The 144,179-nt window shown below is 38.6% G+C and overlaps 1 protein-coding gene across 1 annotated transcript; it reads right to left on the bottom strand.

Annotated features, from left to right (window-relative positions):
* Window positions 1-66,236: 66,236 nt before the first annotated feature.
* Window positions 66,237-139,435, bottom strand: TTLL7 (tubulin tyrosine ligase like 7). Its single transcript, XM_082484170.1, has 22 exons — window positions 139,310-139,435; window positions 121,472-121,639; window positions 121,189-121,317; window positions 120,203-120,324; window positions 119,436-119,503; window positions 115,224-115,382; window positions 113,374-113,590; window positions 109,120-109,284; window positions 108,152-108,310; window positions 96,009-96,103; window positions 95,220-95,367; window positions 95,063-95,136; window positions 92,621-92,756; window positions 91,718-91,804; window positions 88,051-88,246; window positions 86,698-86,978; window positions 85,304-85,360; window positions 83,649-83,783; window positions 81,803-81,883; window positions 76,188-76,348; window positions 71,690-71,863; window positions 66,237-68,262 (listed from the first exon to the last, which is right to left on the bottom strand). Exons 2-22 carry the CDS (start codon window positions 121,494-121,496, stop codon window positions 68,142-68,144), a joined length of 2,790 nt encoding a protein of 929 aa, XP_082340296.1. The 5' UTR covers window positions 121,497-121,639; window positions 139,310-139,435; the 3' UTR covers window positions 66,237-68,141.
* Between the last annotated feature and the right edge of the window lie 4,744 nt (window positions 139,436-144,179).

Raw genomic sequence — 144,179 nt, 5'->3', positions numbered from 1 at the left:
TTTGCAGGAGAAAAAAAAAAAAAAAAAAGAAAATCAACTTTTCCCAGCACTTTTTTTCCAGTTGATTGCTACTCCTTGGCACCAATTATAAGTAACTGCTTCACAGCTGAACCAAAGCAGCACAGTCAGCAAAATCACAGCCTCTCCATCCTCAAGCAATCAGAGAGACTCAATGCAAAGGAGCAAAGGTGAGACAGACACCAGCCTAATAGGCCAAGGAGGAATATGCCTCTAGTTCTCCCCAGTCCAGGCAGCCCAGTTGGTCAGAATGTAAATTTCCGGTAAACAACTTCACTGCCCGTCTGATAAAGAACTGCAAACTCAGTAGACAGCACAAAACCGCTGGGACAAGAGGGACTGCAGATCCTGCCACACTAAAGCCAGCATCAAAAATAAAAGCATGTAATGAACTCACTGCCCAGCTGGAGCGAGATGTGGTCGCTGGTCAATAGTGACAGGGGTAACAGAAAACAAAGACCATATTCAATGCATCTGCTTAATGACAGGAGACATCAAACAGCTGCCTGTACAAGCAACCTTCTGGGAATTTGCAGTCTGCCTCAATATCATTCTTCACACCTTGATTCCTGGCTCTTGTCCTTGATCCTGCTTCCTACCTGCTCAGCCCTGATACCTCTTACATTTTCTTAATCTTGTCCTCTGTCATCTCTGTGTTACAGCTTGTCCCTAGCTGGCCTGCTTGACGAGCTTCAGCACTGCCTGCTGGCTTCTGCCTCGCTGCTTGGAGTCCTCGGCAGCCTCTCTCAGACCCAAACAATTCCCTCAACTCTGAATTGATGTATTTTTTAATTACTCTGGTTCCTTAATTATGAGCCCGGAGCTGAATTGCTACTATGTCATCAGCCTGGTCTACCTTAGAAGCACAATCATCCTACCCAGGTGATGCAGCATGCAGTTCTTCAGGTCAGATTTTCTTTGTACTCCACTAGAAGTCGGCACCACAGCATGGCGGGTCTCTTCACATCTCTACTGCTTACAAGCTTCAGCAGAGAAGACAGCTTTATTAGGTTTGACGCAGTCTCCTGTATAGTGCTCGGTCCTGCGTGGTCAGGTTTAACTAATAAGTACCACAGAAGGTGAACAAAGAACCATGATAAAGATAGATATGCATAACAAAGAAAGCAGCTCAGATCACTTTGATACCACCCCCTGCTAACTGTTGGCAAGTGCTACGGCTTTAGCAGTAATTTTGGACACGGTTAGGTAACTTTTTTGCACGGATCGCTACAGAAGTGCCTGTCCTTACCATTAAGTAATCCCCCCGGCTGATCTAGCAATAGTGTTAGTGGATGCTGAAGTGGATTACATTAACCTATTTCTCTGTATTCATAATGAAGTGCTACATGGTCGCTCTTAAAAGAGTGAAGAATAATAACCGGCACACAAAGACAGTTATAGCACAAGCATGAAATCTGCCTAGGGCAATAGGCTGGTGCAGGCAGCAAAGTCACAACCTCAAGTGAGAAACCCTCTCCTGCTCCCACAGGAGCACAGGTGTCCAAGCTGGATCTGTGACAGCAGCAGGGCATGGACTTGCTGGAAACGTGTTACACCTCTCTGAGGAAGGAACAGTTATCAGCTAGTACCCCTCAGACATCAGTCCTAACGCTGATGCTGCTGGGATAAAGGAGAGAAGGAACTGACAGAGTAGGATAAAAACATTATGGCCAGATGTGGGGTGAATACCCACTACTAGGGAAGGATACAGCATACCATACAACATCAATAAGCTTTGCAACCAATTGTGAAAAAATGATAGTCGAGGCAGAGAACATATTTTACAAACAACAATGTGATCTGGGAAATCAATTCATGTTGGCCAATTCAAACTACATTACCATCAGCCAGATGAGTTGCCTGTCCTTGAGTGACCAAGGATTGCGAGATCCTCTCTGGCATTAAGGCCAGGCTGCTCTGCAATCCTTCATTATGTAATTAATAATAACCGTTACTTTGTTGGTGCACATACAGGTCGTAAGTCCAATAGCTGGTGCAAGTCTTTGTCTCATTCACCTACTACTTATACACCAACCTTGCTGCATTTCCTTGTTCACTCTGCTAAACACAGTACTAGCTGTGAACTACTACAAACTGTAGAATTCCCCCCTCTCCTCAAAAAAGAACCCCCTTGTCATTTCCCTGTTATACTCTAGCAGACACGAACATCACTTGCACTACTCCCCCAATTTGCATGTATATAATTTTCTTGCAATCCTCCCCCAAAGTTAAGAGAGAAACTTACATAAAGCCTCCCATAGCCTTATGTCCACTGACTAGCTGCGTGAACAGCAGCAGTTCAGGAATGATGATCCAAAAAGCCTGTCGCAAACACTTCATCGTTCACTTTGGAACAGCAGGGAAAAGCACTTGTCCTATATCATGCAGCTGGTAAAGACTGACAGTACTCTGGGAACCAACACTTCCTTGGGAGGGTCATCATTTGCAGAGGACACTACTGCATGCTCTCTAAAGTAGCTGTATTAAATTATTGTCATGCTTTCTTGTTCTACAATTCATCATTAGAATTGCATTTAGAATTATTTTTAAAGTTTCATACCATTTGACAGTGAAAATTCCCATTAACGCAGACGTCATAAGCAGTACTTTAAGTGATGCTCTCTTCCAGGGGTCCCTCATTTCTCACAAACATGCAAAACTACATAACAACCAAACTAACAAACAGAATTTCATCACTTTTCTTTCACTTTCAATAATTCATAGCTCTAATATTTACTCTATTACCTGTGCAGCGTAAATATTAATGACACGCCACTACAAACTTCAGAGTACTTTCTAAGTCAACAACAAGGAACTCTTGCCCTTGGCCTAAAGACAAACGATTGTCACTGTGATTAATAACAAAAGTGACCAAATCTTGTAACTACAATCAAGAAACATATTATTCTAGAGAAATATTTCACTAGCTTCTAAATGCATTTCACAAAAGCTTGAGATGTGTTTTAAAAAACATGTTGGAAAACCCACACTGAAATTATTGTATAGCATGGAAGTATCTGCAATCTTTTTATTGCATTGTAATGTCCTGAAAAATCTATGCCTTACATTTAACAGGTTTTCCATTTCACATGTTTAACATTACGGTGCATTAGTAAAAACAAAGGTTACTCCCCACTTTCCCTGACTGATTAATTTCACCTTAGTTTTAGAGGAAAGAAAATTTAAATCTTATTTAAGAGGGGGAATGGAAAGCACTGTGCTACCAAACTATCTACCTATACGCAAATAAATTATGAAATTAATAATAAATTAAACTGGAGGCTCTTTCCTCCAGTTTTCCCTGAAGTAAAAACAACACTTATCTATGACTTCATTGAGTTAATTACTCAAAACCTGGAAGCTTCTGATGACACAGATCTGCTAACGCATTCAAAAGGTTCTTGCATTTCCCTAATGCTACTAATAATAATGCTTTATCCTAACTTTCTTTAATGAACACAACTCTGTTCAGTGCGGTTCAGCCACTTGATGCACTAAGGTTAGCATTTGCACAGTATTAAAGAAAAACAGTTAATGAAAGTAGGAATCTGCAACTCTGCCATTCTCTGAAGAGCCATAAGTATCTGGTGAGAGACAGTCACCTTATACAGTCAAGGACAATCTGTAGTTCTGGACTCTGAACTAACACTGTCTCTCTTTAATACAGACAGCTTCCCCCACCATCACCCCAATTTTCTCAGCTTACTAAAAGAATAAATCAGGCAGTTAGCTTTTTCCCCCCCCGCCCTCACGAAGATCCCTTCTGGTTCAGGGAACCCATGTGTAGTTCTCTCTTGATATGTCCATCACAGTGTGCTGTCGTCAAGTTCAGAATTTGATAGCTCTTCTAATAATATCAGTTCATCTCCGATCCTTTTTTCCACAAGCACTTCCTTTTTTGCTTTATGCGAATGTTGCCTTTCTATTGCCACAGTGACCCCTTCTCCTTGCTTTGAAAAAGATGTTAGAATAGAAAAGAATATTTCAGTCGGAAGGGACCTACAATGATCATCTAAGTCCAACTGCATGACCAACTCAGGGCTGACCAAAAGTTAAAGCATGTTGTTAAGGGCATTGTCCAAATGCCTCTTAATCACTGACGGGCTCGGGGCATCAACCACCTCTGCAGGAAGCCTGTTCCAGTGTTTAACCACCCTCTTGTTAAAGAAATGCTTTCTGATAATGTCCAGTCTAAACCTCTCCTGGTGCAGCTTTGAGCCATTCCCTCATGTCCTACCACTGGATAGCAGGAAGAAGAGATCAGTTACTAGGGGGAAGAGATGAGCTTGGAAAAAATGAAGAAAAGCATTAGAAAGAACAAGATGCACAGTAATCAACCATAGAGGAACTACATGACGTTTAGGCGTTTGGGTCCCATTCCTGCCCTCCCTACCCCTGGAATGAAATGGAGGAAATAGAGCAGAACACTCCCCCAGTTCAACATTTTCACAGGTGCTGAGTCAGAGTTAATACTTTCAGAGAACGATGCATGAAATCATTTCTATAGAAAAGCTGGAGACTCAGTGTTACCTTAATCTTGTCATAGAGCAGCAAGGATTGTTCAGCATCTCCTACAAAAGAACACAAAAAAAGAGGCCTTCACCTAGTCTACCATTGAGTGAATTCCTGAATGGGTAAATAAACGGATCAGATCATTAGGGGAGGAATGTGGACAGTTTCTATTGATCCTCCCAAGGCCATTTAATTATTTATAATTTCCTTGATTACATATGAGAGGGGTCAAATCACTTTTGTAACACATAAGGTTTTTATGTCATTTTTCAGCTGGCAAGGTAAATGATTATGGCTTTTTCCCTCTAGCTCCAGATGGGCTATTGTTGTTAATGTCTGTTATGTTAATAGAGTATGCAATATTAAGGAATATAAGATATTTATAACAAGTTATAATAGAGCTATGACCCTAACAAATCAGATATAAAATTTTAATGAATTGGTCCCTGAGTCTATTAATTTAGTTATAGGGTAGAAAACTAGCAAATATATTTTCTCTTTCTCAGGCACAACAGAAAAACATTAGCCAGGGTCAAACGCTGCTGTACACTACTAAAAGAAAAGAGTATGTTACAAGGTGACATACAGTTTAATTTCAGGAAGATTTCCTAGTAACATCACTAATTATTAACAAAAAGCTGAACTACTTTTTCCACAAAATGTTCCTCATATCATACAATGCTGAAAATACACATACATAGAAACCAAGATTGTAAAAACCTAGCAAAGCTCCCTGTTGGATTTACCATCATTTATAGTGGAGTAATATTATAACCACGGTCAAAACATTCTCAGTTCCTTCTGGGAAACAATGCCTTTTTGCATATGTGCTTACATATGCATACAAACACTTATTGGATTACTGACTCCAAGGAATATTTCCTTGGGATATATTCTTCCTAAATTCCTACAGGCTAGCTTTAAAAACTGCGTAGAACGTATGTTATCTCTTTTTCAAGAAAAACGCGTTCAACTTTTTTAGAATTCTTCTACAGCACTTTTCTAAAGGTCTCCTGGAAAGAGTGTAAGGAAATTAATAGTGATTAAAAAAATACATTCTACAAATCATACGGTAAACTCTAATCTATTTTCTATAGCCTTATTAGACTACTGATAACATTCAGTACCAAGCATGAGATTTTTTCCAACAAATCAATGACAATCAATGAAGGGGGTTTGGGTTTTTTTTTTTTTTTAAGAGTTCACTTGCTAACTTATAACCAGGAACATGAAATAGTTGCACACAAATTCATTTGCCTAATGAATATCAATCCAACTATGTGACTTGCTGTTACACAAGTCTTTAATCCAGATGTTTCATTTTGCTCCTTTCGGTCCCTCTCCACTTTTATACTCAAATTTCTCATTTCATCTTTACCTGACACAATTACCCTTTGGCATAATCTGTCCATACTTTTCTATATACCCACTTAATTAACAGCTCTGCCATTGCATTATGACTGTCAGAAATGTTACATTGGAAAGTGTTGGAGGTTATTTAATTACACTGTATTAACCATTCATTCCCATCAAAGTTATATTCTTGTATGCTCCCACGCCTACAGAAATAAATATAGGAGATTTAATTCTCTCTTTTCCCTGGCTCTTGATCACATACGTCAGTGCTGCATAACTGAAATTATACCTCCTTGAACCAAACTGATCCTGATCTCTCCCAGGAATATCAGCTCAGCTACTGCAACTGATGTCACCACCACACGACATGCAGGTCTGAGTGACTCATCCGCAACGAACTAGCACCGCTGACGCGGCAACAACTTCGAGAACGGTTCTAGATGGCTGCCAGAGGACAATGCGTCTGGCATCCACCGCTAAGGCCTCCTGCAGGCTCTACACCACTAAAAGCTTACATAGATAGAATTGTAGCTCAGTCTGCCTCGCTGGGTTTTTTTTCCCCAGAAACTATGTGCATCACACAGGCAACACTGGCAGAGTGTCACATCCATACCAATATGGCTCTTGCCTGGTCTTCGGGATATTCTATAAATACACAGCATTATACTTTATACCCTAACATATTTGTTGTCCTTTGTGATTCTTGGCAGTCTCCAGGATGGTGTTTTTTTATGTTTCAATTGCCATATAAACCATTAAAAGCTCCCATAAACACAAATATTAATGTACTAATAATGCATACTCCTCTACGCTGCAGAATAACTTACTTTTACTACAGTTCTGCTTTGTACAGAGTGCAATAAAAACAGCATCTTGGCATTTTGCATTCATATTCTCTCAATTACTTTAATACCATTAATTAAGTTCTAAGTTTACAAGTTAAATGTTGTTTACTTTTCTGCCTGCCAACATGCAAATACGGTATCAAATCTGAGAGTCAAGCTAAGTCATCTTCTGCTTCATAAACAACAGTCAGCAGAAGTTGAATCTATCACTTAACTCTTTGTTTTGTGTTATCTGTGGAAATTCACACAGCATTTCCCACTCGGGGGACACTATGCTAGAGATTTCCCTGTTTGGAGAAAACTAGAAATGACAGGGAAAAATTCCTAACAGCTCCTTTTTTAACTTGGTCAAAAATGTATTAAATACATAGCACACTTCAAAAGATTCAACACTCGGAAGCCTTGGCTTGTGACTGCTTTCTGTGAAATAATTGCTTATTGATACCTCCGTGCTCTGTTTCCCGTTTCTCTTCGAGTACTTCCCCTATACACTAAAAGCACACGAAGAATTGATCCCCGGTGGAATCAAACCAGTTGAAATCTTCTCCTGAAAAGTGCTCAGAAACAATCTCTCACAGTCATACAACATGGAGAATCTATTCTTATTTGTGCCTTATAATGACATTTATGACACTTCTTCTATCATAATATTTGGAAAAATATGAGAACAAGGTTGATTTCCAGAAGAACCACGAGTCAAGCTTGTTGTCTGTATTCACTGCCTCTAACCAATACCTTGGTGAAAGTTTAATTCAGGACACTAGGATCCAGCCAGCTTTGAAGAGATGAAAAGGGAGGAAGAGAAACTAAGCGATGTGGAAGGGCTCTGGCTGATATTTTAACTGCTACAAGACAAATAAGAGCCCTTTGCAGAAGCTTATGGCAGCAGCAGCCACATGGAAGCATAACACAATCTAGAGAGAATAACACCTTCTACTTAGCATGCTCCTTTTTCTGTAGTGTACAGGACTAGGGTTAGACCACCACACCTACCACAGTTGGTTCCACAAGACGAGAGTGGGAAATCAAAAGTCACTGTTAGAAAACTCATGAGGGATGAGGAGAATATGTTCCTCATGACAAAGCCAGAGCACTTTGGCTCACACTGGCGCTAAACTGGTAACATTCCACATCCTGCAGACAGAAATTTAAAGCATCTTCTAAGTTAATGTCTTATTAACAAGTACCTCGGAATTCAAAACACTGCCTATATTGCGCAAACTCAAATATTTGTTATCACATTATGTAGGTTACATTCTTCACCACTCTGAAGCGAGACATGTAGCAAGGAAACCAAAACCAGTTTGTTTTTGTTGTTTCATCATTCACAATAACTATTAGCATTAAATATCTCATTAAAAATTTTTATAGCATGATAAAGTAGCAGAAAGGAAAGACATCTGGATGACAATTTAGTTTACCAACTGCCTTCTAACTATTGGTCTCAGGGCCTTTGAAATCTACTATAAAGTTCATCCTTGGACAGGAAGTATTATTAACAGTTGTTTTGATGAGAGGTACACTGGGATACAGAGATCTTTTCTATGTCTCAAGTCTCTAACAAAAAGAAAAAAAAAATCATGCCAAAAAAACAAAAGCAGAATGAAATCAGCAGTTTCTGTTCTCTTAGCTATCACACCACTCTTTCTCTCAGCTTCATCTGAACGAAACAAAAGAATATTTGAAATTGTCCTCATCAAGTTACCCAAAAAAAAAAAAAAGTGTAGAAAAAGAATAAGCAATGGAGATCCTACCATCACTGTTGTGCTCTCTCCAAATGCAAGGGTGTCATAAAACCGTCATCTTCAGCCTTCATCCATTGCCATCACCTTATCATACATACACAGCAACTACTGCCGTCCCTCTGTCTCTCTTCCCAGTCATTTGAGTACTGGACCTGCCACCAATAAATAAAGGCTGTATGATCTGTGCTGGTTTCAATGACCAGAAACTCTCCCCACTAGGAAGATGCTTCCAAATTACAATAATCAAACGCAATGCTTTTTTCTACAAGCACTAACAAAGAAAGCTAGTATGCTTTCAGATCTGCAATCATCTGTGCATAATAGCACACACTAATACGTCTGTTATGTAAAAGAAACTACCCACATGCACAAAACTAAGCAACAGTATAAGCTCTACATAAATAAATAAATTTTCTTACTTTGTCATTATGTTAGTAAACCACTGAGGAACTTTGGGACTGTTCCTAATATCTGAAGATTTAGTTCTCGGGGAACACAAACAACAACGGGCAAGGAGTTCTGTTTATTTAAAATTATAAATAGGTGCACACCAAGATTTCCAACGTCTGCTTGATAAAATGCATCTCATAGCTAATAATTAAATGAAATAGATCTAAAAAAGTGTTTTCATATTAGGCATGAAAACTTAGAAAAGCACATATGTACTGTTAAAACCATTTAGCAGACCAAATACTACTCACTGCTTCAGCAAGTGTGAAGTAGAAAAAAAAATATACGTGTACTAATCAGAAGCTGGCAGCCCTGGTGGCTGCCCAGGAATGCCAAATCCTACAGCTGATGCTGCCTTTTCTCCATGATCCCTGCCATGCTGGAAGACTGGTTCCTTCCGCTCAGGAAGGAGGAGGAAAAGGCAAAAAAGGTCAATAGTGGCCACTGTGACACTAAATTAATTTCCAGTGTAAACTATTCATTACTAAAGTACAGCTTTTCCCCACTTCTCTCCAGTTGAGCCCAGCTGCAGGAGTAGGAACACTGCAGGGGTCTGAAATGGCGCAGAAGTGCAGCATATATTTTACATTTCAGATTTTAGAAAATAATTTTCCTTTCTGTTCTCAGGCCTCAGACTGTCAGGAGGATCAGGAGAACTCTGCAGACACAGCATGGCAAATATCCCCCCCACCATCCCAACCCAGGGATAACCCTGAGCACTTGAGCTGCAAACGTTCCCTCTCCATGACCGCTGAGGGACAGAGTACAGAGATAAAAATAAAACATTCTCTTCTCTTTCTCTCCACTCAGCACTGCCATTCACATAATCGCTACCCACGACATTTAGGTTTAATCCCAATTATGAGCAAACAAGGAGTCATAATCTCAAAAAGCAACTTTAACATATCAATGCCTATTAGCTTAACAAAGTCCATCCTCTTTCCTCCATAAAAAAACATCAATTGGCAATAAACAAGCTCACAGACTATGAGTTTATTAACAGCTATTTTTTCAGGCATTAACAGGACAAGATTATAATACTACAGAATTTTTACTACAAGGGTAAAAAAGTTATTTTTTGGAAAAATGATTAAGGTATTCTGTATTAAAGCATTAGGGGAAAGGATTTGATAACTGTATGGCAGCTGTTTCAAATAACAATAATTTGCAACTATACTACAGATTTTTGGTTTTACCTTGATAAAGTAACACAAATCTTTATGAACCGTATACTGTTAAATTTTGGATTAAAGCATTGCAGCTAGGGCTGTTTATTTCAGATATACAGAAGTCAGTAAAACGCATTTTCAAATAAAATTATCCATGTATCAGAAAGTTATGTAGAGATGAAATAGTACTGGGTAGAAGTTCAAGCTAGAAGCAAGTTACAGAAACATTCCCTTGCTTGTGTACAGTCTAGTACAGTGCATGTATACAGTGTGGTTTTTTGTATTTAGAGATCATCGTTAAGTGTTTTATGAGCATCACAGCTCTCTTAAAAAGCAGATCTTTGTCTTGAAGAATAGCAGACACACATTTTCCTTCAGAGCCTGTTGCTTTGTTCATTTTTTAAACAGCCTTGCAGCCCATCATGGGGGTAGTGGATAAGTAAATACAAAGTGATAGTTCTCATTTCTCTTGTTTACAGTGATGATGCCACTTTTTTAAAAAGTTGACTTGCGTTTTCCATCACCCTTTCATTAGCTCATCTTGCTCCTCAAGGTTATCCCAACCATTCATCATCCTGAATTACAAGCAAAAATGAGTCCAGAAGTCACCTGATTTGCTGTCTTCTCATACTTGAACAGTTTCCACCACAAAGCGTGGGAGGGCACTTTTTTAACCATTAAGGGGGCAGAAGGGGGGCAGACATAGGCTCAGTTCTGGTTCTATTCATATCTTTCGTTCTCCTTTAGCCTTTAAGGGAAGCATCACATATTTTAAGGCATTTGCTTGTTTGCAGGTGGCTTGTGTACCCATGTGAGAAAATTAACAAGAAAGAGCTGACCTGAAGTGACAGATGCTGTACTTCCATCTGAAACTTTTCTCTGTTGCCTGTCTTATCCGTGAAGAGGGTGAGCTCCGCATTCTGACCTTTGCCAGTCATTCCAGCCCTCCAAGCCTCTTGCTGGGGGCCACTGCCGGCAGAGCCAGGCTGGTGAGCCCAGCCTCACCTCTCAGGCAGCCACAGTCACAGCCAAGCCATCATCCTCCCCTCAGAACTTCCCAAATCAAACAAGACAGACCCTTTTGAAGCCCCTATCCATCTTAATAAACGTTACTGAATGAAAAGCCGCCTCGGAACACGCGGAGCTCAGCTCAAACCTTGTCTGATCTCAGCTCTCCAAAAGCAGGTCATAAAACGATGCGACTGCCCAAAGATGGCTCACTCCTCCCTTGCAAATGGGGTATTTGACACCTGCTCTACTAACCCGCGTAACTTCACATCTCTCCAAAGCTGGTTTTGGTTTTGAGGTGCCCAGCCTTTTCCTCCTAAAGTCTATCTTTACTACAGAAAACGGCTTTTTAATGTCCTTTGTGCCAGAGTTTATCTGTTATAAAGATAAAATATTTCAGGCAGCACCGTGACTAACATTAAGAAAATACTGAGGATACTGCCCCACAGACTCCAGTCAGGCTAGCCTGCAAGAGACCGAAACACACGTTTGCAAAAACAGCAGCGTCTAACAGAAATAAAAATCTTTTTTCCACCAGCGTTAACAAATGATGCGTATTTCTTTTGTCAGCAAGCTGTATTTTCTCCTTTTAAACTTTTATAGCATTCAAAAAGATATCTTAGAACATAACTCAAGCTAGAATAAATGATTGGCCAAGGAAAATAGTGGCGATCGGCAATATGGTGACTTGAAGCTCATCATGGATGATGACTGCCTGAATGCAATATTTTAAAATTCAAGTGTTCTGTAATCGTTGCAGATTTTTCACACTTCAAAACAGCATACATTTTTAATGCTTGGTTTAAAAATGTTTATAACCACTAGAAGTGTTTAGTGGTTATGTAGGAATCAGAAAAATGTAATTGAAGGTTATGGGATAAATTAATTTGCATCAAAGTAACTACAGATTTCCATAAAGTTTGCATCGTCCTTTTTTTTCCTCCAACAGAGCTCTTCCAAATTTGTGATAACATTAGTGTAAACAAAACCACACAAGTAGGAGGGAATAAAGGAAGGACCAGGGTATGTCTTGCTGAGTTCATACAGCCTCTACAAATGCGCTTACCAGTCATAGTGTTCTCAGTGGTGCCCACATTTGCTGAATTAATATTTCTCTTCCAAGGACGCACACTTTGAAACAAAAATGGATTAAATGTGTTGCTTGAGTTTCCAGAGAGATACAACAGTTACATTAATAGTGACCATATTTAGGGAAAAACACCAAAAAAGTTATTTTTATTTGTTGCTCTTAAGGAAACTTGGAGTCAAGATCAAAGGGCACTTTGATTTGTTTGAAAGTTGTAAATGATCCATTTCCAGATTTCATAAAGTTAGTGTGCAATCTGTGAGTACTTGTGCCATAATCGAGAAGGACGGTTCTTCAGCTTCACGTGTCAATGCTGTAAACATGTAAATCTGGAAAATATTTTCCATCCAGGCAGCCTTGTGTAAAATTAACAGAACCTGTCATGAAAGAACTGCAGCTGCAGAAGTGCAAACTTCTCGCTGCATCTTGAAGAATCCAGATGGGGGGATGTGAGAGATTTTTATTTTTTTTTTCCATCATGGAGGGTTCCAGCTGGATTGAGTTGTTGGTGCCATCAAATTTTAAAGCAACACTTCACCCAGTAATGAAACACTGATTATCCGATCACAAACAACAGAACAGAGGAATCTCTTTAAAAATAAAATAGAAAAAATCTTAACTTAATTACACCAGTATGTGAAAGACTGTGGGCTAATTTATGGCCCTTTTGTAACATGTCCAGATGTCACGGTGCTGAGACCACCAAAGTTATATTATGTGAAACAAAAAAAAAAAAAAAAAAAAAGAAGAAAAATATCAATTCAGAATAAAACAGCAGTCCAGAGATGGTCTTGAAAAGCAAAGGTACAAAACCGAGATTTTAAATCTATGTATTTATATTGTGTGTATGTGCATATATACATACACACCAACCCACTTAGTCTCAAAATCACCCCCACCTTACAGTCCCTCTTTGGAATCTTAGGTGGAATAAAGCTTTGACCACCTCTTCACACAAGTCATTTCATCACTACAGACAATTGGGAGAGTAGAGTCATGCTCCTCCCTTCCTAACCCTGCAGTCTCAGTTGCTTGGCACTGGATCTCTCTTCACCCTCAGCCACCCCCAGCATGTTTGAAAGGACCAAGACAGGTCACTGTAAGCATACACAAAGGAGAATAATTCTGGGAAGGCTGGAGAAGACCGATAAGCACCTCACCCATTTTCCCACGCACTTCCTTCCTAGCTCATCTTCTTTGAAGATGCCAGAAAATTCAGAGACCAATATGCGACAGAAATCTTTGTCAATGCTTACAGCATCATTATATTAAGCAGAGAACCCAGTGATCGGGTTTCGAAAGGAAAAAGAAAAGAAAAGAAAAAAAGGTTGAGGTAAGCTATCACAGTCACAGGGTTGCTTTACATAAGTGAGAATGTAGTTGAAAAAACACTGAGCAGTCTTAAATAAAATTCACTATTAAATCACTTACCTAAAAAGATACATTGTCAAATTTAAATCCATGCCCTCCCTATAATGGCTCAGAAAAGTCTAGTCTTTTGGTTTAAAGTTTGTCCCTTGACACCGAAGCCAATTCTGGGAGCTCATCTATGCCGACCATCTTTTAAAATCTTCACAGAACTACACAGTATTTGCTTTCCATTTATAGTTATATTAAAAACCTCTTTGGATATATTTAAAAATGACATGTATAAACTACCAGATGGCACAGAAAACAACGACAATTTGATGAATATAGAAATCAGTGCAACTATTTCTAACACCACTAATATGTAATATTTGTGATATGTAATATTCTGGTACAACATATACTATTTCAAAATGAAATCTGCACTTAAATGCCAATATTCTCTCCTTCTGGCTTCTCACTTTATGACACTAACATAGGATCTCATTCTCCAAGCCAATTGAAATTTTAATAAAAGAAAGCTGGAGTTTCTAATAAACTCCTGCAGCGAGCGGATAATACTAAACATCTTTAGCAGCATGGTGTTTTTTATTATTATTTTAGCTGTATATTAATATGCTAGCATTTGTAAACTCTCTAGTGTCACCAGATTTATTTCAAAAGGCTTCTCTGCATTATTCTTTTGTGAAAAGCGTTTGTGACAATGAAATAATAATTTCAGTGGGTCTTTACTATATAGATGCCTAAACTCAAAAAAGAAGATACATCTTACCTTAAAAAGGAAAGTTTCGATATTATTTATTTGCCATTTGGGAAGACAGTATATTGAATTTTCCTGTTGAGGTTGAAATTATAACAGCAAGACTGGCAGGATTCACCCTGTGAAGATTTATTACAGATTCTGATACAGATAAACACACGTGCTTTTTCCTGCCTGAGTTCTGCACCCACGGCCAGGTGAAATGTGCACAGAACATGCTGCTCCAACACTGGCCAAATCCTTCAACTGCTCACAGCATACAGCATGCCGTGTAGTTAGAGAAAGTTTGCTTTAAATATTTTCCAGACCTCATCAGCATCACTCGCAGCCCTGCAAAGCACTGTCCACCCACAGAGAGCCCTGGAAGGCATCAGAGCCCAGACCCAAGCTTTCGCTTTCCACCCTGCCAACAAAGAGCTTTTCCCTACGGGACCCAGGCTACTGCTCTGCTTCGTCTCCTCTCCTGTCCCCTAGGCTTCTAGGCTTTTAACGCCGCTGGCGTTAGTGGTTGCAAGAGGCGCAATAAAACCTTTGAAATCAATCCCAAAATGGCCCTTTGTCTTCAGCAGACGCAGGGTAAGACATCTAGGAATCAAGTCCTCCTCTTCTGAGCACAAGAATCTGTCTACAGCGTTTAATTCAAGCAGGTTGCCTCCAGTATTTGTGTGGCAAATCAATTAGCAGTATGTTTAACAACATATACATAAAACCTTGTACTAATTTTCATAGATATTAAATTTAGCTTTCAGTTGCTGAAAACACACATACACAACTTTCTTATCTCGTTTCATGATAATAGCTGTGATTGTCAATGACAAAAAAAATTACTTATTTGATTCCTAAGCTGCCTGTACTCTACCATTAATTCATTATCTCTTTCATCTTATTAGTTATGTTATCAAACTGTACAGTGAGCAAACATTAATTTGAACAGTCATCTGCCCTTAAAATGCCAAAGTTTGTATTAGGTTTTGGCAACTTTAAAAAAAAATGCATTCATTGGCTTGCAAATGAAATGTATTCACAGAAGAAAATTCCTCCCATAAGCTGAAGCAGCTCATCATTAACATTCAAGGAATGTGAACACAGGCTTCATAGAAAACCATTAAAATATAAGGCAGCTTTCAGCCTATTTTAAGAATTTCAGAGAAATTTTGCATTCTCTTTCCCATGATGCCATGGTGATGTCAGGCTGCATTTCAAATAAAATGACAATGAAATCATTTCAATTCCATGCAATGTGCAAAAAAAAGTCAATTTTTCTCTTGGCAAACCGAAGTCTAAAGTAATTAAGCACTGCTGTGTGGGTGGCAGCTTCTTCCTCTGAAGTCAGCCTGAGATAATTACCATATTAAAGTCAAAACATCATGTGCTGCGCTGATAGATAGATGGATGGAGAGATTGGGCATCTATTAAATGATCCATTTTGTTATGCTCCCTGGGAAGTGTGCCATTGATGCCAATTAAAAATATATATTCCAAGTGACTATTTCTAAGTGACAAAACTTCTATTCAGTAATTGAATTTATTATTTACTGATCATGAAGTACCTAAAGACAGAAAAAGTCTGGATAGGTAAGAACCTAGGAAGACAATTATATACTTTACAAAGTTTACAAAACCCTCATTACCTAGTTGCCACATTCACATAATGTATCTTAGCTAAAAATGGTATTATAGAGCACAAGCTATTTACCTTACGTCATAAAGTCCTTAACTAAGGTGGAAGTGAGATACAGTAGATAAATTTCATCTAAGACTTCTGAATTCACACATGTTCTATTTTTAAAAAGGTCTTTCTCAACTTTAATAATAAAGTATCCCTCAGTACGTATTCATAATTAAATGTCTTCAAGTCTACATTTTGGCATCAGAAAAGTAAATGGACCAAAACTAAGCCATACCAATAATGATTAATCGGTGCTGTTTGTTGAGATGTATCACAGTGGGGCTTAGCATGATAAAAATGGCCCAAAAATTCCATATGTAACTAGTATTAACATGTATTACCGTCGCCGTCTTTAGCGCGTACTACTGTCACTCCAACGGTAAAATGTTTCCACTATTAGGATATGAAGAAACTGCTCCCACTAAAATTTAAAGGGAGCCCTCGTTTTTATACATCAGATTCAGATTTCTTTCGCAGTGATTTCAGAGCACAGCCACTTGCACTAACACCGGTTTAGCCTGATATCGGAACACATTTATGTCGTGCTTTAACAACAAAGGGCTAAAGGCAAGAAGACTCAGAAGCATTACAAAAAGAGCCGCATTTCCATTCTACCTACTCTGCAGGTTATGTTTGATCTCATTTAAATGCTTTGAATGAGATTTACTCTTCACTGTTGTTATGATAAAGGTCACAGAACTAAAACTATGTCTCTTTAAAATTAAGTATAGGAATTTCTGAGGCTCAGAAGAAGGGCTTTTTCATATTGACCAAAGTTAAATTAAAAGAATGTCTTATGAAAACACACATGCGCTGATATTAAAATGCTAATAAGTTTTCTCAGCAAGAAATCTAAACAATCAATATTTTATCTTTAATATTAAATTCAGACCTTGCTCTGAAGCACCTTGCTCAAGGTACTCGGATTCCAGAGAGGCCAGCATTTGAGTAAGCCCCGTATTTACGTTACTGTCTACAGAAAACTCTGACAGACAATCTTAAGACCTTTCTGTTTAACAGATTTAAGCTAAGATCCTAGGCTGAGTGAAGCTTTAAAATTATCCGGAGGAAAGTTTAAGAACCTGTAAGGGCTCAGTCTCACAGCAACTGCAATCCAAATATATGATTTGGAAAAGCAGAATTTATTCAAAGTTGGAATTGTATTTTCAATAACAGTATAGTTCAATTTTTCATGTATGGTATAAAAATATATAACTTTCTGTATACTAACGTGCACATACCTTTGCTACCTCTTATGACGTATTTAGCACAATGGCACAGAGCTATGAGGATGAAAAAATCTACATGTTCAAAGAAAGGAAAAAAAGGTCCTGTAAAAGAGCATAAGTGGCGAACAGGCAGAGCAATCAGAATGAGTGGGAGTCTCCTCGCCATACCCTTATTCAAGGTCAACGGAGTTCTAGCAGATAACTGATCATGAAGCAATTACTTTAGGCTAATGAAAACAAATTCTGACAACAAATTCAAATCCTTCCAAAATTAGTGTGTTAAATACCAGCACTAGTAAAAGAAAGATTTATAAATAAATAAAAAAGGATGAAAAATTAACGATGAACTGACTTTAAAAAAATTGTAATTAAAAATAACATACATAAAACTTGTTATTTTAAATGTCTTCCTATTTTGAAGTTTTTTCAAGGTTCATTTTTCACTTTTGAGCATTTTTTCAAGCTTTCCTTTGTAACCTAGAAATTTTCCTTACAAATAATGAAATTTGAAATTCTCTAATACTAATATGAACTCAAGAGGTGACATTTTGAAAAACTAAATGATTGCATGAGCCAAGCAATCAGGCAACAGAAGTGCATTTTCTGTTGAAAAATCAGCCTTTAATTTAAAAGGTGATTATTGCCGATAGCTTCCTACACACACTTCACCCCCCCACCCCAGTCATGTTTGACAGCCAATTTGCTTTTTGATTCCCCAGTGCTGCTGCTCAGCTGCTGTAGAAAACGTAGAATGTTTAAATCCTTTATAAGTTATATGTTTTCTTCTTATTTAAATAGGATTTTTTGATAGTTTATGATACTTTCATTAGTTTATGGATTTTGTTTCAGGAATATCCAAATGTATACATGTAAATAATCTTTGGTAATTAAAACCTAGAATTTGTACAAAACCACAAGTTTAATTAATCTCCATTCCTCTCACCTTCCTCTCATTTTTTTTTTCACAATCATAATGCTCAATTTTAAAAATAAAAAATAAATAAGTAAGTAAAACAAAGCAGCAGTTCTCAAATAATCCCCAAGATCATTCCTTCTCCCGTCAAATATAACAAACAGCACTTTATTATAAATTTTAAGGAGAAATCAACATAAGATGACATTTTGGCACACCTACTCTTCAATCCAACATGAAGTCACCTTCCACAGGAAGCAAAACCATTTACACACCTGTACGCGTCCCTCCAATTCCTAATAAATCTTTCTTCAATTTTTGTCATTGTACCTGCATTACTTCTCGACCCCTCCTGTAGACAGGTTTTCCAATTTAACACAGACAGACAACGAGCTTCTCGGGGGCCAGTCCGCTAGCAGAATTTTTGGAAGGATTTTGAAAACTGAAGTTCACAGGTCTGACTTTCCTCTCAACAAAATTTGGCACAAGCAAAGCCATTTTTCACTTGTGCCATCATCAGGCACACTGTTACTATTCTTTTTATTAGACCATCACACCCAGCCTCAGACTTATCAAAATTTCACTCTTATTCTCTGCAGACACAATGGTCTTAACCTCAGGAAAAAACCAGTCCTGTAATGTACTATAAATGCAAGTTTGGACATTTTCCAGTTCTTTTCAGAAGAGCAGTACCTCATCTCTAAGAAAGCTTAAACAAGGATTTCACATCCCCTCTACCTGTCTCTCAGCTGATCTTGAAGCAACTGAGGCTACCGCAGTGACTGACATGGTGGGAGACCTGCCTGTGAGTGCACAGCCCACTCCGCATCTCAGGTGCGGAGAAGGGACCAGACGAAAGCCAGGTTGCAAAGCCTTCCCCGTGCAGCGTATGGTGAAGCCAGAGACCCGGACAGTTCTCAGTCAGAGAACTGCTCACTCTCTTGGGAAGGTTCCCTTTCTTTTTCTTGATTTCCCCAATAAAGGCAGCTATTCATCAATTACTTGATGTGCTATATTACTATATAGCATATAGGAGGAGCATATAACAGATGTAATACGTATTCACTATATGTCATCATAATAGCTAATACAAGGAGCTTTACAGTGTCTGCAAAACTTTGTGTTCCTACAGCATTCTGCCAGTGAAATTTCTTTAAGGCAGAAACACTTTCAATTTATAGAGAAGGACACCAAGACTCAAAGAAATAGGATAATTTGTCAACTGTTGCAAAAGAAAAGTCAGTACGTGAAGTAAGCAGACAACAGAAGTGTCCTAAATACCAACATCCATGATCTCTTCCAACTTTAGGTCATGGTTCCTTCCCTCATTTATTCACCTGAAGCCCCTCAACAGTCACACCAGTGAAGTGGACATCACAGCAGATCAGAGGATCTCTTTTTTTTTTTTCCAGCATGTTGCAGAGCATATAGATGTGCAACTTCCTCAGCTACCGGAGGCACAACTCTATTCTGTTTTAGAAGCCCAACACCTTTCTGCAGAGGACAACTTCACAAAGCAGAGCATTCTCCAAAAATCCAGGGATTAATTTAAATCATGACAGTGGAAATTCAGGACAAATAACAGGTTACCATACTCACTTGCCTCTAGCACATGCTATTAACCATTTCAGCGTTGAACAATTGATGAGAAAAGTGAGGCAACAGATGTTGCCCGTCTGGGTTGAAGACTGAAGGAATTCTCTTACAAACAGAAGCAGAAGACCAAGAGAATAACCCGCATGGCAAGAATAATTGAGAACTTCAGATGAATGTACTCTTATAATAATCAACACTGTACCTTGTAGTCCTATTTATAATAGCAACACTACAGGTGCTCATGAGTGTTACTTTGTTATGTTACTTGCAATTATGTTTCGCTGTAACCCATAAATCTGTCAAAACGAAGAAAGCAATTAGGAATTTCCACATGAACAGGCAAGGTTTCTCCTTCCCACACAAATGGCACAAGTAAACACCTTAACCCATGTGCCTGGTGGGGATTAGACACCGAAACCTCCTCCTGCCTAGTGCTGCCAAGTTTTGTGCTGCTCCATGTGTAACACTTCTATGCCAATTATTAAATGAACTGATTTGCAGTTACAAATAATTTGCATTTTAACTAGGAACTTTAGTTTACAGAATAAGTAAAAAGAGATGTACAAAAAAGAAAACAAAAAAAAAAAACCCAAACAAACAGAAGTAAGGAGCATATGCATATTACAGAAAGTCTAAGGACAGGAGGTAGCTGGAAGGAAAATGTCTTGGGGGGAAGCCGAGGTAGAGCTGAAGGTCTCTCGCCATCCTTGTTGCTCTCTTGAACGAAGTCCCCGTTTGTCCTTGGTGTCAGCAGCTGGTCCTTCTCCACTTGCAACTTTCAGGGGAGCAGCAAGAGGAAGAGCAGAGAGAGGAGACCATATGGCTTCCAGCACATCAAGCATCAGTGAGCTCCCAATGGCAAGCTGCAGTGATGGCAAAATGGCCAGCTCATGGTTTCTCTGCCATGGAGACAAAATGCAATTTTCTGGCAGCTCGTTTTCAGGGAACAGAAAAGCGATTATTCCACTATTGATAAAAAAAAAAAAAAAAATACATATGAAAACGTATTTAAATTCTTAAAACCTTGGAGCCTGGAAGGGTGGAAGGCAATGTGCTTCAAAGCAGTAAGAGGCCAGGTACAGAGGAATAAACAGCAAAATATTGTGCTGCATCCATTTTCCAGATATTTTTGAAAATTGCAGTTATCAAATAGAAATACACAGCTGGGTAGAATGGATAGTTTCACCCAGCTTTAGAAAGCTCCAGATTACTTCAGACAGTCTAATTTTCCATTTAAAAAAAAAGTTATAATAGTTAAAAAGAACTGGACTCCATACATTTCTATTTATTACAGTTAGCAGTGTTCAAAATTCTCAATTAATAAAGCATTTTACTTTGATGACTATAGTTTAGTTTGTCCCTTGTCGTAATTAGGGTAAGCGCTCAGAAATGTTTAGAAGTACTGTATCTTTTATATAGTACAAGGCACAACGTTTTTATTCTTGAAGACAGAGTGACATCTAAAGGGATTTTGAAATACTCAAATCTTGCACACTGAATCCAAACTGACAAAGTCAAGGGCATGTCATATTTTTGAAAACTGATGAGTTTTCAGGTTTGCTGTGGTTGATTGTCCCAAGTAACCATGAAAAGAGGATCAAATTCCAATTTTAATGACATGCCTCAGGGTGCCCTGAGGACAACTGCCATTTTTATCTTAGATTCTGCAGGTCCTCAGTGAACAAAAGGGGGAAATCAGCTTTGAATGGATTCCTTGCACTGTTGTCAAAAGTAATCCAACTGCTCTAAATATCTATATCCTAAAATATTTCCTTACAGCAGTTTTTATTAACCTGAAGCATTAACAGAGCAGAATATTTAAATGGCATTTTTAGTACCAATTCTCCAAGCAGATCTCGTGTTCCCTATCTGATAGGTATTGTAACTGGTGTCTTTCATAACTGGAATCTCTCTCTCCGATACATACACACACACACAAACAAAGAAAAATCAAAATATGGTATCTAGTAGCTAGATTTGGGATCCAGGGTGGTATTTGAATGCATACAAATACTTCCACCATATGTTAGAAACATTCTTTAAATTATATCATTCCAGATATACTCCTGAATATAAAATCCAATTTAGGGAAAAAAAAATTAAAATCAAGTTTATAATATCAAAGACAACAGTGCAGCAGAAATGTACAAGATGCGTGTGGTAATGATGAGTTAGGTACCTTTACAATGGACCTTTCTTTCATTCTCCTGTTAAGCGTCTTCATGAACTCACTGACAGGGGAAAAAAAAAATCCTACATTAAAAACATATTTTCCCCTCTTGGCCTGAAATCACAGTAAACTCCTGTGAATTTGTTCCTAGGGACTCGGGGCAGGGGTGGGAGGCCACTATCTTTAACCATCTATTCCTTAGAAGTAGAACGTCTTCTGATGCAGTTTTATTTATTTATGAAAAAAATCATGAACAGTTGTCAGGATGCCGTATCTCATTTACAGTCACAATGCCCCAATGAACTACTTAAATGTGGCTCAGCAGCAAAGCACTGGCAAGCTGAGTTAACTCTTTCCAGCTAAAGAGACAACATATCTCAGCTTTGAAGATGTGCATTTACAAGAGGAGAGAAAAACAGGCATTTCATCAGCAAACTACTACTCATAGCAAACCGGTGGTAAGAAAAGAACGTGGAAAACAGGTCTGAAAAGCTGTTCAAATCAATATTTACTGTATATCAGCTGTAGGAAAGTGCTGTCTTCTCCCTTAAGATAATATTTACTCATGCAACTGATTTTGATTTTTGGTTTCTGTTGTGTTTTGGTTTTTTGTTGGTTTCTTTTTAATAAAAGAGACTCAATCCTACTAAACTTTACTAAAACTACAATATTTCCTTTTCAAGTCAGAGGTAGTTGGCTCAGCTAATGTAAAACAAAAAGTGGGACCTGAGGCACTCAGACAACAAATAATGACAGACCCTTTCAGCAAGTCTTAATCAAGGAGATTAAAGCAACATGTAACTCTAGACACATGTTAATAAAACAAGTGGTGGAAAATAATAAATGGAAGATACAGAAAGATACCTATCTCTATGCTTCAATTAGTCTTTGTGAACTCTATCTTTTTTCTTCCTCCCCCAGCACTTTCAAACATATTGTAACTGTCTTAATTTTTTTATTATTTTCAAAAGAAGAATCCACATAAAGAGGAACGTTTGAGTTCTTATTTAAAATATTATTCTTTAATCCAATATCGGGTTTTGGTAGGCTATTTGAAACAGCCTGTGATTAGCGCTGGTTTTGGGCTCCTTTCAGATCCTTACCAACTTTCTGGGGCAATCCAGTTTCTCACCCCGTCTGCTACAATTCTGATGAGGATTCTGAGACAGACAGGGCTGTAAAGTCTTGAAGAAGGGACAGAGTTAGAACGATCTTTATTAGACCACACATGAGTGTCTATAGCTGCAAAGAAATTCATTTGCACTATGTCTACAATGCAGTTTGAACTTTTCCTTTGTTTGGCAAAGCACATCAAGTCTGATTTAACAATTCTCTTTGTGGCTTTGCTTTTCTCTCTACGACTTCATATATTTACAAAAGGATAGATGCAGGAAGATTTCTGATAAAGTATATATATAAAAAAAAAAATAATAGCCATTACTATACATTCTTGTATACAATTAAGAACCATCACCTTATGAGGAAAACAGAATTAACAGAAAGCATGAGTTATAAAAATGCCTCTGCATATCAAAGTCATGACAATGTCATCTGCTAGCATTTTATATGTCATAGACATTTACTGCACTAAGGAAAAACACAAACCTCATTTTCCATTAAGAAAGCAAGCAGTTAGCTTTCCAACTAACAATGTGAAAGTAAAAGCTGGTATCCACAAGGCTGAATGAACCTCTGGCATGAACTGCTTACAAGTAGCACCTACTACAGAATTCACATGCTGTCAATACTGACATTACGTTTTATTCCTGAAGCATTCCTCATTAATAATATTCACAAGCAAAACAAAAAAGTTATCCTTTGTTCAGCGGCAGCAGTAACCTGGAGTTTTGATAGAGAACAGGGCTGCACTGGGAGAGGCCCTCTCCAGACCACGGATAATGGATGGTCCCTGTTTTGAACTCCTCAACGTGGAATTAGCAGTTGAGAGCAAGGAATGGAAAGCAGAGCAACATGGATTTGCCCAGGCTCAGTGACACGGAAGGGTCTTCCTGACTCCCCAGTAGGTCACACAGCCTCTTCTTGACTCCACAAAAGGTAACATGGGACTGACCTGATGGAGAAAAAGAAACGTAGCCCTGCAGGCAACACAAAATACAAACCCATACAGATTGAGAATACTTTTGCAAAACCAAAACTTAAATTTGGCAGATTTATTTTATATCTACACTGTTTTTTCTTTTGTTGTTCTTTCTCTTTTGAAATTTAAAGGAATTAAGTTGCTCTGGAATAGATCAAGTGGGGTTCTGAATTTGGTTTTTAGGAGGATGTATGCAGAAAAACATCCACCGCTAATTCACTGAAATTACCAAATCTTGAAATATAAAAAATAAGCCATAGGTTTTGGGGGGGGGGGGGGTTTCATACATTCTTTAACCAGAGGTGAGTTTGTTCATTTAAGGGAATATATCTCTCTCTCTCTCAATGCTTTTCTAAAGGGTAAAGATGCTAAGAAAATAATATATTCACTTCACAGTAGAATGAGTCACAGATGCAAAATCTCTAATATTCAGCTATCTTTGCTACAGTTTATGCACGTATCAGTTTCAGCAGAAGAAAAAGAGCAAGCTCAAATAACATGAAGATTGATCGGGCAACAAAGGAACAAAGAAAATGAGACAATAGCAGAAATTAATTAAGTAAATATATCTGAGTACATCTCTTGTGTGCATGGAAGCAGAAACAGACAAACTTCATTAGTTCATGAATGTCCAGTTGTCTCCTCTCAGCAGTCATCCTGCTGCCACAATGCCCCCCCTTCCCCAATTTTTCTATATAAATATTCACATTATAAGTTACCTAGAGCCAGGAGGAGCTTTTCATTTTCTCTCAACTACACATTCCTGAGTCAAGATATGCAGACATAGCTGGCAGCAAGGACTGGCATGCAAAACCATTGCATTTCAGAAATATTTGGAGAAGCGGGACAGAAATAGACACTCTGCTCAATTTACTTTCATTTTTGCTGGACCCCTGTTGTGTTCCTGGAGCATAAGAGAAGAAACAGAGACAGAGGATACTCACATATTCAATCCATGCTCCAAGGATCCGCCAGCATCAGTTCGCGCAACAGGCTCCTACCCTGTTCCTCATGAGGGGCACCCCTTCATTCAGAGCCAGGAGCAGGACACAGAGAAGGCCAATACTTGGCTCCTGACAGAGCCACACACCTTCTTCCTAAATATCCAAACCCTTCTCCTCTCTCATCTTTGTGCATAATCAAATAAAACAGATCTATCGGGAAGGACTGCAAGAAACCCATAACAGAACACCACAAACGATAAATGAAGGTCATCTTGGAAAGTCTCCAAACCAAAGACATCCCAGTTAGGCAAAGAAGAATGTCTCTAACACATGTAGAAAAGGTGCCAAGTTTCCCCCAACTTTTGTATGGAGCTCAGTTCAGTTACGTATACACATTCCACATCAAACACAAACACCAATAAAAATGAAAATCAATCCACAGCCCTCCAGTGACACTCCAACAATTCATTTAAAATTAATGGGTTCAATGGATCTATTAGAACAACCAAAATTTGCCAGTGCCCCCTTCTTGGAATTATCTTAAATCTGAAGTACAAGACAGATGCTTCTAACTTCTCAATTAAATAGAAGAAGTAATCCGTAAGACATGACCGGTAATTTACATAGGACATTTTTTCCAGTATTTCATGCTGCTCTCTTTATAGTCGGCTCAGTAACTCTGGTGTTTACAGATCAAGAGGAAAGTTAACCAAAACAAGCTACTCAAAGATTCCTAATCCTAAAGCTTGTTTTAAGTTACATATGTATTTCAATTCACATGCTCATTCTTTGAAAACTGAGATCTCAAAACATTATTCTGACATTTTATCCCAATCCAAGAAAATTACATGAACACGGCTATTTGGGAACACATCAGGATAGGAAATATACTGGAAGGGACCTCCTAGATTATTCAGTGATGGTTATACCACCATATGTTTTATGCTGCCATATGGCTATATGCATATACCAATGATGGTACCTGACGGTAAGAAACCTTTCATTTCCAGTTTAATAGCAGGCCATTAGTATCTATTTGTTGGTATTTGAACATTGCCCTTCAGCTTCCATAACTTTTTGCTTTGTGTTGTTTGTCATAAAATAGGCTCCTCAATGCCCTAAGCACTCCAGAAGACCTCTCACCCATCCTACAGTGAATTTATCATTCTTGAATAGGGGTGATCAATGGTTTCAATACTTACCTGTCCTTACTGGAAATGCAACACCTGACGAATACATCTGTTGCTTTCAACTTTGGTATCCCACAGCCATTCCTGCAACCTATTCACATACCTATCTTTCTTTTGGGGATTTTTTCCTTTTTCTCTTATCTTGAAGCCCTTCAATATTAAAGCAAACAATTTGATTTCAACTGAAGAGCATTTTACATCAGAACACCAAACTCTAGGCCTGGGCTCCCTTTAGTCCATTTAAGGAACATCAGGAGTGGAGGGGGAAGGAGGGGAATCAATGACCAAATGACCAATGGCTTTTAACTGAAAAAAAAAGAACAACATTGTATAAGAAACCTGGGTACTACCTTAAAGAGGTCAGTTAAGAAATCATTTTGAATATCAGAGGCTGTCCAATGCACAGGTTTCATTATATACAGTACAGTGCCAGACTAGTTGGGTTGCTTTGTCAGTGCTTTGCTTTCAGAAGCCAACGCAGATCTTGAGAATCACAGTGTCCTTTAGCCCAAATCCCTCATATTAACTACCTGGTAGTACGTAGAGCCTTTCTATGTTAATAAAGGTTATTTCTATTCACTGCCCAAATCTACTTGCGTGCATTACAGCACGTGGGTTTTTTTGTCCCTTCTGAAAAATGTATCAATAGGAAAACTCCAAAGCTCTCCCCCCATTCCCCAATCTCTTTCACAATACTAAGAATTGAGAAAATCACTTAATGTAAAATGTCTGGAGTATTCAGTCTTGTAGCGAAAAGCAGAACATAGATAAAAGTTTGTCTGACATAAAAAAGAAGCATGGTCAAGACAAAGCGTGCTTTGTGAACAGCAAGCCTCAGTGGCCTTCTGAATGGAGAATGGTCCTTCCTGAGGTTAGGAGGCATCTTTTTTCACTGTGGGTGATCCGGGATTAATCTCAAGCAAAGAAGTAATGATTACAAATTACAGACCAATTTCTATCTTGCCTGCTGTGAAAAAGATTACTGAAAAATTGGTTCACTCACCAATGATGAGCTCTCCAACATGGTACACACTAAAATTATACAGAACTATCATCCAGATTTTTGGCCCCTGATGGAATTCAAATGGCCCTGGAAACATGACCAGTAGTTTCTTCTGCACACAGATCAACAGTCACATTTCTAGGACTGTGGTCATGAATTCACAAGCCTTGAGGAATTTTTTTTTTGTTTTACCTTTTCCTGAATTTGTGCCGGTATACCGTAGCAATGAAACTGCCTAGTGAATATGCTCAAATTGTGGAGCTAATCCTCAGTGTGTGCCCCCATTTGCTTTTTCACAATGTTCAGGCAGGTCTAGGGGAAACAAAAGAATGTTTCATGTTTAAATTCCCTCTGGCTTGTAAGTCAGAGCAATTAGGTCTACTCATAGAACCCAAAATGGAACCATATTTATTTCTCCAGGAAATACCACTGCATCAGAAGAGATGAAGAGTATTTCAATACCCAAGGAAAGGACAGGTACTGAATGGTGGTGGAAAGGATGCTTTTATGGGATATACGATAACTTTAACAACACAAAAAACACACCTCCTGGAGAACAGGTTTTACTGGGCTGAAATAAGGTGTTGTCTCCTCCAATGCTCAGATCTCTGTTCTCATTGGTTTGTAAATTTTTATCCTTGGATGCTCTAAATGTGTTTTACAAGCACTGAAATTGCAGAAGGGCAATATTCTTCCACAGTGGCATTTCGTTCAATACAGTACAGGAAACGTATGCTCTAGAATTGCTCTTTTCCAGTTCAGGGGCTTTCTGAGTCACAGAAAAATAAGAGCAAAATTCTCCCACAGAAAAGAATGAGAAGGGCCTCCCAGGCTAGCTGGAAAGGAGGAAAGGCAGACCATACAAACCAGAATGACGATTGTAACATGACTGATAACCCTAGTACCGGTTGAACTTGGAAACCAGACAAATGATAAAAAGTCGATCATGACACAAATACTCAGGTAGGAGGTTACCGTGTACTGAAATGGTGAGCTAGGGTTGGGATGGCGGGGGAGAGAGCTGGGGGTTAGCACACCTTTGCCAAAAAGCATCTTCCAGTTGAGAATATAAAGCATGTTAAGCAGGGCAGGATAAAGTGTTATTCTCTGCGGTTTACAGATAAGGAATCTGAAGAATGGAAAGGCACATTACTCAATGTCACACAATAAGATGTAAAGAGGGCAGAAACAGACCCCAGGTCTCTTGATCTCAAAATCTCTCCATTTCATTTAATGAACTTGCCTCCCAGATGCAGAGAGCTATTATAGTGCCTTAGGGCAAATCCAGATTTTCATAACTAAGCAGAATGTGAATCAAAATGGATAAGGAATTTCATCCTAAGTAAAACTCTTGCTTAAGATACAAAAATGCAAAGATACATTTTAAAACGTCAAACGGTTTGGAAAGAGACCTTTGTTCAATAAAGCAGAAGAGTTTTCGTTACTGCCTCATCCTCTACAAACTCATAGAAAATACATTCAAAACTTCCCCAGATGAGCAACTAGGTTGGGTGCTTGAAATTTTATAAGTTTTACAACAGGCAGGAAACTGGGAGAACGGGGAGACTGGGGATGAGGAATAAACAAATGGGCTCTTTCAACATTTCTGCCACTAGAAAGATCTTCAAGAATAGCACAGTGTGCTGGGCAGGCATGCCCCACCCTGGGAATGCACAGGAGAAAGTTGGAAAAAAAGATGCGGGACAACTATTCCCAACCCATGTTTCATGGGTAATCCAGTACTTGCAAAAGCCTTCAGTACTGTTAATAGTCATGAGATATTAAGGCAACAGTGAACACAAGAAAGAGAAAAAGGCAAAGCATGATGCTGTCCACAGCGCAGCACTTGTTCAGTACTGTCACCGTGGACTTGCAAAGACTGGAAAAATGCTGCTCTAATTTCATTTAGCCCACTTAAAGACTTGAAGGAAACAGAAATACAGCTTTATTTAATGTTCTAAACCGCTCTTGCTGTAGGAGGTGGTTGGACAGCCATATCAGTTTGTGTTCAGTCTGCACGTTATGTTTATGTGAGCTTATATCTTTTTAATGCAGCACGGTTACACTTACAGCAGTTTGTAGCTTCCCCAGGAAACCATTGTAAATGGGACCTGTGCCCAATTGTTTTTATCCCAGTTAAGTAAATAAATGAAATATGCTAATTAGCACCCTATTAGCTCACAGCAGGGAGTAATCCAGGGCACTTTGATTGGAAATTATTCTGTTATCCAGGAAGCTGCTCTGTAACAGAATGTAAACTGGCCCAATTTTCTCTTTTTACCAACTGTGGATGTCATCCAAAATAACAGAGACGCCACTGAGCACAATCTATAGGACATGGTGATGTTGCAATGAAACCTCCTTTCAGTCTCCCACGAGTTGGGCCTAGAGATATGCTGGCAAATCCCAGGACTATAGATGCTGTCTGCATTTAAATTTGGGGGTCATTTTGTCAAAATCACTTTCAGGCACATAGTTTATTTTCCTTCCTACAACTGGCATTTCAAATATTGCTCCAGAATACTTTCTGAACTTATCACAAATACATATTAATGTTAACTCTTTTTTTTTTTTTTAATGCCAGAAATATTGAGGCTGGGACACACCAGAGGTACGTCTGTACAGAACAGGAAAAGGTGGGATAAACCAGCCATAAATACCCAACTTCGATATTTTCGAACTGTAAGCAAAAACAATTACATTTTTATATAATTTATATAAAATATAGAGTTTAAATATAGACAATTATTATATATTTTACCTCTTTGCTAACAAAGCAGAATTGCCAGCCTACTCAGTGCATATCTGTAGAGTCAGCCTGGCAACAAGATGATGCTGTAATAAATACAGGCACTGAGAGAAAAAGCTTAATAAAAAAGCAGCATGTTTTCCAATCCGGTCTTTCAGAAACACCCATTTTCAAAGAGCTTTGGGGCTTTGGGGGATTAGACGCTATGACACATCTGTCAGGTTGCCACTGAGCATGTCAAAATCTCCATCATGGTTTCAGTTATGCAATGAAGCTTATGTTATAGAGATACTGGTAGCACACTTTCTTTTGTTATCAAATTTATATGAAAAGTTACAGGGATTACCTGTGGATTTTCTGGCTGCCATTTAAACCAGAGAAGGACCTCAATTTTTAATCTGCTGAATAGAGAGGCAGTCTGGAGTGAGTTCTCTATAAAACTTCTAGGTCTTCATTCTGAAAAGACCCACATTGAAGCATTACTATATTGCATACATTTAAGGCCTCAAAATAAAAAATACAAATAATTTTTTATATTACAGATGTAGCTATTGATGACAAGCAATTTTGTTTTCCTATAAAGACAAAGTAGAATCTTTCAATTGACGTAAGATCTAGTTTCGTTTTGTATGAAATTATAGTCTTAATTCATTAATAAAACTGCTGTTCATGTTCACTATAGGGCCAGAGTTATTTAATCTTGATACCCATTTACACCATAATTACAATATTTACATACACGAGTCCTAGCCACTGGAACCAGTATTTTAAATTTCAAAGGTTCCATTTTAAAGTTGGGAAATTCAAATTAAGGAAAGGAAAACAAGACGACCTTGAGTAGCACACCACAGTCCTCTAGTGTTTCAAATCTACGCTAATTACTCTTTCAAAAGGGAAATTTTTAAACATAAAGGAAGAGAAGATGATACTATCCAGTGGCTAAGGTAATATAGGTCTGCTGCCTTCAGCTTAGCAATGCCAGTTAGGTTACCCAAGGATCAGGTTTTGCTCATGCTCTCAGGAAGGATCATTTTATTCTGTATGCTTACAATCCCTGACACAATGCAACTCTGATTCTCAGGGATCCTCTCCTTTAATAACTAAGAATATTGTGTGTTGTGTATCCAGGACTGTTCAGAAACATGCCCAATGGGTTTGTTCACTATGAGTTTATTTTATTTTTATTTTTCCTTTACAACCAAGATGCTGGGGTCTTCACTGAAAACTAAACAGGAAACATCAGTGACTCACAGCATGATATGAACAGACTCAAAGGACTGTTTATAGATCTGTAGAGAATATATAATGCATATATCTCTCTATCTGCCTTGTAGGAATGACCCCTTTTATCATTAGAATATATGCTTTCCCTCATGCAGAATAGGATCTTGGTTTTTTTCCAATACAGAACAAAAACTCACAACCCCTGCAATGTAACACTTAAGAAAACCGCAGCCCTCTGACCCAGAGCTGCTCCTGAACACAGCCACAGAAGTACACCCAGGGAGGCAGCCACGACAGAGAACCTGCTGGTGAAAAACCCTCCTCTGGAGCATCCTGTAAATACCCTCACTCCACATCTGATCTTGGAGCAGATCCGAGCCCATCTGTTCCCTCACAACTGGCAAATGTTGACTGAGGGGAGACTAAAAAGCTACATGTGTCTCACCAGTAGTTGATATCATCGAGTCAGCCTCAGAGAACACCAAAGAAGCCAAGGAGGACTGAAAGGCTGCACTGCTGGCGAGGAGACGCTATGGCCAGCTGAGCATTTATCTGCTCCAGTAACTGTGGATCACATAGTTGAGTATCTGACTGCTACATACATTCATTTAACCTGTTGAAAAGTCATGTGGAGAGGACAACGAGCTCTGAATGCTTTTACACATTTACAGTTGCTGGGGAAAACATTTCCTTGAAATCCACATGTTCAATATATCCATCTCACTTTGAGTCTGGCCTTCTGAAAGGAAACTTCACAGCCTGGCATCGGGAATGAAAAAACAGAGAGAAAAATCCCTATTGACACATTAAATTAGACAAGTTTGCAGGGCCGCCAGAGATAGCAATTACTCTGATGCAGTTTCTGTGGATGGATTACAGCAGAAAACACTGACTGCTACCAGGTAATTCTACTTGCTAATTACTTGGGAAGACTCGGGTACTAAACTGACCTGAATGTTTTCATGGGTCCTGGGACCCATTAAAGGAAAGAACTTTAAAAAGCCACACAGTGATGCTGACAGGAACTCTGGAGCTGTTGAAAATCCATCAAAAATATTCTTGCAGTATAATTATTAGAGTTTCAGTCAGCCCCAATTTGTGCAGGCATTCACATTTACCAGCAGTTACAACAAAAAGAAGTGCTTTAATGGGGTGGTGATTTATATAGATAGATAGATTATTTTATTTTTCAAATGATGACTATAAAAAGGACCCACCGAGCTGGTCCTGGTGTCTGCCAAGCGGTGAAGGCACCGCCAGTTTCAGCTGACGGAGGGTTAGACGGTCTTGAAATGCTTCTATTGCGAAACAGGGTGGTTGAATTCCCTAAGTGAAACTAATAATCAAACGGGGGCGGGGGGGAAGGAACCAAACTGGGAGAAATTTGCGCAGTTTCCTGGCGCCACCTGGCGCCATCAACCCTTCCCCCCCCGGGCCACCCGCCCCGCCGAGGCGCCGGTGACTTCCAGGGCAAAACACCCGACGCTTTAATCTCAAATCGCTGCTTTTCAAGCAAAAGTCGCAATTTGGGGGTGGAGGGCACTCACTGGCAGCAAGCACTGCAAGGTGCATTGCTCTAGCGAGGAGGTGGTGGGTAACAGAAAGCAGGGGGACAGCATCCGCCCTGCCATCCCTCCCCGTCCTCCCGTCCCTCCTCAGCCGAAGCTGAGGGGCAGAAGCTGAAAGCTGATGCTGAGACCCTGCTGCAGGTCCAGGTTTCACCCAAGACACGCAGTCCCTCAGCACAAACCAACCAAAGAGGGAGTTAATGCAGGTGGCATTCTCTGCTGCAGAATGGCCCCAAACGGTTTGTTTTGCCTTGCTACGCAGGACGGGTCAGTCCTGTGACGGGATGTCCTCTAAGGCACAGCGAGCTCGAGTCCAGCTTTTCTGAGCCACCAGGACTTGTGGTTTGCTGCCCAGAAACCATGAGCTGGAGCTCCAGCACTGCTCTCAAAGGCTTGCTGTGGGGGTTAAAGAGATTGTCAGATCCAAACCATTAACTCTCCGAAGAGGTCATGCCTTGCAATTTTTTGGTGCCATGCTGAGAGGATACCTGCAAAGCTCCAAATTGGGGACCCAAGTTGCAAACAACTTTCTACTATGACAATTATCAGCTTCTAACCCTGCTGCCAAAAAACCACTCTGGTCAGCAAATTCTCCTTTCTTTGGCAGCTCTTTGCAAAAAGGACTCTTGACTGGGATTCCAAAAAGAAACCCAGACCGAGACACAAAGATCTTTCCATCACGAAGAAGGTTCTGCATGCAGTCACCGAGGCAGGAAAAAGAACAGAAGGAATAAGGCAGCTTTCTGTAAATAAATCTGCATCTACCACCACTTTTCACCCAGCACACTCCCCCCCATGGGGGACTGGAGTGTCAGACAATAAATCGGGCCAAGGTGTCGTGGTCAGGAGCACCTAACAAACATAGACACGCTGCTAAGTTCACATCTCTTTGCAGCATTTCTTTTACTGTCTTCTACAGTACAGAGGAGAGTGGAAAAATCTGCCAGAGCTCCAATACACAGGCAAAGCCCAGATAATCCAGGACCCACACAATCTGCATTTCGCATCTAAAAATTCAAATCTTCTACCACTGAGACAACCTGCCATTTGTCATTGTGTAAGAATTTGGGTATAATTAAGTACTGCTAGAGATGCAAGGAAAGCTGTGTTATTTCCTGTGAGGAGAAAAAGGTGACTTAGAGGTTTTTAATATTATAGTTATTGCTTTTCAGAAACTCTCCTCAGGAAACGTTGGAAAATCCCTTCCCTCCAAATAGACAAGCCTAAAATTACAGATTCATTAAATCAGTGTGTGGGTAAGAAGTTTCTTCATATAGTATCACTGTGTTTAAAACAGAGAAAACACAACCTCCTTTCATCTGCTGAGGATGAGAAGTCTATAACAAAAAGGGAATATATAAACAAAGCACACTGCTCCTTGGCACATTCTTTGCTGTCAAAACTTCCTCCTGCTCAGGGTCCTTTTCCCCATCCTACCTACATTTAAACTATCACTATCCCAAACTGTTATTTCAGGATTGCATTAAACACTTCAGGATTTACTTATTTAGCGAGCAGTGATGCCACCAACCCTTCAGCTTGACACGGAAAACATCTGATCAAGGCTCTGCAACAAAATTTAATCCACTAGGCAGCTGCCTAACGTGAGAAAATACTCTCTGTGCAGTGCATCTCATCACACACTTCTGAACAAAAATATTCTCTTTATCTTACTCAACAAAGAGTCCGCTAATCTTTTTTTTGAGATCATGACATACACAAAATTATTAAGAACAGTGCAGCAGGGACATTAAATAAACAAAGCCCACAGACCAGTTGACAATCACTAGCTATACGCAGTTTAGGTCAATCTTGTTATCTTCCACCGAGTGTAACTAAACAAAATGAGAAGGGAGTAAACACTTTCATAAACTTAAACACTTTGAGCTGCACTAACTTATCTATTCCATCAGACTAATCTAATTTTTCTGAGTATGTAAACAACAATAAAAATGTGAGCTGCTCATATTTTCCCACAAATAATATCCTGCCATGTTGTCTGTGACCGCGACAACTCTCAGCCACATTCCACCAGACTTTCACATATATTACCGTTAGGAACTACTTTTTCTCCTCCAGGCTTCACTTCTCTTCCATAAAACGAGCAGCTATTATCAACACACTAGTTCTCCAGCTAGAAAGGGAACCAGGTGTCCAAATCAAGGCTCAGTGGAAGCTGATAATTATGTACGTCTACAGATTCTCTGGTTTAGCAGATCCGTGCTACCTCCTGAGCCAACACACAACTCTTAATAATGAGGCACAGAGGTAGCAGCTGCCCTCTGGCTCCGTACTTCTGCGGAGGTGCAAACTTCTTTATGGCAGCTTTGTTAAAGCTGGATTTTTAGAGTTTCTTGCCTACTACCGTAGCTTGCTTCAGCAAGGTGCTTAGATTTGTAAGCTATTTTAAACAGGACAACAGTCCCACTTAAAACAAAGGTGCAATGGGCTTGAAGTTAAATATGCTTTTGATAGCCTTGCTGAGGGGGTTGCTTCTTTTCATAGTTCTCCAGACAGCTGCCAGAGCAGCTTACTGCAGAGGTGCAGTGTATTGCACATGCAGTAAGCTGGTGTCACACTACACAGATATGCTGAGAAGGATCATCTCAGAAGATCATCTTGATGCATCTGTGAATGCAGGACAGGCAAACAGGTTTCCCTAAGAGTTACACCAAGTTCCAGCAGGGATTTTCCCTATGACTGTGAGAAAATCACTTTGTTTCTAGTCTCGGTTGCCGATATATAAAAGGAACTAATCCTTGCATAACATTTCGCCAACTCATGGAATATTGCAAACATTAGCGTCCATAAAGCACAACAAGCAGGAGACTGATAAGACTTACTATTCCTACTTCAAGACAACCCCCAGTGGCTCATTAGCAGTTGACTTCACAGTTATACGTGCAATTTTCCACGTGGGCCACCTCCTAGGGAAAACAGATGGTGAGAAAGAGCGTTCCTTTCCCTTACCACCATCCCCCAAAGAAGCAACTTCTCCATTTTGACAGGTATTTTCCCACCATTAACATTTAACTTCACAAAAAAGAAAAAAGTATTGGTGTGTCTTGACCAAATAAATAGCTATACACAGGAGAAACTAACGCATTCAAAAGAAAAGGGATGTTTCTGCATTTGGAGAATTACATATGTATTCTTGCTTCTTTTTTTTTTTAACTTCCAGGAAGCCTGCTAATGTTAGAGACACGTTTGGTCAGTGCTTCCCGTGGAATATAACACATTACTATCCAGTAGATGACAGATGAAATTATCTTTTATATATATAGTTGGCTTATATACATTCGAGACTTCCCCAGTTTTGTTTTCACAGACATACAAGAGAATTAAATGCATAGCTAGTTCCAACATTACAATTCTGTCTCTTACACAGCTCAAACAAAACTATGTCATAAACGGATATTTTACTCAGTCCATGGAGAACTTGCTCTGTTCCACATCGTGGCAGTGGACCTAATGCCAAGGAGGGCAAATAAAGCCTCATGGTCCTCCTCTCACAATGCTATAATATTTATCTACAAAGTAAAACCACATGCGAATCACTGGGCCCTATTTTCTCCTGACATAGGCATATTGATTTAGATAAAGCCACAGACAAAGCTTCCTTCTTCAACATTGACACAAAACGTTCCACAAAGACATTAAAAGGAGGGACCATCTATTTCTGAAAGGTAGAGATGTTTTCCCCAGGCCACGCACATTCCATATCTATTTCTCTGCTTGTGTCGTAACTGATTTGAAGGTGTTTTTAAACGACAAAGATTTGGGTATTTTATTTGCAAAACCTATTGCATAGCTTCCACTAATTAACTGCTGATACCTTTGAATGGAAAAAGAATGCAAGAGGACCATCACAGGTCTGACACTCCAGAAACTCTCTTCCTCCAGCAGCCCAGCACATATGCAGAAGCACACACACTAATGAACTGGCTAGCTCTTCAATAACAGCTGATTTATATAAACTACAATGGTTTCTACTGAGTTAAATGTATTTATAACACATTGTAACATATAAATATGCAGCAGGAGGGGACCCCATGCTTTGCATGTCTTTTGATCAGGCACTGTGTTTATTGTCACTCATTTTGAAATTAGATGCTGAAGTAGAAGGGACTTCAATCACAGTAACCCTATCTCATGGTGGTTTCAGAGAGCGCCCTCCAGCAAAATACCTAATTAGCAGCATTTTCTGAAGATTTGGGGCACCCAACTTGAGACAATCTGCGTCTGATTTCCAGAAATGCTGAACATTCATGGCTCGCATTGGATCAGCAACAGCACAGAGTAGCTCAGCCTGAAAAGGCAGAGATGCTTCAGAAGACGAGGCATTACGAGACACATAATGGGTGGTCACTTCAGTCTGCACGCACACTCAGCAGCATCAGAAAACGTTACATGTTGCCCGATTCCATCAGTATAAAATTAAGCTTCTTGTTAACAGACAAGCAAAATGCAAAGGAAACCCTTGTTCTGTAGCTGAATTGCTGTTTTGAAGACTGTGGTGTCTGTTGGTATCTATCTGCTGTAGAGTTAAGCATGAGCAGCATCCCATGCAGACTCATTTATCTCGGTATGTATTCTCTACATTTTAGTTGTTCTTAACTTCTATTTCCTTCCCCAATATTCCTTACATATAGAATTGTCATTTTGCAATCATAAGGTACAGCCAGGCACAACTTGAAAGTATTCCTTACAGCAAGAATGAAACTCAAGGAATTTAGGTAAGTTTACAAAATGCCTCGATAATGCTAGAATTAAAAGGATACAGGAAGAGAATCCCCTACGACTCCAGAACTTTGAAGTAAAAGAAACAGATATTCTTTCTTTCCTTTTTTTTTGTCAAGTAAAGAGCAAACATGGTGTTAAGATGGCTAAAATGAATCACAGAACAAAAATGGTCACATTTCCTTTACTCATAGAGTGCCACAGGATAGATAAAATATTTTTATCACCAAAATGTCTACATTTAGGCAAGTCAGGGAAGAAAGTGCTCAGCGTAGAGACTGTGGCAACTTTTTGCTGTCGGGGGGCGGGGGGGGATAATTTTTGTTTTTTGAAAAGCTAGTGAATGGTATTTTTTCTTCATAGCTTCTTTTGCTGGTTAGGCAGCTGACTTGACTGTTATTGATAGGAATACATTGCACTGGTTTTTATTAATAAGGGCAGCAAGCATCCAAAGGCTGACCCAAACAAAAATGATGTCATGGTTGCAAAGATTTGAATTCACATTTGAATTTAAATGCTTGCAATTAGTCAACTGCATTTTTACTTTTTGGCTATGGGGTGATGTAAGCACAATGTTAAAATAGACCCACGGGGGGTGAAGCAGACACCAAACCCCCTAATGGTGGTCTCCAACTGAGAGCTGTTTGAACTGTTCCAGACATGTGCTCGTGGGAAAGTGAAACAAGCCTCCAAAATTAGACAACTGTTACTAAAGCTATAGTTTACCAAGCAGAGTTACTGCTTTAAAGACAAAAATTTCCAATCCATGCAAGGAAACAGACACTAAAATACCAGAAGGGATAGTTCTCAATTCCTGTGAGTATAAACTAGCTGAATATTTTGCACAAGGAGAATTTTAGCTCGTTGTCACTTACAAGTTTCATTGCTACAGCAAATGACTAGCAGTGTGTTTATACCCTCCACAAATAATCAATATCCTGTGTGCCCATCACAATATGCTATTACCAGGTAAATTCATTTACTCTCCATGGAAGTGGCAAAGGAAGGATAAGAACCACTGCACTCTCCAATAAATAATAATAATTAAAAAAAGAAGCTGCCAGCACCCACAGTTGCTAATTTCTTCCACTCAAGAATTATGAAGAGGAAAGTAATACAGATTGTAAATTGTGCAGCCAGCCTGGGAAGCTCAGTTCCGTGGCACTCCACATCACTCGTGTGGCTGTGGTGGGACTTGTTAACAGTCTTTATGGGATTCTTGGGGAGGAGTGTCAGGATGAGGGGGGAATGACTTCTCCAGGCAATTCACAGCCCAGAGACATCTGGCAGCTTCTCATTCCCCATATTACATAGCTACTTTATAAAGATGCCTACCCAGTCATAAGGGTTTTTCTCACAGGTTGCCAAGTGTTTGTTAAAGGTTGATCCTTGCTTGGAGAGTAAGAGTATAGAGCAGGCACCCATTCCACGGGGTTGCCACAGCACAGCCATAGATGCAGTCACAAAGTAGAACAGTCAGGGTCACGTACAGAAGATAAGGATCTCCAACCAGCAATCTCCAACAGACAAAAATAAACGTGATCACTACAGAAATCAAAACCAATATGAAAGGTACCCTACAAGTGTCTTTCTCTACTTGCTAGCAGTAAAATCTCCATATGGCTGCATCTTTCTTTGGATTAATTCACCAGTTAGTCCAAATGGATCTCAACTTGACTTCTTTCTGCCTTGCAGAATTTTTCCCTGTACTGTTACCCTGCTAAAATGAGCGGTATCGTATTGCTCCACAATTTCAGAGGAACAAAGTCTGTCCTAGGACAGGATCTTCAGGTTCAGAGTAGGCAGCAATGCAGACCATCAAATTCTGGTGCAGCAGTGCTGTTCTGGGGTAGTGCCTTGAGAACTGGTCCACAGCTGTACCTCAGCTCTGCTACAGAGGAAGCCCAAACCAAGGGATGAACGTGATGCTTGCTGTTCAATCTCATACAGATTAAAGAGGAAGGTCAATTATATTGGGAGGTAGCAAAATATTCTCTATATTACTACTACAATTAGTAAAATGAGAGCTTGGATTTCATATTAACAACTATGATCTGAAACAAATAAACAAAGGATGTACACTATAACCCTCCATACTGCACATCCAGGAATTGTGAAGAGAAGGGAAAACCCAGTCTGCATTGCTGGGGAAAGTTATAAAAAATTCAGAAGTATTTAATAATTTACACAGTCGGACCACTGACCTTAAAAGTTGTGTTAAAAATTAAGAACCTCAAAGAAAAGTAATTCAAAAATACAGACTGTACTTAAAATAGATTATTAGCCCCCTAAAATTATTAAATATGACTGAATTTAATAAAAAATTACATATGAACACAATTACATGTGTAAGTAAATGTGATCAGATATGAGAACTTCAGAGCACAGCTATGCAGCATCAAGCTGAGGCAGTGAGTGAGTGTGACACCTCCAGAAAAAGCCTAGCTGAGGCACTAACAGCTCTCATCTGTGCTCAGCTGCTGTCTGGCATAATACCGAGGACATTTGCAGCCTGGCAAAATATTTATTGTGAAACTCATCTGAATTTAGATTTCATTATAAATGAGACAAAACCCCCTTTCTCCATCATACCTCATGTATGAAAAATTATCTCTAAATGTCAGATTCTTCCCCTCCATCTTATTACTCCTAATCCATTCACCGCACAGGTCAAAGTAAAACATCACTTGAACAGCGATTTAAGAAACGTGGGTATGATGTGAAACCTGGTATAAACAAGGATGTGTTTGTTAACTGTCACTAATATGGCATTCAGGGGAATAAGTGTTAACATATTACTTGAACAAAATTAAAGACGCAATTAGAAGTGAAGAAGATATTCTTCGCATCTCATTAAAACTGTTAAACAGATTTGTTGGTACAGAATATCAGTATTTTGGTCAGTTGGCCAGTGAGTAATCCCTATATATATACAGTCTGTAAAGCACTTCATGATTCGCTGTGAAGAAATAAGCTCTGAACTATTATTTTATTGTACACGCTGTGAAGATAACAAGCCCTTCACTTGAGAGGAACACCTTTTTGGGTTTCAGTAAAGAAAAAAAAAAGCAAGCGGTGTTAACCTCCATACATGAGAAGTGCATCTTTGATTATCAAGTGCTGAAATATCTTGCTCAATTTGCCTTGACTCAGGAAGTGCTCTCTGATCTCAAAATTGTTGATGCTAAAAAAGCATTGTCTTAAAAGAGCAAAGCAGACAGTACTATAAAAATAATGAGCTGGGAAGACTCTTAAGCCTTTTACATAATAGAACCTCTCACTACACTGAGGAAGATTCCCTCAAGGCCCAGTGTAGCTCTTTACTTTTATTTTGGCTTAAACAGGCAAACACCATAGCATCAATTAAAGAGGCCACTTATTTACTAAGTATTCAAAGTCTACAGCAGTTAAGAGGATTAATTGTCTTCATGCATATAAAATTTAAACATAAGAGATTAAAGACAAACCAACCTGGTCACACACAACTAACTTCAATTAACCTATCTGCACTCCCTAAGCATTTTTGTTAATAAGCACAGACCACTGGTCCCAATTCAGATCCTGGTCCTGCAACAAGTTTTCTCCATGTGAACTGTGAGAGAGGGAGCACTGTCAGAAAAGAGCTTCAGAAGGAAAAAAATTACAACTTTGGGAATAAACTGTAAAGCAGCAGCTGCGATAGTATGCCAGCTGAACCGCAGTGAAAAACATCTGTGGAGACATCTATAGCCACCTTCAGAAACTACTAGCATTTGAACATCCAAACACTGGAAGCAGCTTTACTGTAATCTGAAATTTGAAAACAGCTCTAACTGCTAATGATAGGACAGGAAACCATCCAAAGTTACAAGCTATGGCTGCTCCATTCATTTCAGTGGAGTTACTGTGCTGTAGCTATTTACATCTATCACATTAAACATCCCAAAATGGGGATTAGAGCCACTTTATCCTTACATAATTAAATTAAGGCCAGTCTTGAGCTTCAGCTCTGCCTGGTTAGGAACCTGTGTTCTTTCTGACCTTCACTGCACAGGAGAGCACCAGCAAAGAGCTGCAGCAGTAATCAGGCTTGAATAGCACGCACTTGTCAATATTGGTTTTCAGTATTAAATTCAAGTTCAGTTCTTAGAGAGGCCTTTTTCACAACAAAATACTATCTTTAAATCTTCCTGTGCCGTACTACTTGCTATGGACAAGTGCTGGGAGAGTCTTGGACAAGTCTTGGACTACTTGCTATGGACAAGTGCTGGGATTGTTAAAGACTGTCAGTGTTGTAACCATGGGGTTTACTTACCCAGACTGTAAAGGATTTGGCCATAACAAACGCAAGAAATTTCACTTAAGTGTTAGAACAATCCTTTTTTTCTTATACGGTCAATTGAACACTGGAAGACATCACCCAGAAAGACTGCAGAGTCCCCATCCTTGGAGATGTTCAAAACCCAGCCAGACACAGCTTTGAGCAAGCTGCTCTAGCTGACCCTGCTCTGAGCAGGAAGGTTGCACTAGGTGATCTCCAGACATCCTTGCCCACCTCAACTTCTCTGTGATTCTGCGACAACACTTGAAATAGCAGCACCCACTGCTTCTGGTCTCCGTGGTCGTGCCTCAGCCACCAAGCAGAATAACAGTAACACAAAATCCCCTCTTCACAAAGCCAGAAACCTCTGTAACTCATCTGTGGCATGGAAGTTTCCACACTACCCAGCTTCTGATACTTCTGATCCCTTCTGATTTCAAGCCACAACACATCTTCAAACACACCCCCCGAAGTATCATAATGCAAGTCCCGCCTTCAATACAAGATGTGATGGGGCTTTTGAATATTTAAAAAAAAAAAAACACAGAAGTAGATACCACTGACAGATGTGTGCCTTCCTGTGAACAGCAGGCTAATTACATGACAATGAGGTAACAAAGAAGAGCCACATAGCAAAATGAAACCTAGTATCTTGAGTTTTCCTGACTAATAGTTCAATAGAAGTGGTCTTGAGATAATTCCAGTTTTCACCAACAGTTTCATTTGCAAAAGTGTCTGTTCAGACAGATATTTTTCCTACTCTTACTCCTGCTAGCCCTGTGCAGGCAATCACCCCGGCCAACAGCACAGGATTAGGAATTTTACTCCCCCTTCTGATCTGCCAGCAGAATTATTGACTAATTTCACTAATTTCCAACCCATTACACCTGCGCAAGCCCATAGGCTCTTCATAGATGCAAGCAATATCAGAATTTGGCCTGATGAATCTTTACTGCTGGTAATGGCACACAAAGAACATCCCACAGAAATTGTGCAGAATTGCCAATTGAGAAGGGTACACCTGGCTGTCCCACAGCCTCTCCCCTGGAGTCAGGCTTCTGCTGCTCCATACCCTTCCTACCAACAGGCCATCTAACTCTAGGTACCTGGAGGAACCCACAGCTCTAGATTAGGAACATTTTTAAATTATTTTTTTTTTTAAGAATAAAATCTCTTTTAAACAACTATTTATTAGAACAGGACTGTGACTCTCTCTTCTTCTAGATAGCTGCTCCAATGGCTGGTCTCAAGTGTCCTTTTTTTGACCATAGGAACAATTAGTTCATTTGTGAAAAAACAAAGACTTTCAATGTAAGAGTTGTATGTATGCTCTCCCACATTTTATAGCCAGCCAGATGACTGCATGATTTCTGGGCATCTAAATTTTGGATGGAGAAAGGTAACAGTGAATCTAATTGGGGACAGATGGGCCATGGCACATTTCAACAGTTTCTCAGTGACTGCAACCTTTCTGCTAATAAATAAATGCAGTAAACATGTTAAGGTTCTTTAAAATAAAAGTGGTTATATATCGAGTGGAATATAGGCTTCAGACAGAGGCTCAGCCTATGTACCTCTTGCTTATAATTTCCATATATTGTCAGGTAGGAACAGTGTGTTTCTTGCTCCATTTTCAGGGGAACAGGATGATACATTGTCTGAAGGCACCGCCTGCGCATCCTCATGTCCTTCAGCTTTTATCTATTCTAGAAATCTTTGGTTTATGTTTCCTTCTTGAAGGTCCCTTCAGTATCCAAAGCGATGAAACACAAGACTTAGCTTTGTTGTAAAATGTCACATGTGGTAACATATGGAAGTGCTGTAATAGGATTCTAGAGTCGGGGAAATAGTTTACTGTTTGGGATTTTTTTAAATGTAGAGCTTCAACGATGTAGCAAGCCCTCCCCAAAAATATAAACAGTACTCAATTATAATAACTCTCCTACTTGCAAGCTGCATACATTTCATGTAAATATCACCAGCAGAGTGAAAAAATCAGGACCCAGGACCTAAAAAATAAATCAAGTCTTGATTTTTTTCACAATTGAAACTCTTAATCACAGAGGTAAGGTCTTCTGTGTTATGTAAACCACATCAACATGTACATCAAAATTGAGAGCATTCTAAGAAATTATCATGATAATTACACAGGCAAAAATACAATTATTAATTTAAGAACATCTTTCCCAAGCAACCGTACAGTTAGAGAGAAACAATCTGATGGTATATGTTGAACAGTGAAGGTCTTTCAGTGACATGTTTCATGAAACGCAGGCCAGTTGGGAAAGCTGGGCATTCATCAAGCAAAACCAGCTGGTTTTGAATGAAGATCCAAACAGAAACAGTAGATTAAACCAAAACTAAGTTATGTGGAAATTTGCCAGTTTAGTGCACCTCTGCAGCTGACTTAGCGAAGCCATTTCACACTTGGCTGAAACACCTGCGTGGTTCCTCCCAGCACAATGCAGTGTCTGAACACCTTCTAATCTTCTCCATGTGACACTGATGTGACGAAGGCTGGTGATACTCTGTTTTAGAAGTGGAGAGGAGAGAAATGAAGGGCTCGATCCCCAAGAGCAGCCTGCAGAGCTAACGCTGGGCTGTGCAGCTCCCACCCAGCAGGCACTGGCCACTCAGTGCAACACCAGCACCGGGCTGAAGCTCCCAGCAGCTAGAGGTGAGACACGGGGAAAGAGGCCAGGCCCGGGTGCCCAAGTGACTGATCCAGTCCACAGACAGTTACCTGGTAACCACCTGCTAAAAATTTCTCCACCTGCAAAAGCCCACTACTGCTTTATATAAAAAAAAACCCTACTCCTAAAACAAAGCACCCAACAAAATCTAAATACGTCAGAATCTTTACTAAGCATTCAAACCATCAAGGTGAAGCACGAATCAAAACCCCACTCCACCAAAATATTGGTAAGTATGAGGTGTTTCTTTCCTGTTGAAACTCCTCTGCTTAACATAAATAATGGTCATAATGAGCAAAAATACTTTATCTACAGCTCAGTATCTAGGGTGTTATTCTAAGATACCAGAGACCCAAATTCAAATTCGTACCCCAAAGTCAAAACAAAACCAGAATTTTTTCCACTCTGGGCAAGTGTTCTGATCAGAACATCTCATCACGCCATCGCTTCTCTGCTCTTGGTTTCAGCTGCTTTGTGCACAAGCAGCGTTCAGCTGCTGTCAGCTCAGAAAGCACCTCTGCGACTCAGCTTCGCTGATCATCTTGCAGAGCTCTGGCTTCAACTGAAGGCTTCAAACAAATAGTTGGCTACAAGGTATTCATAACTGGTGGAGGTGGCAACGGCTGGTTGATTTTAAAAAAATGTCATTGCCACTTAAAGGCAAATCAAATACCTAAGGGCTTACATGGCTGTTCAAGTAGATTTGAGAATGTGAGCCCAAGTTATCATTCAAAAGCCACAAAGAAAGTCTGAACCTCCAAAACCCAAAGCACTTTAATCACAGCCTCTTCCCTTCCTTTAGCATATTGTATACTGAGCAGAAGGTGTATCTGTAATTTTATAACAACAGGAGAATTCAGCAGCCTGCCTACCTTGTTACGTACTGCAGGGCTGAAGCCTACAGTGTTCCCTTAACCAGTTAACTTAACTGGCAAAGAATGTTCCCAGCAATGGAAAAAGAGAATTTATTAGTCTTGAGGGCACATCAACTAAGTTAAACTGACCAAAAATAGCTGCCAAAGAACATACAATAGAGGTTTTGTAACAGTTCTCCCTCCATGGAGGCACTCTACTCCCCAGTAACAGCTATTTGGTTTCAGAGGGATTAGGACAGAACCAAAAGGACAGGCATATAGAATAAACTACTAATTCTGGAATGAAGTGGTTCCATGAAAAGATAAACCCTTGCTTCTGAAAACCCTCATTATTCAACAGACAGTAAAATTAACACCAAACCAACCAAAAGAGGTTTCCCTTGCTTCAGCCAGCCTGAAAGGAAGAGAACTTCTTCCACATTCTCCCTTCTTGTATAGCCCTGAACAGTCACATCAAGCAAGGTGGTCTCAGACTTGCCTGGACCACAACATTTACACCATATCACTGATCTCCACTCCCAAACAGTGTCTGTGAATGTTGATGATGAGGGTCTGAAATCCACTATGCAAGCTCATCAGTCCAGGAGGAATGCACCTGCTATAGGATAATGCAGCATTAAGTTCAAATGTTAAAATGTTAATTTGAGGCATCAAGCTGCCTTCAATATACACACAGTAACAAAACTAAAAATAAATAAATAACTAAGAAAGACAGAGCAGTGGCAATTTGAAAATCATCAGTGCTCCACAAGAAAAACAAAGGAAGTACAGAGGAAGCCTGACCCCATGAGAAGGGACGTATCATGAATGGAGGCCATCCTTAGACAGCGCTGTAATCTACAGGAAGAAAAGCTTGTCTCCATAATGCAACATGTGCCACTTAAATAACAAAGACCTTTTTATTTTTAAACTTGTATTTCGCGTTTGCTAGACTGACAGAACCACTTTAATCTAGAAGTCTTTGTGTATAACCTTCATTTCTTTCCTGTCCTCCTTTGTTTTTATCTTACATTTTATGTGTATACAGCTGGTATATAAAGAACCTTAGCCTGAACAGAACTAAAAATCACTGAGAAATCCTCACGGAAAAAGAAATCACTGCATTACAGGATTAGTCTGTTGAAAAATGCTTTTTTTTTTAAAGCTGCAAAAAATGTGGAAACTGACCATGTGTAAAGTCAAGGTCAGCTGCTGCATTCACGAAAAAGGCCAGTTTCTGTCATCAAAGAAGAGATGATTAGTTTCTCAGTCCCAGAGTGTCATTTCACAAATCTTTGATAACCTTACCAGGTGAGATATCCCAAGTCAGTTCACATTTCAAAGAAAAAGCCCTAAATAATTGCATTACTAAAAGTAATAAAGATTATAAAAAACTAGAAAGCTATGATTTTATCAAAACAAAACTTAACATTTTTGAAAGAAATTCTAGTTGTTCTTATATATTTTAAATCACAGTTTTTCATCTACACATTTAACACCATATTGCACTTTTGCAAACGTCAAAAATCCCGACCAAGCCGCTTTTCTTTCTAAACCTTTGCTGCTTTAAGTTTGGATACAAGTTCAGATCCAATTCCCACATAACAGTACATGATAAGATTTTTTAAATTATGTAGAACACAAATTTATGCCAAACGAAGCAGCAGTCACATGTATTACGATGTTGATTACCCGAACCGCATTTATCCCAAATTCCTGCTAGCTGAAATAAGGTTGTATGCTGCTGTATCTAACTATCAGGGGAACTTATTTAACGTGATTAACTGAAACCCTGATCCTCTGAATTCATGTTCCCTCTGACATTTGGATTATTAAAGCTATAACTGCTCTGAAAAAGAAAAGGCTAAAATGAGCTAAGAGGCAAAGACTATTCTAATGACTTTGTTATTTTAAAAAGTACGCCAGGTGCTTACCCAGGCAAGTAGAAGACAGAGTCTACTTCCACTTTGAATGGCCAATGGTGTACTCAGACACGACGCTCTAAGGCACAGAAAGGCCTGAGACGAAAGAGTACAAGAGTTACAGTAATATGATTACACGGTTGCATAGTTAAGGAATGTGAAAATCTTGATGGTTCAGTTGCAAGTCTGCTGGTCATTTTGTGTGTGTAATTATTATTGATTTACTCCTTGATAGAATCTCAGAGAAAGCACGGAAAAAAGATTTGAATGAGAAAATCCAGATGTAAATGCAGATTTTAAACGGTGTTTTCACTTGGCATTAATTATTTTAATGGTATTTTTAATTCTGTTTTCTAAGATACAATTTTTTTTCTCTTGACTTCAAGTTATCATGTACTCTGCTTTAGCAAAATAAAGCAATCGAGTGTGGAATGGGCACTGAAGGCAAAGACTCAATAAAAGAGCAGCATGCTTTTCAATCTGGCCTTTTAAAACATCCACTATCAGAGGGCTTTGGAGGTTTAAGGGATTAGATACCATGACACATCTGTCAGATTATTATGTAAGAAAATTCTCCTGCTGTTTTCTGTGCGTAGAATGTCTGCTGTGGAATATTTAAAAATAGTTTTAAAAACAAAACCACACGAAATAGGCAATATTTCAGTTGCTTCAAAGTGTTTTTTCATGGGAAAAAAATGAGAACTTATTTTTCCTGGCCTAAAAACAAGTTATATTTAGCGCTCTGTCTGCAGGCTTGTATCTGAATATGGATTAGCAGAATACACATGCTTATACTGTTCACAACAGAGATTATGCAAAAACATCAGGATTTGTAGGTTGGCCTAACTTAGCTATATTTTACAGAGCCAGGAATCACCAATGGCATGCAAAGAATAGCAATGAAATATGAAATGATAATTAATGTTACATTTCAGTTATATGCTTAAAAGCATTTTAAACAACTGCTGATCTTAGGAAGCTTTTCTGTATAAAAGAAAAGCCAAAATAATTTCATGAAAAACACCTAATACCATCCTGCTGCTCACGTGCTTTGTTTTGATAGCACAGTTACATCTTGTCAGTGGTGTGGCAGCAGTGTCCACATCCTGCTGCTGAGGGCCCTGCAGAACAACAGCCAATCTCCAAATTCACATCATACATGGCTGGAAAGCTGCAGCTTCATTAAAATGATTACGAGAAGCAGAAGTCTGAACCCACCAGCCACCACCAGTTGGATACTACAGATTCAAACAATTATAATAAGTTCTGTGTTGGTCAATTCTGATCCCAAAGTTCTGCAGTGCTCATGCCCCTGCTGTGCTCTTTTAGACATCTCACCCTTCCAGCAGGGGATCAGATGATGCAGGGCTGTTTAGGTGGTAAGAGCTACAGTACTGTTACACAAACAAATCACAGAAGCAAGCACAGCAAGAGTTGAATCAGAAGTTTCTTCCATTCCAGTAATTTCTCTCTCTTACCAGCTGAAATCTACCTTTGCCAGAAATTCCATTACCAACTGCAGAAGGCATTGTAGGCTCTGCTTCACATAGACAGATGAGCAGAAAATAGTTGTCAGTAGATGGAAACTAGAAAGAGGCAGACTAAAAATCAGCAAAGATCTGGAACACCACTATAGATTTGGATCACTAATAAATATGGCCAAAATATGGGGGAACAGATGGCAGGTTATTTTTTTTTAAATAAACATATGTGTGTGTGTATATATATATATTAAATTTCTGCCAAACCCGACCTTCGCAGGAGCACAGCATGACCATGAAAAGTATTCCCTGCTCAGGAATCAACCCTAACTGTTTTTTTGTGCTGATATTATCACAATTTGAAGCAACAGAGCTCCGGTCTTGAGCGCTAGCCCATTACTCTCAAAGGGTGCAGACTAAAGCAAAAAACTTCTGTGCAACTGCAGTGTGTATTAGGACACTTTCTGAGCACATGACGTGCTCAGCGTAGACACACTCATTTGCTTACCACTTCAGAAACATCATCCCACCTATACAGTAGCCTCCATGTTTTAAAGTTTCCACTGCTTTCAGTGAGTGGGAATGTAAAGGCAGTGTGTTCTCAGCCACGCAAACTCCTTTCACCAAAACTTCCCAGAACTTTTGGTCTAGGAGTGGTAGTTTCGCTGTTTGCATTCCTGCAAAATAGAGCATCACGAGCGGAAGGTTTCTACTGATAAAAGAACAGAGCAGCAACAGTCGTAAAAATTACAGACCTTGCTCTAAATAAGAATAGTTCAATAACAACACTGCAGATTATATTGACCAATGTATAACTTGTTAGTAATGGATAAGCACCTTCTGCTCACAGGAATTGTACAAGCTTTGTCTGGAAACATTGAGTCATATTTTGTCTTTGTGCGTACCACTGGCATTGACACTGAAGTCGGTTTAATTCACATTGATAAGTTTACACAATTTAGTAGTTAAAATACCATTCCTGACTGATTGTGTACATACACAGACAATTATAGTGATTCAAAAGAACAGTCAGTTGAACAATGCAACATTTTTCACAAAAAATAATTTCTAGGAAATATCCTTTCTTCTAGAACTACGTACGGAAATGTAGATTCAGAAATCCGTAAGGGTCTCTCGTTTAGATGCCTCTTGTGTGAATGCTCCTCCCTCAGCTGGGTTTCCTAGCCTGGCTGCATAACCCATGATGAAACTCATTAATGCAGAAAGAGGAAATACTCTTGTTGCATATTGGGAGTCAGCAGTAAGAAAGCAAGTTCAGTCTATAAACCAAAGTGATCCATAAGGTCCCATAGCAGCCTTCCTGAATTCATCTTTTTAAACTATGCTAAACACCTCTCATTTGGACAGCATTAGAGTACACTCACTCTACATAAAACTAGCCAAGATTATTTTGCAAGAGCCCGTACTTTTGAAACAGGAGTTCCAGAAATGCTCTATTTCAATCTCAGATGTGAAGCCTCCAGAGTCCTAAGTCTTGAATGTTTCAGCAGCCCCAGAATTATTAGTCTATGCTTCTTTCAAATGCTTATTTAGTCTGAAAATATTTCAAAAAATGGTGACGTTTTGGCTAGAAAAATATATTTTTATCGAACAATCTATTCTTCCATAATTCTGCATTTAAATATTTTGAGCAAAAATCATGTGTGTACATGCACGTAGATATGTAAATATATAGACATTATGTCTTATTTACATGCAGTCCCTACATTTAGACTTCGGGAAGCCTATGCAGACATCTCTTCCAGTGGGAATGAAAAACAGGTTCAATCCAACGCTTACACACAGCTGGCGAAGAGATGTGAGAGTGGCTCTTCAGAGGCAGAGTCTGCCTGGCACAGACAGGGTCACTCTCTGTGCACGGAGGTCTCAGAATGAGAGCTACTTATTCCAACAGACACACCACAACAAACAAACACAGGCTCAAAGCCTCCGGCACAGCCAAATCTTGCTGTATCTTTGCTTAGCTCTCCAGAGTCCAACATACTCTCACTACCCTCCCCGAGCATCTATCGGCGCTCCCCTTTTGTTCTTCACAAGGAACTTTCACAGAATACTGAACTCTGAAATTAACTATTGTTTATTTTTAAATAGAAGTAAATAGAGGTATATACATTCAAAAATCCAGGCTACAGAAGAACATAATTTTCATTACGGTGACCCGCGCAGCTAGTAGTTCTGGATCCAGCAAGCCTTTCATGTGAGGTTTCTAACCATTAAAAACATACTAGCCATTTGCGTTGCCTCTGGCCACATTTAAATTCAAACTCACTCCTATTTCACATACATCTCTTGTTTCATTTCTGTTACTGTGCATCATCCACTTTCCTAATGAACATGATGGGATGCTGGTTTTGCTACGGCAATTCTTCAGCATCTCTATTTTTCCTGCTCTCTCCATCCTTCCACAGGCGTGAAGGTGTCATTGAGCTGACATTTTGTTGGACCCCCTTAAGCGAATCCTAGTAAAGCCATTTGGACTACAGGATCTTTTCAAGTCTTTGCAGAGTTCGGGACTCGCCTGAGGGCATCTGTGCTGTTGAGCCTCTTGTGCGGCCACTAGCACAAGCTTCGCATGGGACCTCTGGCACCATCACCGCCCGAGGGCCCCAGTTCACAGTATGTCCTCCCAAACACAGGCCTACTGTGCGCAGACAGTGCTACTGTGCTGAAGAAATGTCTATTATTGGGACATTGGAAGCGACTGGAAAGTTTACAGCACTTAGTTTCTACTGGCTGAGCAGAAATATAGCTGCAACAAACTTGGACTTGTTTGATTTCAACCTCTGGGCTACACAGGAAATAAAACAAGGAGTCAAACCTTTTTTTCCCTCCTGCATACAAGAGGGAGGAGAAAACTGCCCTTCTCAGCCTTGCACGGGACAGACTTTGTTGCTCATCTCCTCCTTCCCCTTGCCCGCTGCACAAAGAGCTACCCTTCTTTCAGCCTCCACAGATCCTAGGGCAGGATCTAGCGCTGCTCTAAATGAGGTCACAAGACCGTGCCCCCCCCCCTCCCCCCAGCTTTATGCCAGCTAAGGACCACAAGGTATAGTAATATATAGACAATGTAAGCAACCGACTTGCTAATAACCTGTCCCAAATCCAAGTTACGAGAAATAAGACAGATGTGGTTTGGGTACTGCAGATAAGTACTTGCCTGAAAACAACCTTGTGCATTACAAATCCCTTGTTCTTTTATTCTGAGGGTCACTTATCTCAAGTTTTGCTTTAAAAAAAAAAAAAAAAAAAATCACAGTTACTAACTTAAGATGAACGTAATATTTTAGGAAAGAGACTTCAGGGAACTTCCACATGCTTACCTATATAAGTAACTTTCATATCTGAGTGCATTTATTAGCTTTAGGGCTGAAAGGATTATTCAGCAGAATGAAACTGAATGTAAAATAAAACAGTCTCTACACACTCAGGATGGTGGCAATCATTAATACTGAAAAAATGCACGTTTCCAGGCTTACAATATTTTTTTCCAAGTCAATCAAAAATATAGCTGATATCATGCCAAAGCAAAATTAAATTAAAGATAGGAAAATTAAAGATATTAAGTATATTTTAATGACTTTAGCCAAAGAAACTTCACGAATGCAAAGTCTGCTGTTGAAAAAAGTTTCTAACAGGAAAAAAAGCAGCGATGTTTCAGCAAATGTATAAACATGGATCCTAAATGCAATCATAATGAATGAGGAAACATATTGTACATAAACAACCGAAAGACAAAAATATGACCCATAAAACATACATCATCAATAGCCATAAACCTAACTAATAATTGCACCACATCCATCACATTCAGAGGCAGGTAAAATATACTCTAAAACAGAGGACAATATGTTCCTGCTTACAATATAAAATGGCCACTTGCCTAAAGCACGTACAGTGTGCCGATGTTGCTCTCTTTTGGTGAATGTGCAGTACTGACACAAATTTCTCTATGCAACAATTCCAGCCCTTAAAAAAAAAAATTATTCAACTCGAATTCCAGAACTGATCTTACAAATAGCCCTTAGCTTCTGATTTTAAATACTTTTAAAAATCTGATTTTTTTTCATCATTATTTCAGCTAAGAAACAGCTAATGATGCAAAAAGTGAGCTGCTTTTGTCCCTAGCTCTTTCATCAGGCTTAAGTCTTATATGCTACAGGCTACTTTACCAAAGTGATCAATACCATATCTACATGGACAAAAATGCTAATCAACAATATATATGTTGAAAGGGAAGACTAATTTTGGAAGAAAGATTATAAATTCTTGGTTCTTTCATATGGCAATGGCAGCCGTACTCTACTACTCTTGAGGTTAAGGCAGGAAAAGCAGAGACCAGCAAACAGTAAAGCATTCACTGTAAATTTCAGTGTAAATACAGTTATTTGTGCATAGTGGCAGAATAAACAGAATATGACAATTAAAACCAACTGATCCATTCACTTCATGCTCTAGCTCACTGAGAGAACCACGTCGCTGTTCATAGAGAAGAGACCTAGCACGGCATCCTAACACAGCTCTTCCCACTTCGTACACTCTCCTGCATCTCGCCCTCAGTGGGCCTTCCTACCCTCACAACCACCTCGTCTGAATTCTTCCTTACCTGATGCCTTCTCACCAGTGATATCTCTATATCCTTGTTTGCCTCAGCTGTTGTCCTGGTTTGTCTCCTCTGTGTTAGGCTGTTTGTGTGTACATCTGTTGTGCTATAAAAATGTTTAATAATAATCCCTGTCCTTTCCACCTGGGCTGCACAGAACTGCAGTAATAATGTTTATAACCAATTCCATGTGGTAGGTATATAGGCCCAAGTAACCTTCAAGCTATTTCTCATTTGGGGCAAATAATCTCAATTAAAAGAGATTAATCCTTAGAGTACACATGGGTTTACAAGTACTAAAGGAGGGCAAATACTTTTCTCAATTTATTTTTGTGAGTAAGTCTAATCAACAAAGGACAATCTTCTTAAAATAAGCACCTAAAATACAGATTTCAAACCTACATGTGTAAAAACAGATGAGAATTATTCCTCATTAACACAGGAGAACACTTAAAGTTCTCTTGGATTTCAGTGGCACAAAATTAAAGGATCAGCACCTTTAAATATTTTGTCTTTTACTGAGATGTATTAATATGTTTTGGCATATAATTTTAGCCACTGCAATTTGAAAGCTTTGTCCTCCTTTTTCTGTCAACAACAAATAAAGAAACATAGATTTTTGCATAAGCATTAAAAAAAAAAAAAAGTAGCTACTGAAGACCTTGTTGATATTTAGAAAAATCTTGTCTTTTAATATCTTTCAAAAAGCTGTTTATCCTGCATGATCCGGCGGTACCCACCTAATCTGTAAATCAAAGAAAATCACACCAGAAAGCGAGAGTTAAATCAGATGAGAGCTTCTGAGCATCTTTAAAGCTTCCCTAAAAATCTTTGAGGGAACTTACGTAGCTAAATTGCTGCATCCGCACACAGAACAGAGTCACTGCAAGAGAATTATTGTGACCATGCCACTAGATTAGTATTCCCACTACAGCTGCTGCCCCAGGAGTAACTAGAAGATGTTATACTTAATGCAGCTATCCTGATGAGTGAAATTTTAAACTAATTATTACATATAAATAGTGAAGAGAGAGATTAATGGAGCCATACCTCAGTCAAACGATTCTGCTGAAGTCATGAATGGTAAGAATATAAACTGCGTAATTCATTAACAGCACCACACCTCTGGAGGAGAAATTTAGTTGCTTTAACTACCTGCCCTATGTGTATCTTTGTAACATACAACAAATAGTCTATTTCAGGGGAAAGGATGTCAGGTAAGTTGTAATAATAGAAACTGATATCAAGACCACCAGAATGAAAATCTGATTATATGAAAAATTTAGATTATAACATTATAGAAGAGAAGACAAAAGATGATCACTAGTAACACAAAGAGAAATTATCAGTGCAAAAAATAAACATTTTTAAAATAAGACCTAACTATTGCTTATTAAAAGTATTATCTGCATTAAAGAAAAATAACAAAATAGATTACTGATAATTCAAATTTGAATCCGATATCAAACAAGCGTATCTAACATGAATCTTAAAAATGACCTCAAATCAATACATGTGAAGAGTTATGGGAGGACCCTGACAAACAGTCTGCTGCAGCTCTTCTTGGCCCCCTCCTCCTGCGAGCAGTTTCCACTCTGTCCACAAGGATGCAGCTGTAGGAGCACATCTTGGATAGCAAAACTTACAGAGGAAACACTCCACTCAACACTAGTTTCAGACCGCTACTACTTCAGAGTACCTCAGGGCAAAAACCAGGGAGGAGATATAGGGGCTCAGTGCAAGGACGAACCTCATGGATCCATCACAGCCGAAGTGTTTGGTATCTACGCTCACCGCTCCTATGGTACTGGGTACTCTTGCAATTTGCTCTACAGCCATAATTCTTTGTTCTTCACGTGAATACTGCCTGCCAGCACCTCGATGGGGGTTGTGCAATGACTTTGAGTCAGGCAGAAGACGCTGCTGCTCTAAAGGAAAAGTATACGAACTCCCACAATCTAATTGCAGGCCAAACATTTTTAGCTTTCTGCCACCCTCAGATACAGACTTGTCACTTGTCAGATCAACTACAACACAAGCAGGGACGTTTTAAAACTGCACTGCTACATGTAAGAGATTGATCTTTCAAACACTTGCCACAAGTTCAAGTCTAAGGCTTGCTAACACGGCAAGAGTCACAGTGACGTCTATGCATCTGGACCCGAGTTTGGAAAAATCACTTGTTCCACAGAATACCGCCCACTGCTGCATCTCTCTGGAAACCAGCCCCAACAAACTGTAAGGCAATTTGCAGTTTTCTGCTCAACACTATTAATTGGCCCTTAATCCCCTGGAAGGACCACCCCGTACAGCTCAGCATCCCACCCCTCTTCCATTTCTGCCACCCTGCAAGCCAGCTCTAGAGAGCCGGGGAGAAGCTGCCACAGCCTGCAGACCAAAGGGAAGGCGAAGTTAAAGCTCCATTCACTCTTTCAGGTCAGAGCTCTCTGCAGCTGGCAGGATGCATCCATGGCCCTTCACAGTTCCAACCTGTTAAATCACTGTTGATGATCTGAACTACACCTTAGCTGAAACAATTTCAGTTACAGTTCATGGAGTTACAGTTCAGTTACAGTACAGGTGAGGTGCCTGAGGGACCGGAGGAAAGCCAAAGTCACTCCAGTCTTCAAAAAGGGCAAGAAGGAGGACCCAGGAAACTGTTGGTCATTCAGCCTCACCTCCATCCCTGGAAAGGTGACGGAACAGCTCATTCTAGATGTCATCTCTAAGCATGTGGAAGAAAAGGTTATCAGGAGTGGTCAATGTGGATTCACCAAGGGGAAATCACACTTGACCAATCTGATAGCCTTCTATGATGGCTTGACTGGCTGGGTGGATGAGGGGAGAGCAGTGGATGTTGTCTACCTCGACTTTAGCAAGGCTTTTGACAGTGTCCCATAACATCCTCATGGGTAAGCTTAGAAAGTGTGGGTTAGATGAGTGGACAGTGAGGTGGATTGAGAATTGGCTGAATGGCAGAGCTCAGAGGGTTGTGATCAGCAGTGCAGTAGTCAGTTGGAGGCCTGGAGCTACTGGTGTTCCCCAGGGGTCAGTACTGGGTCCAGTCTTGTTCAACATATTCACCAATGAGCTGGATGAGGGGACAGTGTACCATCAGCAAGTTTGCTGATGACACAAAACTAGGAGGAGTGCCTGACACACCAGAGGGCTGTGCTACCATTCAGCAAGACCTGGACAGGCTAAAGTGTTGGGTGGAGAGAAACCTAATGAAGTTCAACAAAGGCAAGGGGAGGGGTCTTGCACCTAGGGAAGAATAACCCCTTGCACCAGTACAGTTTAGGGGTTGACCTGCTGGAAAGAAGCTCTGCTGAGAAGGACCTGGGAGTCCGGGTAGACAACAAGTTGACCATGAGCCAGCAATGTGCCCTTGTGACCAAGAAGGCCAATGATATCCTGGGGTGCATTAAAAAGAGTGTAGTCAGCAGGTCGAAGGAGGTCATCCTCCCCTTCTAGTCTGCCCTGGTAAGGCCACATTTGGAGTACTGTGTCCAGTTCTGGGCTCCCTTGTCCAAGAAAGACTGGAGAGAATCCAGCGGAAGGCTACAACGGTAATCAAAGGAATGGAGCACCCCTCTTATGAGGAAAGGCTGAGAAACCTGGGTCTGTTTACCCCGGAGAAGAGATGACTGAGAGCGGATCTCATCAATGCTTATCAATATCTGAAGGGCGGGTGTCAAGAGAATGGGGCCAGACTCTTTTCAGTGGTGCCCAACAACAGGGCAACGGCCACAAACTGGAACACAGGAAATTCCATCTCAACATGAGAAAAAACTTCTTTACTTTGAGGGTGGCAGAGCACTGGAACAGGCTGCCCCAGAGAAGCTGTCGAGTCTCCTTCTCTGGAGACGTTCAAAACCTGCCTGGACACAACCCTGTGCAACCTGCTGTAGGTGAACCTGCTTTGGCAGTGGGCGTGGACTAGATGATCTCCAGATGTCCCTTCCAACTCCTATCATTCTGTGATTCTGTGATAGAGTTGAGCCCAAATATGAACAGAAGGCAGAAATTTGCTGGTTACAGTCCCTCGACACAGCTGATATATCTGAGAGCGACTTTCTACCACTGAGGTCTTATTAAGGGTCACAGATTATTTGGTCTTTTAATTTACAGCATACAGAATAAATGCAAGGTTAAATACCAAATCCCAATAACCCATAGTAAGTGGGGAAAAAATACCCTGAAATACTGAGCTTTAAAAATTCAATTAAAAATATAAATAAATAAATAGCCAATCACTGTTTTTGTAATTATTTTAACTTTGATCTTTAAAATCTGCAAGTTGACTTGTATCCTATTGCTACGGAAGTCAAATCATTTTTACAGTTGATAAACACTCAAGTTTACTAGTTAATTAAATCCTTTTTGGATTTTTTTTCTGCTTTCAATTTCAACAGAGAAAAAGTTTAAGCTTTTAATAGCAAAATGGAGCAGCATTATATAATTCTTTTACTTGATGTTCTTAATTGCAATTACTGGTTTAAACTAGACAACTCCTTTGGGAGGAGCTTGAGGAGAGTTTGGTTTTTTCTTTCTTAACTAGAGCAGCAATTAGAAAATACTTGGCTTTTCTATACCTCTGTTAATCTGCCTTTTTCTCTTCCAAACAACTGCCAAGTTTCCCATATCACTAAGATTACGTGAATTAGGTTTGCAAGGTAATCTCCGAATTATCTGTGACATACTTCGTTCATACAAGTTACACATTTGTGACATTTCGGACTCCTGAGTAACACTAATATTTTATGTTGCATTATAAAAAGATACTAAAAATGTAATTTTCATGTGATGCCACGCAACTCAAAATATGTAGGAAAAGCAAACCGCTTTTAAAAATAGGTAAACTTAAGGATGCCACCTTTGATTTGTATTTTTGTGTGTGACAATTACAGGCCGAAAGCATTTTTTACTAAGTGCCACTCACCGCGCTTCGAAAAGAAGCCCTCATATTAGCAACTTCTCAGCCTGAGAAATATTACAACCCAGTGGAGCCTGACTGAATTAGATTCAAAGCATACGGTTTTCCAGAAACCACCGTGACAGATTTCCTTGCAACTTGCCAGCCTAATACTGATAGTTTAAACCCATTCACTCCTGCTGCCCCGGCCCATCTCCTCAGCAGCTTGACTGCCCACAGCTCTCACAGCCTCGCAGGGCTCCCACGAAGGGACGAAGGGACAGCGGGGCAGTTGCAGAGCAGGGCTGGGTTTGCCTTTGGTTACCTGTGGGGGCAGACGCCACCAACCCTGAAGGGCTTGATGCATGCCTAGTTGTCTCGTAGTTCCTGTAGACAAATGCTTCTCAAGCTAATGTCTGACAATATTTGATTGCACAAATGCTGCGAGCCCTTATAGTCCACCTGATAAAATAAGATTAAAAAAAAAAAAAAAAAAAAAACAACACAAACCAGAAACTTACTTGATATTAATTTATACAAAACTACTGTTATCTTAAGAATTGTTCCTCAGTTAAATAGGGGTAGGGTCATTTGTATCATTTGATTAAATAGAAAGAGCGTCCACAGGAATTAAAGTTTCCAGAAGAAATTTTTCCCAGTAATGGATAATTACAGGTACAAAAAGGCTGGGGTAGGTATTTCTAGACTGCTCTCTCACTTGACCTCGGCAACAAGAAAAATTTAAGTTAAGAAAAATCTCCCTCCCTTCCCCAATGATTTTGCAGAATAGTAACAATAATAATAGTTAAGAAAAATCATCAGCAGTAGTGCTGAAGTCACGGAATCATGGAGTTTTCAGAGTTGGAAGGGACCTCTAGAGATCATCTAGTCCAACTCCCCTGCTAAAGCAGGATCGCCCAGAGCACATTGCTCAGGACTGCATCCAGGCGGGTCTGGAAAACCTCCAGAGAAGGGGACTCCACAACCTCCCTGGGCAGCCTGTGCCAGTGCTCTGTCACCCTCACCGTAAAGAAGTTTTTCTGTGTATTTAACGGAACTTCCTATGTTCTAACTTGTGCCCATTGCCCCTCGTCCTGTTACTGGGAACCATTGAAAAGAGCCTGGCTCCATCCTCCTTCAACCCACCCTTCAGATACTTGTACACCATAATAAGGTCTCCCCTCAGCCTTCTCTTCTCCAGGCTAAAGAGTCCCAGCTCTCTCAGCCTTTCCTCATAAGGCAGATGCTCCAATCCCTTAATCATCTTAGTTGCTCTTCGCTGGACTCGCTCCAGCAGTTCCCTGTCCCTCTTGAACTGGGGAGCCCAAAACTGGACACAGTATTCCAGTTGTGGCCTCACCAGTACAGAGTAGAGGGGGAGAATGACCTCCTTCGACCTACTGGCCACACTCTTCCCTATGCAGCCCAGGATTCCATTGGCCTTTTTGGCAACAAGGGCACATTGCTGGCTCATGGATAATTTACTGTCTACAAGTCATTCCTTTATTGTCATGGCACCACAAAACCTCAATCCTTTGTGCTGAAGGGCTTGAGGTTGGAAAGTATTTTGCCAGTGTTTTGGAGAAGCATATCCTGCAGGCTGAGACAGCCCTCCTTTCTCAGAAAGGAGAATCATTGTTTATAAGCTTGCCTATGCAGACTTACAGAACCCAAGTACAAACAAAGCCCAGCACCAGTGGGACTGGAGGAAGGGAACTTCCTGCAGATGACAAACGCTGCCTGATGCAGGCCCTGCTATCAGCATCTTTGCTATTGGAAATGCTGGCCACCACGTGCAGTGTAACTGGTGACATTCCTGACATCTGCTGAGGACCAGAGGTGAGACAGAATGCTGTGTAGGCAGTATGACAGCACGCAATCTGCGGTACGTTGGTGCTTTGTCGTATGGCTCAGTTGCTTTCAGGTTTCTACATACAGTTCCCAGAACTAGAAATAATCTCAACACTCAGTAGCCTAAGACCAACACAACCAACCTGTGAAACCATTTCTCCCCACAGAATAGCAAAACTTGCTATTAAATTTTATAGGGCTACGGACACAAGAAGGGAGCATTGCTAGACTCCAATTACTACACTATATTGAAGAGTGATGGTTCACCAGTAGATGTGTCATGAAAGCAAAGTTGCTTCTGAAAGATACAATGTTTTCTGTACAAAGAGTAAAGCACAATGGCACAACACAATAAAGTACAATTTATTGTTGATTAAATAATTACAGTACAGTATTATACTTCCTGCTGAGACTCTGAAAGTTAAACTGCAACTCAGGTGAGATAAAAATTCCTAAATAACAAAAATGCTGACACCATAATATGCATATTAGTGTTATGGGATATTGTTATCATTGTTGATGCAAAAAAGATATACAATTGTCCTCCTAGAATTGTATAACAAGTTATACGGCAGCCAACTAAAACAAAACCATATACTGATTTTATTTATTTGACTTGACTGTAATAGCAAGTAAAGCTATCCCCACCGTATTGTTGCAGTCTGTTCAGGAGAAAAAAAAAATACTGTGAAATAGATCCCATCATTCCAAAAGATTGTCCGAGAGCCAAGCTTCTTCCAAATGTGGCTGTTTCTCAAGCAATAGTACCTATCTGATTACGTCAGCTTTCTAATCCTAAGTAGGTTTTCTATTATCACTAATAATACATGTATTTCTGTACCTGAAAGAAGATACATAACAGGCAGAGATGTTATGTATATGAATTGGAGAGTGTTTGGTCAACTCAAACATATTTTCTATGAAAATATTTGTATTCAAACACAGTTAACAACATATACTTGGATAGTTTGAACACTGATTCACATTAGATGATCATTCGTATTGCTATTAAAGCTTCTTCTTCAAACCAAGATTTGGTAATATCTGGAAGTTATAAAAGGTAGAATGCTTACTGTTTCCCCTACCTGAGCAGGCTGGGAGTGAGGGGAAGGAAGGGAAGAACTGCAACCTTTCACAGTTCAGAAAGAACAGTCGGCATTAGCAGCGCCTTCCTCTATGACAGTGAACAGCCACGCTACTATGACAGCTGTAACGATGCGCACGAGCAAGGTACCAACAGCTTGTAAGCTGGCAAGTAAAAAACTACTGCACTGTACACTGCTTTTCCAAAAAAAAATTTGCTTCCTACCTATGTTCCCATTATTCACCAGTTGTGACCAGTACTGTCATACTCAGTGGCACACCTGTGGAGCAAAGCATTTAGCTTCTCAGCGTGACAAAAGACACATCAAAAGGAAGTTAGGGAGCTGTCTCTGGTTCACGTCCCATGCTTCAAAGCAAAACCAGAGGATGTGGTGACAGGAGAGGAACAGACACTCTGAAACCACTGCAGACAAAAATAAAGGTATGCACAAACTCTACACTTGGCAGGCAACTTAGTGAAGGTTAGTGCACCCCCAGTATAACCCAACCACACAGCTGTAGGCAATCATGCTGATTAAACTGGCAAATCATTCCACAAATTAAGTAAATTGAAGATTGGAAAGATCTTGTCAGGGCCAGCTTACCAATGCTGGTGGAAATTATTTTAAGTGCCAGAGGAACTTATTTTTCACTATGCCAGTAAGTTTTCTCAATTGCTTCTGGTTGTGTAATGTATTAAACACTAAAGCAACCAACAACAATGTGACTAAACTTAAACCACCCTGTAGCATATTTGTCTAGTACTACATCATTTTGATCCAGCTGCTTTATTCATTCTCTGAATCAGAATAAAAGAAATCAGATGGCTTGAATCCTACACGATTGTGGAAAAAAAGCTCACTCCCATGACCAGCACAAACCCTGCACTGGGAGGGAAGAGGCTGTGTGCCCAATGACCTTAACTCAGCACAACTCCAGCAATCACCTAATAGGGCTGAAGGGGAAAGGGTAGCTGGGCTGGGAGAAAGTCCAACTCTTCCAAGCCTAACATATCTCTGAGACTGCTGACTATATATCAACAGGGTCAGTTACTAGAAATATGTCTACACTGCACAGTGCCCCCTAATTAAGTACCAGAGAAAATACAGATCTCTGTACAGGACAATTTACCCTACTTCTCATTAGCGATGTTTAGTAGTTTGACTAGTTTACTCCCTTTGTAAGGGATATCGGTTATTTTACCAAACAAACACTCATCCTAATGAAACCTGCTGTTGTTATGTGGCACACAAGTCTCTGACAGAGCAAGCAATGTCAGAGCTGCAAGGAAACGGCTTCAGTGAGAGCTGAGGCCATTCGGCACTCAGCAGAGGTGCCTACAACACACGGGCTGCTTGGGGCGCAGGTGCACACTCCTGGAAACGCATATTGAGTTCTCATCTCTGTCTGTTCTCCTGGCACATGCACCATTGCCGAGTACTGCTGAATCCACTTGTGTGTCACTCAGAGCTGTATTTTTCTTTGCAAAGTAAATTAATACCATGCCTCTTATGCAATGACAACCAGACTGCTTCTGATACCCAAGTCAGACCAAGAAATCCGTGCAGTACATGGAAGTTTGCGATAGAGGTACCGCATGACATGTTTTTAATCTTGGAATAGAAAGTTTCTATTTAGAAAATAGGGTCCTCTGTCCTGAGAAGCTTCTAAGAGAGACAGTGGAGAATTGTGGCAGGAACAACCGAGTGGGTGTAATGCTACAGACGGTCAAAAGACACTATGCCACTCAGTTAACAATCATACATAGCATTAATTGAAACAGTCTTTTATTCAGCTGCAACAGGGCAAATCATTTCCACAAAGACAGGCACAAGGAAAACCTTTAATGTGAAACTTACTCCAGGATACTGTATTTTCTCACCAGATGTCTTGACTTCTCATAGCCTTTTTGGGCTCCGCTCTACTTCATGACTGCTACCCTCAGCCTCCAAAATCAGTGCTTTGCAGTGAGTGAACTGCCTACGCTGCCAAATCCCGCTGCAGCAGCACGCTGCGTGACAATGCTCAGCAAAACTGCGTGACAGTAGCCATGAGCAGTGCTTTGACCAGGGCACAGCAGGAAAGGCAGGTACAGGTCACTTCCCTATGCTCTTCTACCCTTCACAATGTGGCTGATAACTCCTGACAGGGGCAGGCGCAGAGGGTGACCGACCACTGTGCAGCCACCTGAGCCAGCACGGTATAGCGAGTAGATTCTGGGCATGCACGTCAGCCAGCATTTCAGCCAGGTACAGGCTCCACTTGGCTCTGTGGCACTCAGAGCAAGCAGACCTGTTCAGAGGGCATAAACAGCAGTTTTACCTGTATTACATTATAGTAAGAGTAATATCTATGGTAAAAGGCAGGCAGTTCTAAGTTCAGCATTAAGAGTAAAGTAAAAGTAAATGCTGCCTTTAGTTTTAAAAGAAGAAATTGAGATATATTAAAACAACCACAAAGAATATTTGTCTTGCTCCCCCCAAAAGCAGAATCTTCTCATGTTCCATATACGTAAATGGTAAAATTATCCCAAATTTCCTTAAGAGTCTTAAAGTGCTACAGGTATTTACACACCAACAAAGACTCTTCTATACTAACAAGCAATTTCAACGACGTAGGGAACTGCACAGAGGTGGCTGGCAGAGAACAAAGAACACAGATGTAGAATAACAACTAATGCATGGGAATTTTACCACATACAGAAAAAATTACAAATGTTTTTAGCAAGTGCTGAAGTGAAAGATTTTCCAATAAGTATGCCATTTAACAGCAAATTATTTTCTTCTGAAAATGGGAATAAATGCAACAGCTTCGAGTTAACTGTTTTAACACTGCATGCAAAGCTAACTTGCAAATATTCACATTTGCTAACACCTAAATTAGATGTTATAACTGTCAATGCAATTCAGTCTTTTCATTTGGATATACAGGAAGACTCAAAAACTGTAAACTTACAGTTTTATATTTTAAAGTTAATTTGTTCTAGAACTCCTAGCCCAGCTAAGGAGCCATTCAGATGTAGTTTTAAGAGCTGATGGATTTGTTTACTTTCCTGTACAGACAATCATCAATTTGACTAATTTTCCCATTAAAAGGACAAGACATTCTTTTATAGACAGGGCATTAAGCCAAGGCCGAGGTCTACCAAATGGGTATCCTTATGAGGTATTTTAAGTAATGTTTCCTTTAACATAACTTCAGCAAAGCAATGCTTTTGAAAAAGGATTCTCCTTGCTCTTCAGACTTTGTATTTGGACTCCCAACCTCGTTACCAAGACCCAGAGAAGCACCTTCTTTTAGCAGAAAACTCCACGTCCTCAGGCACAGGACAGGTCTGGCTGCGTTGAGAACACGGCAATGTACAGGTTTACACAAGCAAAGTACAGATTTGGACCGGCAGCATCTCGCTGTGGAAAGCAGCACCTTTTCTGGTCAGCCCTAGCAGGCCATTTCACAACCCTGATGAACACAACTCCTACAGACTTCAGCAGGTATTCTTCTCCAGTAACAAGATCAGATGCCATCAGGCCATGCTCTCACAGGCTAACAGCTATTTCACACCACAAATAAAGCATGAAGTCTTTGTAAGGTTTCATATTTGGTATTTCTGAGCCCAGCCCTACAGCTGCTCATCCTGCCCTCACACCGCTGCAGGATGAGAACCGGGGCACGGAGCAATGAACCAACATCTGCACCGCGACGGTCACGCCAGAGCAGGCTCCTTCTAAACACCCACTCAACATGTCAGCATGCCATAAACATGCCATTATCAACACTGGTTTATTTCAAGACAGCAGACGTGGGGCACAGGCATCTTTCATGGCGATTATGGCTACCCACTGCCCTCCATCATACGTTTTGGTGCCATCTCAGAAGCAAGTCGCCACCACGCCCCCTCTGGGCAGCACAGCACAGTGACTGCACCACCTCCGCACCTCGCCGCCCCTCCGCAGCTGGTCCTTACCTGCTGCGGCCTCCTCGCAGGCCGCCCTCGGAGGTGCCTCCCGGGGGGTGGCGGGGAGCGCCCGAGCCCGGCACCGTGCTCCCGGCTCTCCCGGAGCTGCCAAGCCCCGCTCCCGCCACCGGCCGGCAGGAAGGCCCGGCGAGGCCAGGCTGGCAGGACCCCACTGCCGGTGTGTCCGGCCGGCTCTAAACAACATAGCTACAAAAACAAAAGGACGGAAAAGAAAAGTCGCCGGTAAAGGCAGTGTTTTTGACTAAACGTCAGCGTGTTTGTGGAGATTCAGTTATTAATAAAACTCAGCGAGGGAACCTAATGCCTCCCCAGCTCCCCTCGCAGGTGCCCTGAGGAGAGCCACAGCAGCCCGCCTGCGAGGGCGGGGCCGGAATCGGGGCGGGGCCGGAATCGGGGCGGGGCCAGGCAGGCCCCACCCCCCGGTGCGCCCCTGCACCCTTTGCCCCCCACCTCCCCCAGAGGCTTTTGTCAGCTTAAACATACACAGCTGCTGCCTTAAAGCTACTGAGCATCTTATTTCTGTAGTAGAGGGATTCTCTTTGGGTTACTGAGATTATCATACACCGTTACAAAACACATTACCTTATTTTATTCACGTCTTAAATGGGTAAAGATCAACCTGTGCTAAAAATTTTATCTATGTTCTTTTCTTTCTAATTACAGCTCTCATACAACTGGGAAATACACTTGAGAAAGGAAAGGAGTAAATGCTTCCACCTACAGCACTATCTGGAGCGGGGCTGTAGCAGCAGCCCGTAAATCACCCGTAGACCATAGGCACTGGTTCTGAGGAGCTGGCAGGGAGGTGCAGCATTATGTTTATTGAAAGTATTGATTCACACACATTATTAGGAATACAGGAGCACTTTAGGAAAGGTTATCAGAAATATGAATATATTAAGTAGCATCCGGTGTAAACCAACCATCTGGTCCACTTTTGTACATACTAAATTTATTTTTCTTCTCAATCTGTCCACAGGGCATAGGTATGGTTAGTAGCCCTCATTTTGCTGGAAGAGTATTCTACACAGATTGATCTGTCCCAGCACTGGATTCTGAGAACAGAGATCATAACATAGTTTAAAAGAAGAAAAAAAAAAAAAAAGGAGAAAGGAAAAAAGAGGAAGGAAAAAAAAACCAACAACAACAAAAAAAGGTATGTGAACCTCCTATCCTAAACTCTGAGTGTGGCAAGCTAAACTGGAAGCTGGTTTTATCCTTATGGTCAAAAGCAGAACACAATGGAAGCCTCCCCCAAGAAGAGAGAATTTACAGCTTTTATTAGGTCTTACAGGTAACCATAGTATGCTTTATCAGTAGTCATTGCATGGACCAAAAGATATATATAATTAATGTGAACATACTATATTACTAAACTAGTATTACCACAAAAATGAAAAAGACTTTACCAGACCAGAAGACCGCTCATATCTGGCTAATGTCAAGAGGTTCTTTTAATTGTTTACAAATATTCTCATTATCATATATCCTGTAGTTCTAGAGCTGAGGCACTACAGCACAGGCATCAAAAATCTCACCAAAATTCCCAGTTTTATATGTGCTATGTCTAAAATTTAAAAAAAAAAAAATTCCAGACCACTTCAGTCTCAAATTCCTTAAGTCTCTTAAATTTGTCTTAAATCTCTGGCTATCAAAAACCTCTAACGCACTTGTTCCTGAGGATAATTAGTCCCCAAGTTATTTTTTTAAGTATACCTGAAATATATTAGTAATTTAACAAACACTTTTTGTGGTTACATGATTGGTAAGTAAACAAGTCTTTGGTAAATAATAACTACTCTGTTCTTTACTCAGTTAAAAAACTTACTTCGTTTTTATATCTCTATTAACTGATTTTTTAAATAATTGTTTCTATACTGAATAAGGCTCATATGGCACAATGCTGAGTGGGATGAATGGGTGTATGTAGCAAAACCTGAATGATGTTTTCAAGTTACAGATCCTGTTAATACTAGGTTCCTGCTCTGGCTCGTTTTCTTTTTGAGCCCTTCAGCCAGGCCCAGGAAGCTGAAGCTGAGTGAGAGCTTTCTGCTGAATTAGATTTCCAACATTTAAAGGTGTCAGCAATCTAGAAAATACTGTCCATTGCATGGATACATTCTACAGTAGGTACTGGATTGTATGCTAAAAACTACAACAAACCAATTAGTTTAAGGTTGAAATAATGCATTGTAGCTGCAGTATTTCCTAAAAATGTCTGCTTTACAACTTGTGCAGTAAAACAGAAAAACTATGCACTATGCATGCTTGTGCGAGTTGGAGATGACTGCTTGCTCCCAAAGGAAACCTAAAGGCACAGGACATAGGTAACGTGAATGAAAATGAAAACATTGGCTTCCATTTTATTACAAGAATCTAATTAGAACCTGAATGCCTAAACTGGTATTTTTACTGTTTGTGTACTAGATGCCTTCACTTTGGCTAAAACATACTATACCATGTCCTTCAAGGAAAACAGCAGCATTAAATAGATCTTGTAATTTCAGAGGTGTCTGCTTTAGGTTTGCCTTACAGATTTTGGGGAATTATTTTAAACGTGTCCAAGAAATTATCAGGCTTTTTTCGATGGCTGTTACAGTTTTACTGTTCTGCTACTTTTTTCTAATCGTCTGCCTTGTTAAAGGATCAATTGCATTTGAGACAATAAATAGTATACTTTAAAACAAATAATATTCAAGTCAAAGTATTGTACTTACAAAATAATGTAACACTGTAATAGGACCTTCAAGATCAATTTCATTTTACATATTCTGCAGCAAAAATAACATTTCTAGTAGGAAGGAATTACCTATAAAGCTAGCAAGATCTACACATTCACATGTGTGTGTAAACAACTTAACAAGTTTTATTATGTTTCCAGAAAAGCTATGCTTTTACAGTACGTTTTCAGCTAAATTTTATCATAATATGGTGGTAAATATATAACAGTGCTTATATGTAGCTCCATCACAAATTTTAATTTGAAAAAAATGGAGTGCCTTTATTTACAATGAACAGCAACTTTCCTTTTGCTTCACAAGTGACTGTATCTGCGTGTGAACAAAATGTTATGGCGAGGCATTCCAGATGAACTGCAGCTAAGGTTGGGTGAGGATGATTTCATGATGAACAGTGAAGGTCCTGGCAATAAATACCTAGAAAGGATATGAAAAATATAACAGAGTTTCCAGGCAAAGTGACATTCAATAGCAAAAGAATTAGTTGTTCATGCACCATACCTTCAAATCATCATATGCAAGAAATTATGTGCAATAAGTACTATTTATAAAACATACAGGCATTAGGCACTAGCTAACTCAGGAAACAAATCTAAACTCAGAGAAACTCGTAGCAAAATTTCAAGATGATGTATAAGGATCAAACGTCTCCCCAGTCCTTTATGTTTAAAGCAAGTGGATAAATAAAACAATGGCATCCTGTGAAACACTACTACCAAAATTTAATACTTAACTTATTGTTCTCTGTTATTATGATACTATTTATTCAATTTAAACTGGGTAAAAACAGCAATTGATGTTAACCAGCTTATAAAATTTAAGTTGTAAAAAAAGTTGATTAGGGAAAAAACAGAGATTTTCAGCTTTGGTTTCCAGCTCCAATTCTCTAAAAATAGACAAACTATCATCATGGCTCTAGTAAAGCAAGAAACAATGATGCTACAACCTAGTAAATCACATCAGTGACTATTTACCTTTTAAATTCAGGCAACTATATAGCCTGCATTTTATGTAAGCTACAAACAATAATTTATCATATGCCTAATATTCATTCATGTTATCATTTCCTAATAGTTAATTGCAGAAGTCATTAGATGAGCAGAGTAAGTGTACAAAAATAACATCCACACTAAATCAGAATTTCATAATGAATTATGCCAGTGCTAGGATGGATTAACACAACACAATGTATAAATTATTGCTTAAAAATTGTTGCATCATTCTAGTGAATGATGTTGATTAACGATGAATAGGTTAAAAGACTGAACCTAGTAATCACATGTTAGAAACAGCATCACACTGTCAGTGGGAGACAACATATATAGTATGTACATGGGGTTTGTTTAAGCTTTAAGAAAAGCTGTTATAAAAATATTATCACCAATACATTTTTTAAACAATTTATAAAAAAATAAATCTGATTTGGAATGGGTTGGTAGTGAGCTTGAGAGTTCACTACATCATTAGACCGAGTCCTACCTTTGCTTGACAATATAGTAAAAATCTCTAACGCTTCCCAAAGAATATGCCGTGTAATAGATAAGGTTATTTAGCAAGCTGTAAGGATCTAGCAGTAGATGGCATTTTTTTTTAAATTTTGTAACACAGGTGAATTTATCAAAATATGAAAAGTCTGACTTTTTACACAGTTTGATTTTAGCTATTATTTTAAAAAGATTTTGGTATAGTTGTTGAGCTCTCCTGTTGTTTTCTTTACACTTTTAATTCTGTGAGGAAAAAAATGACTGTAATATACATTTATATTAATATTCCTATTCATTTTCTTCATGCTATATCATGTATTTACAGTTAGGAGATGGGACTGAGAACAAATTTTAAAAGTGAAAAAAGAATTCTGTGGGAGTTTTCAATATTTTTTTCTCTCTCCCTGTACAAATAAATTTTCCCAGCTAAAGAGGTATCTATTTGTGTTCTTTGGAAGCTCTAGTTTCACAAACATTTCTTTCATAAACACAAACAAAACAAAAAATTGGTTTGTGCTCAGAAAAAGCAAAGTTCTTCAGTCTTGAAAAAATTGACTTCTACATTTATTAAATTATACCCAGATCTCTTCTTGCACTTCACACAATTTTACCAAGAGTCAAGAAAGCTATTATTAGCAGTGCAGATACTTATATCATTTAAAAACAGAAACCTAGAGGAAAAGCAAAATAATATTGTGATTCTCCCATTTCTAGAAAAATAGTTCATTACCATACCATTGTGGGGCAAAATGGGCAAGAGCATTTATTTCCATATGTCTCTTTCATTTCACAAATTCAGAATATCATGGTTAACTAGCGTACTGCTATATACACAGTACAGATGTAATATTTGTGGATATTAATATAACAATGGTAACTTTAATCAGTCAGAGTTGTCATGACACTCCATGGCTGAAGACATACTGATATTTAGGATATAGAGAGCTTAGATTCCTCTAGCCTGTGAAATTTATGAATAAACTTCAATTCATCATCCAAAGAAACACAGAAAATGGAGATGAAAAAGTCCTATTGGACTATCCCTTTCACTGGTTTCCAAATGCGAGCCTGTTAGCTGTAGTACATTAGAGTAATGTGATCTGTTTCAATAGTTTGTGGTTAGTCACGATGAAAAATTTTCTGCAGTATTAACAGTAAAAGCAATAAAAACTTCAAGGTCGAAGATTTTCTAGTCTTAGCTAATCCAAATGACTTTACCATACTCCTGCTATAGCTCAGTAGATGTTAATATTGAATATAATTTGTTTTGTGGCTAACATACTTCTACTTTTGCTGTGAGCAAACAATTCAGTTTCTGGTTGGTTTGAAGTTATATTAGAGTGCCTTAAGATCCATATGACAATAACAAATGGGTTCAGTGTATCACATAACTAGTCTGAGATATAGCAAGTAAGCAATTAAGTCATAAAATAAGTTTAACAGATAATATAGCAAAGGTTTGCTTTTCACCTAATATTTAACTCATAAAGCCCTTCTATGAAATAATGTCTCTAAAATGTTTTATATAAAGTATTTGTAAGTTTATATACATAATAATTCAAATTGCCATTATGGATAGAATTTGGAACTGAAGTAACTTGAAACATACATGTAATTCTCCACCTAAGACTGTTAAATTGCAGATCGTTGACTCCCACAGTCAGAGCATTTTCAGTAATCCCTACACGGACAATACTGTAATCCCTATTGTATCCAGTTGGAGAACTAAACCAGCCATTGGAGAATCGGGTAAGTGCCAAATAATTTTTTTACTATATGATGCTGTTTTGCAAGGTTTGAAAATATATTTATGCTCTATAAGAGGAAATAATAAAGCTTTCAATCTGTAGGTTTTGGAAATCAACTTTGCAAAACTGTGCAATACAGTAAATCAGATGGCACTTACCTGACCCTTGGCTGGAGCTGTGCCCCTATAGCATCCCACTGCGAATGTGAAGCCAGAAGTATCATACATGTTAGGATACCTCTAAGAATGCAAATCTGGAATCAGTGACTTTGAGGGATCTGAGGAGGGGAAGAAAGGAAATTTTCAGTTCATTTTATGGAAAGCCTTTGCTGCAGCTACTTGGGCAGTGGGCAACCAAGACTTTAATAAGTGCAGTTTCACACAAAATGTGTATATCAAGTCTTCTTTTAGTAGCGCTTCATGAGTGGGCTAGAGGGATTAGAATGATAGAAACTCAGTATCAAAGGAAATGTTGGGGGGGTTACCTTTTGGGTTTTTTAAATACATAGTGAACTAGATTTAGAGGGATGTGTAGTGGTGGCAACAGACTGAAACCTGTTCCAATATTATCCTTTATACTTATAATTTAGGAAGAAAATATTTAAATGTATACCTTGTATCATCCCAGTGGGAGCTAATCCCAGTTGGGGATCCTCTTGAATCTGATGAATATTTGTAAACCACCAGCAGGCAGTGTTTACAAAGCTGTACTACTCGTTGGCAACACTGGAGTTGCTCAGGAGTCACTGCCTCTGTGCTTTTACTGAATATGGTTTCCCAAGAGCTCCTGTTATGGAAAAAGACACAACTTCATTTTTCTGTCACAAACCGCAATCTGAGAGCTTTACTGCTTTATATGAAGTTTAACAATAACGGAACAAGAGGAAAAGCATGACCTTGCCTGCTTACAGGAAAGGTCTATACTATTTAACACAAATGCCAGCAGATGCTGAGTCCAAAACACAAATTAAGAAGTTAATCTTCATATGTGAAACATCCTCAGCCTTTTTTCACTTGGTTTGTTCCCTAAAGCGTTTATAGGGCCATTACTTAGGTTTAGCACATAAAGTTTTACCGACACATAATTGTATATGAGTCTTACAACAGGAATAACAAAAAACACTTATTATTTTTAACAGGCTATGTGAAATTAAAGGAATTTATAAAAGTAATAAATTATTTCTAAATGTCTACACAGCATAATGATACTCTTCTAATTTAAGAACGTGATACTAAGAAATAAATATAAAATTAATTTACAGGATATTAGTACATGCTCTGCTTCCTTATCTAAATAATCATATAAGAAGAGTTTCTCAGTTTAGTCATTCAAATACCACTTCTTATTTCATCTGGTCACAAGAGGTTGATCTTCTACAATTAAGTGCAACTTGCAAAGTGTATCTATAGAAGCATTCCTTTTTGAAATGCAGACCATCATGCTTTTATTTTCTTAAAAAGCCATTTCTATTTAAAAAAAAAATCCTCAAACACTACCATACCCATATAAACTAGGTATTTTTTACCACAGAAGATGACAATAGTTCTTTGCATACACCTCAACACTCCTGGTTCTGCAAAATTCTGACCAAGCTACAGATCGTTACATCGGTTTTAAAGGCAACACGTTCCCTATGAAGACCTCTTTTGTGGTCAAACCATTATGCAGTAGCACAGATGGTTTGTAAGCTTGAGGTTTTTTGTTTGTCTATGAAAGCAGCACTTCATAAAGTGAGGAAAATTTGCTGCATCAGGCTTGAGCATAGCATCCAGGATGATTTAGCCTTGTCCACTGAGATCAGCAGTAGATTTCACAACACTGGTGTAGAAGTTTGTCCTTAAAGCAACATCAAAGAACCATCAAGCTTACTTCTGCCTAGTGAGATTTTTAAAATTATGCTGTATTAGGATGGAATTATGAACATTAATGACTAAAAGATAAGCTGTATGTATAGCTAACTGATTTTTCAGCCTGACTCCTCAAGTCTTTTTGATATGTTCCAGCTGAAACTGTTCAGTCGTACAGATTTTCCACTGCACACATAATTTTCAAGTCATGCAAGCATTTCTCCTTAATTGTTATCCATATAATGAATTTTTTAAGATATATTGTTTATAAGGCATCAAAACTGCTTCATTTCACAAACAGAATAATTCTACTAATTGAAGAGCTACTATTTTCTTTAACATTTTTTTCAATATTGTTTCCTGTCCGGGAACCTTCCACATGTATTTTTACATGGAAATTAATCTATTGTCTTCATTCTTTCCTCATGAACTCATGTGATGGCTGGTAGAAAGCAGCAAGATGAAGTTCTAAGTATTACATTCATTCAACAGTTTCACAGTGCTACACATAATTATATTCTAATTCAATCTATAAATCTTCAAAATCCTGTGGCAGAAACTCTCCTGATAAATACCTTAAGTTCTGGGCTTTGAGGTCTGTCATCACTTTCCTACAGTTAGGGGGGATTTTATCAGTGAAGAATAATATGTGGCCTGCTATAACTATGGCTGATTATGAACATAGTGGTATACAGTTACCCTAATAACAAAGACTAAGATTTGGAAACATATATGTGACTTTTAATGAGCTTTCATATAAATGCTCTTCTGCAACCTCCCCCATGTGCTACACAGATTCAGTTCATACTCCATTATACTGCAGTCAACAGGGATCAGAGTACTGTTACCTAAAGAAGCTTAATTTGTTATGCTGTAACTTTAGTTTCCCTACATTAGTAAGAAATCATGGAGTCCTCACCAGATCTAGAACAGAGTATTATGCTTGATTGTGCAATACTGTGAATTATGTGTTATTCTTTTTATAACCATCTGAAGTCAACTGATTCTACCAGTTTTCTCTTTTTAATTTGAATTCTTTATTATACAGTAAAACAAATGTAGCTTTACATCACAGTTATTTCACTGAGGTTTTCTTTGTTTTCTTTTTGCTAAAATAGTATATGCCTAGCAGAGATCTAACCAGCAAGAGAAAACCTCAAGGCTATAAGCTCTGCTCCTCTCCCAAAACATACATCTTACAAATAGTCAAAGTTCTATATTCCGTAATATATCTTCATATGCTCATGTTGTTTCTGAATTAGCACATGAATACACCTTCCCAACATGTTTCCCCAAATTCTACATATGCCCTCTGTTTATTCCAATCTGTTCTTTAAAATGGCACAATGAACTCTAAGGAAGAGTGATGAGAAGTTGGCCTCCCCTACAGAGGTGCTGTCATGAGGTCTGTGTTGTGGATTACATGGCAAGAAGGATGCTTGTAACTGAACAACATACTGGGAAGGTACAAAGAGCCTTTTGGTTTTCTTCCGTGAATTCTGTATTAAGTATATTACATGCAGAGTCACCTCTACACATAGCAGATATGTGTATATTACTTTTACAGTATTTTTAGCCTCTTTTACATAATAACTCCTCTTACAAGGAATTGAATCTTTGTCAAAGAAATTAGCTGCACTTTGGAGTCAGCTGAGTTTTGTTCTGCATGAATGAAATTATTGCTAGCTGAGAAATCCTACTCTTCATTGAACTCTTCTGCTCGCCTAAACACTCTTCTCCCGAGCCAAGTGAGCAGCAGAGTTGTTCAAAGGTTTTGAACAAAACCCATTCTTTGTAGAGAACAGAAATCTAAACTGAAAATTTTCATGGATATTAGAAGATTTGCACACTAAAAGTAAAATTCAAAATAAAACCAGCATTATTGAAAGGGAAGTTAATTATAATATTTTATGACAACAAAAACTGAGCTTGGACTCAAGACTTCACACAGCTCTGCTGGCATGAAGGGAGCCTGCAGCTGCTGAGGATTACACAAAACAAATGTTTCAGATTGGAAACACAGAAATCTTTTCTCACCCTACTTTAACTTGTGGAGTGTGCTGCATTCCCAATACCTACCTTTAGCAAATCTTAAGGCTGACTTTATCTGCACGTTCCCACGGCCCATCTCAGTGAATAAAATGTGAAGACTCCTAATGGCTTGCACAACAACAACAAGCCTTCAGCAATGAGAAGATAATGGTAAAAAAGCCCAAAAAACTGATGACCATTTGGATACTCTCAGATCCCTCTTCTTCTTGTTATCCATTTTGTTGGGAAACAATAACAAGTGTGTTATGTGCACCCTCTACATATGACAAATGTGAAAAACATAATGATCCGATTCCTTTGTACATACAGTATCTATCAGCATACTATTGTGTTTGTTGTAGATCATTTTCAATAAATCTCTTAGAATACCTTATGTAAGCTAATCAAAACCCCTCCCATTCTTTATACATCGTAAAAAAGTCTTTCTGTATGCAATATATTTCATATTTAAACAGTTGTATTCTTATTTTATGAAGAAATTTGGCAGGTGGGAGGGATTATTTTATATCTATGATCCTCCAAACTTATCCTTACATGAATGCATTTGATTTCAGAAATGTAGATTCTGAAGTGTAGGATATTGCACTTTCAATATATGGCCTGACCTTCTTGTCCCCTGTAGAAAACTTGTATTTGCTACCCAAACCAAAAAATAATCTGCTTACCTCTGTGCGGACATTTCCTATTCTGCATATACTTAAATTCCCACGAGTGTAGGAAAGAGGGAATGTAATAAAGCACAGAAATTCAGATTCATTATTTGTAAATCACAGAACTGACACTGCATTTGGAGTGAGATGTCAGCTGCACTTCTGACTGAGTTCTTCCCTTGTAAGTCTTGAGCTCAAATGGATATAACAATGATTTCTGTTGATGGTAAGTCCACATGCAACACTTACAGTGGTCTGGCCTCAAAATTGTGCACATCCAATGAAACAGTTCACCTAAAGCTCAGATATTTTGAAAACTAGATTTTTTCCTTAGATTATTATATTTGTAAATATATTACTAAATGTCTGATTCCATTACTGAAATGGTTGGCCTAGATTATTAGATTTCTAATTATAATATATCTTTAGATGGTTTAAAAAAAAATCAACGTATTGCAGCATTCTCTTGAATGAAAATGAGCAACAAAGTATGCTAGCATTGATTGTAATTGTGAAGTTATGAAGTTATGAAGAAGACTAAGATAAGAAAAATAGGCTTACCCTGAATTACAGAAACAGTTCCACAGACCTTGGCCATGGCTCCAAAGCAAGCGATTAAATACACGGTTAAAGAGACGGTACAGATGTAAATTTTCGATGTCTGGAGCCTTCCAGACATGCTGTAGAACTGCACGAACACTTGTCTTGACTATATCCAAAACCTAGGAAAGAGTATTCCAAGGAAATCAAAGCAAAGGCATATTGCAAAACCTAAACCCAACTGTTCACTGATTCACTGAATACACACACACACAAACTCACACACACAGAAGACTGCACAGCTATAAATTCCCACAGATGTCTATGTTTCATTTCTGTGCATTCATCAGCAAACTTTACGGTATGCTTTTTCTGTCAATAACATTTTGCAAAGCCAAATCAAAATATTTCATTTTTAATACAGAAAAGTTAATTTCTATTTTTTTTAGTCTGTTCAATACTAGCTTGTTGAAATGACAAAAGGAGTTTAGAAAGAAACAAAATGGACACAATTACAGACTAGAAGCAACATAATTAACAACCCAAATAGGACATATTTGAAGATTATCTCTTCTTTTCCCACTCCCTTTTAAAATACCTTCTATTTTATAAAGAACTAAAATGTCCTGAAAAGCTACGCACTACTTTTGGTTTAATGTCTGTTTAAGCTTAGTGTTACCCTAGATCAAACCATTTTAGTTTACCTTTCATGCAGGAAACAGTGTAGTGAAATCAATAAGTAAGAAAATAATCACCAAGATATTTAAAATAGATACGTTTCTAGAAATGCAATGGATTTATTTTATACAGACTATATTTAAATGCAAGTGTGTAAAGACGTGGGTGAAGAAAATGCTAAGCTGCATTCAGTATAGCACTGAGAGTTTTACCCAGTAAGTCTCAGCTACTCAGCACACACACGTGCTTAGAGGCAGTCACACATCCAGCTCATTAGAGCCCTCTTGGATACATCTTTGTGCATCCCACTCAACCGGGGCACGGAAGGTGGGATTCATCTTGCCTGCTTGTAAACATCTGGACATTCTCTTAAGCCAGGCCTCTAGGTTCCCTCCATAATCACTGGAGAGAAACAGGCTCCAGCGTCTTGGCTTCTGGCTATTTAGATACTCTCAATAAGACAGGGAATAGTTTCATAATCAAAGTAGTATTTAGGCCCCACGCTGGCACTGTGAACAGTGTAAAATCTCTCCTAGAAAAAGCCGATGGTGCTGTAACCTATTAACAGAAGTCAGTTAAATCAACATGATTTCCTGTAAAGGAGACACCCTTACTGTCTCTTTCATAAAACAGCATCTTCCAAAAAAACAGTCAGACTCAAGTGACTGGTACAAGATGTTGCAAATTCTAAGGTATAGAAGGTACAATACTTGCTCAGGAAGCTTTCAGATGTGCGTAACAAACTGATTCGCATGGTGTAACATCTGACTCTCAAAAGGTGAAAGGGATTTAGTAAAACAGTGAAGTGTGGAAGCATGGTGTAGAACTTTGACTTTTTGGCCCTGCATAACAAACTGTTGTTTCTAAATAGTCTCATTAAACATGATGAAGGAAACAAAGCATAAATACATAAAATGCTTGCAATAGCATAACGGAGCTGTGTAGTAAAGAGAAATGCTTAATGGGCAGAAAATCTATAGAAGCCTAATAATGACAACCTCGATGAAATATGTCATTTACACGTCATTTAAGCTCTTTTTTGAAGACCTAGGATTAGTCTGCATGCATACGTCTTGCGCTAATTCCATGCACATATGCACCCAATGTGAATACAATGCTGTCCTCCCTGTTGGGAATCATTACAATTGCAGGTGTCTAACACACTAAAACCACACCTGTGGTCTCTTCCTCCCAAAAAGTGAGATAAAAAGAGTAGTAAATTATTACCTAGGGATGGTGATCTTGTTTAGTGACTGCAGGAGCTAAACCCAGGTTTTGGACTGCCCCACACTTGTGGAATGGGTCCAGATTTTCAGACATTCTCTTAGCAGCCTCAGCCTACTGTCTTAATGCTTCTCAAGCAGCCTCTTCCTTCTGCCTCGCCTGATGAAGGCTTTCGCACACAAATGGTCTGTAGCTGCGACTGCATACACTCATTTGAACCAACTAAGTCCCTAAATTATGTAAAGGATCGACCATACATTTCTTTGCAATGTTACACTGACTGAAAGTAATTTATCTCCCTGTATAAAGCAGAACAATTCCACACCATATAGATTCTCTCACTAGTCCAAAAGGCATGAACTAAGAACTATGATGCCAATGTAGAACTTCTTCTTTTACTTTAGCATCTGGAGTTGAAGAAAACTAAGGACTGAACCTTGCATCTTAGAGCAAGCTGCAGACTGCCAGGTACTCTAGAAAAAAACTTTCTTGCTGTTTTTTACTGTCTTGATATTGCCAATATGCCAGAGGGAAAACATCCCAGTTAATTGTTCTTAATTTGCAAACACGGCCTCAATCGTCCATTTAAGAAAAGAGACAAGGCATTGCACAAGAGCTGGAACTCCATGAAACCTACATCCCCATTTTTTTAAGTTAATTTCCCTAGATTGCCTTCATCTTTCTGTTTACTTTAATTTACATCATTTACTTTAACATAACCAATTATCTAGGTGTAACAGAACAAGATGTTATGAAAGCGGGTATTCAAAACAAGATGTACAGACCCTCTGGTAATCATCAAAACATTTTTAAAGAAATTATGTAAAGTGATGTAACACAAAGCACTCACAAGTCTTCCCATAGAAAAGTTTTATTTTTCTAAAAGTCTTGGGAGGCTAAATTTCAGTTTAACATGTATCGATTTCATCAGTTTACTCTCAACTTGCTTCTAAATGACTCCCGTACCTCGGCTGTAATGCCAGAATATTAGACACTAAGAATATGAGCAGGAGTTTAATTTTTCTTCATCGTATTGGATAATTCTTAAGAAAATATACCTGTCAGAGATGAACACTGTAAAATCTAGTACATTGCCCAGGTATTTTCTTCTCATATTTTAGAAATTCCCAGTAAGTATAGTGAAGGGGACCGAGTTTCTGGTTTGTGTTTCAGAGTTGCAGTAGGTACCTTTGAGACAGATTCCTTACTTGCACAAACATTCTCCACCTTGAGCTCGCTTCTCCTTTACCCACCTCATTGGAATATAAAACATACTTCTTTCAAATCAACAAACGCTTACACATTTGGCAGTCCTCAGCTGCAATGTCATTGTCAAAGTTAATCCGTTTCTATAAACTACCCTTCTAAGAATAACTATCTGATTGCTTGAAGGGATTGAGGTTAAAAGCAGTTTTAAAAAAAAAAAAAGGAAAAAAAGAAAATGGCAAATCATTTCCAGTGCAAGCAAAGATGAAGGGCCCACTAGTGCTTCAGGAATTATAAGTCTCCTAAGTTGTAAAAGATGTCCTCACAAGAAGAGCAAAGAAATACACATTTCTGTTTGTAGAGTTTTTGCTAATAACGACCTGGCGTATCAACCCGTATCATCCTGACTTTGTACATGTGCCCTTGGTTTTACATGACTGTCAGTCAAATAAAGGACAGAATCACCCTTATTGTAGGCTTTCTGAAATAATGCTTACAGGAGAAAATTCTAACTAGATTGAAAATAAAATTAAAAAACAAACAAACAAAAAAAAAAAAAGACAGACACAGGTTTATTAAGCCAGATGTCCCAAAGGAGCTTAGGAAAGGCAATTAAAGAATGTATAGTAAGCAGCCTCAGTCCCTTGAAGAGCAGATTTATCACTCTCCATGTGGCAATTCCTTCCCATAGTTTTGGGTAGTGACATACGGCAAAGGGTTGAAAGAGACACCTTAACCAGTCTTGTGTGAAAGCCCTGCATCTCAGTTGCAATGGTGGGCCCAATCTGATGGCTTCTTTCCACACTTGTGGCATCATAGATTAAAGGAAGCAATTCTAGGAACACGTCCCCCACCAGTTTCAACTGTCCCAAAGATTCCTGCAGAGACAATGAGATCTCCACTGCAGCAGCATGGTGAATTTGGGGCCCTGTTATCTATGTATATATGAATCTATCTATACCCCCCCCTCCTCACAGCTCTTCCTCCATATGGCCATTTTCTACAAGCACCCAGTAAGACTCTGGTTTTGGGCAAAGGGCTGCAACTGCCATATGGCACAACAGAAAAGACCTATGTGCATCTATATTGGGATTGCAGCACTCTTTCCTGTAATTAAAAAGAAATAAGAGATCATTTTAAACAAAGGACTATTCAGCAGAACAGCTGCAGATACCAAACAAAAAATGACACAATTTCAGCCAATGAAGTTGGTTGCTCTACTGTGTCTTGTCAATGGCACAAGAAATAATTGCGTTAAATAGATTTGTCCTGCCATTTGACATGGTTTAAGAAGAATTTTGATTAAGTTATAGGCTTCTACATTTCTAATTTCTTCAAGTTTGTCATGTCTAATTTAGTTTTGGAAAGCTGTGTGGACACACATTTAATATCTGAACTTAACTTGAATAGTCAAATATCTTTCTGTCATATGACATCACATTAAATAGACGTGCTTTCTCTGTCCAGTATGAAAATACAAGAATTTAATGCAATATTCAATAAAATACAATTCAAAAGATGGGGGATCATACTGCTGTTTTTATAAAAAGTAATTTGAGATGAGGATCTGAAATTATTCTTCCGTCCTTCTATAACAATCTACCAACCTTTTCCAATTATAATATTTATCATGTATGCAGCATTTTGATTAAGTTACTTTCTTTTATGGCCCATAAAAATACATTGTGAAACTGAGACACACAGAGATTAAATGCCTGGAACTGATATGCTAATCCACATAATGTGTCAGTGACTGAGGCAGAGAAAGACCCAAAATACTGCTTTATGGGCACCAAAGCATTAATAATAGATATAATTTCTGCTACATTAAGGAAGATAAATATTACACTGGGAAGATGATTTTGACTGACATGTGACATACAGATATAACTGACATACTACAGTATGTCAGTTTTTAAACAGACTGATGCTCTTTAGATGCTATGCACAACAGCACCTCCTAGATAGCAAATGAATGAAGACAGAACGATAAACAAACATCATTAGTCCTTTGCAAGACTAAACCAGTTCGCTGAATATTTGAACAATGTCAATAATCTTTGCTTGGCGGGTCTATTTTTTATTCAACATGATCTGTTGTAACACTGTGGGTCAAAGACTCAAATAACCAAGTGCAATATCACTACTTCTAATGGAATTTTAATATGCCTGGTCAGAAACTGCTGACTGGTTTATCCCTTATCAATCAAATCTGCTGAATCAATAAACTTCTAAGAATGTTTGCTAAAAATAAGGTATGTAAGCACTAATTATTTATTTGTTTGCTTTTCTTTCATCAGATTAATTTTTTAATAAATTGTTTTTGAAATTATATTCCAGGATAATTATGCTTGTCTAAATATGGATCAAGATCATTTCCTGCAATGGAATTAATTCTTATATATTTTAGCATTAATAGCCAGTATTTTAGCATCTCAGGTCACTCCCAGCTTTGCTAAACACCAGTAGAAACACTGCTATGTGTCTACTTCAGACGATCTGCAGAAAATGAAATATACATCACTTACTTTTCGTTGCTTTACAGAATCCAGTTTTACCAACCAATAGGTTGCCACTTTTGTTTTATGATACTTCCAATTATCCATAATCTGGAGTCATTGCAAAACACAAGAGAAAAGAAATACACATAAAAACAACTGAAATCTGGTATTTCATTCGTGCACATTCCTAATGCTACAAAGTGTGAGCATCTGAAAGACCTCTGTGAGAAGAACTTTTCTCTAAAAGAAGTAGAAAAATATTTGCAAATTTATGTGGGAGAAAGTTTGCAAAGATATGTGCAATCTTTCAGTTTAATTCTACTCTCTTTTCCACCTGATTCTGATCGTCGTACACTACAAAGCAGGTAGAAACTTGTCTTGACTGAATCAGCTAGGATCCTTGAACACAGCAATAAGTTCAATAATGCATAACTGATAGTCTATTAAAATATTGAGGGGTTTGCTGCATAACGGACATTAGGCATACCTTGAAAACATCCTTTATATAAATGATCATATATGAACTGCAATACTCTCCTTTTATGATGTCTAAGTGCTACGAAAATAGCTCGAGCTGTTAACATATATTTTTATTTTCATTTTGTTATTTTATTTCACACCTATGACAAGTTCTGCCTCACTGACATATATCACTGACAAATTAATATATCATTACTTGTTTCCTTCCATGATGAAATATTATTTCTCATCAGAAACTAGTTAAGGCCAGACAAATTTATAATAGATTTCTGTGATAAGAAAGTACATATTTAACCATGCTAGTGCTGTATGAGAAAGCACCACTAGATGGAGCGCATACACACACGGTCCCATATGTACATAAATGCACACACTCTCACGTGCCTGAAGGAGAAAATTTAATGAAGCATTTTACTTCTGGTTATAAGATAAGAAACTAAATATGCTAGTTATGAATGCTATCTTCCAGAAACACCCAAATCAATCATTATTACAGGTGAATTCCTTTCCACTGTGATGTAGTTGCACAGATCACTAGAGACATAATCGTTTTGAAAGCTCATAGAGCAAAGGACATTTCTGACCAGATAGTGAACTAGATTGATTTTAACACACCGTGGACTGTGCTAACTACATCAGAATTCAGGTGTTAATTTAAATTACTAGATCCCTCCATATCTCTACTAGACTGAGAAAATAACTTCTATCTTCGTTTTTTTTTCTTTTCCAAGAGGATGTTAGTTTCTTTGCAGTATGTATTTAAAAGGGATTTAGATACCATGTATTTTCTGGTTATATATCTGAGGTGTTGCTTTTTAATTGTCCCTTAGATCGGGCATTGCTTCACATGTCTTTGAAACCACAGGATGAGGCTCAGGACAATGCTGGATGTAAGAAAGAGTAAGCTGGCAGACTAGAAGAGCCAAAAAGAGTGTGACCGGTGTTCTTTATGACTAGCAAACTTCCAGTTTGTCTTGCAGCATACCATTCTGACTTCTCTAGTATGCCTATTCGAGAGCAAGTTAAACATGTCAGGATTTGTACTAACAATATCAGATGAAATATAAACTGTTAATGAATTGTAACATTCCTCTTAGCTTACTTAAAGTTTGAACTTTCTCCGCAATGAAAAACTGAATTTTCCTAACCTTCCTGATTGCTTCTCATATATTTTATAAAGACATAGGAATGTTTTCAGCGCTACTCTTTTAAGGTCAGAAAGTACGCAAAGCTCCAAGCTTTTGAAATCTTTTGAATTATCCTGAGTTATGGAAGTTTTAAGGCCACAGGACCTCATGAATCATAAATTAAGCCTTCCACTTTCCTTCATTTTAGTGGCCTAGACAGTAAGCGTCTAGCCTGTAATTCTGCTTTCTAATTTATGGATACTTACATCTTCTATAATTAGTTCTGATTCTTCATCTGTTTTTCCTGGGAACTTCATTCTCATGTCATTGATAATGAGAAGAGTCTCTTTTGTCAAAGCAACTTCTTGCTCTTTTGTTTTCTGTTGCAGCAAAGACTCAGTCTAAAAACCAGTGTGAAGCACAGGAAAAATTTCAGGTGTGTCATTAGATCACATTACAAAGGTGTTTCCTTGACTGAAATAAATTCTAAATAGGGTGACATAAAATGTATTTTGAAGTCTATAGACATAATATCTAATACATAACTAATATGCACACATATGCCTCACGTACACTAATGCATCACCATTAATTAGAGTTGTCAGGAAATTCAAGAAAAACAGTTAGTCTGAAACAGAATAAACAAACATATATCCGATATTTATGATGCCCACCATTTAAAATCTAAATTTGAAATTTAGAGAACACGCTTTGAATTTAAACACAATGAAAATAAATTATTAGTCATTAAAAACTTCCTTTCAGTTCTTCACTGCAACAATTTAACAGAAACTGCCAATTATACGTCACTGTGCCAAGATTTCAGGAAGCATTAAAAAGTAAGGACACTTTGCTCCTACTCTGGTCAGTGGGGGTTCTGATGATATCTTTGATTGTCCAAGATTTTTTTTACAGTATCAGTGCTTTTTACACCACCATCAACTTGAACCCCTACAGTGTCTGCAGAGGACCATCTCTGGAGGATTTGGGGGTTTTCTTTAAATCTTAACACTAATTAGAATTATTTCTGATCCTCTTTCTTTATGTATTTCTGTGTTTGAAAGATTAAGTGGGCTTAATTTTATGTTTTTTTCAAGAGTGGCATTGAAAATTTTTAGGCATTTCTAAATCTTAGTATTTTGTAAGAACTACAATATTTACTTAAGGATATTTTTGCTTAAGTAAGTGATAAGTATTTTCAAGCATAACAAAATATTTTGCTACATGATATATAATGATGTGACAGAAATAACAAGACAGCAAATATTTCCAAATCTACTTTTGTTTATAACAGCTATAATAATGCATCTGTAATTCCCAATGGTAAATGACTTATTCTAAACTTCATTTCCAGACCTTTGGATCTCAGCAGGCTCCAAAAATGGCAATGTACTGCTCCTTTCTTTCCCAAAGGATAGATAAACTAATACTTTATCATGCACAAATGATTTCTTCTTAGTAAGTTACAGTTTATCAATTTAAATTTTATTCTAGCAGTAATATATAGTATATTATTCTTAGTTGCAAAAATAATTATGAACAGTTCCATTCACAATACAGTGCTAAATTACGAGTAGTTCTTATCCATTCTGTAAGTAATTTTATTCACATTATTTTAAGAAGCATGACCTAAGCTCTATCACCCAACATAATTGTTCTGCATATCAAGATCATTTCTCTGGTGGAGCTTTCTCAATGAAAAACAGAGTATGGTTTCTTACTAATGTTAATTTAAGTGAGTAGCCCATTTTTAATGTCAGATGGTAAGAGACTGTTTTTAATCTTTCAGTAATTTGTATTTGATATAGAGTTAATGTGAATAGAAAAATCTATATTAGCCGTCTCATTAAACTCTCAGAGTACATCTTGATGATAAAAAGGTACTTTTTAAACTTGAGATAGCTAATGTGATAAAAAATACCTTTAACACGTTGTGGTGAAGACACAATCTTAATGTCTTTCCAATTCTATTAGCTGACTTTAAAGATGGAAAACCATGTTAAGGAGTATTTCACAAGATGTCAGCACACAATTTTAAAAGGATCCTTTTTCATCATTTAGACAAAGCCTCACAGGCAAAACAGACAATGAGCATTCTACTGGATAAAAATGATGATTAGAGATAGTAAATACTATGAAGCAAGTTCATTAGCATTACAAAAGGATTTCGCGCAATCAAAGCTCACCACAATAGAGAAAGGCTGCAAATATGGTTTTGCCCCATCTCCAGATGAATTATTTGGGTGATGAAATATACAGATCAAGCACCAAAGCATGAACGGAAACGCACTGGCACCAGCACTCAATACAATACTGAATGAGGTTGAGGACTGATCCCAGCAAACACTGCCTAGGGATAAGCGGATATGCGGTTCACCATGCAAACACAAAAGAAGAAATGCCTGGGTTGCAAAGGAGATACCAAAGAAGATGACAGTTTAGTCACAAAAGGAAAAAAAATGTATGGCTCAGAAGTGCATTGTGAAATTACAGCTAACCACACAAATTCTAAACAGCTAGAAGTGTTTAATCTGATCTGTTTATTCTATTAGTTATTTAGTTAGACCACCTGAGTCTAAATGCTTGTCTGTCTCAGGGACAAGGCTTCAAAATTAAAGTTGTTTTATCTTCACTTAAAAAAAAAATGAAAAAGATGGCTTCTGAGACAGTTATTGCAATGGCAAATCCTAAAGATGACAAGAACTATCTATAAATTTTAAATTGTTGACTTTGGAAGTAGAACTCTACTGCAGTGATATAGTGTACACAAATTAGGTGCGGTAGGCTGAAAATTAATTGCACCTTCTCTACAATGGACACCCCCACAAAGTCTTACTAATGTTTTATTCTGGTACAATGTGTACCAGCATAAAAAAAATGGCATACACTGGTTTTTAAATATTTATGTATATTTGTTACTGTAAAGTTTGAAGGTAGGTATGTCCTTTATTTCAGAACCCAAAGAAATTTATTTCAGTTCCCAAAGAAATCAGAGAAAGTTTTTAAGAGAGGTAAAAACTCTTTCTGTCTTCAGAAACTATTCAGGAGAGCAGGTTTCCCAGTCACAAAAACTCTAAAATTTCCATTCTCAAAAGTTGTGATATCTGTATTGCTGCATCAGAAACACTGAAACATCACAGCTAGCACTCACTGTAAGTCCTCTGCAGGTCTAGAGATCTCAATTTCATGACTTTCTGTCAAAATAGCATTGACTATAGTACCTCAGGTTTTCTGACACTGTAAAAATTAGTGATGCATTTATTGAGTTTTAGAGAAATGGAACACATTTTGAATGCAAATGCTGCGTTAACTCACCCCCGAAGAGTTCATCGTTCCCAAGCTGGGTGTCTGAGAGACTCTAGCTGAAGATGGGCTGCGATTTAAAGAATGAGACCTATTCACTGAGGATGCACGCTGGATTTGCACAGAAGCTTTGGCTGAAAAGGGACGATGCTCAGCAGCCTGTGACTGCATAGTCAATATTGATATTGAACGTGGGCAGCTTACAGAACGCCTTATTGGACCTGTGGATGATGTGGGGGGTGAATATGATGGAGATTTTATATTTTTAATCGAAGGTTTCCAGTTCATTCTACCTGCAGACAAATTAAATGAATGATGCAATTACTTACTATCCTTTTAACACTCATTTTTTAGTTTTTGCAACTAACAACATATAAGACCAACATGTGTGCATGTGTGTTGTACTATACTGTATGTTGACTAACAACTACATCTTTAGCAGTCATGTCAGATTCCCTAATAATACGTACTTTACATACTGTGTAAGAACATTCATTTCTTCCTCATAGTCAGCTTTAATGAGGTAGAATACAGTCCTCTGTAATATGCATCAGATTTATGACAGAGTGCGTATGCCCTATAGGTCAAAAAGTATGTGGCTACTATGTGTGGCTTCCTGACTGTAAGAATACGGAAGCAGGAGAGAAAATTTGGTTAATGGATCCCACATTTGCAGATCTGGTCTCCCTTATCTGCTGCTGCATAGCTGTACAGTTTTCTAATTCAGTCTTCTGCTAAATAAAGGATGCTGCTATGAAAAACAAAATTTTAGAAGCAGCGTTATATGTGTGCAATTACATCATGAAATTCTTCGAGGCAATACACAGCTAAAACAAAAAATAACATGCTATATCTACCATGTTCAACAGAACATGCTCGCACTAACACTCTGCAGCAAGAGAAACAATCACAAAAAGAAAGACGACAATCACAAGAAAACAATCACAAAAAAAACCCCAAACCTTGTGCAGGGATCTCATCTGGAATATATTACCTTCTATATGTCTCCAGGTACATTTATTTATCCTTTCTATATTCCAGCAAATTCAAGCCTAATAAGACTACTTTTTACAGGGAAAAAAATGATGATTTTCTCAAAAAAAATAAATATCTAAGAGCAAAGAGGAACATTCACACGATTTCCAAGTATATCTTTCTCTTTAACATGCTTGACAAAAGAATATTATTTTTTTCCTTTTTTTTAATTCATTTTAATTAATTTAGAACAAAATTTAAAGAAAACTAAACAAGCAAACCAGTGTTAAACCCCGAGTTACGAATGCTGATACATTTTAAATACTGAAGGATTTTACATAAATCATCATTAACGCCAGGCTTACTTGAAAAAGTGACAATTCAACTTACCTGATCGTTCCAAAGATTTGCATTTATTTTCTTCAAGATCATATGAAACTTTTTTCTCTTTTTTTTCATTGTGATCTTCCTTTTCAGTTTCTTCTCCGGATTCTGACATACTGCTATCGCTATCACAGCTACTATCACTATTGTAGTTCTTAAGTTTTCTTGAGGGCTGTGCACTTTCTGGCATTGAACACAAGGGCTAATAAAAAAAAAAACACACACAACAAAAAAAAACACCTAAGAAATTAAATTCCTTCATAATCGCAAAAGAACACTTTACTATTTCACTTTACTATATTCATTTGTACATATTTAAACCCTCCCAAATTAGATTGGAAGTTTGTCCTTTATTTTGAAATAAATGCTTAAATCGTTCATTAACTTCACTACACAGTAATCCTAATCTTTCTCACATGAAGAGCTGCCTAATATAATACGGGGGAAAAAACTTATTTTATTTCAAATATGACTTACGCTACCAGACATACAGAATTATAGTTTGAAATCGTAAATCACGTGATACAGAATATCATTTAAAATCAGTTTCAATCCCTCACTAATATTTGCAATAACTGAAGCTACAGTTTAACAATGATCATAGTAAAGTAAACAAATACATCAGGGAACTTTGCCTGGCACACTTCTGAAAGAGAAAGTGATTAATCCACATCCTGCAGAAAGCAGAAACTGGAAGAACATAGCCAGCTACGCTAGGTGTATTTGGTGTCACATATGGACATGGGATTCAGTGTCTTTAGGTAATTAATCTTGTGCTATCACCAAGGATACTGCAAAACAAAAAGCAAAATGTAGGAGATAAAGAAACTGACGCAAGAACAGAAACTACAAATGAAAATTTTTCTTCTTCCATCTACCATCAAATAAGAGGTTGCTTAGCAGTTCTAATCACCTTGATTTTCCCCTTATGCTAACCTGATTTTTCTTTGATTAAACTCATCTGATTTTATATCAGAAGAATAAAAATAAAAGTAATTGCTCATTTCCTCTAAAATATCTGTTATTTTATTTCCTTAGTTCTTTTTCCTGCACGAACAGGTGCAATGTAATAATCATGAGTAAACCTTACAATGTGTAAGGATAAGGTGCCCTCTAGAGGCTACAAATAAACCAGACATTTCCAGAATGTATTTCTCAGTCTAAGTAGAATTCAGTAATATTTTAATTGCAGGCAAAAATGTATTCATTCTGGGAAATTCTTGACTTGTTTTCTAGTCTGAGTTCCTAATCACCTTCAAATAAAAATGAGACTGAAATTCCTAGCAAATGTGGAACAGCTGTTACAATGCAAAGCTTATTTATACACACATACCCCTCCACCCCTCAGATACATGTATATATGTGTATATATATATATGTTTCTGTGTACAGAGGAGGAAAACACCTTTCTCTCCTTACTATTCCAGCTGTTCTGTATTGAGTTTTCTGAGTCCTGACTGTTCCTTTTTCCAAGGAAGAGAGGGCGCTCAAGGCAGAGCATCTGACTTCCAACAGTAGCTTTTGTCAGCAGGCAGCCACTAACTTTTAAGGGAGGACAGGACTTTATGACCTCCTGAAAGAACATTTTATGTTGAGTAACACATGAAAAGTACTGCTCCTTCAGGTTTGTATTGTCTATCAGATCTGTGCAAGTATATGTTATTTTTTTGATACGCTAATGGATCTTTATTTGGAGAATTTTATGATTACAAGAAGATGAGTTTTACAGCTGGATTATTCTCTTACCTGATAGATTGGCAGGCAATAGTAAGTTCTACTGCGTACCTCACTCACCAGATTTCAATACAGATATATATTTAGATACTACATATCTCATAGCAGACCCTTTACAAAGAGGTGGCCAATCAAATGCATATTATTAGCCATGTGCACCTTACCCCTTACAGGAAAGAGGTGATGCTCTTTCGGTACAAGATACAAGGACCATCCACAATGGGCATCTGTATTTCAAAGGGAGTGCATAGGATATTATGCAACCAGGGAAGTCTCCAGTCACATGGCTTCACTGTAGGCAGGGTTTAAATGATTGAGAAGTATATCAGGACCCTAAAAAAGATGCAGGAATAGAGATCCTGTACAGCATGAAGTGTGCACACTGCAAGGAAAAGAAACAGTCTCCTTGGATAAGCTAGTTTCATTGTCTTCCCTTTTGATTTCATCAATTTTATGGGAAAAAAAAAAAGTCGGAATTTTGGTGATACGCAATTTTTTCTTTATCCTGTAAGTACAAAAAATATTGTACTGGTAGAGCAGCTTGTAAGCTACGGAATCCATATGCCTGCTATAAAAGAAGACCACATCATATAGTCTCACTCACAAACTGACCAAACTTCATCTTGAAACTAATTAAGAGAAGTTTCTCAATTTGGGCTCAGTACCCTATTAAATACTTATGCCCTCCAGCTTATGTGCAACCAATGTAGAAACAGTATAGATCAAGTTTGTGTGCATACAGTCAACAGATAGATGCTCTTTGACGGCTGCTGGGAAAAGACAGGCTTCTGGAAAAAGGAAAAATGTGAGCAAGATGTTGAACTTGAATTAAGTGACCTTATGTTAAAGAACTGAAAACAAAACCTTAAGGAAAAGAATCCCTGAAGGATGAGTTGAGTGTGTTGCCAGGGTGGACTGCATTTTTTTTTCCTCTTTAAATGAATCCACCACTGTTAAAGCACTAGCTCACAAAATCCCCATATTTGTAATGAGGTTCCTGCAAATCTGTCTTAATACCAGATTGGATATGCAGATCCTCTTTCCAGTACGCACGCCTGTAATAAGATGTAGTTCTTTTGATTCTTGCACATACATAAAGTACCCCTGCAAGCTCAGCAACATTGTCAGCATTCATTTTGTGCAGAAATTCCTGTATTTGTACACCATGTCATCAGAAACATAAAATGCTGTAAAAAAATTTACATGCATCCATAAAGAAATCCGTCAGAGCTCAGGAACATAAACGTAGGCTCTTCTAAGCAGACTTGACCTAAAATGTTTGCAGGATATAATAAACATACCTATTTTAGCCAAGCCCAAACTATTTATCTTTACTGGCTTACAGAGATATACACTGTATTTAAGACAAAGACTTGCATGAACTATGCACACAACCAGAAAGCGTTAAGTTAAAAATAATATACATTCACTTTAAAAGCAGATTTTGGATATGAAACAGGCTCCAAGATACACTGTACAACCATTTTAGCAAGCAAGCAAACTACAGATACATCATAATCATAATTAAACCTTTGAGTTTCCAGAGTGCCTTTTATCCCATGATCTCAAAATTCCTTAGTGGCACTAATCAATTAAAGATGAAAGCATTCTTTTGAGATAAGCTAAGGACATAAAAATCATTTCACACACTAAAATCAAGCAATCTCTTGTGCAACAGTTGTCGCCACGCACGACATTTCCTCAAAATAGCTTAGAGAGGAAAAGAAGGATCTCATATCCAGTTACAATTTTAATGGGATTTAGTCAGACAAATGGTAGTTACACTTCTCTTCGTACTTAAAAAAAAAAAAAAAAAGCCTAGTGGCAGTCTGAGGAAGAAAACTTCCGCTAGGATCAGCTAACTAAATTTCCCACTCAAAATTCTCAGACTACCTCTTTACAGAGTGAAATAACAAATTGGTATCTAAAAGTCAAATACCTTAGGTCCTCGCTGCCTGGTGCATTTTCCCATTAGTTTTTCATCATCTATTTCACACTGCTCCAAAAGATCCAAAATGTCCTCCTCCTAGAAATGGGAATTTCACTACAATTAATTCAAAGCAGGACATATCCTATCCTTCAAAATTCAAGCACCAAGTGGTAGGAATTTGAAATTACTTTGATTGCTAATTCCTGAAATAAGACTATGAATCCCTCCACAGGAGGGAGGAGGATATAGAAGTATTTCTTCTGATGCATGCATCTCTGCTTGCAATCAACGTGAAATTGAAAGTTAAAATCAAGTCTTAACATTTATGTAAGACAAATGTCTGAAGAAAGGGTTGAACAAAGACTTCTGTAAAACTGCTGGATGATGCCGACTACAAAGATGGGACATTATTTCTCAGGTTTCAAATTAAATCACATTAGTTCGTTATTTTAAATATAGACATTTTCCTGCTGTCTCCGACTACATAAGTAGGCAATCAGGCAGAGTTTTTGGATGCCTTAAATTAGTGGAGCTGGTTTTATGGTATCTCTCATTCCAGTCCATACAAATGGATGAATAGGCTGGGGACATTACTGGAGGAAGAAGGAGGCAATTACCAGCTCAAAAGCAGTTTCTGCCAACCTCTAGTTTGGCCAGGGGTAAGGCTGAGGATCAGGGAAATGGTAAAGTAGCTTAAAGCCATCTAGCCTGTCTCCACCCTGGGTCCACTGCAGTTCATCCAGATTCAAGGATCTGGCCCACAAGCTGCACAAAGAATAATAATAAAATGATGGAAACATTATCAAATGCTATTTATTAGCCATCACACATGATTATCATGAAACTACTCCACAAGGTCATGAATTCCAAGATGCATAACTCCTAAAGCAAATAATTCTTGTGCTTTAGTACCTTCATTCTTTTTAAAGGGTTATTCATTTCCCGCTGAAGTGAAGCTGCTCTCCCAGCAAGAAACGTCTGAAAAGCAGTGGATAACAAACTCTCATACTTTTCAAGTAATGTCTTATCATCAGGAGGGTAAATTCGCCTAAAATAGGGGGGGGAAATGAGTTTAAGATAGAAGCTGAGCTACTTACACTCTAGGAACAAAAGTAATGCAGCTAATTCACAGTATCTTCTATAATGCATCCCATCTATAATAATTATATATCATATCATAAAGCATATACTCTGAACATTGCTCTCTAAATCTAATTTTAATCAGTGAACACATTCATGTTTAAACCAGCAATTAGCCAGTCAAAAGAAATACCATGCAGGTCATTCCAGAGATATACCAAAACTCCGTTTTGCAGTACTCTGAAATTTCCGTGGGTGTGAATGATACATGCAGGTGTGAATGATTCATGAAATATTAACAAAATACTGCATGTAAAATTCAGAGCCACAAAATAATTTGTATTAGCAATAAAAGGACACAAACCAGTGAAAAATCTGAACAATTGCTTATAGTTAATAGGCATGATGTAAATTAAAGATTGAATATGTTCTGCAGTTGAATGCTAAATCCTCCAAAATAATGAACAGGAAGAAATAGTTACTCTAAGAAAAAAAAAAAAAAAAATCTGTTACATGGATGTACAGGGTGAATCTGATTTTGCATTAGACCAGCTATGCCGTTATTGTCTAAAACCACAGGTAAGGAGATTATGACAATATGAGAAGCAGGACTTGGTGATTTATTCATGCTCATCAGGCAATAATGGGCTTTGAAGAAAACCACTCCGATCCATTTGTCATGAATGCCTGAAACACAGCCGGAAATTATGAAGGTGGAAGACTAATTTCTAATGTATTGTAAGAGGTAATCCATAGGTTAATTCTGCCTGGACTGTGCAAAGCACGAGTACCATTTGTATATTGACTAGCATTATGTGACTTTAATGTTTTTATGGATCTTTTGTGAACTTTATTACAAGGTCCTTTCTCCTTCCTTTTCAGTCTTTCCCTCCTTGAAAAGCTATGTTTCATGATGATTTTGTTGCAACAAAAAAAAAAGATGGTTATGATCCCATTAGACTCAGAGCAGTGCTCCAGCAAACTGAAGATGTTTGTAGAAAATACAAGAAGTTTGTATAAAGAAGAAGTTGTTTGTATAAAATACCTGTAGGAGCTCTAATCTAGGTGCAGTCAACACTTTTTAATGGTATTGATTCTACTGCTGAAAAAGTGCCATAGAACAATATTTTAAAGAAAGGATATTCATTTTAATATACGTAGAAATACACTGCAGCTAAAGACCATTTCAAAGTCGTATATAATCTTTTCAGTTCCCCATGAATTCACAAATGCTTGAAAGCATGGCTCCCACTTTGACCGCCCCAGGACTCCTACTGGAATCAGTGGGCTACTTGTGCTTGCAGACAGACTCTTGACTAAGCCAACTGCTGAACTGACATCCATAGATTAAATCAAAGCCTGCTGAGGTTGACTGAGGTTTCTCCAGATTTTTAATCAGAAAGCAATATTTATCCATGCAGCAATACTAGCACCCAGAATTTCCATTATTCTATGGCAATGCCTGACAGAAGTTAGTCCTATTCTGCAGGAGAACATCACAAGGAGAAAATACTGCATAATGCTCAGATAAAATTTCTCTGCATCTCTAGCCAACATTCCTTTACTTCTTAGGCCCTGCTGATTGTTCAACCTTTTTGCAAGCGCATGGTAATAAGACACGAAGCTGTTCTGCCCTTTTACATGTGCACATTCCTCATGAAATTACACTTCACTTTTTCCCGAGGAAAAAAAAAATATTTTTGTATTTTTACTGATTTACATTAACCAAAAAGCCAAATAAAGAGAACAATTGGCTTATTTTCAGTCAAAAACCAAATAAGCAACCTGAAATGTGATCAGTTAAAACGTTAGACTCTACAGTTATCAAAAAAGCAAAATGTATTAAAGAATTATGATTTTGGCAAACTTTATAGATAACATTCAGATTTTATTTTTTATAGGGGAATGCTCACATCCCTATATTGTCCCCCTCTACCTCGAGATAAGAATCATTAAATGTGATTATAGAACAGGTCCTTAATGACAGTCATGGTTCTTGGTACATGGAATGGGAACAATCATGTCTTTCAAGCCAATGTCTTACACAAACACTAGGAGAGACTGATGTCATATAAATTCCCAAGAGCACGCAAAAACTGGGAATCAAAAAAAGAACTATCTAAAAAAAAATTATTACTTGGTGTACATGTATATATTTTTGATAAATGCCTACACATTTTTGGCTGAAAATTATCATCTACCTCAAATACTTGTTTCCATTATTCCTAAAGAATTCATTGAATACTTCCTACTAATACAGTCAAAAATAGTTACCTGTAGTTCCCCATGTGTCTATTTTCATGCTCCTCTTTGGAAATCTGTTTACGTACTTGTGCAAGTCTTTCCTTCTACAAATGAAGAAAATAAGAGAATTAAAACAAAGACAGAGCATAAACCATAGGCAAGAAATAGCACATTTTTTCCTTCCTACCAGTTCTTCTTTTCTCCTTTCCAGTGTGTGGCGCTTCTTCTCCCAGTCTGAGGAACCTGGCAACAGTTTTTTCATTGAACCTTGACCATATAGTCTTTTTTGAGCCTCAGCCTTCTGCTGAGCTAAATTCCTCCTTTTATCACTTGTCCTGAAACACAGATGATATTAACATATGTCAATCCAATGCAGCTGACAGTGCAAGTATATCATCTGTATTTTCCTGTCAGTCATGTGCGGTTTATGATATAAAATTAGAATCGAAACATTCATTAAGAATTTTTTAAAAATATGAACTTCTATGGCTACAATATTTTCACACTTTAAAGTGTATTGTAATGACTTTGTACTATAATTTAATGTACAAACATGGTTGTATCTATTTTCCTGAAGTGTAGATTTTTTCCAACCTATCCCAACTACTACTTCCTGTAGAGGAGTATGGCTTTCGACTACATGTGAAATTTTCAGCAAAGCAAATTTCCTGTGTGGCACATGCCCGTGACTGCACTCATATCCCCACTTTGAGACCAATTTGGAAAATCATTTAAAAAAAAAAAAAGTATGAAAACTACTATTACCCCCCTTTTTTCCAAGCACATGAGCAAGAAGAAAAATTAACTTTGGGTTAATTTTAGTAGCAAAACTGACAACAAGGGAAACATTTACATTTTGAAAACATGAAGGTGGAAAAAAGGTCTTAATTTTCTCCTAGTCCAGTTCAAATTAAAAAAAAAAAATAACCAAAGCAACAGAAAGATATCCAGACTGAAGAAAAGAGGACAAGTTTACCGTATGTTTAGAAGCTTTAATGCATTTAGCAGAACGCCTTTTTTTACATCATAGTCTATTTTTTGATCAGTTCCAAAGCTTGGGGCACGATTAATCTGAAAAAAACCGAGACACAGAATACTCAGGAATGTTCAGCTTCACTGGGAACACATCTATTGTTACAGGCTTTGGAGAAAACATTTTTTCAAATACGGCAGAGATTAAGAGAATCACAGAATGGTTTAGGTTGGAAGGGACCATCAAAGATCATCTAGTTCCAGCCCCTCTGCCATGGGCAGGGACACCTTCCACTAGACCAGGTTGCTCAAAGCCCCGTCCAACCTGGCCTTGAACACTTCCAGGGATGTTCAGAAGCTCATTTCAATTTGTATTTTTTAAAAATAGAGCACTGAGTGTCACAGACACTGGGAGCCAGATGTACCTTTCAGCCACCAAGTTATCCAGACACTTACAATGAACACCATTCAAGGACTGGCACTGTGAATCCAGTCTAATCTATTCTTGGTTGCTGCAACCAGAAAATTTACTATGCAGAGTGCTGTTACACACCTTATAACAGACTATGTGCCATGCTACAGTAGTCCAGCACAGGAAAAGTTAAGCATTTTTCTAGTTCCTAGTCTGAAAGCAACTTTGAATACTCCTCTAAAAAGTAACAATTCTACAAGGACAGAAAGACGGTCTAATTCAAGGTCTTCTCAAGTATATTTAAATAAGTATTCAGATACACTTTACAGCAATACCTGGAGATCTAAGTTGTTAAATCAGTACATAGTTTGAAAACAAAAAATAATCAACGGTTTTGGTAATTTATAAGCTAAGCACAAGATAAGAGATTAAAAATGTTACCATAAATATAGAGGAACAAGTGAAATCCAACTGGGAATCACTGAAACTAAATCACATGCTTAACAGCCAGCAGTCTCAAGCAACCACCATACAACCACTGCCAAGCTTGGGAGCCCCTGCAGAAGAACTTCAGCTTTTGGAAAGCTTTGAGGAGGGATCATGAAGCGGCTGCGTCAACATTTCTTGGACCACCTTCCAGGCTGGCATAAAAACTTACGTGTGAGCAATGTGTTCTAATGAGAGGCTGGAACCTCACCTTGATAGTGAATGAGCAGTGCTGGTTACAGAAGGGACAGATACTAAAGAGCTGCAGAAGTGATAACTAATACCTTGTGCCCCATGCAAATAAGAAGTGGGATACAGTTAGTATGTTCAAAGCAGAGCGCAAAACTGGTTCATTAAGATTGTGTTATAACACTGTAGATTCGAGCATCTTAGAGCCTCTACAATTATAGGACAGAACTATTCTGGCTCGTGAGCCACCAACTGTCCCGTCGCACAGTCCCAGCTGCCCCATCACTTATGCTTATAGCCAAAGGGTACCTTTTGGCTTTGAGAATCAGCTTGTTTGCTGGTTTTGCAGACAGGCTGGGGAAGTGAGTTATAAGATCTGATGTTGAAAGAAAAACAATGAAAATTCATCAGAAATAGTGAAAAAGTGTATGAATATTCTTTTTTGGAAGACTTTCCTCCAAATATTTCATTGACCAGCCTCCTTAGACTGACCTGTTCATCACAAAGGCTAAATTTTTGTATGCATTGTGATAGTACAAACATTTATTGACATTCTTTTTTTTTAAAAAAAAGGTGAACATTCCACTTGCAGCTAAGCAAACATGTAAACATTCAGAGAAACAAACACAAGGTTTAAAACCCAGTTCTCCAACATTTTATTAAATACTGGCAGTTGACGAGACCGCAGACACATTGCATCTCATTTTCAATACAAAGTTTAAACAAAACACTTTAACTAAAGCTGCATTTATTAAATACAGCTGATAACTGAAATAAATTGCAAATATTCTGATTTTAAGATATCATATTGCCTAATCCAGGAAGGATTTATGTACGTGTAAAAACATATCCATGAAGATCCAATATGGAGCATTATGCTTCAGTCAAGCAAATACTTAAGTACACAAAAAGCTCACTCGACTGAAAACAGAGGCATAAAATCAAGCCCCAACTCCTTATTTGGGAGAAATGTTAAGTATTGAACAAAATTATATTCTGTACCATGTATTGAATTTTTTTACTCCATAACAACATCTAGAAACTAACAATATTCTACTTTGAAATAATGTTTTTGCTTGCATTAAAAACAGGTGAATGGACAGAAATACATTTATTAAAACTTCCAACAAATTAATTTCTAATTGTTTATGTACAACAAATCCTTAAATCCAGTGAGACTTCAGTTAAATACAAGGACTTATTTGGAACATGTAAAATGCTATGTTGGCCCAATACTGAATTCCTAGAGATGCACAGACACACACTTACACAGCATCGAAGCATCCAACTGGAGAGCATACAAAAGTGCACACTGTTGTATTTATATTTGGGTTAGGTACTTCCTAGATTTACAACAATCTGAAGTATAATATTGGGCCTAAATTCTGCATTAATAAAAATCTTATAAATACGTGTTAATTATATGAGCACCAGTGAGAATTAACATTATGAAAAGTGTAAAATAATTTAAATAACAGGTTCTCTCCTACAGGGTGAATTTTGCCAAAAAGCTACATCTGGCACTTCTGAACAAACAAAACCATACTGACTGTATTTATTAAGCAGAAAATTAAAGTGGGGTTAGGAAAGATGTAAGAAGGCATTTGAAATGCTTTTATGAAGCAAAACGCTATGATGAGACATTACACAATCACTCCACACTAAGGCTTCTTGTTCACTTTACTGCAGTCATTTAAGAGGCTGAAAAGCTACGGCACTCATAGTTAAAACTGGAGCACTGCTGTATCACCTGCATCCTCAATTTTTTTGACATACCACTCATGACTAATGTTTGAGAACTCAGTCCTACTGTGGCCTCAGTCCTGAAGAGTAACCAGAGGGGCAGCAAAAACAGTGATCCAGTTCTGGATAGCTACTGTAAACTTGGCTTGGTGCAATATGTTTCAGGTAGCAGTAGATGCAGGTCCAGTACAAATAAAATCTGAGCAACCAGATACATCAGAAAGTTAATACATAGAAAGCAGGTGTAAATTTAAAGTTCATTAGCTATTCCATACTATGTGTATACTTGAACTGCCTCTTGGTTCAGTATGACGATGTGCAAGGATGCTTCACTAACGAACTTTTCTCTTAACGCTCTTCATCTGTTTCATGCATCTCCGTTCTCACAACAGAAACTTCAAGAGGCAGTCTTGATAGCTGACATTAAATGTCAGCTCAAAAGTTAACTTATCATTGAGCGTAGATAAAGTTATGAGAGATATAAAAATGGGGAATATCTTCATCCAGCATTGCTACCGAAGACTTCATAGCCTGAACCCACTGCATAAGTCTCTGATGTGCAAACCCACCCATCCTCTTGAGGTAAATTTGCAAGAAATTATAATTAAGTGACAAAACAAAGGGCTTAATACACAAATAACATTTTTAGAGCAGAAAAAGCCTCTTCAATGCCAGAAAAAAGCCATGCAGCAAATAACATAATCTCCAGAGCATACAGATAATATACTCCCTGCAAAGAGCACAACTAACTAAACTGGCTACCACAACATTTTACAACCTCACCACATGATACTTTTTCAAGGCTCCACTCAGTTGTTCTCAGAGGTAACTAATGCCTTTTTCTTTAACAGCATCTTCATATTATAGACTACCTGGGACCTCACTCAAAGCAATAAAATAACTACATGCTTGATCTAGCTGAATACCTTCCATGATCAGCCCTACCCTTAAACTAGCAGCTAACTGGTTGAATCTACTCATGACTGATTTTATAACACTAATTCTGGAGTTAGGGCAGTGTCATGCATTAGATTTCTATTTTCAAAATTTTAAATTTTCTAATCTGTTGTATACAACAATGCACAGAAATGAAATACTGCTTAATAAACAAATACAGTATTCCTCTATATAGACTCCTGGACATAATGTTTCTCACATCTATTATTTTTTATAATATCACAGTTTTATCTCCCAAATATCTGCTTTACTGGTGATGATACTTTAGCTTCTTTACTTTCTATGACTTTTCAATAGCTATAGAACTGAATTGTCCACATACATTTTTAATTCCTCCAACTAAAGTCCTCAACTTTGGTTTCATAATTAAAGTCTCACTGAATATAGCACATACAATTAATCAAACTGCTTGTAAGCACAGTAGTTGTGTAGCTCAGTGTATTTCATAATTACATACTAGTCAGTAGAGGACCTCATCTCTGTAATGCTTAAATTAAGAAACCTACGTTGAAGTACCTCCTGCAAAGGCTCCCATCCACAGTTACATTTGCAAAGGATTCTGATTGTAGAAAAATTAAACTCTGTAAATGTGTAAGATACACCGTTTTCTTCTTCCCCAAAACATGGGATAAGTTTCAGCCTGGTATTTCACCTCTTTACCAAACAGTCAAAGAGCATACTCTCACCTCCCACTGCTGCAGCCTATTCGTATGGAGTAGGAAAAGAAATTTTCCACTATCTGTCACACATAGATATTGAAAAGACCGTTCAAATATAAAGAGAGACTACGTGAATGACTTTATAAACCTAAAATCAATTTAATAAAATATTACATCTTTTCAGTAACAGGGATTTAATCTCTGTTCAATCTGTAGGACACCATTAATGTTTTGGAAAGGATCTCATTCTTTATTAAAGTGATTGAGATTACTAACAATAGAATTCAAAAAGCCAAAGAAATTTATAAGCCATAAAAATCCTATTATACAGGTTGCTGTTAGTGGCTATCATTGAGCAGATCTTTGATTAGAGACAATCATGAAGTTCATTCTAATCACTCATTGCTGAACTTCACAAATTGTGAGAGCGCTAACCGCCTTTTTCTTAGCTTAAGCAGAAGGCTATTTTTCTATGGCAGTTTAAACTGATACAAATCCAAGCTGTTATACTCTGCCTACCTCATTGTCTTGCCACTGGGGTTCACAGAGTGTGAGGAAGCTGATCCCAATGATCCACACGAAGAATAACCTCACCAAAAATTATTTTTCATTGGCCCTTCATCATCTCAGGAAGGAATCCTACAAGCAGCAGTGCCATCACAGGGAAGAGGGCAGGGAGCATGCCTTCAACAAAGGCCAGAGGGCAGAGCTCTCACAGCTGGTACATCGATCACTTTAAGCACCGCAGAAGCACCTCATACAGGTGCAGTTTCACATTTAACCTAGTCCGGTGCGGCTGCAGACTGTTGGAAAGGGCTGGTGCTGCCCCTCTCTTAGTCATGCCTTCATGTCCCTTCCCTCTTCTCCACCCCACACAAGTGTTGTGAAGTTCCTGCTCGAGGAAGTTCCGCAGGCTGATTTATTGTAAAATTATCATTTGCTTGGAATGGTAAAAGAGACATTCATCCAAATAGCAACCAGAAACATCTCATCCAATAGACATGATCACCAGATAGAGGCAAGTTGCTAGACCAGCACTTTGGGCAACAGCCCACAGTAACACCATATTATATGTTAAATCAAACTGCGGTATTTTTCACTCTTTATTCACTGGAAACGTGGAAAGAGTAGGAGTTACTACTGAAGGCAGATATTCAGCAAGTTAAAGCCATGTGTGATTAGTGGATTCACTGCTACTGTTTGAGAGCAAAGAGAATCCATGTACAAGCACCAGAGAGAGGAAAAAGCCAGCAGAAAGCAGGAGAAAGAGTCCTAAAAATGGTTCTCCAAGGCAACAGAGGGAGAGGCTGTCTTGGCACAAAAATCACTGAAAGTCATCTTTGTTATACATAAAATTAAAAATAAGGAAAGAATTGAACCAAAGAGCTAGATAAGTAGTCTCATCAGTTGCTCTTCCTAACGGTAACTGGAAAAGTTCTAAACATTGCTAAACTCTTGGGTCAAGGAACAACTGAGCTTTTACAGCTTTTCTTTTATACATATGTATAGATACACTCATCACATAATTGAAATGCTGACCTTGCTGAAGACCATGGGAGGGCAGCGTTAACGGCGCTCTGTGCTCACCTAACTGATCATTAATGCCTATGGCACCATTCCTTTGTTAACACTGCTTCATTGACTGATACAGAAGTGCTTTGCGAGACACATACAGTTTTTACTGAAGAATATGAGTAAAGCAGGTGTTCTCTGTTGCAAACCTACAAAGAAAGTGTTCCTTTTCAAACTCACAATACGCTGCAATAGAGGTTTTAAGAAAATGCTAGTTAAATCAATGAATATTTCAAAAATCCAATGCTTTTATACAGATGTTTTTTCAGGTTTCATTATGTTTTTACAGACTCTGGGGAGTAGAAGAATGGGAATTTCCCACACTTGAAATTTATATTTACAAAGCTCAGAATTCCTTTGTTAAAGTTATTAACGACTCGTTTCTGGACATAATGTTAACAATTCTACTTTACACAATAATGTAACTATTGTAATATTACTTTTCACATTATTCTTATTTAGACTTCATATAACTTAAGTGAGACACTAAAGTGAGAAGTGAGCTCTTCAATAGAGTATCAGTGCAGAGTATCAGTGCAGGCGGCTCACCCTGACACAGAGATTGCTGGACTGTGCTTCAGTAAGAAACAACATGAACTCTCAGGTTCTCTATGTATTTTAAATACACTGAAATTTGTTTTACATTTTTATGTATTTTGAAACGTTCCAGAAAAATTGAGTACTTTATGTTCTGTTGAAAGCAAAGAAAACATCATGGTGTCCCCAGTAGATATTCATATAATAAATACTCTCAAAATGGCAGTTCAAGGGCTGTGCCTGATCATGTAAGATGGTGAACACTTCCTTCAAACAGAATGCTTTAAATCCTCTTTTGTGACTGTTAAGAGCAATCTGAATGTTGCAAAGGATTGTCTGTACCTGACAAAATTATTCAAATTGTTCTCCGTCTACCATTATATATATAATAATTCATGTGCTCTGGGGAAAGCTGACACAACATGCAGCTGGCAGAATATTTTTTTTTTTTACAGTTCTAAATTATAAAGTAACAATGACCAGCCTCAGAGTAAAACCCAAACGGGCTTATATCTGTGTGGAAACCATAAGGGCATAACAAATTTGGGTGCCCAAATGCCAGTTCAGTTACTTTTCCAATGAGAATCTCACCTTAAGTTCTCTGTATGAAGAAAACGCTTAAGCTTTTTCTCCTTCATAAGTAATTTGCAGCACATTTGCTTGACATAGTTGTCGGAGCAACATCATTTATCAGAACATCAACAAGGGACATATTTCCCTATTTCAAAACAACAACAGAAATCCCAAAAGGTCACGCAGAAAGATTTTCTATGTTCTTCTTTCTCTTATTCTCTTTTTCTTCAATCAAGCAACCTTTCCACATCATGCCCCTGTGCATGATTACTGAATTTTTCCAACCATTTCACTGTGCATCTCTGAGAAGAGCCTGACTGACTTTTCTCAAAGCCCACTTCAGCTCTGCAGTTAGATCCCACAAAGCCCTCCCTTTCCAGGTGAAGCAAACTCAGTACACCCAGCTCCTTCTCCTCCAGCCCTCTAAGCACCTTAGCACCTTTCTGCTGAACTCACCCCGGTTTGTTAATGTCTCTCCCTTACTCTGGGGGATAAAACTGGACAGAATATTCCAGGTGTGGCCTCACAGGTGCCGAAGAGATCATTGCCATCAACCTGCAGGTCCAGTTAGCCAACATCACTGTAAGTATGCATTGTTGACTCATGCTCAACACTTTGAGAGAGATAAGGTGTGACTGAATCTGTTTTATTTTGCTGAAGGTCGGTCATTTTCCACAAGCCATGTTGCTGACTGAGATGCAGAACTTTATGCAGCAGCTTTATGAAAAACGGTCTCACAGGAACAATTCAAATGCCAATGAGATACATTTGAAATTTATTTCTTCATGGCTGTAGTCTAAGTAGTACAAGAAATGCAAATAACATTACCTTATATATTCAACTGTTTGGTATCGGCATATAATTTTACTCATGCAAGGGGCTAAATACTTGCTGTATGGAACAAAGCGTCTTGTGTTGTCAAATGTGATCATTGGTGAGAAATCTTTAGAAGTCTTGGGCAAAACCACTCCATTAAGAAAGTTGCTTTTCCCTTAAAATATCCCTTAAAAGAAAATACTGTCCCTTATTTTTCATGTGGCTATTCCTTGTTTCCAGACAAGAAATACGGTTGCTGACTAATCTCTAAGACAGCGGTGTTGTAAAGTAATCTTGATAACATACCAGTGATACTGTCACAATAGGTATTCATAATAACTGGTTACCAAAGCACTGTATATGTATCTGTCTGCTGAAAGATGATTAGAGTTCAGTGACCCGAGAACCAGGACATACACACAACTAAGTTGTGTTAATATGACATCAGTAATTTTATCAGGAAGGCACATCTTGAGGATTGTTGGCAAAAACAGGGTTGTATGAGGGGCCCCAAAAGTACAAGCAAATGATGATAGCGAAGGCCTTGAAGATCCAGGGATTCTGAGATATAAACTGATCACAGTGGCCAAGTCGTGTTCACTACAGGAATGCAACCTTGTGAACTAGATAACGCTGGGTTAGGGGTAACAAAGAGAACACAGAGCAGAATCCGGGAAACATAAAAGAAACCACTTCTGATAAAAATTGGAGACAATGCAAAATTGCTGGCCAGTGAACAAACAGTAAGTGGATGGTGGCAGCAAATGAATGAAAACAACCCTAAGTGAAGCTAAAAGCAAAGAGGAAGAAACCTTCACCATCAACAGTGTGTTCTTCCTGGTGAAAAACACAAGAAATTGACAACTTGCTATAAGCACCTACCTATCTTTTTTCTTTGAAGTAGACCTCTCCTGCCCCTTGTCAGCCTTTGGATCTCCAGGGGCACAGGCAGGGAAAGTGTAGCACAGGAGAATGGAGCAGATACAAGAAAGCTTGTGCACGTGGGCTTTAACTACTTTATTAATAGGAATTAGCAATACTTGGATACTTTGGCCTAAGATGTCCAAAGCACATTTAAGTGGATGGATAAGAAAGTTTTGAATAGATTTTGCTAGTTCAGTTACACTAAATAATAAATTTGTGGATCTGTATATAAGGTGATTTTCTCTCACTCACATAAATCACAAAGGAAGTTGGATACCTTGCGCTTGAGGCAGTTATTAAAATGCAATCTTGTCCTCCGAAGATCACAACTTTGTAATCCCAACTGGATATAACAAGGTTGAACAAGGCTGGAGTCCATCCAAGAACTTCAACTGTATGATTTTCCTATATACATAAAATAGCTTGGAAATATTGGTGAAAAAGCGTAAAATTGGATTTTATGGGAACAGGAGGGACAGGTAGGTAGTTGTCGCTACTCAGAAAGGATGAAGGCTGCTGGGACTGCACAGATGCTTGCCAGAAACATTTGGTGCCACAAGATGGCAATCACGCATTTCCCACAGCCCTCACTTCGGTAGAAGGTTCCGGAAGATCAGTAGCATCAAGGAGCAAGAGAGCTATATCGCATCAGGGCAATATAAATAAAAGTCATCTCAGGAAAACAGAATCATTATAATGTTGCACAATTTATTTCTTATAATAGTTTATTAAGCTATCTTTATAACAGAAAACTTACATGAGCTATGGAAACATGAAACTAGATTTACCGTCCTAATCCTATTTTGGCAATTTCCCATGACACTGGGAACATTTGGAGCCTTGTGATTAGTACTTGTTACCACTGTTAGAAAGAATGATTCACTCCCCTAAGTGGGGTTTGGCAAGAGGGAAATGGTGGAAAAAGATAACAGTGGAAAGCTGGGGAAGAAGCCAGAACTGGTTTAGGAAAAAAAATACATAGATATACATATACATATATACACTCACACTGTATATGTATTATGTATAGTGCATATTTTATTTTTACTACACTACATATAGTACACATACAGTGCGCATACATACTATGTGTTTGTTCTGAGAATGCTGCAAAAAACATGAACAAGCACAGTAAAAATTAGTGAATGAGTATAGAAACTGAATTACTAAGCTTCAAAGTTTGAAATTTCTGTTAGTTTAGTTCAAAGTCTGGCAAAATAAGTTGAAGTATACCTGTATCACCAAAAGCAGAAGAGGAAATAATTAGACTTCTGTATTTAAAAAAATAATAACCAGGTATGCAACTCCAAGTCCTGAAGTATTCTCCAGCAACACAAAATACCAGAGCAGCCTTTACTACTTTATGAGATCCCTGCATCACAAACAAGGAGTCTGAGATAGTATGGTTCTCCTCTCTGAGACCCACTATCATAAACAGTGAATCAACCCCCCTAAAATCTCCATACTGCATGTAAACACCCATGGAGACAGAGGGCTGTCCTTCAGGACGGATTCATTACACAGGTGGATTCACCATCTCTCTTAGAAGAGGTCTGTCACCAGATTGTGGCCAGTAGGCCGAGGGAGGTCATTCTCCCCCTCTACTCTGCACTGGTGAGGCCACAACTGGAATACTGTGTCCAGTTTTGGGCTCCCCAGTTCAAGAGGGACAGGGAACTGCTGGAGCGAGTCCAGCGAAGGGCAACTAAGATGATTAAAGGCTTGGAGCATCTGCCTTATGAGGAAAGGCTGAGAGAGCTGGGACTCTTTAGCCTGGAGAAGAGAAGGCTGAGGGGAGACCTTATTATGGCGTACAAGTATCTAAAGGGTGGGTTGAAGGAGGATGGAGCCAGGCTCTTTTCAATGGTTCCAAGTGACAGGACGAGGGGCAATGGGCACAAGTTAGAACACAGGAAGTTCCGTTCAAATACACGGAAAAACTTCTTTATGGTGAGGGTGACAGGCTGCCCAGGGAGGTTGTGGAGTCCCCTTCTCTGGAGATTTTCAAGACCCGCCTGGATGCAGTCCTGAGTAATGTGCTCTAGGCAATCCTGCTTTAGCAGGGGAGTTGGACTAGATGATCTCTAGAGGTCCCTTCTAACTCTGAAAATTCTGTGATTCTGTGATTTGCTACAAGGCTGGATGAAATGCATACACAGACCAACTTCAGTCTGTATTTAAACAACCACATACACTTATGTGCAAGCTACAGGCAACCTATAGATGATAATCTGGAAGTGTAGAGCTACATCAAAGGGATAGTAGGCTTTGCTCAACAAAAAGAGAAGATGTCAATGCAGTACAGTCATGTGTACAGTTCACGTCATGTACTGCTTTTGGCTAGCACATCAAAGCCAGTAAATATGCCTATGTCTGCACGGCAACAGTGAAGGAATTTATCTTTTTCCAATTAAAATTATACTGAACCCCTGAGAGAAATAAGCATGACAAAACAACTGTTGACAGTATTAACGGCCTGAGAACAAGGTTATAATTCAGTAAATTAATTGTGTACATTCTGCTCATCAGTAGCCAAACAGACAGATTTTTAATACATTTTGCTTTTTTTCCTCCAGCTGTACAGCCTCCCAACCAGTTAACATAATGGTATAAGACAATCTGAAAAAAGACAAGTGAAGCCCACCTATACGTTATTAATAGTGTAATTAAAGAGACACAATAGACAAACCTCAAAAATTCCTGGTTGAAAACGTGTTCAAGCACCACTTAAGCTTAACTGCACCAGTAACATGTCAAAGGAGAAACATTTCTTCCAGTCCATTCACACCAATTGTTCGACAGCATTTCACATATACTGAATTAGTTTCCTGTGGGTGCTTTTAAAAGCCACAGGAGAGGAAAAGAACACATAACCCAAAAAAAAGAAAATTAAAAGACCATACATTCACAAAAGTTGCCAGAGCCATATACAGAGCCACTGTCATGAAGGAAATCTACATAGCACCAATTGCTATTAACAAGGTTCTTCAGCTACAGTAACAACTGGATTAACATCACATTTCTCATTAAAACTTTCAAAAACATCTGAAATGCAACATTCCTCCAGGAAGGCAAGTACCTTTACCTGAGTCTCCAAAAATCACTGTAAGGCAGTGTTTCCATATGGATGCTGCAGAAAAAGCACCATCTATGTACTCAACAATCGTACCTATTGCAATGCACAGATTTTCTTTGGAAGTTTTCTTACGTAGATATGGATTCAGCTGGGGCTTAGTTAACTTCACTCTTGGAAATTTACATTTGTTTAAAGAGATTTACCTCTAGGAGCCATGGTTTTAGTTTTCTGTCCAGCAGAATATCAAATCCCAGGACTTCGAAGCAGACACTGTCACTTCCTGGTGCTTGCCCTGGCCTGCACATGCGATAAGCATGAAGAACATGGGGCTCTGCAACTATGAGAGTCTTCACTACTAACTCCTGTAGGGATTTTGTTCAGAAAATTTCATCAGGAGACAAAACACGAGTATATATTGAACTAATATGTTTCATAATTTAATCTTTTACGTTTTATTAAAGTATCTACTAAAAAAGATTTAAAATATCAAATAAATGGTCTATAATAAATTAACTATTCCTATGGCATAACAGATATATGGAGAATATCGTTATACTTTCTATACTATGTATGTACCTTTAGATATGTAATAACTTAAATACTAAACGTATGTTGGGAACAAAATATAGTATAGCCACTCTTCACTCATTTCATTCTGCAACATAATTTTCAATAAATATTCTCAGAATCACACATACAGATGATGCCTAAGCTCTAACAATCTTAGGCCTATCCCTCACCTAAAGACGCTGGTAATATAATCACTGACTTCAATGGCACAGGTTCCAGTTCACAGATATATGCAATGCTGACTACAATTTTCTAAATATTCACACATAAAATTCACTTTATACTCTAGAAAATTCTCCAAGAATTTTAAAGGGGTGGTTCATTTGTATCATATTAATTAAATGAATTGCAGTTTGAAAGGGCTTTTGTCCCTCAGAAGTTGTTTAACATTAAATTTGTAATCAAACACTGAATTTAGCCTTTTAAAAACCATAATCATCACTTATAGTATGTCCCTTGTATGTCCTTTGTAGCATGCATCACTGAGAATTTGGATTAATAAAATTTCAAAAATCACTCTGGATTCCAGTAAAGCAGATGGCAGAAGCAATTGATTTTCTAAGAATATACATACATAAAATAAAATAAAGTTTTATCTTACTGAAATATCACTCCAGAATTTTGAGACATCAAGATTATTTGTTTCTAGAAACTCAGTAAACCATTTTATGGAGCGTTTGCTTCCTTTGTCTTCTGTTTCATCCCGTTCAAAGTGTTCATTATGTTTATTGACAGAGTAGTTAGTCAGATGCATATACAATTGACTCTAAAAAAAAAAGGAGAAAAGACATTAAAAAGCCCTTAAGTACAATTCGAGAATGGTCAATTCAAAATAATTAAAAGAAAAAAAAATATGTTACATCAGTAATGACATAGCCAAACAGCTCACATTTGCAAAAAACCACTAGTTTTCTGATTCTTGGAGATTTCATCTACTGAACGTTCTAGCCTTCTTATAACAAAGCCTGTGCTCATAATTCAGCCAGTCGCAGTCAACCAATCTACCACTCAACATCTGCTTCAGCAATGTATCTGCCATTTTTACAGGTGCGTATGTAAACAACTACCTGAAAAAGTGAAGAGCAATTATCATAACTTACAGATTACATTCCATGATTACATTCCATGATTACATTCCACAAGAAGCAAACAATAAAGATGGTATTTCAAAGTGCTACTTTAAAGTGCTAAAAAACACTCTGGCATCTGTTTCATAGACAATCCCACATTTCAGTTTTCACTGTAGTTTATTTATGAGAAATGTTCTCATGATAGTGATACTTTAAAATCTCTTTTACATATAAACTCATCTGCCACGTTGATATCTGCCAAAATTGCTCATTTTTGACTGGCTGGTAGCCATACCTCAGAGGGAGGTAAATTTCAAGATATACATTACATAAATGAGTGCTATAGTTGCTTTATGGGGCAAAATGTCACCAGGAACAGATTCATGTTATCAATTGCATTTAAAAAAAAAATTTCCTTTCCAAAGCTAATTTATAAATCATGATTTATATGTTTACGTTACCTCCCAGTACAGATATTAATTCAGCTTTCCACCTACACTACCATAATGACTGTCCGTAGCACAGCGGGAGTTCTCTGTCATGTTTGATTCCTTACTTGAGTGTAGTTGATGTTCTAAGCTGACCACAAGCCTTCTGCTCCAATTCCTTTTTGATAAGACAGCCAATAGATAACACAAGCCGCCTGCTGTCAATTTATCCCACTGCACTTATTACATTTTAGAAAACTTAATGAAATTAGCAAAAACAATCAACTTAATTGCAGGCTAGTTAGCAATATATTGTATTAGCGCTACAAGTAATTAATTTCTCCCATGGCTTCCAATTATTGCTTTGAGAATAATTCTGAAACCTATTGTTGAGTTGTTATAAATGTCATCTTTCCATAAAATTCAAATTATTCTGGACAAAAGCAATTACTTTTCAGACTACAGAATAAATGGAAGAGCTTTTAGAATATTTGTTAAACATCTGAACTACTCTTCAATCTGAAGTTATCTGGAACAATGTCACTGTGGAACAATGTCATCGAAAGAACAATGTTCAAACCAGTTCTGACCGGTTCCGACCGGTTCCGACAGGTTCCGACCGGTTCCAACCGGTTCCGACCCATTTTGACCGGTTCCGACCGGTTCCAACCGGTTCCAACCCATTTCGACCAGTTCCAACTGGTTCCGACCCATTTTGACCGGTTCAAACCGGATCAAATCGGTTCAAACGGATCAAACCGGATCAAAACGGTTCTGACCAGTTCCGACCGGTTCAAACTGGTTCGCACCGGTTCTGACCGGTTCACACCGGTTCTGACCAGTTCCGACGGGTTCAAACCAGTTCTGACCGGTTCAAACCGCTTTCAACCGCTTCCGACCCATTCAAATCGGTTCCGACCGGTTCAAACAGGTTCTGACAGCTTCCGACAGGTTCAAACCAGTTCCGAACGGTTCCGAATGGTTTAAACCAGTTCCAATCGGTTCCGTCCGGTTCAAACCAGTTCCGGCTGGTTCAACCTGGTTCTGACCCGTTCAAACCGGTTCAAACCGGTTCAACCCGCTTTCAACCGGTTCAAACCGGTTCAACCCGCTTTCAACCCGCTTTCAACCGGTTCAAACCGGTTCAAACCGCTTTCAACCCGCTTTCAACCGGTTCAAACCGGTTCAAACCGCTTTCAACCGGTTCAAACCGCTTTCAACCGGTTCAAACCGCTTTCAACCGGTTCTAACCGCTTTCAACCGGTTCTAACCGGTTCAAACCGCTTTCAACCGCTTTCAACCGGTTCAAACCGCTTTCAACCGGTTCAAACCGCTTTCAACCGGTTCAAACCGCTTTCAAGCGCTTTCAACCGGTTCAAACCGCTTTCAAGCGCTTTCAACCGGTTCAAACCGCTTTCAACCGGTTCAAACCGCTTTCAACCGCTTTCAACCGGTTCAAACCGCTTTCAAGCGCTTTCAACCGGTTCAAACCGCTTTCAACCGGTTCAAACCGCTTTCAACCGCTTTCAACCGGTTCAAACCGCTTTCAACCGGTTCAAACCGCTTTCAACCGCTTTCAACCGGTTCAAACCGCTTTCAACCGGTTCAAACCGCTTTCAACCGCTTTCAACCGGTTCAAACCGCTTTCAACCGCTTTCAACCGGTTCAAACCGCTTTCAACCGGTTCAAACCAGTTCAAACCGCTTTCAACCGGTTCAAACCGCTTTCAACCGGTTCAAACCGGTTCAAACCGCTTTCAACCGGTTCAAACCGCTTTCAACCGGTTCAAACCGGTTCAAACCGCTTTCAACCGGTTCAAACCGCTTTCAACCGGTTCAAACCGGTCCAGACCAGATCCAACCGGTCCAGACCAGTTCCAACCAGTTCAAACCGGTTCAAATCGGCTCAAACTGGTTTCGACCGGTTCAGACCGGTTCAAATCAGCTCAAACTGGTCCCGACCGGTCCCAACCAGTTCCGACCGGTTTGGACCAGTTCAAACTGGTTCCGACCAGTTCAAACCGGTTCTGACAGGTTCCGACTGGTTCAGACCGGTTCCAACCAGTTCAAACCAATCCCGACCAGTTCAAACCGCTCCCGACAGATTCTGAGTGGTTCAGACCGGTTCCGACCGGTTCAAACCAGTCCCGACCAGTTCAAACCAGTCCCGACCAGTTTCTGACTGGTTCCAACCGGATCAAACTTGTTAGAGCATATTTCAATGCTGCTAATGGTGAGATTAGTAAGACTTAAAAATATTAAAAGCAAACCATTAGAAATATAACACTGGAACTCTTCCAAATATACCATTTGTACTGGGCTCCAGATTATACCTGCATTCCTCAAAGGAACACTAAGAGACAGTCACAGTTTTAAGTCACAAGTAGGGAAAAAGGCTCTCCATGCGTTGTCTATTGCATAATAACACTGAAGCAGCTCTAAAATTATATGGTATGGAAAAGGACAGATACAGTAGCAACAGAGTACAGAGCAACGTATAAGAAACTCAAATCTACTGATGCCTCACAATTCTTCACACTTAGTTCTTCATTAACAGACATCTACGTTTTGGTCTGTGCCAGAAGCGAGGGGTTACACCTCTCAACAGGGAAAGATGCTACACAGTTAACAGGAAGATTAAAGTGACCAAAAGCTTTAGCATGTCCCTTACCATTTCTTGGTTCTCTGCAAGTTTCTAGGCAGCCCTGCTGTGTCATCCTAAAGTCATCAAGCACATAACTCCTTTACCTGCTGAAGCAGTCACTGACAAACAGCACCACCAGCAGATTCCCTCACGTTCGGGGACTGCAGTGACTGCTCTCATGCACTGGTCTGTGCACTGCTGCTTCTGCTTTCTGCATAGGTTCCCAACACAGTGGCTGAAACACTGCAGGATCCTCAACAGCAGCTCTAAACTTCAGGGATGTTAAACAAGGATCAAGCAGGAGACAAGCCTTACCCCTTCCCCCTACCCCAAACTTAGTCTCAGATAAATATAAAAGTAACTGTTCTTGAAGTAATTTTCTTCCCGTCATTTTTTCTGGGTTGAATGTCAATAATTGCTATCTTTTCCTTTCTTTTAGGAAACATTTAAACTATTTATCATACATACATGCAAAGTCATATAAAATTTTTATACATAAGCAATAATATGGCTATACTTGTGATTTTGATAGAAAAGCATGAGTTAAATATCTTTCATTTTAATTTTTTCTCTTCAGTGATAATGCAATAGTTCAGCCAGATGATTACCAAATTAAATCTCATGTCACAACTTATTTTATTTTACCTCCTCCAAACACTACACAGGTAAAAGTCTACATGCATAAGCAATAAATTTGAATGAACTCCAACTTACCAAATTTGAGTCACTGGGGGGATGATACTTTTCTGTGCCCATTCTCACCAGTCCATCATGATACAAAAATACTTTTAATGGATCACAGGAGGTTACAAGAATATACACACGTAAATCAAACTTGTAGCCTTCCATAAGAAATGGTTTGTCAAGATATTCCTGAACAATCAAGTGATCCTGAGCTTGTAACTTTTCTCCATTTCTTATTAAAGAGATCCTGGTAAAAACAAAAGTTCTTTTAAAAACATGGAACTTTGACATCACCCTTCGAAACAGATTTTCATGGTCACCCAGCCAGGTAGTCAGGCTAAAGTCTACCTGGAGAAAGAAACTTACATATCTGATTTGTAGGGTAGAGAAAAAGTTCCATTTGCCTACACAGCTTTTGGTTTCCTGTCCTTTATGGTGCTTCACTGGATGAAAAAAGGCAATGAGCCATTTCAAAATAACTTTCTGCTTCCTTTGATTCAACAATTTGTAATAATGGGTTCCCTCTACACTTAGAAATTGCTTGGCAGAACGACCAGTCTCCAGCTTCTACGATTATTCCCCATGCAGCTCTAAAAATAGGCTTCCAGCCTTTGTCACAACTTCTGCCCGAGGTACAGGTTGACAAGAACTTCCAGTGCTAACCTGACTCAGTGACGATGTTTGCAAAGCAGGACACTGGCCAGTATGACTAACAATGGTGTAGATTAAGCTCAGTATTTCTGTATTCCAGTTTCGCCACATCAGAATGCAAAATGGTTTATATACAGACTATAAACTAGCAGTCCCTAACCACACAGACTTTTAGATAACTGTAATAGGTAATATTTTTCAGTGTATAATTATTAACCCTGAATTCCCATAGCTTTGTTGCCTTAATCTTACTCTTTATTATTTACGATACATTTCAGTGTTCTGGTGCTGAATACTCCTAACCTACTGAAGTACTTTCCAGACATTTCTCTGAATTATGCTGCTACCTTTCCCTTCAGCTTATCTTTGGCCTTATCAAAAGGAATGAAAAATACGGAAATGTAAAGTTTGGGGGCTTTACTTTTACAGTAATTCTGATATATTTTCAGTAACTAAGAGCTTTACTATACCATATAATTCAAATTGATATTAAAAGCAATAGAAGCTAAAACTGAAATATCTAAAAAACAAGAACAAAGTTAAGAATGAAATTGTAATCTTTATCTCATTGTTTTTTACTGTGCAGCCCTGTCACAGGCAAAATTCTTTCAACTCAACTGCAGGTCACAGTCTCTTCAGGGATGTCGCTCTTCCGGCATGGGTGTCACTTCCTTCCAAGAGTGTTCCTCCAGCCTCTTCCCCAACAGCATCTCCTCTGTTTCTCCTACACTTCATGGCTGCCACTTCTAAATATGTTTGTGCTCCTCTGACCGGCTGCAGCTTTGGCGTGCAATGGGGTGGTTGGGCTGGTCTTAGAGCTGTGGAAGATCCTGACCTTCTCCCACAAAACACCCCTGCGGCCCCCAGCCACTGAAACCCTGCCATTTATGCCCAATACAATCTCACCCTGTAAGTCTACATGCAACAGAGTAATAAATATATTTTTTAAACAAATTCACAATAAAAATAATCCTGATTTTAAAAATTATTTGAGCTGCATCAGAAAATGCATTCTCTAATTATGCCACATTCAGAACAGCAGTAAAATACCACTTTGATTTAGCTTTGTATTTTAGCTGTTTCTGCTTGTTAAGCCTGCATCCAATACATGAACTTTCATACAATTTGAAATAGATTCTCTTACTAATACACAGCTCCCGTTAATGTTGTAAAGAGCATTGCATTTCACTTTTAATGGGTAAGAAGACTGAAGTTAACACACAACTTACCCATGTCCCATTGCACCATTAGCTGGTTTGACTATGAAAGTTTTCTGTCTACGTTTCTTCTTCAGTTCTTTTACATAGTTCTGAAACTGTGTGTATTCTGCAGGGAAGATCCATGTTCGAGGAATAAAACTATACTCCTGAGGCTGACTCTTGATCATTCTGCAAGAGAAGGGCAAAACCAAAAATAAGGTTAGAACATAGTAAGGAACAATCTCTGAAACTGAATCTGGTTAAAGGATGCAGTAAGGTCTTGATCTCCATGCTTTAATAGCCATGGCGGCTGAGGTAGTAAACATATCTCATTTTATTGCTCTGTTGTCGGTACAGAAAAGAAAAATGGAAGAGGAAAAATGGTAGAAAATTCAGTTAGTAGAAGTTTCCAGTCTTTAGTTTCCAGTTTCTAGTCTTTGCTGAGTTAAATAATGGTGCAGCTAGCTTGGTTCAAGTATCAGAATATCTGAAACTTCACACATAACCTCATATGAAATTAGTTTAAGTAACTCAAAACTACTCCATAACATAGGGTCGACACATCTAAAATACAAATATCCACAGAACAACAGAAAGTGACTGGTTGTTTAAAAGAAATTAACCGAAGTAGGAAGTTCCCCAACTTCAACTTTTTTTTTTTTAAATGGCACTACGATGAATTCTAATACTTCTTAATTAATTACAGATTTAGGTATACTTCTCCTTTTGCAATGAAAAGTAATAGCATCAGGATAACTTAAATGTAACTTAAATGTAAAAGAGACTTACAATATCATTTCAATTTTGATTTCTACTATGAGCCTACATAATTCTCCTGATGCAGCATAAGACATTTTTTCTTTAAGTAGCTCAAGTACTAATGGAAAAAACAGAGCTGCCAACCACATCTGTAAGACTAGGACTGCTGCCAAGCCCTACTGGTATAATAGATACACTGTCACCAAATTGTTTAGCCAACTACCCAACAAACACTCTGCAGAAACCACAATAGCTATAGTAGTCTTGAAGTACTGCATGAGATTCAGTGCTTCTGCAGCTTCATTGTAACTATTGTTTTTACAAATCGGTTTTGATGAAAGCCACCAAATATTCAAAAAAAGTTTTAAAAAACTTAACTAGATATTATAATTCACAATTCATGCATCTTTTTAAACTACTTTCCATCTGCTATATATAACAAATGTTATTACCTTGCTAACTGAACAGCTTATCTAGGCAGAAAGTATCCTATTTTTAGGCAAAAAGCAATTTCTGTGTTAGTTTCCATCCTTCTCCAAATTATTTAGCATATGGACCTGAAGTGTTACATGACAGAGACCTGCCATATAACTTCCTCACAGGTTTCAGTACACATACTCCCTACTCAAAGAATACAGCTTCATGGTATTCTAGATATATTAATATTACTTTGTGACTGCAAGTACATCGTTTCTATATGCCTTTTTCTATCTTACACAAAACTGGGTAGACTACAAGCACTTAATAATATGAAGCAGAATACTTAACCATTGTTTCCAAGTTCTGGTGCTCACTAAAACTTTCAACAAAAGAATTCAGCTCTGTTCTTTCCCTGCTTGGCACTATTCAGAAATTGGCTAGGATCACCATCAAGTAGCTTGCAGAATCAAGACCTATTCCATTACAATAGCCCTATTTTCCAGCACATCTGCTATCTGCTACTGTGGGTAACCACTTTTTCACTGTGCTGCTCTATCCTTTAGCCTTTGCAGTCCTTACCAGGAGATCTGAGAATTAAACAGCAAATATTGGCTCTTCTGAGTGCTCTTTTAGCTAACAGATGTGGTCAGACTGTGCTCTTGTTTCTCAGAGTGCTTTCTGTGCAAAAGAATCAAAGGTGTTGAACAAAACCTAGGTTACTAAAGACATAACTTGTCCACCTAATAATGCAGGTTCCACTGCCTAGGTTTCAAGATCCTATGACTTTTCAAGTATGAAAGGAGGTTAGTGGGTAGGTATGGATGAGAACGATTTTTGGTCCACGATCAGTTCACAAACCTTTTAACATAAACAAAAAAGGTGCTGCAAAAACAGACCATCTCATACATGGATCTGTCCTTCCCATTCATTCTATATATCTTCTCCCCCACTTATTGTATTCATTCTGTAACCACACTTACCCTTCACATGAGGAGATCTCATCTAAAAGACCATTTACAGAAATTAAGATCTAGTTGGCCCTACAGTGGCATCTCATTTTTTTTTCTTTTCTTTTTTTTTTCTGTGTTCTGATTATTCCCCTTGCAAATGATGCTTGTGCCTTCTTTTGTTCTCAATTATATTCCTGCTTCTATCTGTTCTATTACTCTGTCTCCTTACACTTCCTGTGCTGGGTTGTCTTCTTTCATATTACACATACTATGTGTTACACCACTCCCTTCCACCCTTCTGCATGTGAAAACTGCATTTTCCCGTGATCCAGAGTGCCTGGATATTGACTGTAAGAGGAATTCCTGAAGTGCAATTCTTCCTGAAGAGCATTTGCCTCTTAGAGTCCAAAGATTTGTTCTTTCACTCCATTCCCAACAGCTTGCATAAAATGGAAGGGTGAGATCAGCATAACAACAAAGGTAGAAGTAAAAGAAAAAGAAGAGTCTGCTCTCCACCAATTCTCAGCAGTTGTTCCATGAACTCTCAATGGTGTAAAACCCATAGCTATTCTGTACAAGTCAGTGTCAGGAATCGAAAAGACTGCATGCAGCAGAAAAGCAAGAGAACAGAACTAGTGTTTCTGCACTATCCTGTGCAAATAAATTTTAAGACAGAAGAGCAGCTGTATGGAACAAAATCATCCACTTTACAGACAAGACCCTGCCCAACCATGTATCCCAACTGACTTGTGATTTCACATACATGTCTGTTTCACAAGCAGTCTCAAGGCATATAATTTTGATTTTTATGAATTATGACTACTAAGTATAGAATGGTGAGGCTAGTACTGCAAAAAACAGACTGATTAAAACCCTGCTATACCTACTGATATTAAGTGAAGTCACAACATAGATATGTTTGTCCCAGAGTTATCATAGAGAAATTATTCACATCTTATCTATAATATGTGTAACCTTTGCATCGAGTACCTTTTAACTGTCTTTCAAACTCGGAATTCAGCAGGCTGAGAGAGGTATAATCAAACTGTATTTGAAAACAATGTGTGGATGATAACAAGAGCCTTTTGTCCATTTTGTGTATTTATTTTAAAATCACAGAACTGTCGTAATACACAGGGATACCACTGCCTACCAAGCTGACAAACTTGCTCCACTGTTTCCAGGACCTCTCCAAATAGCTGTTTGCCTCCATGTGCTATCTCTACGTTTTTACTTAGAGTTTAAGTCTGGAAGGGGCAGTGAAAAGTGCTTGTGTAGCATGTATTAACACAAGGGAGTTCTGGCCCACACATAGGACATATAGACACCATAGCAATGAGTGTAAAATTTGCATCATAATAGTTGCATACGTTGTACATGCTATGTATTGTAGCTACAAATTCTGTTCTGGCAACTGTAAATGCAGTATAGGTAACATTGGGGGCCAAAAGATAACTCTATTAATAATTGCTCTTTAAACTAATTTAGGTTAGAATAATCAAAATATTCACACACATTTATCCCTAAACTTTTCCTTACTACCAGGCTGTTGAATCATTATTTAGTATTGTTTTCTTACAGGTCTTACTCACAGGTTCTCAGCTAGGATAATTCCTCAGAACCCAGTTATTCCACTAGAGTGAGGAGAATTTGTAATTAGACAAATGAGCCTGTTTATTATATAAACAGTAAGATGCTTCCCATTTTTTAAGTTTGACATACACAAAAATATAGTCATTAATTATTTTAAATAAACAATATCCATCCACATACTAGTTTTATCTGTTCTACCATTACAGGATATATGCCTGGGTGTATTATGTACTAAGTGTATTATACAACAATTTAAGACTCTCCTGCATCCTGCAATGCGTAGACAGAGAACTGAACCCACATCATTTTCTACTGAAGTCAACCGGAGAGATACAGTAGCCCACTCTGATGCTACAGATCCAGGACCAAAGCCAAAGTTATTAAGGAACTTTGGAAATTATTCTTGGTCCTCTCATAGCTTTTTACTAAAAAACAAAAAAACCTCACAAGCGATAATTCGGTATTGTACTGCACTAAATACTATGGATGAAAAACTTCTTAATATTAAAAGAAAGATTACTTAGTCATGTTTCTTGCCAGAAAATCCTTTCTGCAGATCTCTCCCATTCCTGGAAAATGGTTAATTCTCTGAGGAAGGAGAAAAAAAGAAAGTTAGTTGGTACTTTTTAGTTTTACTGGCATATCTAACACAATCATTTAATACGTTCAACTGCATGCTCAGGCAAACATAATTAGTGTTACATATAAATTATTTAAGATAATATCTTACATTATACTACATATTCTTAGCAATACTAAAGATGCACTAAGTTGTATTCTCCTCCACCAACATGAGTATGCCCACTGATTTCATTTCAGACATGAAAGTAGACTATCATACTCTTATTCACAAAGCTATCTAGGAACAAAGAATGCCATCACAAAGTAATGGTAAAGAAAGGAATTATTTATTCCCCGAAACTGTGGAGAGAACTCCGCTTGTTAAGTTAGTGCTTAAAAGCTTATGATCAACTTAGAAATAATGTTTTGCATCTTCTTTCAAACTCTGATCATTCACAACACCCAACTCGCAGACAAAAGCATGAGAGAACAGCCCCAAGTATTTAAACAACAGATTCCAAGTGCTATGAACAAATAATTCTGGAAAAGATAAGAGGACTTTAAAATACATAGTGGTATAGCTTTATTGCAGTCTGGTCTGGTTGCGTTTTGTGGGTTTCTTTTCCTCTCCATACAAATGTAACTGACCAAAAGTGACACATTACTGAATGTTTCAGAGTGAAGCAGTTTACAGAAACATGTCAGAAATCGTAACTGTCTCTCTACCTGATAGTTCCGAAGTTCGGCAATCTTTTCTTGTTGCACAGCAGAATCACTCCATATAAGATTAGCCGTTTCATCTTCATCACGTGTTTTCACAAATCCCATTTCTCGTATTACTACACGTACTATGGAGAAATCACATACTTAGGCAATATTTTGAATCTCTAAAATAGATTCACTTTCAAAATTTAAAAAATCAGCTAAGATTTTAAACGCTGCACTTTGTCTGAGAACAATGTTAGCATGCAAGCTATTATTTATCTTGCAATATTTCCACCAGTCTATTGCTAACCTGTCATTACAACATTATACCACCTGGTACTGCAGTTTGAATCAGAGTACAACCACCGATGGGAACAGTAAAGAGCTTCAGGGCATTCCACAGTCATCTAGTAAAAGTCCACTTGCATGGCTTTTAGATTTGATCTTGGCTATCACAAATGTTAATTTTAAAACAGTCATGACTAAGTATCACTGCGGACAGGGGACAGGAATGCCTCTTTAGTCAAGGCACAGTAGTGTAAGCAAATGCTTACATTATTTTAAAATAAAAAAAGAGAAAAGACTGATTATGTGCCAGGTATAACTCAGGTTCTAGGAGAAACAGTAGTCAATTTTATTGAGAAACATCTGCATAAGAATTTGAGTATTTAACATCAAATTTACACTGTTCATCTTTCAAGGGTTTAAGTAAACTTCCAAACACATATGTAATTCATAATTAGAGGGTTTTTCCACAGCTTTCTTGATTACTTAAGATTTTGCATTTCAAGGCTCTTTACTGAGTAACAAATGGGGAGTAATAGATGCAGTGTTCAAAGCTATCAACTAAATGTTACAAAAAAAGAACAAAGGTTTCTTACAAAAGAAAATCCTTTGGAAACATCTCACTGTCAGCTTGATGCAAAGTCCATTAATTCACCCCATTAGTTAGCAATTCACTCACATCAATGGCTATTACGATGAAAACAAAATATGTAGCTTCCTACCAATTTCATATTTTGTGCCAGCGACATTTGCAGTAATGACTCCATTCTTCTTCTTTCTGACTTTTCTTTTAATTGTGCTTTGATAGGGCAGTTCCGAACTCAAAGTCAGAGGAGCAGTTCCATGGTTATCTTTGAAAAATAACGTTGTAACTATCAGCATCTTTATATCTCAAATAACATACACAATTGAACTAAAAATACAAACATTTCCTTTGTTGCAACTTAGAGGCACAAACATACTAAATAATTAATAAGCTATATTAAAAATCCAAGACTAGCATACCTCCTTCATTAGGCAAGGATGGCATTATCACCTAGGGTACTGCAGAAGCAGAGCCCAAATTCTGCTCCAAGTTCTCTGAAAACGATGGAGCTGTCAAAGCCAAATTATTTAAAGCTCCAGTCATACCATTTCAGTCTCTGGTTGTAGCAAATACTAGTTCTGGAATATCTGTGTTAAAAAGAAAAAAAAAAAAAAAAAAAAAGAGAGAAACTTTGTTATAGAGAAATCCTGAAAAAATATAAACAGCAGAAAACTAAATATGAAAATGTTTTTAATAACAAGTCAAAAGTAATGCTTATTTTAAAAGATTGATCAAGTTGTTATAAATACAAAACTTTGTTCATTACAATTCAGTTGTTTCATTTCTGGGAAAAAAAATTCATTTTGCAGTATTAATTTTCAAACTGAGATTATATTACCTCATTTTCTTATTTTCATTTGTGTATGGGAGATTTTGGGCATGAAAACAAGTAGCACTGAATTCAATCAATAATGCAAACTTTACCTCCACACAGCTCACTGAATTTATAGCAATTTTAAACAATATTTTAATTAAAAATTAAAATCAGACACACCGTATTATTTGTTTTCATGTACCAAACCAGAAATAACTGAAATCACCTTAATAATCTTTTTCCACTTTTTCATTTTTTAACATTTTTAAAGCATTTGTCCAATAATCACTTGGTAACACATGGCTGCAGTTTCATGACCACTTCATGACAAAACAGACACAATTTCAAAGACACTTTGGGTTGGCAAGTATCTAAATTGTCAGTTTCTAAAATGAGTAATTATTTTTCATGTCTACACTGATGCTAAATTTCGGTCTTTTTTCTCTACAAACACACGACTACATGTGAAAATCCTACATATTAAAAATTTTTTCAAGTCCAGCTTAAGCACATAAGAACAATGAGCTAAAATATTAGGCAAAAACCTCAGGAATAAACCGCTTCTAAACACACTGCTACATGACTCCAGGCATGCGGCACTGTTATAACAAAGTCTGCGAGAAAACAAATGCTTTCTTTGGCAGGCTGCCTCAAACAAATCTACGCATTTTCAAAATATATATAAGTCAGTGTTTTTTAAATGCTTTCATTATTTTCTGCAATTATATGTGTAGCAAAAGTTCCTCACACTAGCTTTAGATTAGTTTATATTGCCACTTGTGGTGATTGCAAAACTTACTTAAAACAGCTTTATATAGAGCATGAGGAATTTCTTCTGCTATATATAGCAGAAAATTACAGTAAAGTCAAATGTAACCATGACTTATGATGTGAAACATATTTGGTCATAAGATTGGACAAGACGTGCATTAGCAAAATTACCAAAAAATTTACTTATAAATCCTCATTTTTTATTTGTGTGTGTGTGCACACATCAGAGAGAGAAAGAGAGAGATACAATTATATTCTGGACGAGTCACCCTCTTGGTAAGAAAATATAAAAGCGGATACCTTGAGCTTCAAGACCATACTTCCTTTCAAGACAGAAATTTACCTTTAGCAGTCCATTAACACAAAAGGATAAAAAGAACAGATTATGGGATTATGGATCTTTTATGACTGTCACCAATGTACTAGGGGCCAAATTCTGCTTTGTGACAAGACAACCAAATCTCCCTCATGTCCATTTACTGGAGTGCCACAAATTAATACTAAAACGTGACCCTATGTACTCATCCAGAAAGCAGGAGATGCTTTGTACACAATGTTCGACAGCATAGTAGTAACACCCAGCTATACCTACTTGCAACATACTTTGCTGAAACAGAATTCATTAAGAAAATCCCCCCAAACTGGCAGGTCATTTTGCAGCTTTAATGTTTTGGATGCCATCATGGGAGAAGGTGGCCTGAAAGTCCTCCTGCCCTCTGGCCTACTAAAATTAGATACAGAGATGGGAAAGAAAAGCCTTCATCCTCTTTAAAACCACTGTGAAAGAAAAGCAGTGCTGGGCACAATGACTCACTGAATATTGCATGTTATCTGTTTCTCAAGCTAAGAATACCACCAGAGTACAAGACATGTTTAGTTCCTGGGAATAATACTGAAGTACATCTGTTAGCCAATTAAGGACTTCTATGCACATACACAAATGCCTAGCAGTTGTTCCTCCAATGTAGCGGCTAAAAACTTTTAACAAATCTGGAAGAATGTCAAGACGACTAATATTTGCCTTTGAGAAACACCAGCCCTTACTAATACAGCATGATTTACAAGCTATGGTATGGTAATAAAAAACAAGCAGCTCATAGAGCTTTCATTCATCTTATAATCACAGAAAAGTATCTGCCCAAAGTTACTATAACACATTATATTCTGAAGGTGGACCATAAATCTCCAAACTGCACTGTGTTGTTGAATTACTCTTTGTCTTGTTATAGAAACTGTTCTGCTCTTTTGAAAAGAATACTCTTTTGAGTTTAAATAGAAAGCACCAACAGTCAAGGTTTGTGACTTTCAACCAGTCAACTTTTTAGCATACATAAATGAGTTGATGGCAAAGATTAATGGTCACCTTTAGAATATTCTATGGACAATTGTAGTTTGGGCATATGGAAAACAAAGTCATTAGACTGACAAACTCTCATAAAAATCTCCTCAATCTGATCACTGAAGTAACTCTTTTCGTGACAAGATTATGGATGACATAATTTTACCATCACAGCTGAAGCATGTACTGCTCTAATGATGTCAAATCTTGTTACAGACACATGCAGTCTATTTGTCAAGTCCTGATTTAAACTGAATTCTTCAAAGACAAAAGGAATCATTACTGTATTCTGTATTCAAACTTACTCTAGGATTTTGACTTTTTACAAGCAGTGTCCTATGGCAGCAAAGTTAAACTGTAGTCTGCCTTAAGCTTCTATATAATAATTCAAAAATGTTTTACAATTGCTTCACTTCTCTTAAGTCACCCATCTCCAAACAACCACTTCACAGAATACCAAAACACCAGCAGTTCTAAATTAGAAGTAGTTTTCCAAAATATTTTACATAAGATGCAATCCTTTCCTTTGTTTCTACTGGAACCATCTTCTTTCCAAAGGGCAAATACAGGTCCAATGAAATTGGACAGTCTTGGCTTTTCTTCCTACCATGTCAAGTGACAGATGAGAGGTACAACATCTCATCTGGGGGAATAAATTACCCAGAGCACTAGCTGTGAGTTGTAGCCTAAGCCACAGGAGCAGCAGACTTGCTCCTGCTTAGACCTCCATGCTTCTTATGTCCCCAGTGCAGCACCACGAGAAGTTCCAATTCCACAGCAAGAAAACCAGGCTACTGAGGAAGCTGCAGTCCTCCCAAGTAAATTGCAACTGTTCTTCAAGCTATACTTTAGACGAGCAGTTCTCTAACTGGGGGAACGGGTCACTTGTGAGAGAGGAATACACCTCTGAGAGCAATAATTGAAGGGCTGTTGCTTCGGGGAGGGAGCTGGAAGGAGAGGGGCACACACTGACAGACCACCGAGATGCAGCACTGCAATGCCAATGTGGCCCTGGCAGCCACAAGCTCTCACACATCGTCCCTCTTTTTGACTTCTATACAGCAGAAATCACCCCAGAGTTACTTCATTCTCTGACCCGGGTCCTCCCAGGCACCTTTTTCTAGCTCACATCTCTTGATTTGTTATTATTGCCGATCCGTAGTCTCAGTCAGAGCACGGTTGTCTCCGGCAAGCTGAAGGAAAAAGACTTGCAGCGCAAGACCACTCTGTGGGCAGCCTCTGCAGCCCCGGCAGCGTGGCCAGTTACAGGGCAAAGCTTATTGCAGGGCCACCGGATCATGCAGCAGTAACGGCAGCAGCGGTGTTGGGTTATGAATACATCAAATTCCAAGTCAGTTCTTACAACTGCAGTAAGTTTTTACTTATGAAATAAGCATAACCTCTAACCTGAGTTCAGCTACAACAATGTAGAGGCATATCTCTCCAGTAATCTGCCTGAAAGACCTGTTTCTAAGAGATTGCTTTTAATGGAAGAAAGTATTCTATTTCCAAACAGACTGACAGCTTGCTTAACCTTGGCAAGTCATCTATCGGAAATCTCTGAATTCACATTCAGACAGAAAAGGATCACAGTTCCTGCTGTATATACCGCTTCCCTCTTGAAATCGTAATACACACAAATTGGTGAAGGTTTGTTGCTCACCCACACTGATTCAAGGGTGACTGAACAAAAATGGTTAACCTACAAATGGAGAAAGACTTGTGAAGAAGAAATGTTAGCACATTCAGGTTAGCACATTCTTATGCAAACAAGCACTTTGAACAAGTGTTCTAGGGGAAAAAAAAAAAAAAAAAAAAAGATGAGATGTTATCTTTAATGTTGCCTGGCAAAGGTGTGAGAGAGCCAGCAAGAGAGATACACTGCACACAATCCTGTCCTAGAAAGAGACAGAAGGCAGGGGAGGAGGAAAAAAAGGAGCTGCTTTTCCTCCAGGGACAGCAGAGGCAGGGAACTTTTGCTGTAGAGGTAAGTGTTGCACACAGACAGGGACCAAAGCAGATGCCCGAGTCCCTCTAAGGGAACAGTCTGAGCAAGGTACAAGGGTGCCTGGTTGAAGAGCAGGGAACAGCGGGAAGAAATGGTTTCACAGTTAATGTAATGGTCCATGTTTCCTTAATAACAAGTTGTAATATGTCATAGAAAAAAAAAATTAAGAGTATTTTTTGCTGTTACACAAAATAAGTGCATCATAAGTAGTTAGTAAATTGCCTGAAAAATATTCTTCTGGCCTAGATTTCATAGAAGTCTTTTTAAACAAATCCCTCTCTTATTTCCTAAGTTATTTGCTCCATATTGCTCACAAGTGACCTCTGCTTTTCATGATCCCTCACTTTGCATCCCGATGCAGTGTGGAGCTGAAAAGGTTATTTTTAATCTCTAAATAGGAATTGCATGCCATCAGACCCTTTTTTCCCCCCAAATAGTAAGCATCCTAGAAAAAGGTTGAATTAATTGGATCAAAATAAAGAAAGGGGAATCAAATCAAATTTAAAATAAAGTGGTGCAACTTGAAAATCTACTGCAAAGAACACTTAAGTCAATGAGATTCTTCAAGCTAACTTGGATCATACCAGCAACTATGAAAGCACTACTGTGTACCCAAACAAAGAGATTAGATTGCAAATGCACATTTAAAATAGATTTAATCTAATAGATTTAAGTGTTGAGAATGGTAGAATCATCTACTATCAAAATACTCCATGTTCCAAAGCAGAAACAATGCTGTATCACTCAATGCACTGTTTTCAATGTGAACATCCTTCCTTCTAGCTATTGTGACACTACAGGTGACCAGTTTGAAAAGATGAAAAAGTTTGAAAAGCTGAAAAGGGTTATGCACGTACTTAACTTTACATATATGAACTTAAAATGTGACTTCATATGTTAAGTCATGGCACGTGCAAGACCTCCCAAAGACAACTAACATTTCTTAAGTGTCTTCCTATTTACCTAGGTGAAATGCAACAAAAACTAGATTGTTAGTTTTATTTTAATTTCCTTCATTCTTTGTGTAGACACAAGTAATCACTCATCAACAGTGGAATATTTTAGAATAGATTTTAAAACTAGCAGAATGCTTTCCTCTGAGCCCATTAATGCAATTTACTCAGTGCTGTCAAAATTGTCTGGAAACGCACAGTAGCTGGGAAGAAATCCTCAAAGCTCCTGACATAAGGAGCTTTCACTCTGAAATGGAGACACGCTGAAGGTACAGTTACAGAACCTGGCAGATGACCATAGGGATGTAAGGACAACATCACAGCACTGCAATCCCCACTCCCCAATTAGCTGGAAAATTAAAGTAACAAAAATTTCACAGAAACATGAAAAAGAAAGATGTGAAAATAGTATTCAGAGCACTGACGTAGCAAACATCTAAGTCCCGTTTTTTTCAGCCTGACCTAAATAATTGTTTGCCCCCTTAGATCTTAGGGTGTGAAAGTCTGGATACACCATAGTGAGGGGTTTTTATTACAATTATACAAAACTATGATCCACTGTTGATCTGGAATTAAGCTATAAAATGCAGATTCAAAATGAGATCAAGACATTAACAGAAATTATAATAGATAAAAATGCCTTCTTCACTAGCACCCTCAAATAGCAAGGTAATAACAATTTGCAGTAATTAAACTGCAGAATTAAAAGCATCATACCCTTCTGCAATTTTTTTTAATATGTGTCTTGACAAAACTTATGTTGAAGTGTTCCTGCGACAACCAAGCAGTTTTATTGTAACATGCTAAAAAAAACAATTTGGTGGCAAGTTCTCACGGAGAAATTCTAGATGCAAAAAGCAATCCTTATTTTGAGGCTCAATGTGTCAAAGTGATAAGCTTGTTTTTAAAAGGCTATCTGTGCTGGCTTAAAAATGCATACGGGCTTGGTTCAAAATATTCTGAAGTCAAAGGAAATCTATTAATTTCAAAACAGCCTTCGCTCTCACCATCAAATAAGACGAGATGTTTATTCAGCAGCTCTTTCAAATAAAGTAAACGTAAAGAGTTCTCAGGTGTTTGATTTGCTAATTTTTGTTGTTTTGCTGTTCGACAGCTACAAGCTACACAAGAATACAAACAGCATGATTTACACAACTTAAAACTTTTTTGAATTATGCAGTTCTGTTAAACAATTCTCTGAAGTAGTTCATCCAAATGACCAGCATTTCTAAAACTTCCAAAATACCTCTGAATTACCAAAATGGCCAAACCAAGCTATGGTAACAGACTCTGCCTCTGAATCCACAAGTTACCTTAGTGCGAGTTTAACGTTAAAACTGCCATTTCCCATTCGAGACCCCTATCAGTAAAGGCCCTAGAATCAGTCTTAGTCTTCTGCAACACAGCTTATCTAATAAACAGAATTTTACAATGCCTATTTAGTAATACTGAAAGCATAAACTATCCTGACCCATCCAAGTCTCCCTTCAAAGCACAATGCAAAACGGAATCTGCGTCACAGTTGTGAACCTGTATCTTTTGCTGGAGAACATAAAAGGTGTGTTATCTTAAACAGCTGGAGTCTGGTCAGAAGATGACCCTTCAATGCCAGGTCCGAGGCTCAGCCACACACGCCTCGGGAACTGCGCAGTCACAGTTCATGGGAGATTTTCCTGACTTTTCACTTTACAGCTTTGGGTTGGTTTTTTTCATTGTTTATTATCACAAAAGGTTGATGAAATGGTAAGTATACCCTTAACTTGGAAAATGGGAAATTTATTAGAAGCTGTTAAGACAGTGGAATTGTCACAATATAAGCGTTTCACAGAAATTAATCGTTTCATACTCACAATTTAGAGATCAGAATTGCACACAGAAGCAATTTTTTTTTCTTTTCAGTGTCGTCTTGAAGTAATGTTGCTTCTTTTTGCTGTCTCATTCATTCATTTTCCAAAAGGAACCTTCACATCCTTGGCCAAATTTAAATCAATTTCAAAGCTTTCAAAGCTGAAGATTGATTTTCTCCTTAAAAAATGACCTCCAAAGTGTCTTTCATAGCAGAGCACACAATGTGACTATCTGTTGGCTCATTCTCACCCTTCAATGTGAGAAGCCCTTTTTAATGTGATAACATATTTCAGACTGTTAGCAAAATGAGTACTACAGTTTCACATTTATGTTCTCAATATTGGAAAAGAGGGACATCAAAGAGAGCAAGACAGAATTAGAAGACTACAATAAAAAGGACAATGCTTGAACCTTTTTCTTGTTCAGTAAAACATAGGAAATATATTAATTGACAAGACAAGTGAAAAGAACCTGTATGACTTAAAAAACAGTAACATAAATAAAATGCAGGGAATTTTATTAAACATCATTTAGCATTCATAATGGCAAGGGAAAATATTGGTAAAATAGCCCAAACAAACCAAAGCACAGTCATGTTTTCATACAGTAAAATCTTAATTTAAGAAAATATATATCTGCATCACTCACTGCTAAAAAAATATCAGCTTTAATGTTCTACTTTGTCAGCAAAAAGCATAGACAATGCATAGGTCTCGTACTACTGTTCACCTCGGTAAGTGTTGATAACACTATAAATCTGTCAGCAGGACAGCATTTCACTAACTCTAGAACAGAAAGTATTCCTAGCCCCTGATCACAATAAGTTCCACTGAATACTGCTGAAAGGAAACCCATCTTTATTTAGTAAAGACCTACTTCAGCAACACCAACAATCATTTCACCTTCATTTAAAATAGCATTGGAGCGATCTAGGCATTTCCAGCCTAGAAATATACGCTACGTTAGAGTGCATTGGCCACATCTGCTCTGCAAGCGGCAGCTGAGTTGCATGACACCTACTGCCCATGGGAGGGCTGGACCCCTGTCACCTGAAATGAAGCATTCCCTTTAAAACAAACAGCTGAAGGACCCTCGTTTGCTTTGGCTTGGGGACTATCAGTGCAGGAAGCCATGCTGGCTGTCAGACTGCCGCACGCTAAGGGCCAAGCTCTTTGTGGTGAGACAACCATGGCCGCTAATGGGAGAAACGGAGATGATAACGTGCAATAATGATTATGTGTAATAGCAATATTGAAGTCTGACATTAACAGTGTGGGTTTGGTAGCGGAAATGGTAAACAACAGAGAATTAGGAGAGGAATTGAGTTGTGGCACCTGTGGGAACATCTTTGCTCTGCTTTTGACTTCGCAGTGCGCCATCCATGCTCTTTGTTACAGCATGTCAACATACACCAACACGTATCACAGTGTTTTAAATTGTGTACACCACACGCTAATCACTGCTGGAATTAAACTATTCCTTTCTTTTTCTATCATTCACTTCTCACAAGATTTATTTCTCTAGCACAAGCTAGACATCTTAGGGATCTACAGGACAGGATAATTTAACACTTTACATATATCAGCATAGTTGTCTTACTGTAACAGAAAAAACACTAATTCTTTAATAATTCTTTCATACTCGAATGCTTGTATGAGGGTCAGTAGACCTCTAATATTTTAACGGCTGTGCCATATAATTCTACTCTGTGAAGAATAAGTGACAGTCAGAAATACTCGCAGTTGGCCTACTGTACCACTAAGGCTACTGCAACCTGCTGCAACCTAACCTCTGTGCTAGTAATATTTTACAAACAGCTGACAAAGCCAGCCAGAAACTCTAGCAGCTACAACACGTTTCAGCAAAAACATGCTTCCCTCCCCACAGCTTAGTATTTGGGGTTCAATGGGTACCACTGGCATGAAAAATATTTTTCCAAATGAAAACAGGAGAAAATCAGCAGTTTCAAAAGGATGCGAGTCCTCAGAAGCTTCTCTAACTGGAAATGACCCGATTTATAAAAATTCCTTTAAAAGGCTGGATTGGCTCCAAACCCTCTGTGTCATGCTATTTTAAGCATTGTAGGGGATCTAAATAGAGTCACTACCCTCATCAGTAATGAGATGAGACTCCAGTATCCTACTATAGGAATATTTTGTGTATATACTGCTCACCTGTAGAGAAATACAGCATGTAGTCAGAAAACCTAGCAAAATAACATGCCTTAAATATTGACCCTAAATTGAATACTTTCAATACACAAAACAAAAAAGAAAAATTAACTGCATCAGACTTTATACACGCTATCTTTAATTTTCACTTAAAAGAACAAAGCATGAGAATAGCCTACCAAAAAGTAACTTTCTGGGGTATGCTTGAAGTCATAGGATCAGAATAACATATGTTCTGACTGATAAGTACAGCACAACTGATGCAACCCTTTAATATTGAACAGTTTATTTATTAAGTAATCATACATTGCCTCTGAGGTACAGAGACCAGACTGACAATGTCATCATAGCTTTTAATGCAGTTTAAAATAACTGCAAAGTCTGAGGAGATAACTGCCCTAAGCATGCCTATTTGCCTTCACAACTTTAATCACAGCAGCAGCACAGTTCCAAGTTTGGAACAATATCACAGTTAGCCCTGTCCTCATCCATCTTGGTCAGCTCTCAAAAAGCAACACTTAAAAGCAATTGGCTCTGGAGTGTGTGTTTGGTTCTGGCTTGTTAGGTTTTTTTTTTAAAAAAAGTTATTGTGCATTGGTTAAGAGCTACGCTTACTGAAATAAAAGTCCTCAGGCAGAGGCTAGAGCAGTGAGATATTCAATTCATTTAGCAGGGCTCAATTTGATTTATCATTGCTTTAATCTTACATTTTTTAGAGGTGTATTGTTAACACAGCACAAAGGCATAAACTTATACAGCCAAATACATGCTGGCTGCAAAGTTAACTGGTTTTCAAACATTCAAAAGAAACAAATACATTAATTTCTTATTATATTATAGCAACACACACCACCACCACCCAAAATAAAACAAGACTTAGAACTGATCCACACACTTTTTTTAAATCATCGTATCATCTTAGGCTGCAAATTACAATGTTTATTGTTTTGTGCTTCTGACCCTCTCAGACATATCACACCGTTCATATTATAGAATAATTTTCTGTAGCCAGGGAGTATTATATTTACCTGATGACCACAGATAAGGAAAAAAGAAATGCATCAAAGTAATCCAAATGCTTTTATAAATACAAAGGTATGGAAAAGTTACAACACACTTATTAATGAGAAGAATAAGTCTTTCTGTAAATGTTTAATGCAAAGTGTTAGTACCAACAAGAATAAAGAAGGAGATCATTGATAATCCAAACAGAAAGAAGCAGAGAATAAACTGGGATTCATAGTTGGTTATTGTTCCCGGACTCCGATATTATTTCACAAATATGAAACTACTTCTCATATTTTTACGCTCCTCTGATTGCTCAAAGAAAGAATGAGCTTTTCTCCAGGGAATTTCCCAGTTCCATCATTTGGAAGAAATGTACACAAAGTACAAAATTGTCTCAAGTCTATAGTGTAAATGAGATCAAGCCATATGTAACAGCATATTTTCCACAGCCCAATGAAGTAAATATAGACATTTCTATTGACTTTTTTCTTGACTTTATATCATAGTGTTTCAATTCCAGAACAGCCCTGCTGGTGGCACAATTCAGGAATATAATTAAGACTCATCAGGTAACAAGACCAACCCATGTCTCATCCACATCAAAACTACAATCCACTTAAAACAAACCTTCAGCACAGTAGAGACTACAGCTAAAAATAACCATGTTGCCTCTGAATTTCTCTCTTTCTTGACAGAGATTTTAAGCTTCAAGTACCACTTTCAGAACTGCTTGGCTATCTAGAGGCAGTGTTTCATATTTCATAGCTCACGTAGGATGTACAGGGTCAGAAACAGGGATTACTGCGCAGGTGATGCATAGATATATCACCACAGAAAAAGCTTCATGCTGTTCTCCAGAAGCCTATTTTGTATAGCTAATGGATCAAGATTTACTGTATTCACAAGATGCTCCTGAATCCAGTTCTCTATTATAAGGAAGAGCTCAAGGATGGATGAGAAAGAGCATAAAAATAGAGAAAAGGAGCCAGGATCCTAGAAAAAAAAGTAATTCTAAAATAAATATGGTGGACAGAATGCATAAGCATTCAAACGGAAAGTAACGTACTTCAATTAACATAGTCTGTAATAGAGAGCAATAGCGAGCAAGAGGAAAAAAAAAAAAAAAAAAAAAAAACACAACATAGCAGTAGCATGTGCCAGGACAATATACCAAATTCTTCTGCATACCAATTACTGATAAGAGTGCAAAATGTTTATTTATCATGGATTTAACTGACAAGATTACATACTGCAGAATAAACAGTCACACCAGAACCTCCCACTGATACAGAAACAGATTTAAAATAATTCTGCAGTAGAAGTAGCAAAATGAAATCACTTACCTTTACTGTTGCATTGCTGAAACTATCTGAGGAGTCAGCCCTCTGGAAACAAAATTTTCTATCAATAATTGACAGCCAAAATATCTTCAGGCAGCACTGGTACACCAGGGAAGGACATGCTGCAGGGCTAGCTCCTTTCCATTTAGCCTATCCCTTGCACTTTTTAGATCTCTTTCTTAACCCTTTCTAGGTATTTTCTCTCTGTGCTTTGGTTGAAAAGAGAAAGGCATGATACATGTTATAAGAAAAGAATGCATTATTTCCCACTTTACTTAGAGTGTGACATGAGCCGTGGGAAGAAAGTCAGTAGGATTTAGTCATAACAATAAGCTAAAGCGAAGTAAAATCTAAAACCAGAAAATGACTCAGTGACTGGGAAGGAGTTATACCAGAGACATGAGGTACTGTAACCAGAAACAATGATTTCTCCAAATATAGCATTAAGAGGTCAAGACCACAATAACATAAAATAGTAGCAGAGAAGTAAGCTAAGGAAGATTAATAGTTCATAAATTGCTTTAAGAAAAATGGTTATGGTTCTCTTCCAGCCTTGGACCAACAAGATTTGGCTTTTGAAATCAAACGTATTTGGTTTCAGTGAGGCCAGGATTACAACCTTACAGAGCAATTTTTAAACTAAATGAAATCTTCAGTAAAGCGATGGAAAGAGAAATGAGAAATTGTTTTCTGACATCGTTTCACAAGATGACTTTTCTTTGTCATATTATTTTTCTTTTTCATTAAGAAAAGATTGGTCTGATCAGACAGCTCAGTACATTTTAATAAGGGTGGACTGTGGACCACAGAGACTATCTGACAATAAAAGGTTTGGAAAATTCTTTTGTTCAAATCAGTTATTTCTCCTCACAGGGAAAAAAAAAAAAACCACTGAGAAAACTCTGGAAAAGTCAGCTGCACTCCATTCTCGTGTCAGTTTTACAGCAGTCAGGCCCATTGCACGTGCCAGACGTGTGACACATGACACTGCTACTGTCACACCTGTACTACAAAGATGAAGTATTGTGGAGAGACAGATTCTAGTGAGACAGAGAAGGATATATTCACATAAAGTGGCTGTAGTCTTACTACATCTGCCATCCTTCGGGAATCATACACAGGTACGATGAAGCTGGGAGCCAAACACGCAGTCTACAATATACATAAAAGACATTTCCTCTTACTTCTTCCCCCTTTAGTTTACAAACTGTAAGAGTAGATGTTCTCTCTGAACCACAGAGGATGTCTCTCTTGCTTGCCCATTCAAGTGAAATAGAAAATGAAACAAATGTGTATATTTGCACCATAAGCGCAAAGAAATAAGGCTCGGAAATTCAATAGCTCTCCCACAGTTTGTTGCCACTTTCCCCAGTTTAAAAGTATGTTTCTCCCTTTCATGCAAATTGGTACGGAAAAAAAAAAACCACTAAAATGAAATCCCACAGATGACATTGCAATCACATTTATTCCTCAAATATAAAGACACAACAGTGGATTCATCTGTATAAATGTAGACCCCTACAATGTAGATTTTGAGCTGGTTTCCCTGGGCTGCCTTCATGGACAGCCTACATATAGTTGGTGTAGGCAGCTGCAGATATCTGGATTGTAGATGGTGAGATGATTCCTATCTGAGTTGCTCAGCATGAAAATCACACTCTACTTAAACAAAAAATGATCAAAACAAACAAACAAACAAAAAAAAAACAACCACCCACCAAGGATTAAGGCCTCTACCCTGGCCATGACTGGACACATACATTTCCAAAATTGAAGAAGAGATGAATTTGAGGACTTGGAAACAATGGGAAATGATGGGAGGAAACTCACTGCAACCAACTGAGACACAATTTCCTGTGGAAGTGCAAAATTGGTAGTGAAATTTGGACATCTCTCCTGAAGGTTCTTCCTACAGGTGACTTTTCCCTGTGGTTCCTCATACTGTCTTCATTCCAATTTTCTTACATCCAGCTGTTGCAGAGAGTCAGTCTCAACCAGGCCATACGTCTGTTACCTTCAAACAGCTGGAACAGTATTACGCATGCATGTACCACAACTGACTGAGAGGTATTTCTTCTTTATCCATGAAACTAAATGGTGTGCTGACTATCTCCATCAGACATGCCTAAGCATCTACTTACAAGAATATATCTTCTTTTTTATTTTAATTTCTCATAAATTATATTTCATCCTCTCAGAAAACATCAAGACTTGCTTCGTATACATGTTTGTATTCCTGAGTGTTGTTTTTGGCAGAAAAGCCACAATGTCCTTTCATATTCTCTTCATAACTAGAGGCAACAGAGGAAAGTAATATGTAGGCTTTTTTAAGCAACTGCTTGGCGTAATTAACTGCATCATTTCTCAACTGGTGTTGAATTTCAAATTTCAACATTTTCAGAATTTCAAATCCAACTCTGTATTGTTCCCTTACTTTTCTTCTTTTTTTTTCATTTGTGTATGCTGCTCTGGGCCAATATCCTACAAGATTCCCAACTCTACTGAAGACGTTGTAACAGTCCAAAGCAGCACTGATCCTGTCTTGTCATGCAGTAACGCTTTATTTTACTTACTGAATATATCCTCTCCATCCTCAGAAACATTCTTTTCAGAAAATGCTTCCATTTTTAAAACGGTACAAAATGTACCAAAGTCATGTTCTCATATCACTCTTGTTCATTTTTAAGCAAATTCTTTTATTCAAATTAATTCCTAATTGTTAATGCTCACTAGTAATTTATAGTCTTTCAAAGACTTCAGGTTGACATAAAGATAAAAAGTTAGGATAATATTATATTGCTCTAAAATGCCACATGAAATAAAATAAGGTGTTTTTTCCTGGGTGAATAAATTGCACATCTTTCGGATCTCTTCCATCAATAATTCATATAAAGTGTTTTAGCGCATTTCTTGCACCCCCCACCCCATCAAGATAAGCTTGGAAGAATAAAACAATATAACAAATTCACAGAAATTTCATGTTCAATGAACACTAAACAAATGACTACCACCCACAAAAGCAAAGAAAATGCAGACTTCCATCACATAGTTCTATTCTATATTTTTCAAGAAAAGTCCATTCTGAGCAAGCAAATAAGAGCAATTTCCCCAACTAATCTCTCAATCTTCTGCCCTGTCAATCCACTTTTTTCTGTTCATAAACAGTATTCAGATCTTTGCCTCTTCACCTGCATGAGTTCAGTATTAAGCATCTGATTTAATTTTGTCATGCTATATGCCAGTGCTTCCACTGCACCCTATAGGGATATTACCGTGCTGGTTTTCAAGCGCTAAAAATAAAACAAACACATGTCAACCCAAGGACAAAGTTGGAAGTAAACATACTTTAATGTAACCAAAGAAGAATATATTTAGCATTTTGCTACTAAGCAAGGATGAAAATAAACTCGTCAACACATCACTGTGTCTAACTGTGAAGCCCACGCCCCACGCAATTCTTTCTGTAGCATTTGTTATATATGAAAAATGGATCTAGTCTTTCTTAAGAGTGACTGTTAGTACTCTGTTACTACTGCTGGCCAGAAGAGGCTTCTGAACTGCAGTGTAAACCACTTCCATCCTTTTAGGCAGTCAGTTTTTCTATCAATTAACAGTAATGTGGCCATCTAAGGTGCATTTGAGCAGCGGTACCTATTAGACTTCAATCTGGAATCCTGCCAAAACCAAATACAAGTGTAAGTGGGAATTGGCATGCCACTTACTCCACAGAAAGGAAAGTGAAAAGCGAGTCCTAAATCAGAATATTGTTTTATTTTGTATTTCTTTCATTATTATTATTGTTAATTTGGGCTCTCCATAAAGCAGTACTGTTTCTGTGTCCCCAAAAATGAATGCTCATCCAAAAAAAGTGATTATATTCTTAAATATTGCCTTTGAAGCAAAGATATTTTTTAAATGAACATCTATATTTTTAACATTCTAAACTATTTGCGCTTATATTTTTAACACTGGGAAAAGAAATATTACAACTATATACATTGGTCTTTATTTTGGAGATCCCGTATTCAGATTAAAACTGATAATGAAGGCCATAACGCCTGCTTCATTTGGTCCTTTAAAACACAAAACCAAAAATTTATTCTGTTATGTTAGAGCTTGTTTTCTGGTGCATGGAATTCAAGGCAAGAGTAAAAAGGTTGATAAATTAATATAAATTAATATGGCAGTGTTTTAAAACTATTTTGTACAGCTTTGTGAACATTTAAGAGAGAAAGCAAGGAAGAACACTGGGAACAAGCAAAAAGCCACAACTTTAACCCTTACAGAACCTGTAGATTCCTGCATCCACCATCACAAAGAAGAGTATGCAGTAGACCACGGCACTATGGAACCTCTTGGTCTGAAAAAGCTTCTGGCTCCAAGAGCGGTGCTACTGTGGAACAGGAAGCCCAACAAATTCAAAGGTTGACTGCTTCAGTACGTCACAACATTTTTTCTCCCGTATCTATTCTCAATTACAGATGATTCTCTTAACTATCAGTGTAGTGGAGATCAATGAATTCCATTCTAAATTTAAAATACATTAGTATTTCAAATATTAATGTTAAAAAGTCTCATTGGTTCCAGTAAAGTTTAACGGCAGCTCATAATGCCTGTAAAAGGAGTATTTGCAAAGTACTATTCTGGCAGGGGTTTAGGTAAGCATTAATGGAGCTCTAAAGAGCCTCCTCATGCTTAATAAGGACCATTTGAATCCTACTGCCAGAAGTCAAATGGCCCCAATTAACTTCCTAGGTGTGTAGAAAATAAAAGTGAATCTGAGTCTGAATATCCTAAAGTTCACAAGGGAAACCCAAAATCCAGCTAATATCCCCCAATACCCATGCTGTGGTACTTGCAGTGAATTTTCTTAACTTTGACAGTTTGTATGCACCTTTCCAAAGAAAATTAACTCCTGCTATCTTCATATGCACTCTAGCTGCCTTTTATGAAAATACAGTTATTCTCTCCCCCCTCAGATCATTATAGAGTCACTGTGTCAGCTCTGGATGATGGAAATACCTCATCAAAAATGTAGAAGACTGAGAAGCATTCGTCTTTTTCTTCAGGGACTGATACAAAGCCTATCAATACAGTCCAGAGTCTTGGTCCAAAAGCGATTGGTCCAAAAGTCTCAACACTTCAAGGCAGTAATAACACTCAACATTTTCTGAAGGTTTGCAGAAACTTAGAGATATGAGAAATAAGCATTGTTGATTTCAATAATCTGTCTTTATGCTAATAAAATGATAGCACAGATCCAAAAAACATTAGTGACATATAAAAAAAAAAACTATCTTGCAACATGTTGTTATGCTCATTTTTTAAGACAAGACAGAAGCTTTATAAAAGCAGATGCAAGGTAGCTTGGGAAATGTTATCAATTTCTCTATTTCAGATGTTAAGATTTCATTTCAATTTTTCTATCCTTAAAAAACAATGTGTTCTCAATTTGTATGAGACATCTGCAAATATCTATTAAATGCAAAAATACTCCTTAATATAACATTATAACATAGGGAAGGAAAAAAAAAAGAAAAAAAAACCCCAAACATCAGAAAATGGGAAGTTCAAGAAATGACTCATTGGCCATATGTATCCTACAGAGATTTTTTAAATTTATCATAAATATTCACAGATGGAGATTCAAATCAAGAAATCCTATTTCAGTCTTGATGCTGACAATTCAGAGCAAGGACATTCAGCAGTCAGCATAAGTCTGCCACATTTCACCTTCAAAAATATATTATGGCTTTCACTATCAACATACTGTATCATAAAGACCTTAGAAAAAATTCTGACTATACAAAAGATTGCAAGATAGTTTAGTGTCTAACTGCTTGTTGACCAGTTCATCTCCTAGTACTTCAGACTTGTCCACAACTTAATCTACACCACCAATTTAACACTGTCAGCTTTGGAAGAGCGTGGGAACAAACCGTTATTTATTTGCAAACCTGAGCCTCAGATTACTAAAATGATTGCTAGATTACTGGACTAATTACCTAATAACTGCTGATAGGCTTGATCTCCTGGCCTCTTCTAACACTCCCAAACTGGTGGGCAGATCCCTTCAGAAATATGTGGAATGTATCCAAACCATCAGAAACATAGAAAGGGGGCGTTTTTCTAAAGAAAAAAATAATAAAAAAAATTATAACCATTATTCTAGACATTCTTGCACAACACTGACAATACCTACTCAAAAAAACACATTTTTTCCTCATGAAAGAAAATCCATGTTCTGTATGAAATATCTCATCTAATTTTCTGAAACTTTATAACATTTGTCTTCAGAGAATCTGGCCTTAAAAGTAATACTTCCATATGTCAGTGATACAGTGATACTTACTCACCATGTAGGAAAACCCTTGGCATAATAACTGCTTCTGACAATTTTTTGTTCAAAGTAGCATTGACACATATCCTATTTCTATAAAAAACTACATTCTAGTACTTAAAACAGGGGCAAAAGCTTCTACTGATGCCAAGTCACTGTATATTTTGAGATACTCTGCAGAATTTGGGGGACAACCAATTCCCACACAAAAAAGTGCTTCTAGCCTTTCAGTTGTGAAAACAACCAGCAGGATTTCTCTATTATTTAGATAGGTACTAACAACCTGGTACAATAAAATTCATGAAGGATTTAGGTAGAGAAGTATACTGAACTAGATGGGCTTTGCTTGGTTGGTTTAGGGTTTTTTTGAGAAGAAATAGTACCCAATTTTGGTACTCCAACCACAAATACATAAGAAAGGCACAAAAGCGATCAATACTGAGACTTTAAGTCAGTTTCACAGAGTTGAGCAGTATGTTCAAATTCCAGCATCAATTGCTTTTCCCTTTTGCTTACAATTACGCGTGGTTTCAATTGCAGAAATTCATAAAGATCCCACAGATGATGGGCTATTCAGCTAAGCGCAGGAAGATCTTTGATTTGCATCTCTAGAGATTTAACTTGTTCTACATTTTTTTAGCTGCCGCTGGGTACCACCACCAACGGACGATCCCATTTTAACCTTAACTGGCTCCGAAGAGACCGGGCCCTACACGCCATACGACCCGCACAGAGGATGGACTCCGCATGCAAAACTGGGGGGGGGGGGAAGAGAAAATTAAGAGCTTTAATCCTGAAAACGCCTCCCTGTTCGCTATCCCTCACACTGCGACACGCTCACAGTCACCCTCCCCTCCCCACACGAGTGCTGCCCGCCGCATTCAGGAAACTTCCCGAGGGGCCGCTGCCCGCCGCCGCCACCACCGCCCGGTCCCGCCTGCGCCGCAGCCCCGGCCCCCGCCGCTGCCCCCGATGAGGGCTGCGGGACCGGGGGGTGAGGGTGGTTCTGCGCACAACGCTTCTCCGCAGCCCGTTCGCCCTCGGGCCGGGCAGCCGTGAAGCAGCGGGTGCTGACGGCCTTTTCCCCCGCGCTCCCGCCCCGGAGCATCGTCCCGAGCCGCCGACAGACCCCGCTCCGGCGCGGCTGGCAGCGGGACCCGCACCCCGCGGCTGCCCAGCGCCCCTGCCCGTTCCCCGCCACCCGCAGCCCCCAGGCTGGGCTGCCCTTCCCTTCCCCGCGCCGCCCCTCCTTGGCGGGCGGCGATGCTGAATCACCGCGGGCAGCCGCTCCACCGCCTCTCCTCGGGGACGGCAGCCCGTCCCCCGCAGGCGGCGGGCCGAGGGACGGCGGGTGAGGAGAAGCGCGGGCGGAGAGGGCGAGCGCCCCGCCGCTCCCTCACCGTTACCTGTCGGGGCGGGGGGGGGGGAGGCCTCCGAGAGCTCCGGTCCTCTCGGGCGGTGCGGGGGTGCGGCAGGGCCGGACCGGGCCGGGCCGGGCGGAGCGTGCTGTGCCTCACGGGCGGCGCGGCGGGGCTCTGCCGGGCGGCAGCATCCGAGCCGGCGCCTGGCGAGCCGGGCACTAGCGGGAGGAGGAGCGGGAGGTTACAGTGGGGACCTGGGAGAAACCATTCCCCGCGAGGGGGCAGCCGCCAGCGTCCGGCTAGGCGGGGTGGAGAGAACGGGTCCTCCCACACAGGTACGTGCGAGGACATCGCCTGAGAGGAGGCGGGCGGTGTCGGCGGAGCGGGGCAGGCGGTGCCGAGGGCGGGGGCCAACCCGCCGGGTCGCCGGCTTCCCTCCCAACCCCCCTTCCCGCTCGCGGTGGGAGCGGCCCCCGCTGCCTCCCTGCCCGAGGACGCGAGCAGAGGACCTAGCAACCGCGCGCGCAGCGCCTCGCCCGCTCGCGCCGGCTCAGCGGCCGCCGTGAGGCGCGGGGCGCGCTCCCCTCAGGGCTCGGCCGCGGCCGCCTCCCTTCGGCTCCTCAGAGCCGCGCCTCCCGGCCGCCGCGGGGCCCAGGAACCCCGGGGCTGGGCTCCGGCTAACGGGAAGCGGCTCGGGACGCCCGCGGAGGACTGCCGCGGGCGGGGAGGGGCGCAGGCCAGGGCAGCGCGAATCGGCCATCCCCCGCCTCCTTGGCTGGGAACCCCACGGGGACACCGAACGGGCATCGCCGTGAGGTGCGGGGGAGCCTGTCCTGCCGCCCGCGGGACTCGGTGGCGGCAGCAGCGGCGGCGGGTTGCGCCGGCGCAGGTGGAAGGGCCGACGGCACCGCCGGAGAGCGGCCCCCGGAACCGCCAGCGGCTGTTGGCGGACAGACAGGCCGCTTGCATGGGTCCTGTCGTCACCTGCTGAAATCCGTGGGTCTGTGCTGCTTTATACCCGTTTTCAAACCTTTTTTGCTTTTGTCCCCCTTTCCCGTTTGATCTCATAACCAGTGTTTTTACTCCTGTGTGTATAATTGCTGTTTGCCTCTGAAAGAGCCATTTCAGTCTTTTCCTGAAATACTTTGCATCCTAGCCTAAGGCACGTGACCTAATCGGATAAATGATATTAAAGATTAAAAAAAAGGAGAGACATTTGTCAAATAAAGATTTTAAAGAATGTTAGCAAAAGAATAAAAAACTTCTTAAAAAATCTTTTTTGAAAAGAATAAATAAAACCCCAAATGAAATTTAATCCATTATCTCAATTGACTATGTAGCATCCTCCTTGTCTGTTTGTCAGGGTTAGGAGTCAGATTCACAAGCAGTGGAAATCACCGCAGCATTGGATTTAAGCTGATTTATGTTTGTGGTGGAACTAGCCATAACCTTTTATTGACTTATTCTGGTTACTAATGTTTGGGTTTTCTTCTGTTTTATCAATTAACTAACTTGCTTTATTCATACTATTACATTCTTATATCACACATTCCTAACTACTACATACCTTTAAAATCGATTTCAGTCTAACCTTTTCTGCACAGTCTCTTGGCTAAAATAGGCCTTCCATGAGAATCTCTACAACTGCCTTTCTAAGGTAGTTAGACATAAATATATTCAGTAGGCTTAATTTAAAGTTTTCTTTTTCTTGGTGAAAAAGAACTGAAATGGAGAAAGTTGACGATGTTAAATGTTGTGAAGCAAGTTAGTTGGAAATTTAATTACAACTTGATCAGCATTATGTTTTTAGTTCTACTTCAACATCTTGCAAGGTAAGCTGATATTTTAATAGGAACAGATTACAGACTTCTTGCAAATACTAGAATGATTGTTAAGGACAGAAAGCCACATGAAAAATCCTTTAGGGAATCCTAGAGAGATGTCAGGCTGTTTTCTTATGTGTGGTATGGGTTTACAGCCTGTAAAGTTGAAGGATTTCTTACTTTTTACAGACATGGTATTTTTCATTGGGTTTGATTACAGTTTACATTGTAGTTTTTACTGATACGCAGAAATTATCATTTATTTACAGCTCAAACCTTTGCTAGGCTTGTCAAAAAAAGAAGCAGAGGTATAATTTCTGCCCACAAATGTTTAATCTCATGGAAACTCACATGCTTGTTTGTAGGGATGGACCTATATTTTAATGGAAAAAAAAAAAATCCATGCTGAGGCAATGGCATCTAAGCTTGTCCCCCTGTAAGCATTTTTTATTTTTCTCACAGCTGTGAGAAAGCTGTATTACAGGATGCTTGTAGGGAAAGGTTTGATTTTCTTTCCGTTAGTCATTTGGAATGCTGCCACTGACCGCAGATGAAACCATTTACAAGGTTTACATGCATCGCATGTTATCTCCGGGTCAAAGCTTGCTTCAGGCCTACAGCAGATCCTGCCTGCTTTGTTTTAGCTGTTTGTCCACATTCAGTACCCTAAATCAGGTCTCTACACCCCAAAGTCTTAGGTGCACCTCTCTGCTGAGCGAATTATGTTCTTTAGTGGGAAGACCAGCAAATCACAAATGAGTTCATGATGAGAGATTGTACTCAGCTGTAGCTTTATACTTTGCAGGCAAACCTGGAGCTTGGCAATATGACTGTGCCCTTGCTCTGCTCCTGGGAGGCTTTCTCTACCAGCCTCACTTCCAAGGTGCAGCTAATGCTTCCCCTTTCCAGAGGAGGGCTGGTACAAACAGATGCTGGTCTCAGCTGGGAAATCACAACCAATGACACAGCTCCCGGCAAAGACCAGAGCCTAACAGCACAAATGCTTTTTCTCATCTCCATTCCTGGGAGGCAGGAGGCATTAATCTCTTCCAGAATGTGCTTTTAGTTGTTTCCCAGAAGCAGATCAGATTTACTTTCTTTTTTTTTTTTATTATTGTGATCTGCATTCTGAACCACTCTGAAAGTAGATGGTACTTCCTACCTCCATGTTGAAATATTAGAGCTAACAAAATTTAGTAAGAAACAAAACAGGGTATTAAATACACAGATGCTTGATTAGGAGCATTAAATAGAGTTTTATTTTTAATATTGAACTAGTTTAAATATTGAACATTGATGCACTTGAGACAACAGATGTGCCTAGATAATTATTGTAAATAGAACTAGCAAT

This window comes from Vanellus vanellus, assembly GCF_965231255.1.
Source record: "Vanellus vanellus genome assembly, chromosome: 5".
NCBI lineage: Eukaryota > Metazoa > Chordata > Aves > Charadriiformes > Charadriidae > Vanellus > Vanellus vanellus.
Note: the sequence above shows the minus strand (reverse complement) of the source record. Positions and strands in the feature narration are given on the sequence as shown.

Coding starts and splice junctions, on each gene's coding strand:
- TTLL7 (XM_082484170.1), bottom strand. CDS start 121,496: ATGCCATCCTTGCCTAATGAAGGAG. Junction 113,591..115,223: donor AATGGTGCAATGGGACATGG/GTAAGTTGTGTG, acceptor TGTTTTTACCAG/GATCTCTTTAATAAGAAATG. Junction 81,884..83,648: donor CAGAACTAATTATAGAAGAT/GTAAGTATCCAT, acceptor CAATGACTCCAG/ATTATGGATAATTGGAAGTA.